The sequence below is a fragment of the Magnolia sinica genome, chromosome 4, assembly GCF_029962835.1.
Source record: "Magnolia sinica isolate HGM2019 chromosome 4, MsV1, whole genome shotgun sequence".
Lineage (NCBI taxonomy): Eukaryota > Viridiplantae > Streptophyta > Magnoliopsida > Magnoliales > Magnoliaceae > Magnolia > Magnolia sinica.
This window is the reverse complement of record NC_080576.1, coordinates 104,296,966-104,441,144: the sequence shown is the minus strand read 5'-3', so window position 1 is coordinate 104,441,144 and position 144,179 is coordinate 104,296,966. Positions and strand designations below refer to the sequence as shown.

The 144,179-nt window shown below is 39.4% G+C and overlaps 4 protein-coding genes and 1 long non-coding RNA gene across 6 annotated transcripts in view; all 5 read right to left on the bottom strand.

Moving 5' to 3' along the window:
- The window catches only part of LOC131243603 (ABC transporter B family member 20-like), a 36,808-nt gene extending 12,661 nt beyond the window's left edge, over nt 1-24,147 (bottom strand). The window contains exons 1-8 of one of the 2 annotated variants that reach the window (XM_058243081.1): nt 23,479-24,147; nt 10,403-10,457; nt 10,121-10,296; nt 9,792-9,992; nt 954-1,213; nt 557-867; nt 204-427; nt 1-99 (exon numbers count right to left, since the gene is read on the bottom strand). The exon at nt 1-99 is cut by the window's left edge and continues 242 nt beyond it. In XM_058243081.1, coding sequence (XP_058099064.1) covers nt 1-99; nt 204-427; nt 557-867; nt 954-1,213; nt 9,792-9,992; nt 10,121-10,296; nt 10,403-10,457; nt 23,479-23,859 — 1,707 coding nt within the window. In that variant the 5' untranslated portion in view covers nt 23,860-24,147. Of the gene's footprint in view, nt 100-203; nt 428-556; nt 868-953; nt 1,214-9,791; nt 9,993-10,120; nt 10,297-10,402; nt 10,458-23,478 lie in introns of those variants that run through there. The other variant, XM_058243082.1, reaches the window with a different exon arrangement.
- Nucleotides 24,148-34,201: 10,054 nt separating this feature from the next.
- On the bottom strand, nt 34,202-50,254 carry LOC131243601 (large ribosomal subunit protein uL23-like). Its single transcript, XM_058243080.1, has 4 exons — nt 50,143-50,254; nt 45,523-45,570; nt 36,874-37,240; nt 34,202-34,550 (listed from the first exon to the last, which is right to left on the bottom strand). Exons 2-4 carry the CDS (start codon nt 45,539-45,541, stop codon nt 34,466-34,468), a joined length of 471 nt encoding a protein of 156 aa, XP_058099063.1. The 5' UTR covers nt 45,542-45,570; nt 50,143-50,254; the 3' UTR covers nt 34,202-34,465.
- Nucleotides 34,557-35,903, bottom strand: LOC131243602 (uncharacterized). Its single transcript, XR_009170143.1, has 3 exons — nt 35,516-35,903; nt 35,434-35,476; nt 34,557-35,291 (listed from the first exon to the last, which is right to left on the bottom strand). It is a non-coding gene; the product is annotated as an uncharacterized LOC131243602 (long non-coding RNA).
- A 10,994-nt stretch (nt 50,255-61,248) lies between the features above and the next one.
- Nucleotides 61,249-129,879, bottom strand: LOC131243599 (uncharacterized). The gene is made up of 6 exons (XM_058243077.1): nt 129,796-129,879; nt 75,659-76,032; nt 65,453-65,634; nt 64,980-65,060; nt 63,521-63,619; nt 61,249-61,294 (listed from the first exon to the last, which is right to left on the bottom strand). The coding sequence occupies exons 2-5, from the start codon at nt 76,017-76,019 to the stop codon at nt 63,533-63,535; spliced, it is 711 nt and encodes a 236-aa protein (XP_058099060.1). The 5' UTR covers nt 76,020-76,032; nt 129,796-129,879; the 3' UTR covers nt 61,249-61,294; nt 63,521-63,532.
- On the bottom strand, nt 96,585-98,806 carry LOC131244252 (uncharacterized). Its single transcript, XM_058243887.1, has 2 exons — nt 98,165-98,806; nt 96,585-96,665 (listed from the first exon to the last, which is right to left on the bottom strand). The coding sequence occupies exons 1-2, from the start codon at nt 98,804-98,806 to the stop codon at nt 96,585-96,587; spliced, it is 723 nt and encodes a 240-aa protein (XP_058099870.1).
- Nucleotides 129,880-144,179: the final 14,300 nt, after the last annotated feature.

Here is a 144,179-nt window from a genome sequence, read left to right as displayed (position 1 = left end):
CTCGTCAAGCAGAAGAATGGATGGATCTGAAAGCACTGCCCTGGCAACAGAAAGTTTTATCTTTTGCTCTTCAGTTAGTGCCAAACCAGCCCTGCCCACCTGAAATTTACAAGATCGAATAACTAACAGAAAAGGAACTAGGGATGGGGAAAAAATCAACACTCCATTCATCAATTACTTCAAGCACAAGATCATAATTGGACCTGTGTCTCATATCCTTTATCAAGTGAGCTGATAAATGCATGTGCATGTGCTTTCTTTGCTGCTTCTTCTATCTGATCCAAAGTAGCAGTTGGCCGTCCATAAGCAACGTTATCCCTGATGCTCAAACTAAGCAGGGCAGGTTCCTGGGTGACCAGTCCTATTTGGCTTCTCAACCATTCTAGTTTCAAGTTCTTAATGTTCTCCCCATCCAAAAGAACTTCTCCTGCACGACAAGTAGAAACCATATTTGACTCCGGAAACAAATAGTATCTCTCCAAACAAATGACATGCTGAAGAAAGGCAAAAGACAAGGGATCTCCCCAGACTGGAGGAAATAATGTAGTCATAATACCTAATGTAGGATCATAGAAACGCTCCATGAGAGGGATTATACTGCTTTTTCCTGAACCATTCCTGCCAACAAGTGCTACAGTCTTTCTTGCAGGTACAGTGAGATAAAACCCACTTAAGATAGGGATTTCAGGACGAGATAGGTAGCTGAAATATACATTCCGAAACTCGATGTTTCCTTGCACTAAGGATAGAGTATTCCCATCTTGATTAATGGTAGAGGTTGAACGGCTTATCATTTCAAATAGTCTATAAGCAGCAATCCTCCCTTGCTCAAATGAATAGAAGTTTGTCGCTGCTTGATTAAGCCCACTACAGAAGATAACAGAGTGCGATCAAGAAAAACGGTAGAAATACAAGAGAATATAAAAGATAAAGAGTAAAAAGAGAGTACTCACAGGCCACTCAGAATAACAGCAAAGAGAGCTGTTATAATTTCACCACCATTGGCTTTTTCACGAGTAACCAGGAACCTTCCAACCCAAAGTTGCAAAGCACATGAACAGATAGCAAGTCCATATGTAAACCCAAGCCCAAGTCCTTGCACAAGACTTATCAATATACCATATCTCAGTGTTGCTTGAAGCGAAGTAGCATAAGAATATTTCGCCAATGTCTCATTCGTGAATGCATATAATGTCCTGATGTAAGAGATTGCCTATATCAGCAAAACATAAATAAATGTTCAGTTCCAAGCAACGGATATGGCTCGATTTACCAGAATCAAAATGCAGCCAATTTATGGACTTGGTTAGCCTAACAGTTTCCAGTCAAAATATGTTACCATCATTCACGTCATAAAATATTCTCCATATTGTCAGCAACAAGTATTTAAAGCGCATCTAAGTAGGATGACCAGATTGTCAACAGTGCAAGTTGGCACCATTGGGATTCCAAATCATTTCAATGTATCCCTGAAGGAAATGACTAAAGACAGTATCTATCAACCTAAGTGGGCCCAAGTAAAAGTTCAGTAGAATAATAATTGGAAAACTGCATAAGCAAGTGCTCAAGAAGAAAACAGCTCAGAAGAAAACAAGGGTAACTAGATAAGTTATGTTGTGTCCTCTTTCATCTTTGTGATCAAGCAATATGACTTTACAACAAATATTTAAAGCCACTTTGAAAACAAGTATCTTAGTAGGCCCAAGTAAAAGATCAGTAGCATATTAGTAAGTCCAGTTTGAAAAGCTATGAAATAGTCCAGGTCTCTTAAGCAAGGCAGACAACTGAAACCAAAATTTAAAATGACTTCAACAGGTTTATATAGGTCTAAGCTGGTACTATAATGAGATAAATCCCCTCAGCTAATCATAGCACAACTCTTGGGACAAAGACTGTGTAAAAGGAAAAAGAAAAATCAACTTCACAGTAATCTAGGTCCTATTTGGATTGCGAATTACATCAGTAATGTATTGTAAAAGCGCCATCATTACGATTTTACAACATTTGATTAATCTTGTAATTCGGCGGTCAATTGCAGATGTAACAGGACACGGGTAAAGGAATTTGTAATGACTACAAATTTACATTGTATTGCAGTGAAAATCTCCTATCCAAACACCCACATCAGTGTTTTCTCTATGACTTGACATCGAAGTAATGTAAAAGTATCATCATGATTTTACCATGCCTATCCAAACATGGGAATTGTCAGTCCAATTATCTATTTTCAGGGGACAGGTACTGTAATTGTATCATTACACTTTTGCATCAAATTACTGATGTAATTAGCAATCCAAACAGGGCCTTAGTTGAACCACCTACTTTTTGACAAGGTTAGGAAAAACGAAAATATCAGGAAAAAAATACAGAATCCCCGAGACACTTAAAAGAAATCCAGACATATGAGCATGTGTGCATGCAGGATTCATGTGCAGTGAACAGGTTTCAGTACCACCAGTACATGTGCATTCAGCATTAAGCACTGGTTCCCAGTGATCTTTTATTGGTTCATTTGTTCCCAATGATGCCTGGCCCCAATGAATTTTAGTAACATACATTTTATGGTCCCAATCAATGCATTTGTGTACTGAAATGGAGAACTGAGCCTAATCTTATGGCCATATCTCTTTAGTTAACTTACTGAAAACCATAGAACATCATACGGTGGATAAGGATTCAGGAAACAGCCAAGCATTTGCAACTGTAGATGATCATTTTAAAAAAAAGTTATGGTAGATAATCATTTCTCAAAAGAAAATCTAATAGATAATTGCTCTAACGGTAAGGGTACAGTGATAAACATCCTTGATGTTTTCTTTCAATTTAACGCAGTCACTTAAATGCAAGCATGTTAGTTGGGATAAGGCTTAGATGATGATGATTGATGATGATGATGATATGTCATTTTAATGCAAGCATGTTTCGTAAAATTCGGTTGATTGATCAACATGTTCTTATAAGGAATCAGATGGCAACCTGACGCAGGACAGCCCTAATTATGATGCATGCTCATGGACATAATTAAACAGCGGAAATAAAAGGAATAAATGATCTAAAATTCTAACAGTAATCATCATAACTGAGAAAATTATAAAGGAAACATGCAATGTAGCGGGCCATCACTACAACCATGTATTATGGAATTCAATTACTACTTAGGTTGGATCCGGCGAGGGATGAAACCTCCCGATCTTGCATGGTCACACCCAATCGATCAATGAAGATCACTAGTTCGAAGAACCAAGAAGTTTCTCAGATTAGGGATTTGAGAATTTGGGGGTTTAAGGTTTAGATCGGTTCTCAAGATTTTGATCGAAGAAGGATTAGCCAAAACTGAAAAATAGAAGGAAGAAAATTATTACCTTGAAGAAGTTGGAGGGGCACAAGAAGAAATTAGAAGAAGAAGATCGAGGGAAGAGAAGAAGCACCATTAGAGAGAAGAGAGGAAGGAGGCAACCAAAGGGTTTGCTTTTCATTAATCAATAGTTGAAATTCGAGTTTAGGGCTTTAGCCTACTTAAATAAGCAAATAAAGACATAAAATTACTAAAATACCCCTAAAATAAGCAAATAAAGACATAAAATTACTAAAAGACCCCTAACTAAGTCAAAAACGCGCAAATAACATAAGTACGGGAAAGTTTGGGCGCTCTGTCTTCTTTCTCCAATCTTCCTTCACATGTGTCTTCCCTGAGTGGGGTCTTCTATATGTTCAATCACATGTGAAAGATCTTTAGCTCCTCAATAGTCGCCTATCCATAAGGACGGCACTTGTGGTTGGCGCTTTCTTCGTTGGTACACCTTGAATGCGCTTGTGTCCGCATCAATTCCCCTCGGGTGAGAAAAACTCGACTCAGACGAGTTGAAACTTTTGTAGCGCTCGAGTAGATCTGGATCAATACCCTGCAATGCGTCGCCCGATAGCCACGTAGATTCAGACGATGGTTTGTTCTTCCACTTGACAAGATACCTTTGGAAACCCCCATCTCTCGTGGATACTATCTCGTCATCCAAGATTTCCTCAATTGCTTCTTTATGGGTAATAGGTGGAGGAGGGGGTAGAAGGGGTTGGGTAGCAAACTCAGACAAAGGCCATGAAAGGGAAAATGTATCAACAATGGGAGTATGGGCACGGACTAGATCTTCCACATTAAAAGTTGGATTAATGCTCATTTCAGGTGGAAGGTCAACCCGATATGCGTTGGACCCAACCTTTTGTAATATCTTGAATGGTCCAGCACTACGCGCTTGTAATTTCTTTGCAGATCCTTGAGAGAATCACTCTGGCCTTATTCGCACCATTACATAGTCTCCTTCTTGAAATTCTTGCATTCTACGATGAGAATCAGCTGAAACTTTATAATCATCATTGCTTTTATTTAACCGCTGTCTAATATGTGTATGCAAATCATGAATATAGCGTGCGAATGCATCGGCTGACTCAGAAGACCTTTGGGTAACAGACATAGGTAAGACATCTATGGGCATTCTAGGTTTATAACCACTTACAATTTCAAAAGGACTCAACCATGTAGATCTATTAACTGACCCATTATAAGCAAGTTCAGCAGTTGGTAAAATTAAGTCCCAAGTCTTAACATGTACACCCACTAGACAACGTAGAAGATTTCCAAGGCTACGGTTTACCACTTCAGTTTGACCATCTGTTTGTGGGTGGTAAGCAGTAGAAAATTGCAAACGAGTTCCCATAATGTGCCACAGTGTCTTCCAAAAATAGCTAGTAAATCGAACATCACGATCAGACACTATGGTTTTAGGTAACCCATGGAGATGCACCACACCATCAAAAAAGAGACGAGCAACATGAGACGCATCTGACGTCTTCGAACATGCGAGGAAATGCGCCATTTTAGAAAAACGGTCCACAACGACAAAAACGGAATCGTGCTTTTTTATAGTCTTGGGAAGCCCGAGCACGAAGTCCATACTAATGTCCTGCCACGGAGCATGTGGCACTGGCAATGGCGTGTACAGCCCGGTATTTTGCTTTCTTTGCTTTGCCAGCTGACATGTTCGACATTGCCCTAAAACTTTGGCTACGTCTCGCTTGATGCTTGGCCGATAGAAACGATCTTCCACGAGGGCAATGGTCTTATCACGACCAAAATGGCCAGTTATCCCTCCTGAATGAAGCTCCCAGATGAGGAATTCACGAAGGGACATACGGGGAATACAAAGTCTCTCCCTTAAAAAGAAAGCCATCTTTAAGAACATATTCACCCATAATATGCTGGTCATTAGAGAGCGACGCGTAAGTACCCCCAAAATCAGGACATATGGGGTATTCATATTTCAGTTGCTCAAATCCGACTACCTCTACACTCAAGGAGTTGAGCAACGCCACTCTCCTACTAAGGGCATCCGCTGGTTTGTTTTCAACCTCGGCCTTGTGTTTCAAAACAAACGAATATTCCTGAAGAAACGCTACCCACTTGGCATGCCTTGGGTTGAGTTTCTTCTGAGAATGCAAATATCTCAAAGCCTCATGGTCAGAAAACAAAACGAATTCTTACGGTAGGAGGTAGTGTCGTCAATGTCTCAGGGTTTGGACTACCGCATAAAATTCTTTGTCGTAAGTGGAGTATTTTTGTTTTGCCTCATTCAATTTCTCACTGAAATAGGCCACTGGGTGTCCTTCCTGACTCAACACTCCACCTATACCGACACCAGACGCATCGCACGCTACTACAAAAACTTCAGAAAAGTCAGGTAGACGCATGACAAGAGCTTCCACCATCTTGCCCTTAATTTCTTTAAAAGCCTTGACGGCGGCTTTAGACCACACGAACTCTCCCTTTTTCATGCACTCAGTAATGGGAGCCATGATCGTGCTAAAACCCCTAATGAACCAACGATAAAAAGTTGCTAGGCCGTGAAAACTTCGCACCTCATGAATGTTCCTTGGTTCTGGCCACTCAACTATAGCCCTGACTTTTTCAGGGTCTGCGCGCATCCCTTCAGATGACACTATAAATCCTAAGAACACAACTTGGCTAGACATGAATACACATTTCTTAAGATTAACGTACAACTTTTCCTTCATAAGGACACTATAGACCTTCTTTAAATGTTCAAGGTGTGATTCCTTAGTGGTACTATAAATAAGAATATCGTCAAAGTACACCACTAGGAATTTTTCCATGAACGACCTCAAAGCTTGTGTCATCACCCGCATGAAAGTACTGGGTGCGTTAGTCAAGCCGAAGGGCATGACCAACCACTCATACAACTCATCTTTCGTCTTAAACGCCGTCTTCCACTCATCTCCTGGACGTATACGGATTTGGTGATATCCACTCTTGAGGTCTATCTTAGAGAATATAGTAGACCTGGCCAACATGTCAAGCATATCATCAAGTCTAGGTATAGGGAACATATACTTGACAGTAATTTTGTTTATGGCACGGCTGTCCATACACATGCGCCACGTGCCGTCTCTCTTTGGCGTCAACAATGCAGGCACGGCACACGGGCTCATACTCTCTTAAATGAAACCCTTTTGCAGAAGCTCATCAACTTGCTTCTTCAACTCTGCATGCGCTGCAGGGTTCATCCTGTAGTGAGGAAGGTTAGGTAGAGTAGACCCTGGGACAAGATCAATGGCATGCTGTATGTCTCTCATAGGTGGCAACTCATTCGGTAAGTCTTCAGGAAATACATCACTGTATTCCTTCAGGACTGAGGTCACCTCACGGGGCAACTCTGATGGAACCTCAGGTGTAATTTCTCTAGCCACAAGGGCATACACCATAGAATCCTCCTTAGCCTCTTTTTCAAACTCTCTTGCACTGATTATATGTAAAGACTTAGGTTTGGATTTCTCCATTTCTCTAGGCTCACTTGCCTTCTCATCCTTCTTATTCCCTAGTGTATTCTCAGGTGGCAAGGGATTAAGTTTGATCTTTTTACCATTATACATAAAAGTACACGCATTCGAACGGCCAAAAATCGTGACATCATTATCGAATAGCCATGGTCTACCTAGGATAACATGTCCTACATCCATAGGTAAAACATCACACCACAGGGACTCTTTGTATGACCCAAACTCGATGGGGACTAGACATTGCTGGGTGACAGGTAGGGATGTCTTGTCAACCCAAGAAACTTTATACGGGTCTGGATGAGGTGTGGATTTCAGTTTTAAGCGATCTAAGGTGCTAGTGGAAATCACATTCTAACAACTTCCACTGTCCACTATCACCTTACAATTCTTTTCACCACACTTGGCAATAGTGTAGAAGATAGTGCTTCGACGCCAGTCAGCACTACTTTTAGACTGAGCTAACACACGCCTGACTACTGCAAGCGTTGCTTCTCCATCCACTTCTTTTTCATCAGTAAGTCCTCCTTGAGGGTGATACTCTTCAACTTCATAATCACCCTGGTCATCTCCACCCTCGTGGGACTCGCCTATAACTAAGGCTCTCCCACGGCTCTTCGTAGGACACTGATTAAACATGTGGCCAAGGTTGCCACACTCATAGCACCTCACTTGGCTCATGTTACTAGGACCGGCACCAAGAACCCCTTTGCCCTTTGTCCTCCCTAGGCCTAGGCGGAATGGTTGCCTGTGCCCTAGGTTGATTACCAATATTAGGTCTAGTTCCTTGGGAACTAAATCTAGCACTGGAGTCTCGGAACTCAAAACGACAAACGACAGGAGCCTTCAGATATTGCTCTAACTCCTGCACGACTTGATATGCTTCATCTAAGTTCGTTAAGGGCTGAGTAATAAGCTCGCGCTGAAGATCCGCACAAAGGCCCGTCTTAAAAAGCGAGAGCGTTACTAGAGGGTCTTCTCGGATATCACATCGCATCACATACTCTTCAAATTTAGCGATGTAGTCAGCGGCAGACATTGACCCTTGGCGTAAGGATTGCCACTGGTCAAGGAGCTTCTGCCAGTATGAGAGAGGAAGGTACTTCTCCTTCAACTTCTCTTTCATCTCATACCAATGTGTGATAGAGGCTCTACCAACTCTCTCTATCCTACGCTCGGTGTTGGTCCAGAAGAGCTTGGCTTGATCCACAAGCTTCATCTTAGCAAACCGCATTTGACGATTTTCTGACATGCCATACCACTCAAAGTAGTGGTCCATGTCAGCAACCCAGTTAAGGAATGCCTTGGGATCCAAGCGCCCATCAAAACTCGGGGCCTCAACTCTCACACTCTTCATCGCACGCTCATCTGGATCATAGCGGTCTTGATGACCACATGTGGCTCATGCCTCTCGCACCACACCACGACCGTTACCACGATCTCTATCCTCACTACCACCACGTGTGGCAGTGCGTTCTTCAATGATTCCTTCCACTTGGGAGTGCGCATCTTCCCCTACAGTGGGGTTTTCCTTTTGGGACGCCTCTAGTTACTCCACCTTAGTCATGGTAGTGGTAATTTGGTTCTCAAGGCGGGCAAACTCACGCCTTTGACCCGCTTCTAGGGCGGTTATCTTTTGTATCAATTGAGCAAGTTGCTCAGATAACTGCTCGTTATTCATGGTAGGTTGAAGTCCGAAACCTCTACCTCTTCTCGTGGGCATACAATGAAGACTTGAACCAAACTCTACCTAACTAGACTACTAGGTGTTATGACTTTCAAGATGAATGCGATGAATGCAAAACTACTATGAACTGACACTTAAGTTGAAACAGGAAACAACTCAAATCTGAAAATTTTCCAGATTAGGAACTTTCTAAAATTGAAAACTTTCTAAAGTTGGAACTTTCCTAAGTTACACTTAAAAATCAAAACCCTAATTTGATAACTCGATCTAAACAAAAACCATGCAAACCCAGGCTTTGATACCAAATTTGACGCAGGACAGCCCTAATTATGATGCATGCTCATGGACATAATTAAACAGCGGAAATAAAAGGAATAAATGATCTAAAATTCTAACAGTAATCATCATAACTGAGAAAATCATAAAGGAAACATGCAATGGAGCGGGCCATCACTACAACCATGTATTATGGAATTCAATTACTACTTAGGTTGGATCCGGGAAGGGATGAAATCTCCCGATCTTGCATGGTCACACCCAATCGATCAATGAAGATCACTAGTCCGAAGAACCAAGAAGTTTCTCGGATTAAGGATTTGAGAATTTTGGGGTTTAGGGTTTATATCGGTTCTCAAGATTTTGATCGAAGAAGGATTAGCCAAAACTGAAAAATAGAAGGAAGAAAATTATTACCTTGAAGAAGTTGGAGGGGCACAAGAAGAAATTAGAAGAAGAATATCGAGGGAAGAGAAGAAGCACCATTAGAGAGAAGAGAGGAAGGAGGCAACCAAAGGGTTTGTTTTTCATTAATCAATAGTTGAAATTCGAGTTTAGGGCTTTAGCCCACTTAAATAAGCAAATAAAGACATAAAATTACTAAAATACCCCTAGAATAAGCAAATAAAGACATAAAATTACTAAAAGACCCTTAACTAAGTCAAAAACGCGCAAATAACACAAGTACGGGAAAGTTTGGGCGCTCGGTCTTCTTTCTCGAATCTTCCTTCACATGTGTCTTCCCTGAGTGGGGTCTTCTATATGTCCAATCACATGTGAAAGGTCTTCAGCTCCTCAATAGTCGCCTATCCATAAGGACGACACTTGTGGTTGGTGCTTTCTTCGTTGGTATACCTTGAATGCGCTTGTGTCCGCATCACAACCACCATCTTACTATTGTTGAATGGAATATTGACAAGAGAGACATTTTTTGTCTACTCAAAAATTACAATGATGATCAGTTAAATAAGTGAAGATGAGTGACCTGCTCAGCAATGCTTGCTGCCTCAGCATATGCATCTTGAATATTTTCAGCAAGCCTGTGCAGAAATATGTTTGATATTCCTCCCGCAGCAACAATGAATGGCCCAGTGGCTAAGGTTAGGAGAGCAATCTGCCAGCAGTTGATCAGCCCAATGACAAGACCACCAAAAAATGTTGCCATGTTATGAATATAGTTACCAACCTGTTACATAGAGAACCCATTATCAGAGGTACCATTGATGCATCTTCATGAAGTGAATTGACAGGAACCAACAAATGAAACAAAAGGTTCTTAGGTTGCACGAAGCAACATTTAAGTCTGAAACGTACTTTCTCACTGAGAGCAGATTGAATGAGAAGCACATCACTCAATACTTGACTCACGATGTCCCCGTTGTTCCCATATGTGTCAAAAAAACTCATGTCCTGATTTAGCAATACTTGGACATACTTCGATCTGATGACTGCAGTCTGCCTCTCTCCAGTAAGAATCCAGCATGAAACCTCTATTAGAGGGACTAAGTCAGAACCCAAAGTTGAAATTGCACATCAACTGTGACATAAACAATGTTACAATGAATTAAGAACTATGATTGCATGAGTTGATCTTACCTATCCATCCAGCAGCAAAAACGCCTGAGGCTATGTAAACAATGTACAAAGCATGCTGCAGAATAAACAATATATTAGAATCAGAATGTACTGCAGTTCTGTGGACTCTTACAGAAAGGTGACTGCAAAAAACAAGAATTCTAAGACCATCACAAAAGAACCTTGAGTTGTGTATAATTATCAGAAAAGGACAAAACCCTGTTAGCTTTATGTTTGATACAATCACATTATCAAATGTTTTATGATTTAATCAAGAGAAGTACTACTGTGAATAGGACTTTATAGAGTTCCATGAAGTTCCTATCCGGTACACCTGGCAAACATGTATGCTGATTAGGACTGTTGGTCTGGAGGACCAACACTGGATGAGCTTTAGACCCAATTGTTGTGGGTTCTGCTCATAGAGCGTGGGTCATTTTTTATTTTTTTATTTTCTTTTTTGATTTAACCATTCATATTGTAAGGTAACTGACCAGATGACTGCCATAGTCTAATTTGCTTTGAATTTTGGGACATGGACCCCCATAAAATCAAGGCTCATGAAACCCGTATGCAACTTCCATGTGCATGATAGAGATGTTTTGGAATGCTCCATAAGTGTGACTCACAATAGCATTCTCTTTCATGAATATACCATTGAAAGATGAAGGTTCACAACAAAATGAATATAAAGCTAAGAGGACAATTTTCAAAGCTACACTAACATGACATTGTGACTTTATAAAATATATACTTAAATGTATCAGATATTATCGAATCCACCATTTCTATTTTCCTTCAGTGATGGATGGCTATGAAAATGAGATCAATAGTTGAAAGAGACTCATCATCTGAAATGTGACTTTTGAAATCTCCAGTTCATGACTGAAAGAAAATGAAATAGAAGCTCAAAAAGCAAACTCAAAGATGAAAGAAGGCTTGGAATGATCTCATTAAGGAAGCCAAAAGTAAAGAAGTCACCCACTCCTTAAAAGTTAGGGGACTAAAAATAACCAACACCAAGCTCTCTATAATAACTGTATTCCAATGGGCTATTTACATGCATGGAGTTATCAGTGAGCCTGCCCTTAGTGCCCCACACCCTGTATTAGCTCTATGGCTAGGGGGAGAAAGAGCTGAAGGACCTAGTTACAATTTTATTTTATTTTATATATATATATATATATGGATAATGAATTTTATTGAAACGAGAAAAAGGAAACAATATAACAAAGGGCAGAGAGGCCAAACACATGGCAGATAACTATACAATAGCAAACTCAAGCCCTTAGATCATAAGATAGAAACCCATCTCCTATCCCTTGTGGATGATACTGATGGAATCCCTGGTAGCTCCTTTCACAAGTGTTATCTGCTTCTGAGTTCATTTCATGATGGACATGGGAGAAAGAAACATTGATGGAGGTACATAAACCAATAACCTCCTCAATGAGATCTGACATCCTTCCCTGGCACCAACCAACCAATTGGACCCACTTAATACCATTGCTAGAGCCGCCTTCAATAATGACTGGGCTGAGATTTTGGTTAACATTACCATGAGAGAGAGAGAGAGAGAGAGAGAGAGAGAGAGAGAGAGAGAAATTTTGGTATTAACCGATACAGCGCCTCGGTGATAAGATGATAAGAACACAGTTATCTTTCATCAAAATGGTGAATGCTGGAAGAAGATCGAATGAAATTTCCAAGCTCATGTTGGAAGGTGAATTGCTAGAAGAAACAACAGAGATCAAGCAAGTTGTGGTGGATTTCTATCAGAAGCTAATACAAAAATGTAGTCCTACGTGGAGCGAAGTTGGTATCTCTTTGTGCAATCAGTGCACACAGTGTGGAATGGCTTGAGAGAGAGAGAGAGAGAGAGAGAGAGAGAGAGAGTTCAATGGCCAGGTGGGATCGGTTGTTTTTATTTGGGAAGAGATAAGGCTCGGGGACTGGATGGACTCTCTTTTGCATTTTGTTAGGAATTTTGGGACATAATTAAGGTTGATCTCATGGAAGCAATGAGGGAGTTTCATGCGTGTGCTAGGCTATGTAAAGGTGTGAACACGAAATGATACCTAAGAGTTGTAAGTTATAAACCAGTATAATTGATCAGAAACTCTTCAAAAATAAAATAATAAAACAGTTTCACAAGTAGTTTGTATAAAGATTAGAGTGAAATCTTTAGTCAATAGGCTCCAAAGTTGTTTACATGAGTCACCAAAGTTGTTTACATGAGTCATTTTGCCATTCCTAGGAGTACAAAGAAGTGGAATTTTATTTATTTATTATTATTTTTTTTTTTGGGGGGGTTCTCATTGCAAATGAGTTTTTGCATTCTATGGATTTAATGAAGGAGTGGGAATTATGTGTAAGATCGACATGGAGAAAGTATATGACTCTGGGATTTTGGTGGATTACATGTGTTCATGTTTGGGCTTTAAAGAGGGGTGGATTGTCGTTCAACTAGGCCTAGCAACAGGGGTCGTGGGGCTGCTTCAGGCCCAGATTTTGAATAGGTCGAGCCAGACCTAATCAAAATATTGATTTTGTGACGCAGGACAGCCCTAATTATGATGCATGCTCATGGAGATAATTAAACAGCGGAAATAAAAGGAATAAATGATCTAAAATTCTAACAATAATCATCATAACTGAGAAAATCATAAAGGAAACATGCAATGGAGCGGGCCATCACTACAACCATGGAGTATGGAATTCAATTACTACTTAGGTTGGATCCGGCGAGGGATGAGACCTCCCGATCTTGCATGGTCACACCCAATCGATCAACGAAGATCACTAGTCCGAAGAACCAAGAAGTTTCTCGGATTAGGGATTTGAGAATTTGGGGATTTAGGGTTTAGATCGGTTCTCAAGATTTTGATCGAAGAAGAATTAGCCAAAACTGAAAAATAGAAGGAAGAAAGTTATTACCTTGAGGAAGTTAGAGGGGCACAAGAAGAAATTAGAAGAAGAAGATCAAGGGGAGAGAAGAAGCACCATTAGAGAGAAGAGAGGAAGGAGGCAACCAAAGGGTTTGCTTTTCATTAATCAATAGTTGAAATTCGTGTTTAGGGCTTTACCCCACTTAAATAAGCAAATAAAGACATAAAATTACTAAAATACCCCTAGGATAAGCAAATAAAGATATAAGATTACTAAAAGACCCCTAACTAAGTCAAAAAACGTGCAAATAACATAAGTATGGGAAAGTTTGGGCGCTCGGTCTTCTTTCTCCAATCTTCCTTCACATGTGTCTTCCCTAAGTGGGGTCTTCTATACGTCCAATCACATGTGAAAGGTCTTCAGCTCCTCGATATTCGCCTATCCACAAGGACGGCACTTGTAGTTGGCGCTTTCTTCGTTAGTACACCTTGAATGCACCTGTGTCCGCATCAATTCCCCTCGGGTGAGAAAAACTCGACCCCGACGAGTTGAAACTTTTGTAGCGCTCAAGTAGATCTGGATCAATACCCTGCAATGCGTCGCCCGACAGCCACGTAGATTCAAACGATGGTTTGCTTTTCCACCTGACAAGATACCTTTGGAAACCCCCGTCTCTCGTGGATACTATCTCGTCATCCAAGATTTCCTCAATTGCTTCTTTATGGGTAATGGGTAGAGGAGGGGGTGGAAGGGGTTGGGTAGCAAACTCAGAAAAAGGCCATGAAAGGGACGATGTATCAACAATGGGAGTATGGGCACGGACTAGATCTTCCACATTAAAAGTTGGATTAATGCTCATTTCAGATGGAAGGTTAACCCGATACGCGTTGGACCCAACCTTTTGTAATATCTTGAATGGTCCAGCACTACGCGCTTGTAATTTCTTTGCTGATCCTTGAGAGAATCGCTCTGACCTTATTCGCACCATTACATAGTCTCTTTCTTGAAATTCTTGCACTCTACGATGAGAATCAGCTGAAACTTTATAATCATCATTGCTCTTATTTAACCGCTGTCTAATACGTGTATGCAAATCATGAATATGGCGTGCGAATGCATCGGTTGACTCAGAAGACCTTTGGGTAACAGACATAGGTAAGAGATCTATGGGCATTCTAGGTTTATAACCACTTACAATTTCAAAAGGACTCAACCCTGTAGATCTATTAACTGACCCATTATAAGCAAGTTCAGCAGTTGGTAAAATTAGGTCCCAAGTCTTAACATGTTCACCCACTAGACAACGTAGAAGATTTCCAAGGCTATGGTTTACCACTTCAGTTTGACCATCTGTTTGTGGGTAGTAAGCAGTAGAAAATTGCAAACGAGTTCCCATAATGTGCCACAGTGTCTTCCAAAAATAGCTAGTAAATCGAACATCACAATCAGACACTATGATTTTAGGTAACCCATGGAGACGCACCACACCATCAAAAAAGATACGAGCAACATGAGACGCATCTGACGTCTTCGAACATGGGAGGAAATGCGACATTTTAGAAAAACGGTCCACAACGACAAAAACGGAATCGTGCTTTTTTATAGTCTTGGGAAGCCCGAGCACGAAGTCCATACTAATGTCCTGCCACGGAGCATGTGGCACTGGCAATGGCGTGTACAGCCCGGTATTTTGCTTTCTTTGCATTGCCAGCTGACATTTTCGACACTGCCCTAAAACTTTGGCTACTTCTCGCTTGAGGCTTGGCCAATAGAAATGATCTTCCACGAGGGCAATGGTCTTATCACAACCAAAATGGCCAGCTATCCCTCCTGAATGAAGCTCTCAGATGAGGAATTCACGAAGGGACATACGGGGAATACAAAGTCTGTCTCCCTTAAAAAGAAAGCCATCTTTAAGAACATATTCACCCATAATATGCTGGTCACTAGAGAGCGACGCGTAAGTACCCCCAAAATCAGGACATATGGGGTATTCATCTTTCAGTTGCTCAAATCTGACTACCTCTACACTCAAGGAGTTGAGCAACGCCACTCTCCTACTAAGGGCATCCGCTGGTTTGTTTTCAACCCCGGCCTTGTGTTTCAAAACAAACGAATATTCCTGAAGAAACGCTACCCACTTGGCATGCCTTGGGTTGAGTTTCTTCTGAGAATGCAAATATCTCAAAGCCTCATGGTCAGAAAACAAAACGAATTCTTGTGGTAGGAGGTAGTGTCGCCAATGTCTCAGGGATTGCACTACCGCATAAAATTCTTTGTCGTAAGTGGAGTATTTTTGTTTTGCCTCATTCAGTTTTTCACTGAAATAGGCCACTGGGTGTCCTTCTTGACTCAACACTCCACCTATACCGACACCAGACGCATCGCACGCTACTACAAAGACTTTAGAAAAGTCAGGTAGACGCATGACAGGAGCTTCCACCATCTTGCCCTTAATTTCTTTAAAAGCCTTGACGGCGGCTTTAAACCACACGAACTCTCCCTTTTTCATGCACTCGGTAATGGGAGCCATGATCGTGTTAAAACCCCTAATGAACCGACGATAAAAAGTTGCTAGGCCGTAAAAACTTCGCACCTCATGAATGTTCCTTGGTTCTAGCCACTCAACTATGGCCCTGACTTTTTCAGGGTCTGCCCGCATCCCTTCAGATGACACTATAAATCCTAAGAACACAACTTGGTTAGACATGAATGCACATTTCTTAAGATTAGCGTACAACTTTTCCTTCCTAAGGACACTATAGACCTTCTTTAAATGTTCAAGGTGTGATTCCTTAGTGGTACTATAAATAAGAATATCGTCAAAGTACACCACTAGGAATTTTTCCATGAACGGCCTCAAAGTTTGTGTCATCACCCGCATGAAAGTACTGGGTGCGTTAGTCAAGCCGAATGGCATGACCAACCACTCATATAGCCCATCTTTCGTCTTAAACGCCGTCTTCCACTCATCTCCTGGGCGTATACGAATTTGGTGATATCCACTCTTGAGGTCTATCTTAGAGAATATAGTAGACCTGACCATCATGTCAAGCATATCATCAAGTCTAGGTATAGGGAACCTATACTTGACAGTAATTTTGTTTATGGCACGGCTGTCCACACACATGCACCACGTGCCGTCTTTCTTTGGCGTCAACAATGCAGGCACGGCACACGGGCTCATACTCTCTTGGATGAAACCCTTTTGCAGAAGCTCATCAATTTGCTTCTTCAACTCTGCATGCGCTGCAGGGTTCATCCTGTAGTGAGGAAGGTTCGGTAAAGTAGACCCTGGGACAAGATCAATGGCATGTTGTATGTCCCTCATAAGTGGCAACTCATTCGGTAAGTCTTCAGGAAATACATCACTGTATTCCTTCAGGACCGAGGTCACCTCACAGGGCAACTCTGATGGAACCTCAGGTGTAATTTCTCTAGCCACAAGGGCATACACCATAGAATCCTCCTTAGCCTCTTTTTCAAACTCTCTTGCGCTGATTATATGTAAAGACTTAGGTTTGGATTTCCCCATTTCTCTAGGCTCACTTGCCTTCTCATCCTTCTTCTTCCCTAGTGTATTCTCAGGTGGCATGGGATTAAGTTTGATCTTTTTACCATTATACATAAAAGTACACGCATTCGAACGGCCAAAGATCGTGACATCATTATCGAATAGCCACGGTCTACCTAGGATAACATGTCCCACATCCATAGGTAAAACATCACACCACAAGGACTCTTTGTATGACCCAAACTCGATGGGGACTAGACATTGCTGGGTGACAGGTAGGAATGTCTTGTCAACCCAAGAAACTTTATACGGGTCTGGATGAGGTGTGGATTTCAGTTTTAAGCGATCTAAGGTGCTAGTGGAAATCACATTCTGACAACTTCCACTGTCCACTATCACCTTACAATTCTTTTCACCACACTTGGTAATAGTGTAGAAGATATTGCTTCGACGCCAGTCAGCACTAGTTCTAGACTAAGCTAACACACGCCTGACTACTGCAAGCGTTGCTTCTCCATCCACTTCTTCATCAGTAAGTCCTCCTTGAGGGTGATACTCTTCAACTTCATAATCACCCTGGTCATCTCCACCCTCGTGGGACTCGCCTATAACTAAGGCTCTCCCACGGCTCTTCGTAGGACACTGATTAGACATGTGGCCAAGGTTGCCACACTCATAGCACCTCACTTGGCTCATGTTACTAGGACCGGCACCAAGAACCCCTTTGCCCTTGTCCTCCCTAGGCCTAGGCGGAATGGTCGCCTGTGCCCTAGGTTGATTACCAATATTAGGTCTAGTTCCTTGGGAACTAGATCTAGCATTGGAGTCTCGGGACTCAAAACGACGAAAGACAGAAGCCTTCAGATACTGCTCTAACTCCTGCACGACTTGATATGCTTCATCTAAGTCCGTTAAGGGCCGAGTAATAAGCTCGCGCTGAAGATCCGCACAAAGGCCCGTCTTAAAACGCGAGAGCGTTACTAGAGGGTCTTCTCGGATATCACATCGCATCACATACTCTTCAAATTTAGCGATGTAGTTAGCGGCAGGCATTGACCCTTGGCGTAAGGATTGCCATTGGTCAAGGAGCTTCTGACGGTATGAGAGAGGAAGGTACTTCTCCTTCAACTTCTCTTTCATCTCATACCAATGTGTGATAGAGGCTCTACCAACTCTCTCTATCCTACGCTCGGTGTTGGTCCAGAAGAGCTTGGCTTGACCCACAAGCTTCATCTTAGCAAACCGCATTTGACGGTTTTCTGACATGCCATACCACTCGAAGTAGTGGTCCATGTTAGCAACCCAGTCAAGGAATGCCTTGGGATCCAAGCGTCCATCAAAACTCGGGGCCTCAACTCTCACACTCTTCATCGCACGCTCATCTGGATCATAACGGTCTTGATGACCACATGTGGCTCGTGCCTCTCGCACCACACCACGACCGTTACCACGATCTCTATCCTCACTACCACCACGTGTGGCAGCACGTTCTTCAATGATTCCTTCCACTTGGGAGTACGCATCTTCCCCTACAACAGGATTTTCCTTTTGGGATGCCTCTAGTTGCTTCACCTTAGTCAAGGTAGTGGTAATTTGGTTCTCAAGGCGGGCAAACTCACGCCTTTGACCCGCTTCTAGGGCGGTTATCTTTTGTATCAATTGAGCAAGCTGCTCAGATAACTGCTCGTTGTTCATGGTAGGTTGAAGTCCGAAACCTCTACCTCTTCTCGTGGGCATACGACGAAGACTTGAACCAAACTCTACCTAACTAGACTACTAAGAGTTATGACTTTCAAGATGAATGCGATGAATGCAAAACTACTATGAACTGACACAATTAAGTTGACACAGGAAACAACTCAAATATGAAAATTTTCCAGATTAGGAACTTTCTAAAATTGGAAAGTTTCTAAAATTGAAAACTTTCTAAACCTGGAACTTTCCTAAGTTAAACCTAAAAATCAAAACCCTAATTTGATAACTCGATCTAGACAAAAACCATGCAAGCCTAGGCTTTGATACCAAATTTGACGCAGGACAGCCCTAATTATGATGCATGCTCATGGAGATAATTAAACAGCGGAAATAAAAGGAATAAATGATCTAAAATTCTAACAATAATCATCATAACTGAGAAAATCATAAAGGAAACATGCAATGGAGCGGGCCATCACTACAACCATGGAGTATGGAATTTAATTACTACTTAGGTTGGATCTGGCGAGGGATGAGACCTCCCGATCTTGCATGGTCACACCCAATCGATCAACGAAGATCACTAGTCCGAAGAACCAAGAAGTTTCTCGGATTAGGGATTTGAGAATTTGGGGATTTAGGGTTTAGATCGGTTCTCAAGATTTTGATCGAAGAAGAATTAGCCAAAACTGAAAAATAGAAGGAAGAAAGTTATTACCTTGAGGAAGTTAGAGGGGCACAAGAAGAAATTAGAAGAAGAAGATCAAGGGGAGAGAAGAAGCACCATTAGAGAGGAGAGGAAGGAGGCAACCAAAGGGTTTGCTTTTCATTAATCAATAGTTGAAATTCGTGTTTAGGGCTTTACCCCACTTAAATAAGCAAATAAAGACATAAAATTACTAAAATACCCTTAGGATAAGCAAATAAAGATATAAGATTACTAAAAGACCCCTAACTAAGTCAAAAAACGTGCAAATAACATTAGTATGGGAAAGTTTGGGCGCTCGGTCTTCTTTCTCCAATCTTCCTTCACATGTGTCTTCCCTAAGTGGGGTCTTCTATACGTCCAATCACATGTGAAAGGTCTTCAGCTCCTCAATATTCGCCTATCCACAAGGACGGCACTTGTGGTTGGCGCTTTCTTCGTTAGTACACCTTGAATGCACCTGTGTCCGCATCATTTTGCCTAGACCGGGCCCTGCCCATTGCCAACCCTACTATAACCTCTTTCCTTATTATTCTCATTGAAGTCCTTCCAGCTATTTTAAGAGCCCCAAAGGGTTGCATCAAGGTGATCTGCTGATCATGATGTGGTAGAAGGTCATGTAGAATGTCCTCAAGGAGGAAGGTGGTCTATAGACTAGCTTTAAGATTGGTATTCTTGCCATCCATATTTCATGCTTACAATTTGCAGACAAAGTTCGATGGTTGAGGTGGGCATCAACTCCGGTCTTGAAGCACACCTTGCAGCCATTTTGGGTGTAAAAGATCCAAATGGCCTATTATGTATATGGGACTCCCACTTGGAGATAATCTTGCCTTCTCTTTGGTACCATATTGTGATAAGGATTGAAAAGATATTAGCAGCTCGACAGTGCAGCTTCCTGTCTTTTGGGGGGCGTATCATGTTGATCAAGTTTACGCTAGCTAACCTGCTGGTCTACCTCTCATCTCTCCTCAAAATCCCTAATTTGGTTGCCAAAAAATTGGAAAAGATCCAACAGAATTTTCTTTGCCAAGGAAATAGGCACCAGTTTCATTTGGTTAAATGGACAAATGTCCAAAAATTGAAAAAATAAGAGAGAGAGAGAGAGAGAGAGAGAGGGGATTTGGAATTAACAGAAGCAAGAGGAAATGCACCCCTTCTTTCGAAGAAATTATGGCAATTCGATGAAGAAGGCGAGGCACTTTGGAGGGAAATTATTGGAATAAATATAGTGTGCAAGCATGTTTTTGAATATCGGTATCGAGTGGCGTATCGGCCCAACCAAAAAATGATATGATATGGGCGCCACATGTTGGTATCGGCTTGTCTCGGATTGTATCAGCCACTATCGGTCAAACGTTTTCTTTTTAAGCCAAAGAATTAAGGAAACATTATTAGAAGAAGAAAAAAAAAGTAAATGAATGAGATATTCAAGAATCTTTTTTTTTTCTTTTTTTTCTTTTTTTTTGAATTTTGGACATTTATACAATGGTGCACCCAACCTTTCTTTTATAAGAATGTTGTTCGTCAGCTCAACTTGTTGAAAGTCTACCAAATGGACCATAATGAACACAAATCAAACTTGATTTGGTGAATTAGGGCCTATTATATTAAAATACAACAAAAAGAATATCAGAACACAAAAGTAATGATGGTTTACCCTTTTAAAATTTTTTCCCATAATGGTCCATACTGCTTCAATTCGTCGAATATCAATTGAAGCTCTTGTTATGACATCCAAGATAGGTCTAAAATGAGTTTCTAAGCTTCCTCCATGGTTTGAATGAAACAAGAAGAGAAATTTTGAAGGGCATAAATAAATAAAATTGGGCTTTTATGGCCATATCAATGCCAACACACCCCACATCAGCCTATATGATACAAGCCAATACAGCCCATTTTTAAGTGGGGCCACACAGCCATATATACCCCAAGAACTACCAACCAAAATCAATCTTTACCAACCCTTGGGTGGAGTATGCCATCTTTCTTCTTCTTCCTTTTTATTATTATTATTTTTTTTAATAAAGCCAAGGATGTCATTTTTCTTCAACCTTTAACATCTCTATATCACATTTGATCTCCTCCAACCATGGTAAGTCAAAACGGTTATGTAATGGCCATTACAGAAAAAATGCCCTTAACGTCCACAATGGCCCCAAAATAGTTTTTAAAAAATAAAAATAAAAATAAAAATTTAAAGGACGTAATGGTTGTTACAGCCTGTATTGTAATAGTGCCATTACCATTACCATTATGAAACCAATTTGATTCGCTTGGGTACTCCTTTCATCTTTTTGTCAGAATGCACAAGCTTTCTCTATGATGGAACCTAGGCTATAAGATTGTTCCTCCCTACGTAGCCTCAATTGAGCCAAGAGTATGTAAAAAATCTAATGCATATAACCTACCCCTTCCCCATGTAAAATATGTCTAAAACACCAACCAAAAATATCCAAAAGTACAACACAAGGAACTCAAGTGTAGGTAAATAATGGTATGGGACGTATGGCCATGTAACGGCCAATTTTTTTTTGGGCGGGAAAAAAATCTAAAAAATTATTGGTGATTTTTTAAAGTGAGGATCTCAAATATATATTATTTTTTTTGGCCATGTAAATGTGTAGTTGATAGTATAATGGGCCATTCCTTGGTAAGAATGTTGTCTATTTGTGGAGTAGTGTCAACTTGACCTACTAAAAGTCCACCAAATGGGCCCTACTCAAACACAAATCGACCATTACATATAAATACAACAAAAAAGATAGAAAATTGGAAAAAAAAAAGAAGAAGAAGTGATGGTCAGCTCCCTCTTCCAATATTTCCCAAAATGGTTCACTTTGCTTCGGTTCATTAATCTTACTCAAATTTTGTATCTTGATCTTAAAAATTTATAGGCCTAGATCTAGTTTAAAATTAGTTTATAAGCTTCCTTCATGGCTAAATGAAGAAAGAAGTGGAAAACGATAGAAATTGAAAATAAAAAATTTCAAAATGGATCCTTTTTTGGTGCATCGGCCTACAAAAGGTTTTATCCATCCTGTAATGGTGCAAATACAGGGTGTATTGGCCCGTATCAGCTGATATGGCCCATTTTTTCCATAACGGAGTGATTCACCCTTGTATCGTGTAATGGGGGTGATCATTTCCTTGGCGTATCCGCCGAAACGGTCAATATGTAACCGTTTTTAAATACAAAAAATTAAAAAAAAAATGCTATAAACACATTAACTACATCAATATTGCACCTAAACCAGCACTATCAATGGTCATTTCCACTAGGTTAATGAGGAATAGATAAGCCACCGAATGGGTCGTCAAAGTAGGAAACCACTTGGAAACCCCATGTCATTCATATAGCTTTTATAGACAACACTCATTAATAGAGTACGAGAACCAGGCATGACACCCACATGGCAATCCTTTTGAAGCAACCACATGACAACTCCAGCAAAATCTAGAACCATGCTGTAACGCTGCCAAGAATCTTAAAAGAAAAGCTTGCCACTTCTACAACAATTTCCGACTTCTTTTTTCTTTTGAAGGTAACAAAAAGCATGCCACTTCTTTTTCTATCGATGCAGGAGAGAATTTTTTAACTGCTCTACTCCAATTCTTCAAAAACTAAACATATTTTTCCACACACACACATGTAGAGAGAGAGAGAGGGAGGGAGAGTTTACTATCCTGATTCTAACCAAACTAGGAAACTACCAACAATAAGGATTTCAAGGCATCTCTACTAGGATTCAAGCTAAAGGGTAGGTTAATAGTCCTAAGTTAGCTCCAAACCCTCCAAGATGGGCTGTCTACCTTGGGTCAAGTCCAGTAATTCCTCATCTTTGAAATCCATTCTTCTCCAATCCTACTCAACTTCTACTCCAAATAAAACCCTAAAAATTCATGAAAAATATCATCCGTAATTCTTATATTCGCAAAAAGATAACATCAACATCTTGACAACTTCAGTTAAATCTTTATAAGTTTTCAATCAAATACTAGTAAAGAAATTTGGAGATAGAGAGATCATTGACCGACTGAACTGTAATCCAATCAAACAAAATTCTCAATCCAAATCAACAGAATACATTCCAACACAAGTACACAGACTAAAAGGCACTTCAAAAACAATAAAACACAAATGAGAGTTCGATTCCCCTCTCCGTGCTTTACTCGATGCACGTAGTTTGCCCATGATTGCGTACATCCGCAGCTATTAGTCTCACCTTAAAAAGTGATGGGGACACCCTGTCGTCATTAAAAAAAAAAAAAACCAGAGTTTCAGCGACATACCTTCGTGAACTCATCAAACAGCTCCTCTCTCGTCAACTCCGGTTCCACAGTTCTCAGCAGCTGCAAAACCTTCCCGAAGAAATGCAAGTACACGACCAGCGCCATCCCGTGGGCCGCGGCCGCCACTGATCCGACGGCCATCAGAACCCAATCGAGCCGGTCAGCGCAGGCGAACAACTGCGAGAACGGTACGGCAGCCGGCGGCGGCTCGTTCTCCTCCATGTCCTCGATCCCGCCACTGTCGTCCTCAATCGGCACACCCTCCACGTTCGTGTCCATGTACGGCGACGGAGACTCCGGCGGCTCTGAGACCTCCGAGACCGGAGTCAACGGCTGGATGTGGGGTGGGGACCACCCGAAGAGGCCTCGAGAGATCATCATCGTTGATATGAGCTCAAATCCAAAACCCTAATTCATGCAACCCTAGATTTTCAAGAAGAAAATCGCAGAGAGGATTTTGTTTTCTATACGGGGGAAATGAAACAGGACTGAGTTGAATCGGGGAAAGGGATCGAACGAGTTAAAGACTCAGTCAAAGAAGGAGAGCTTCTGAGACACGGCGGCAGCGTTTTCTCGCCAACTTCGTCTGCTCTTTTTTACCTTTTCTCTATTTTCTGTCTTTCTCAGCTGCAGGAAGCTCTCCGCCACTGGCCACTGCCATTCTAGAGCTCTTTTTTGCTTTTTTCTTTTTCTTTTTTATTTGATACTCCGGCAGAGTTTGATGGTTGATAAACAGGACTCAGAGAGCTCTGATCATGGAATTAGTTACTCGTATCGAACTGCCCAAATTGTGGGTCTCAACTTAGATGGTTTTTAGTGGGCCGAAATTCACAGTCATGTGATATTCCATCTAGCCAATTCGTGGACATTTAATGAGCGGTTGAAATGAAATAAGGAAGCAGTTTTTTCACTAATCAGAGATTAGATTTGTTTAAACAATCTAATTTTCTGTTTAAGATCTATTTATAATGGATGACGCAATCTGTACGGTTTAATTCGATTTATTGTCTGCCACGTGTATAATTTATGAGTGGCGTATCAATCATCACACCCTGCCAGAGTATCAAATAATTCCCTGAGTGGGGTCAGTTTGTACAAGTGGACCCGTGGTACGGGTGCATACCGTTGATCTGTGGAAACCTATTTTGAATGCGCTGTCTTGAAACCGCGATGCTATCTACTAAAGGAGTTTCATGCTGATTTGGTCTGTTCGTTTTGTTTTTCTGACCATATATTTGAAGGCCACAGATTGAATGGTTGGGATTTTCATATTAAGGAAATTTTTTGGACGTGGTCCATCCACGGTAGGATCCAACAGATGAGTGGACTGGATCAATAAATTATAGTTCCCATTTTTCAAACTGAAAATCGGAGCATAATATACCCATCCTCGAGTTGAGGATCGTACGACGAGAGCCGTTGATTCTCGAGATTATCGACTAGCCCCAGACATCATTGCGTTCCGCCTTTTTAGCTGCAGTCCTGTTTCTTTCTCTATGGAAGTCCGCCGGACTACTAAAATATAGATCGCTGATCTGTACCGTACATGCAGGTGCGCTGTTGGCCATCTAGAGATTGTTGGACATGGCCCGTGGGACCCACTTGTTGCCAATCACTAATGTTTGGGCCCACAAGATTCCTCTCATCAGTTGCACATCCTGAACTTCAATTGATCCCATCTTGTAATTGGAAACGTTCATTTGGTGGGCCCACCAAGATAGATGGCTGGTGTCAAAAATTTCACCAATTGGGCAATCTTATCCAATTATCAAACGTACTTTTCTTGTTGAATGATGGCCCAGCAGATCTCAAAACGAGCGGGACCCATGATGGCCATCCATCTTTCCCGTGATATAGACGACCGGATCTTGGTAACATGCATGTGGCTCCACTCATTCTCTTAGCAGGACTCACCTATGTATGTTGAATGTATTCCTTTTGCAGGAAGGTATTAAAAACAAAGATACCTAACTGCCATTACAGAAGGATAATAGCACGTAGCCACATGTTAGAGGGTTGAAATGCTACCGGCCGGCTGTAATTACTGTTCCAATTTGTATCCTGACAGTGACAGGATAGGCATTACAGCACTATTACCGTCATGAAAGGGGCGTTTGGATCTTAAGTTACTTAAAATAAGCTACCTAGGCCCTAAATAGATTGTCTTAATTTTTATTTATTAAACTAATGTGATTAAATAAATTTAAATAAAAAACATTTTATAATTGATCATAAACCAAACCTATTAATATTATAAGAAACCTTTTAGAGTATGGGATTAGGTGACATGGAATTGTATTGATCTAAAATAAATTCCGTCTTTCATCGAGAAACAATGAAAAGATTTGGATTAATCTTTATATTATATCATTCAAAATAATTAGAGATTTGGCAAGACTTCTAATAAATTTACAAGTTCGCTGCATATATAAATCATTCGGTGATGCATGTAATTTAGCTATACTGTTCATCGTATGTATCATTTACACGTAACAATCGAGTTATAAGAGCATATGCACATGACATTTGAGTTGCAAATGCATAAAAACTTAGTCTATTGATTATAATTTTATAATCCACTTAATTTGTTGATTATGATTTTATAGTTCACTAAACACAAGTTTCATTTAATACAGTATATTTTTTTACATGAGGATTTAGATCCAAACATCAAATTAGATGATTAAAATATCATGATATTTTCATACATATACTCACTATACAATAATGGTGTTAATTACACCTAACGAGTTCCATACCATTAAATCCCTGGTTCCAAACAAGCCTTAAATCTTACAAATCCAACTTGTCAGGATAAATGGACCGGTATGAACTTACAATAGGCAGAAGTGGGCCGAGCAGGTACTGCGGACTACGATTTTGGAAGTCCTGCAGGCTAACTGCTTCTTTTTTTTCCCCGATTGACAGTGGAAGAATCCTGCCTTTGACTGATAAATAGCGCGTGTTATTCATAAGCTGATAATTACGTTTTGTTGACTATAAACAGGAGAAATGCCAACGGTTGAAAAAGGATAGTTTTGTAAATAAAGGATTGCTGCCTCCTTCACATCAGGAGAGTTTAAACTTCTGAAATGGCCTACCTTTTAGAGATCAGAACCATGTACAAGTTGAGGTTTCATGTTAAGTTCTCATCTTCAAAGTCATGGCTGGCCCACTCATCAGGTAGCCTGTAATCAAAAGTTGAATAATGGCAGTTGATCTTCTTTCCAACCGTCAATTTTCCTCATACCATTGTAGGCCACATGAGTGGACTAGATTGTTTTAATTTATAGGAAGGTAATTTTTCTGTCTACCCCAACTAATTACTGGATGCGATCTTATACATCTGTGCAATGTTGGCACACGTGCCGCAATTTACATTTTCAATCTCTCCTTGCGCGAATACCATTAGCTGCTTTCCATTAAATAAATGGAAGTTATTTGATACTCTGGAAGAGTAACATAATTCATACCCAGCACTAAGAAATTTTCCACGTGGCATCCAGGAAATTAAATTAAATCGCGGAAATTATCTAAAAGGCTGTAAATAAGTCGCGTTTCTAAAATAGCATTGATTGATTAATCCTAATCCCTGATTCGGGGACACTTGTTTGCTGAAACAGTAGCCTTAGACACTTTTCATTTCAACCGTCCAATAAATGTCCACCAATCCATAATCATTTTTGGTTAATAATAAATCTAAACCGGGACCCATGATTTAGACAGTTGGATTCGAGTTACTTATATTCCATTTACATGATTTGTCGGTGCCTGTGTATCACCCATCACACTCTGCCAGAGTATCATTGTTTTTCTCTAATTAACTCGGCTCAGACCGCGGTTTGCAGACAGCATATTTCAGTCAACGAACGTAGAATTCCAAGGACAGGTGGGCAAGAAAATGGATCTTCTTGCAGGTTTCAACCTCAAAAACTACACGCGCTAAATACAAGCGCCCGGCACGTGCTAAAGTGCAACAACTGTAGAAGATCCTGAACGTTAATCATATGAATGTACAATTTTTGCATGCAAAACGTATCTTCACCGCTCAATAGATAGGCCATACAAGCATAATGAATATCAACCATCCATTTCCTTTATTCTTCTAATCGCCATACGTTTTTGTACACATGTTGCTACCTGACATGTGTATTGGCCATGGAACGTCCATCATGGGTCCTGGTGAGCGTGTGTGATCTGATTTTCCACGTCAACAAGGTCAGCTCCACAGGTGTTTGGCGTGGACAGATGCGAGGCTGCAAATATCATTACTTGCCGTGGGTAATTTGGGAATAGAAAAGTACAGATGTAGTACGCCGTAATGCTGACGCTTACGTCGCGCAATAAGTTCAATTTACCAATAATGGGAACATAAACAGTCAATAATCTTGACGAGAAACGGTAGCGTACACCGCGGGAGCACAAAATTGAGTTCTCTGAAGGCAGTTGGACCATGTGGATGAGTGATCTGAACCGTTGAAAAGGAAATTCCCACAATCGACTGACCACAGGTAAAATTCCACTCACTATCACATGATCCTGACCATCCAATAAACAAACCTTGATTTGTATGGCTGCCGATTTTATGTCACTAAATGGCCCTTTATTCAATGGTTGGGATGACTTACAGGGTATTTCTCTCCTATATGATAAAAATTGGGCCTGCATGAGTTTCAGAGCCGTAGCGATGCTGATTCAGTTGATCCGTTTCCCTGCCGCTGCTGGATTTGATTGGACCATCTAGATTGGGCTATGAGGAGCCACTATGGTGTTTGAATTTTATCCACACCGTGCATTCATTTTTCCATATCATTTTAGGCCACCATTCCAAAAATGAAGCATATCCACGGCTCAAGTGGACCACACCATAATTAGTGGTGATAATGATACCCACCGTTGAATCCTTCCTAGGGCCCACCGTGATGGTTAATTACGTTCGTAAGGTCACATAGACCTGGATGAAGGGAAAATGCAAATATCAGATTGATCCAAAACTTAAGTGGCCCTAAAAAGTTTTCAACGGTGAGCGCTTAATCTCCATTGCGTGGTCCACTGGAGGTTTCGATTTTCCTCATTTTTGGGCCCGTAACCTCATGGGATATGAAAAAATAGATGGACGGTGTGGATAAAACCAATACTTCACGTGGGCCCCTCACAGCGCCTGTTGGTGGGACCCAATTGGCTGTAAGAGATGCGGCCCATGGAGTACTTACAGGATCTACTGAATCCGCATCCGTCAAGACATCATGATCATTGGATGCCTGAAATATCTAACCAGATCCGATTAGGACTAAATCCAATTATTACATCATGATCATTGGAGGCCCGTTTGATAATAAGGTCAGATTTGGGTCCACATATTCGGGTCTAATTAAAGCAGGTCGGGTACCAAAATCGGGCATCTAAATATACATCATTTCATTTTATATTCCAATTTTCCATATCTAATGGAGCATTGAAAGAGCATAATCCCACCTAATGTTTGCTTATTTAATAACCCGTGTGCGTGGGGCCCACAATGACATTTTTTATGGAATCTAAACCGTTAAGAATAGGCCAACTACCAAGAAATTGGGATGCCTAAAATCAGACCTAAACCATGGCCTACATATGTTGTTTTCTATGCCATTTTGCTTTTATGCCAACTTGCTCATAAGTCAGCCACATTGTCGTAATGGGTTTGAATAAAAAGGCCTATATAACCATCAGGTGGGCCATGCCATAGAAAATAAAGACAAGCACACAAAAATCTATAAATTCGTGTGGAAGACCACATGTCTGGTGGGCCACAACGCCTAAAGTTTTAGGTGGAATTTTTCGTTATTACCATTGGTGTGGCCCAGGATTATATTGGGCCAACCTTATTGCATTTGGTTTTAACATAGAAGGGTTTTTTACACGCGCACACATCCCCACACACTCACGCTGTAGCGGGATTTCACACCTATGAATACTTGAACCTTTGACCAGGTGTTGAAACTCCCAAGAGTCTACCACCGGAGCAAGAGTAAGGGTTACCACCTAATGAAAAGAGTGAATTTTACATATCAGGCTAACCTTATTCTCTAAGTACACATGTGGGGCCCATTGTGGTGTGGGTTGCATCCATCCATATATCGGGGCAGGCTCAACATGAAAGTTCCAAGCCCCGAAAATTAAACCAATCCAACCGTCTAAGCAGTGTATTCATGGGCCAGCATGGTATGACGTGACTCGGCAAACTTGACTCGTTCAGATCCGAATCGAGTTGACATCGCCCAATCTGAACTCAAACTGAGTAGAGTTCGAGTGACCCAGTAACTCGACTCGACTTGACCCGAAATCTAACCTGATACTAACTTGATCCGAAACTTGATTTGTACATATATATATATTTAGAAAAAAAAAAAAAAAAAAACTCAGACACAATGTTTCATATCTGAGATGCCACGTAGCTTATGGAGAGGCTACAATTCTGAAAAGTGAATCGAGGTTTTGAGTTGTGATTTCATCCCATAGAGACATGCAACACCCAATCCCACTCGGTACTTGTGACCGGGTCAGGCTCGGTCCGGATTAGTGTCAGGTATTGAGTCAGGTCAAGTTCGGGTTATGCCTGTTTCAAAACCAGATCGAGTCGGATCAGCCCTAACTCGGTCTGACTTGATTCAATGCCCAGCTCTACCCATGATGATGATAGAATTCCTCAAATATTGGAGCTAACAAGATCATTAGGCGGGTTACAACATTAGAAAACAATGTACAACCATCCAAAAACTTTGAGGGGCCCACCGGAAGGTTGGATCACAACACAAAACAATATACAACCATTCTAAAACTCTAAACTCACAAGTGGTCCACATGAAGGTCGGATTGGCCTGATTTTCATGGTGTCCGTCTTTGATGGACGGGCAACCGTACTGGACAAGTTCAATGCATATGCAAGCCACAGAGGACCCAAGCATAACAATTGTGAATGTGATTGGATGTTGGAAATGCTTGCAACTATCTAAATCCAATGCTCAAATTCAGCCCAATGTTTGACGATCGATATTCCATGCGGTTGCTCTTATGGTCCATAGTATGAATCTGGGATCTTTCAAAATTTTTCTTGGCTAAGAGTTTCTAACATTTTGCATTGGTCCATGAATTTGCTACTTCCTGGGATGAATAGATTGGTCAACGGCTCAAATTCAATAGTTAAAATTAGACAATCGAGATAATTCAATCAATGTTAATTTTGGGCTATGGTCCATCGACAACAGAAATTACAATTTAGATGTTTATTGTGCATCAATCCAATGCACGTAGTGAAAATAGCTGATGATCATCAGATTAGTGTAACTTTTGGGCCACATTCCAATGAAGTCTAAGCCAACTGTTCAAAGTAAATAAGCCCAATACAATTATAAGTTTGAGCTAAGATTGGGACAATTACCTAGTTTAAATAAGACTGAATCAGATTTTAGATATATAAACAGGTTCGGACCAACTATCCCATCTAAATACCGGTCACATCACACATCTTGACAAGGAGAGCAAGAAATGAAGACATTGCTAAGTCCTCGGAAAAGATGGTGGAGAAGAGATGAGCATGTTCTTTCCACTTTTGGTCCAACTGTGTTACATTTGTGCATAGCCATGCCTTGTGAACAGAGTTGGACATCGAGTCAAGTCGGATTGAGTTAGGGTTGACCCGACTCAACCCGGTTTTGAAATAGACCTGACCCAAAGTCGACATGACTCGACACCAAGTCCAGCATGCCTGACCTGATCCAATCTGAGTCTAACTCGGACTAACCGGGACTCGGTCCGACCCTGTCACAAGTACCAAGTAGAGTCAGCACCGAGTTGGGTCGGGTGCGGCAGGTATCCATGGGTTGAAATTGGAATTGCAACCTCTCCATCAGCTACACAGCATCTCATATCTGAAACATCAAATTTGGATTTTTTTTAAAAAATAATAATTAAATGTATGAGTTATGTTACAGATTGAGTCTAAGTCAATACTGAGTTACTTTTCGGGTCAAGTTGAGTCGAATTACAGGTGACCTGAACTGGACTCAAATTGAGTTTGCATTTGCATGGGACGAAGTCTACTGGGTTCGGATCAACTCACCCTCACAGTTCGAGTTCAGTCGGGTCTAAACAAGTCATACGAGACGATTCGAGTCGTCCGTGCCCAACTGTACTTGTAAACTTTTCTGGCACCATATGCTCTAGGCATTAACCATTTGCAAATCCCCTTTTGACTTTTGGTCCAATGGCGGTGCATTTTTGTGTTTCGTGCTCTTCTGGCTTATTAGGCACTGTCGCACATGCTGTAATGTCAACCATTAACAAAACCCCTTTCCACATTTGCTCCAATGGTGGTGTGTATGTGCCATTCATGCTTAGCTGGCTTGTTTGGTATTCGATGCTCAAGTCATCACCATTTAGAAAAATCCCTATTTCCCGGTTACCACACAATAGTTGTTCTAAGGTACAATGTGGGACCAGATTATGAATTATGATTCTCTCAGGAGCCTTTTGGATGCACGCTCAAGAGGGGTGTTTGACTCCAAAATGTTTGTAGGCCAAATTCCAATTTATGTGTTTGGATGATGCACTTCTCAATCCGTCTGATTCCCCCACTCCTTAAAGAGCCAACCCACTGAAAACCAATCAAATTTGTTTCGTGGGTCAACCAACAAAACTCTGGTAAACCTCTTTTATCGGAGTTGCATCCAAATGCCCTTGGTATACGAGTCTAGCAAAAGGGATTTCCTCACAAAAGCAAAAGCATATCGACTTTGTCAGTGTAGGCCATGAAAGGCCTACTTCTACGGTTGCCTTAGCAACTTCAATCAATGAGCCATGTGTCTAGTTTTAAGAGAACTAACCTTCACACCATACCTAAAAGAGATATAAGGAGAATAAGAATAAAATACGAAATACTTCATTGCTTTCTTAAGACTATTTTCCTCTCTCTCTCTCTCTCTCTCTCTCTCTCTCTCTACCCTCTTTATATTTATAATTTATGTAAAGTAACACCACTCACACTTCAAAACTGAAGGCTAACTTGAACTTAAAACTAAAAATATTAACTCAAAAACTGACAATAGAAACTTACTAAAAAGCGTGCACGCACACACAAAAATCCTTATTGTATTAAGATTTAGGGCTTGTTTTATTTTCCTAATTATGCAATAAATGGTTGCAAATGGGTTGTCATTATTTCTAACTATTGTTTGGTTGATTGAGAAATTGATGCCTTAAAACCTTGTGAATCCCATGTGTTTTGTGCATTGAAAAACTTCAGGACCTACCATGATGAATATGTCATGTCCATGCCAGCCATCTGTTCCACAAGCTCATTTCAAGGCAAGAGTCCAAAAATGAGGCAAATCCAAAGACAAAGAGGACCACACCACAGGAAACAGCGATCCTAACTGATCTCAAGTTTTCAGCACTTAAATTAATTTTCAGACTTTATTTTTCAGTCTACCAAATGTCACTTTGGTTGGACTATAAGACTTCAAAATTAAGTTTATTTGACTTCTATAGTTAGTCTAAATTTCAAAACCAGATAAGATTAGTTTTCAGTGAGTAGACTTTTTAGAAGTTATTTCAACGAGTGGGGGAAGTGCACCCAAACACACAACACAAAAAATGATTTATATAAGGCAGCATTTAGGCAGCAAATGCTTCTTTTGTGGGTGCGTCCAATGGGCTGTTATGGCCCATTTGGATATATAGCTGAACAGTTCCCTTTCCTCAAAAACCACTCGGATTGACTTTTGGGGTCTTGTCCAGTTGTCGACTAAATCATCAGGTGAGTCCCAAACAGAAAATTGCAGGTGGTATCCAAACAAGCCTCAAATCCCTCGTTTTGGATCCAAAAGAGGATTTTGTGTGCAAACCGTAGTTTTGGTATTCCATCCAAACGGGCCCCTCAGTCTGATTCCCACCCGTTGACAACCCAGCTAAACCTTTGAAATATTCTCATCACCGTGCAAGTCCACAAAGGGCAAGAATATGAATCTAACAGAGCATACTCCAATAGATCTTAAATCAACACCGGAAATCATGAGGCTCACTTTAGATGCTTGTAAACTTGAAAATTGTATGAAATTCGCATCACCACGAGTTGATCTGTGAACAAATATTGGACGGTCTAAATAAAAAATTGGAAATTCCTAAGTAAACAGCACCCAAAAATTATCATTCAGGGACAAACGCAGACCATTGAGCAGGTCTACAAGCACACGTTCACTCAGTCGGAGATTAGTATCTCTTCCAGCAGAACTTTGGGCTTTGTAACCATATGTATGGTGTCCATTGCTATCCTATGGTTTAGATTTAAGCATCAATCAAAAAGTGCACATGTATGAACCACTCTCTGGTTCCATGGGCCAGCATATCTACAAATGATAGCCTCAGCCTCTGTGTGATTCCATAGACAGGAGACTATTGAACAGCCAGCTGCTCTTGCATGGGTCCTTCTGGCAGGATACAGTGTCTCTGCTAAACTAACCACGCTTTGAAGGCCAAGTGCAAAAACGGCACATTCAGTATCCTAGGAGGGCCACACCATGTAGATGTGGTGGCAGGTCCGCTTGGTTGTTGGGCCACACAGATGGAGAAGTTGATGGTCAGAAATGGACTAGTGTGTGGCCAACCTGATTGAGCCCGCAAGCCTATTTCTTGGCCAGGTATCCTACAAGCAAGCGCACTACAAACAAGCAGCTTGGATCTGACAGACTTGCATAAGTCCACTTGGGAACATTTTCAGCTCAATAAAAACAATATATTTTGCTCTAGCCAGCATACAAAAAAGGTCCATCCTCCACTGATCTAAACCAATCAAATGATCAAAGGCTTTTTAAAAACAAGTGTTGTTTCTCTAAAACAAAATCTAGTGCAAGAAATCATAATCCTATCCGTCTACACAAGACAAAATGGCATTCTTTAAGGCAAGAAATTACCAGAGATTTATGTAGAGGGAATCAAGGGTCCCAGTTCTGACTTAGATTATGCCGATCTTGTTCGCCACATCCAAAGCATCGTAGTCTGGAGTCAGCCTCACGTACGCCTTTTTGGTCCCATCGGGCCTGAAAATTCATACAAATCCAGCCAAATGAATGTCAATCAGAAAGAGATTTCATCTTCAGGAAGTCTTTGATGCTCTGGAAGACTGATGGATGCTACACAGCCACTTAGGGTCTGTTTGGATACCAAGTTACTTTTTCTACTTACAGCAGTAGACAAGTGACTTATTTCAGATGAGTAAGTTTGTTTTATGATCAGTTACAAGTAACTTTTTTACTTAAAAGTACATAATCCCTTCAGTTAATTTTTTTAGCTCTTCTACTTTTCATAAGTTGCTGAAGAGAGGCATCAGGAGAGAGAGGAGAAGCTGATAAGTATGTATGTTGTTTCCCAAATATATTCATCTTCTTATTAAGTAGAAACTAAGATAAGCTACTTGTGGAATAATTTGTTTATCTTAAGCAACTTACGATCCAAACGCCCCCTTAGAAATTGCATCAAATTGCAGACAATTCAAATTAAACTGTCCCAGTAATGGGTAACAGATTAAGGATATATCATGAGTAAAAAATTCTGGTTATTTGATGATCACACAATTATTGGATGTTTAAACTACACGTGGCCACGAATCAGAGGTTAGATTATTCAACCAACCTGAATTTGGGACTGACTACGGGACAGTGGGTTCGATAATTTAGTTGGTTTAATTTGAGTTATGTATGTCACATGTACAATTTGAGCATCTGCATATCAACTGTCATATTCTGCAAGAGGATCAAATGACTCCACTACCTTCTCTCTCTCTCTCTCTCTCTCTCTCTCTCTCTCTCTCTCTCTCTCTTTCTGTTTTTTTTTTATGGTTGATGCTTGATCTACGAATGAGAGGCATGTGGAATCTATTTGGGTGACCACAGTTCCTGAGGGTGATGAGATGTGCTACAAAACAGTTCTCATATTCTGCAAGAGGATCAAATGACTCCACTACCTTCTCTCTCTGTTTTTTTTTTTTGGTTGATGCTTGATCTACGAATGAGAGGCATGTGGAATCTATTTGGGTGACCACAGTTCCCGAGGGTGATGAGATGTGCTACAAAACAGTTCTCATCTGACTTGTGCTTCTGGGTGGAAGAATTGAAAAAATGAAAAAAAGAAAGAAAAAAGAAGAAGAGCAAATGGCCATTTAATGCAGGTTCTGTTTTCCATGCTGCCCAAACACCAGGTGTATTATGCTCCCAATGACAATTTGGCTCATACAGCCAAATTGTTAAGATAGAGGTTTGCTAGCCCCACATGTGGCAACCTGGCATTTGGGTTGGCTGCTTGAGGTATGAATGAAGTTTAGCCCTACATGTGACAACCTAGCATTTGGGTTGGCCGCTTGAGCTTTTTTTTTTTTGAAAGATCACGAGAATTGTATTAAAACCAAAAAAGGAAAAAACAGGGAAGAGGATAGAAAGTCTGCTGAGAAAGCAAACGATACTAAACTCCAAGAAAAAGAAGGTCATGACCCTTCAGAAAATCTACATGAACAGGCCACTCTAAATTTAGACACTTAGCCTTAGAGGCAACAGCGTGAACAGAATTTGAAGTATCCCTGAAGCATCTCCCATTTCTTTCTTCCCAAACTGACCACCAAACTGCAAGGATTGCCATTCTCAACAACCGAGACCTTTGCTAGCACTACATTTGGGTTGGCCGCTTGAGCTATATGAAGTCAGGCTCACCACATGGATGGTCTGACCAAAAATTAGACCTGTCAACTATCAGGAAACCACACATGTAGGAAAACAATGTACGTCCAGAAAAACTTGCAGGTTTTTTTAGAGCATTTGTTGTTTTCATATAAAACCGGCCTACTTACAGTTGACAGGGCTTATCTTTTGGCCAGATCTACATTGTGGGACCCACCTCACATGCTACTTGGATATACATGCCTGCCAGGTTGGCATGTGTGGCTGTTTGTAGAGGTGCGTTTAGAGGGTGGTATGTGGGTCGGCTAGCAAACCAATTAAAACATATCAAAATAAGAAAACTATAGAATAATGCTCAACTAAACTAAGCAGAATCTTTTGCTTGGACAGGTACCATACACACAAGCCCACAGATGATCTCCCCATCAGAAAATCTTACTATTATGAATGGTGGAATTTCTCTGTCAATGTGATGGACCATTAGCCATACTGTTAATCCAGAGGATGCCAACCGATCAGGGTTGAGATCATGCAACAGAAAGGATTTGGGGGCATGGCACATGCATAACAGTTCTGATCGCCGAAAGGCGGCATACCGTAGTGACTGAGCCAAGACAAAGTTGTCAAAACTACAACCCTAAAACCAAGACATCAAAACAGCTGACTGCCTTAGATGAAAGGTGCAGATTCTCACCTGATCAAGGTGTTCACTTTCTTGGTTTGGATGTCGTACATCTTCTTGACTGCAGCCTTGATTTTCTTCTTGTCCGCACGGAGGTCGACGATGAACACCAGTGTGTTGTTGTCTTCAATCTTCTTCATCACAGACTCAGTCGTGAGTGGATATTTGAGTATCTGATAGTGATCGAGCTTGTTCCTCGGGGGCGCACTAATGCGAGGGTACTTGGGGTTGCGTTCTTTCTTCAATGTCTTCGGCCGATGAAATGTGACCGATGTCCGGATCTTCTTGGCCTTCTTTTTTAAGGTAGATGCACCTGACTTCACTGCCTTGGCAGCCTTCAAGGCCTGTCCCTTTGGGTCAGTCTTCTTTGTAGCCGCAGCTGCAGACAAATGCATAACAATTTCACTCTTAAGATGAGTACAAGCAAGCATGGAGGTGGCCGGTTCCTATACAAGTTCTTGTAGAATAAGCTTATTCAACAATTGCTTCACCTCCGTGAGAAAAGTCATTCACATGCGTGTAAAAGTTATTCACCCGCATCCCTATGGGTCTCGGTGTTGTGTGTATACCACCCAACCCATGCATTATGTCAGCCCCACCATGAGACGGGATGCCTAAAAATTCAGGCCTATCCAAGCTTTAGGCTGGCCATGCCATAGAAAACAATTGACAACCACCAAAAAACTTCCAAATTCATGTGGTGGCACACATGATGGTTGGATCAGCCCAACTTCTGGGCCATCCAACTTTGACCGTGGAACGACCCTTCTGTACAGATTGCATGCCACATGCACATCGCAGTGGGAACACACACAAACCTCGTATAATAAGCTTACCCTCCGAGGACTAGTAGAGGAACTGGCCTCAGCATGGAATACCATTTATAAATATGTTTATAATTTTATTTTTTTTCGAAGAAGAAGGTATATCATGAGTATTTAGAGTTAGAAATCCACAAGGCCTTGTGGGTATGGCCCCGAATTTCGTAACCCAAGTTTAGTACTCGTTTTACGAAATCCCGAGTGTTAACCTTTAAAGATAGCTCACATTTCACTTCTTTTTTTCTTTTTCTTTTTTATGTATTTAAGAGTGAGCATCGTCACAACGTGAGGAAAACAAACCGCAAATAGAGGAAATGTTTGAATATAAATCCCAAATGTACAAGTGGTTGCCCATAAGGCTTATAGAAACCAATGACTGACAAACAAATTCAAAAGAATATACAATAGCAAATATAATAGACAACTAAAATAATAATAAATTTAAATTTCAAAATCAGACTACTCGTGCCCCACGTGAGCACCAACTTGCACCAACTGAATATGGTTAGTGTCAATGGCTATCCCCGGTGAGGTATACCCCTCAAGATTACCAATGCATCACAATAGTTAAGAGAAATATTTAAATAAACTCAAAAAAATACAATATTCAATCTACACTTCACACGTAGAATACAAGAATGTACAATTTATACTTCATAAGTATGATATAAAAGGATATCACCTGTAAATAAGAAGAATAGACAATCCACATTTTTCAAGTACAATTCAGGAAACAATAATATCTAAATTAAAATTCACAACTCACAAGTACAACACCAATTGCACATCCAACTACAAATTCAAAGTATTACATAAGGAATTACAATCCACACCTTACAAATATAATACAAATAACTATAACTTTCAAACTGCAAATCAAGGTATCACACAAGGAGATACAATCCATTTGTCACCGATTTAATACAAGCAACCACAATATCCAATCACCAATTTAATCTTGATTAATGCATGAATGTATGAATGCAATCAGCCTGGGGATGCACATCCAGCTGAACAAATGAATGAACCTTTCAGACAGTTGGCCTATTCATACAAGAGAATAGGTCTTTCAGACAATTGACCCATTCAAAATGCAAAAAAGGTGGTTCGAACAATACAATGGTCTTTCAAACAGCCAACCGGACACTCGATAACGCCCGTGTGCCATGTATGCATGATTAACCCAACCGTTATTAGTCCAATTTACAAACATCACATTAGAAAAGCTCAAAGGTCACTATGAGAAATCCTCACCCAGCATAGGCTGACAACTCAGGCATAGTGTCTCATACCACCATCCCCGGATCATGAGACTAACAAAGAAAAATTACCTACAATCGAAAGGTTACAAGTAGTGATTGTAATACAATAGATTCATGATATTTCATTTTTAGAAACATCTAAAACTAATGGTCACACATGATTTCACACGTAGACTTTATCATAACAAGTCTAGATATATTTCCAACAAAAAAGAATCCTCCCAACAAGTCACATTAGCACCAAGTCCTTCAAGGACACAACAAAAGAATACTATCCATAAGCCACCTTGGCACAAATAATCCACGAGATGGTAAGTCTACAACCAAATGACATTTAATACATTCACAACCGACCACTAGTTCGAGGAACTTCTAATGTACATATCCATCAACGTATAACATTGGATTCCAAATACAACTCCTTAACACAACCAAGTGTCAACCAAGCCATGATCAATTCAACCCTCCAAATACAAAAAACATTACTTCCATTAACTTACAAGCATCAACAATATGCAAATAACATTGTCTACTTAATTAGATTAGAGAGACAAGTCTATAATATAAAGCATATCAATTATATAATGTACATAATGATTCTAGTCACATCTTAAATATATATAGAGTTAAACACAAGTAGATCTTTCATGTAAACTAAACATGAGTAATACGTTAAGAATAAATGACAAATGAAAGTATGCTAATCTAACTATTATAATGAAGGAAAGCTTGAAGGGTGAATCCTCTCCTCTTGATTTGGATCGTGTTCTAGTGTCAATAGGACAAATCCAATTGCCTTAAGATAGAGTCTTAACCTAATTTACCAAAAATTGCATTATTAGGATCAACATTATGATTTGATTACGAAACCAAAGTACATTGGCTTTCCCAACTAAATTAGGGTTAGGTTTTAGGGAATTGTTAATTCTTAAATAAAAAACATGTTAAACAAAGATAAATAAACCCTAATTAGCATTTAGATTTAGAAAAAAAATGATCACAACTCATGTATCAATATCGAACCTGAGCTCGAACGAAATCAACTCAATTGACCCGATGGTGCTCAAACCTGACTCAGTTGAACTTTAAACGCACCAACAACTCTCGTTGCACGATCAATCCACACCAAGGGTTTTCCGACCCAAGCCTGACATCCACAGACTCAAACTCGACCCCAACTGACCGATTCAACAAGTTGATTTGGCTGAGTCAACACGCCTTGATTTCCTTTCTTCTCTCCTTTTCCTTTTCCTTTCCCTTCTCTCTTTTCTTCCTTTTATTTTCTATAATTTTTCTCCCAAAGTTACGTCCAACAGAGAGTTAAACTCGACCAGACTCAGACTTGATTCCTCTTCAACTCGACTCACAAATCCTCTCCTCTCATTCTTCTTTTTTTGCTTTCTTTCTCCTTTCTTTCCCCATTCTTCCTTCTCTCTAATTCTTTTTTCTTACTGCAATGCACAACAACAGAACTCTTGGACACGATCAGCGTTTGGACTGAACCTGACTGAGTTCACATGAGTCAGTGACTCAGCTCGAGTCGACGAGATCCGATCCAATCTATTTCCCTCTATTTCTCTCTCTCATTCTCCTATATTCTCTCCTTCTCTACTGCTACCTTTCTAAACATCCCAACAAGCTTCTGGACACTTGGTTAGTTATTGAATTGTATTTGAAATATAATGCTATATGTTGCTAGATATGTACATTAGAGGTTCCTCAAACTAATAACCAGCTGTGAATAAATTAAATGTTATGTGGTCGCAGACTTACCATCTCGTGGATTATTTGTGCCCCTTGACTCGTGGATTGTATTATTTTGTTGTTCTTGAAGGACTTGGTGCTAATGTGGCTTGTTGGGAGGATTCTTTTTGTTGGAAATATATCTGGACTTGTGATAGCAATGTCTACGTGTTGAATCATGAATGGCTACTAGTTGTAGATGTTTATAAAAATGAAATATCATAATCTATTGTATGATGATCACTACTTATAATCTTTCGAGTATAGGTTAATTCCATTTGGTAAAGTCTTATGAGGCGGGGATAGTGGTATGAGACACTATGCCCGAGCTGTCGGCTTATGCTGGGAGACGACCTTCATAGCGACCTTTGAACTTTTATGATGTGATGTTTGTAAATTAGACTAATAACGGTTTAGTTAATCATGACACGTGGGTATTATTGAGGGGCTGGTTGACTGTTTGAAAGACTAGTGTACTGTTCGAACGACCATTTTTGCATTTTTAATGGGTCGACTATCTGAAAGACTCATTCTCTTGCATGAATGTGTCAACTGTCCAGAAGGTCCATTCATTTGTTCAGCTGGTTGTGCACCCCCATGCTGATTGCATTCATACATTCATGCATTAATCAAGATTAAATTGGTGATCGCATATTGTGGTGATGTGGGTTATGTTGGGAAAGAGTGAATTGTATCTCCTTAAGTTATATCTTGAATTGTGGTTTGGATGTGTATTCGGTGTTTTACTTGTGAGTTGTGAATTGTAATTTAGATATTATGACTTCTTAAATTGTTACTTGAAAATATAAGTTGTGCATTCTTTTGATTTGCAAGTGGTATTCTCTTATATTCTACTTATGAAGTGTAAATTGTACATTCATGTATTTATACTTGTGAAGTATAGATTGAATATTATACTTTCCTTAATTTTATTTGAATATTGCTCTTAACTATTGTGATGCCTCGGTAATCTTGGGGGGTATACCTCATTGGGATAGCCATTGGCGCTATTAAAACATATTCAGTTGGTGCATGATACATTGTGGATGTACAGGTTAGAGCTCACATGGAACATGGGGAGTTGGTTGATCTTACGACTTAGATTATTAATTTTTTAAGTTCTATCATATTTGCTTTTGTATACTCCTTTGAATTTGTGTATTTAAGTCATCGGTTTGTGTAAGCCCTATGGGCAACCATCTGTACATTTGGGATTTATATTCAAATATTTCCTCTATGTTTGACTTGTTTTTCTTCAGTTGAGATCCTCATTCCTAAATAATAATAATAATAATAATAATAATACAGTGAAATATGGGCTATCTTTAGAGGTTAACACTCAGGATTTCGGCAAACGAGTATTAAACTCGGGTTATGAAATTTGGGGTGTTACAAAATGACTCATTGCAAGATCAAATATGGAGTGCTACATCGTGACCCTGTGGCCTTGCGCAGTTCAAGATCAATCAAGGGCAGAATGGGCTATTTTCTGTTAGAATATATCGTTTGCTTTCGGGATAATGATGCAACAACTGATAATGTAATGAACTGAGCAAATATAAGTACAACGAAGACAGCTACAGCATAAGAAGCAAGATTTCATTGGCAAAGGCACCGTTTCAGCAAGGGTTAAAAATGCAAATACAGTAACATCCTAACACATGCTAAAGTCATAAAACGCGCAGAATAATTACTACCCATACCCCCACAGCAATGCCTGCTAAAGAGCTTGGGATGTTGTTGATCTCTTTAATCTTTATGTATATATCAAAAGGAAACAACAAATTACAAGGACAGAAGAAGATTACATAAAAGAGTGACATAGTTCACAATATAGGAGAAAAGCAAACTCTCGACTCAATGGAAAATGGTAGAATGCACAAAAAGCATCAGCTGAACCCAAGCATTCAAATCGTTCTCCCTATTTATTGCTGCAAATCAAAATTCAACATGAAGATGTTTGTATCCCTTGGGAGTTTTTTTAAAAAAAAAAAACACTATGATGCTGTAATACTTTTTTGTGAAGGTGAAAGTATACTTCGGAACTAAACAATACAACAATTAGCATCCCTGAAAGAGACAACAACAGCGGATATCATTGAAAAATAAAGAACAACTACTGGAGGTTTAGGGCCCATTTGGATACCACCAAATAAGTTACTTTTTCTACTTACAGCAGTAGATAAGTAACTTATTTGAGAAAAGTTTGGTTTAAGATCAATTATGTAACTTTTGCACTTAAAAGTTACTTAATCCCTTCAGCTTAATAAGTAGAAACCAAGATGAGCTACTTGAGGCATGAGTAGCTTATCTTAACTTATGAGACAAACGCCCCCTTGGGAATCTGAGAGATGCACCAGTGAAGTATTACAAATCTGGATTTTGTGAAACAGACCTCTGTAACAAGGCCCAGATAAAGTGGCAAATAACAAGAAGTGGGTAACTGGCCCTTCATTCATTATTATAGAGGATTTCCCACATCGCCTGACCATGCTAAACGCACTTGTCATATGCTCGTTGAAAACGCAGTCCGAAAAGCAATGACACAACAAGTCCCGGGCCACAGGCAAAGCTGCAGAAATTTTCTAATTGTACTGTATGGAATGCAAACTAGTTTTACCAAATAGCTCAGCCTCGTTCCTTTTCATTCCTATCGAGTAATGATATGACAACCATAAGAGGTAAAGACCAAAAAGAGTAGCATGGGACTCATGAGACATTGTTGTCATTCTCACATGTTCAAAAACTGGACCACTCATCAGGTGGGAACCCTATTGAAAATGACCTGGCCAAAAGTCACGCTAGCAACTCATTAGGTGAGCCTCATGCACAGTATATGGTTAGTCAGGTTTATCCAGCCATGCTTGTGCACCACTTAGCAGATTAGCCTGACCTTTGGGCAGGCAAGGGGATCAAGCAATGGATGCACCTTGTCACACAGTTGGTGACAATGTTGTCAAATCGCATATGCCATTGTATGCGATCAGCATATGCTGTTCGCATATGTGATCGCACAATTGCATATGCCATGGCATATTGTTTATAAAATAATAAAAAATTAAAAAATGAAAAAAAAAAATTAAAAAATGAAAAAATCTTAAAAAATAGGAAAAACTTGCCTAATTAGTACACATGATTGGATTGAGTTATTTTACTTATTTCATTATAGTTTGAGTGTTTCATTAAGTTATATATTTAATTACTTATATTATATTATATAAATTTTAACAAAACAATCAAGCTACATTAAAAGAGAACTAATTATTACAAACTTCGAGCAAAGAAATTTTACTGATAAATGGATAACTTGAAACAACTTACAAGTTATAACTTACAGCTTAATTTACAAAAAGTAAGCACAACTTATAAAATACAAAAAATAAACATACTTGAAGTAATTGTAGAGAGATTAGAGTAAGAGAGAGAGTAATAGATTTAGAGCTTTGGAGTAGAGAATAGTGAAAATGGAGGGGATATGAGTGTCTATTTATAGGCAAAAGTTCTCCAAATTGAAAAAATAAAAAATAAAAAAATTGCTTCCCCTCTGATTATTAGGAAATATGCGATCGCATACTCGCATATGGGATCGCATATAAAAGTATGCCATGGCATACTTGCCAGGATCACATATGCGATTCGATCCATAGTATGCGCATATGCGATCGCATTTGACAACAATGGTTGGTGAAATGCTTTTCTGAGTAGAAAAGAAAGCTTAACTGATGGCTGAGAGTGAAGCAGACTAGCCTGACCTTTGGACCAAGAGGCACTCACAGTGGGGTCACACCTGATGAATGGCCTGGATATCACACACGTACCAAGTTGGCACATGAGGGTGAAGAAAACCCTCAACCAATATGGAAGCAATTTTAGCACAATTCCACCAGAATATATGATAAAGAATGAGCCCTTTCCGGCATTGGAGTCTCCCATGTAAAAAAAAAAAAAAGGAAGTGAAAACGACTCACAATGTCATCGTCATCATAGCCTGTGCAGCTGGAAGTGCCAGCTGAATCTGGGCTGTGTGATTATTGCAAATCTAGATTTTTTTTAAAAAAAATCCCGAGGAATGATCACCGGAGAAAAGAGAAGAATAGATAAAGACCGTTGGATTGATCCCAACAGGTTTATTAGCCATAGCCAAATGCATGCACCCCCTTCCATGAACCAAGAAGATAACTTTAAATCTGATTTTTATTCAAGAATATCGTAACAATGACGAGTCACATGTAGACCCTTTACAAAGAGAGCACTTGAAGAAAATTCTCGATAACAACTGAAAATTCCCAAACTAGCCTTGCGTGTGGCTGAATGACAATCAGACCATAAAAGAGGACATTTTGGCAAATTCTTTATTTAAAAAGAGATGAAATTTGTAAATAACTAACAGCTGGTTATTGTTCACATTAGTCTCCCAAATGTTTGGTCATGCATGGCCCACTGTTTAACTTCTATGATGCACATGTGCAGACGGACAATTAATTGCATCACCTTGTCCAAGCTATTATGGAAATCCTTAGCGCAATGTACAGGATTTTTTTTTGAATGGTGAATACACTCTCAAACCTACACACACACACCACGAACCTATGACCTCAGAGTTGAAACACAGTATCTACCACTGAGCCATGAGTAGAGACCCTAGCACAACACACGGATATGATATGCTGTAACTTACAAAAATACAACATCAGTCTGAGTCAGGTAGTAATTATAGAAAATGCAGAACAAATATTGCAGCATAAGTTGATGCACCTGGAATTTAAATGGTTTTCCTCTTAAAGCCCAACCACATGGGAGGACTGAGACCATACAATGGTGGACAAAAGCAATACCTTTAGTAGGGGGAGCCATTGGTTGTTAAAGAAGCTCTATCCCCTTTCCTGCAGAAACACAGATGAAATATAATCACTAATTCAAGAAAATTGGAGCTATCTGCAGAAACTATATTACTGTTCCTACAGAAGGCTCCGTTTGGTTGCACCAAATGTAATGACATTTCATGATTAGTCAGTCTAATTTGGTGCAAATATCAAGAAATTTCATGATATTTGGTGCAACCAAATGCAGCCAAAACAAGGGTGAAATACAATCATTAATCCAAGAAAGATAGAGCTACTGAGGGAAAAGAAGCATACATGCCATAGGGAAATATTAGATATTGGTGGCCATCTCATCTCAAGTCGATATATGTTCAATATTAAAAGCTAAATGCTTGTGTAACTAGGACAAAATGTTTTAAAAATTTTCCGTGTTGACATGTGTCCAACATGGATGGACAGGTCTAAAGCAACAGAAAATTAAAAAAAAAAAACTGTTATTATTATCTATTCTTTGTGTAATTTATTACAATCTTTTCATTTTGGAGGTACTTTTCACACAAAATAATAAACGTTGTTATTATCTATTTTATGGTGGAGAAAAGCTTCTTAAGAGTAGTGATCGAAGGGGATTCTTCAAATGCTGATACGTGGGTTTCATCAGAAAGAATCCCTTGGAGGCTGGTCCATTTAATAGAGAAAGCTCAAGATCTTTAATGCCGGACAATTAACCACTTGCTCTAAAAGCTCAAACTGATAGAAGATGGCGAATTAATCCCCTTATCTCATAGCCCAAGCCCCAAATCCATGGGTGAGGTCCTCGGCCAAACCCTCCTCGTGGGCCCCAAATCCATGGGTTCCGCCTCATACGGGCCCCAAGAGAACAAAAGGAGAAAATGGGGTTTTACACTTACAAACGGCCAAGGTAAAGCACCAGCTTCATATGGATACAAAAACAGCCCATTACCCCAAGTCCCCAAATACAATTGAATCCCAATACCTATGTCACACCTCCATTGATAGCCCCCTGAATTTAGGGTTGTGAGGAGCCCACCTAAAGATCCAATCAAACTGAGGCTACCTAGATTCACAGGTCGTTCTGGTATGAGAACAGGTATATGGTATGGTACATCCTCCAATATGTGATACAATAAGGCCAGAAGGGGGAATCCGTGTTCGCTTTGCAGCAGCTGCACTGCCACCATGATGGCCAGCGGTTATTGGGACTGTTGTCGCTGCTGCTGCTGCAATGGCCAGCCAATATTTTTAAAATTTTCTGTTGCATATTATTTGCCTTCCTCCCATTCCTTTTCTTTTCCTTTTTTAATTATCATGGCTACAATTGCCACATTCACTTTTGGAACCAATGGTCTCGCCTCCTAATTTCTTTATCTTTTAGGTGACAGTCATTGCCACTGCCGCCTAATTCAACAAGATGAGAAGAGAATGGGTTTTGGATTGTAGAATCTTAGGGGGACAATCTTTAATAATAATGATCAGCGTAATAATTAAAAGTAGAAGGCATTAAATAAAATTTTCGACTAAATATGAGGGCACTTACCTCGATGCAATTGTTGATGTTGATCCTAGTAAATCAAAGATTCATCAAAGTCACTCTAATACCACTTTAAAAAGCCTGGATGTGTGGGTGGACCCATAGGATACAACATTGTTATCAAATGTGATCGCATATGCGCATATGCGATCGCATATGCGCATACTGTTGATCAAATCGCATATGCCATGATGGCATATGCGATCCTGGCAAGTATGCCATGGCATACTTTTATATGCGAGTATGCGATCGCATACTGCATATGCGATCGCATATTTCCCAATAGCCAAGAGCAGAAGATTTATATTTATATGCTTTATTTTTTCAAATTGGAGAACTTTTGCCTATAATTAGGCACTCATATCCCCTCCATTTTCACTATTCTTTACTCCATAGCTCTAAATCTCTTACTCTTTCTCTCTAACACCTCTTTCTTTCTTACTCTAATCTCTCTACGATTATTTCAATTATGTTTATTTTTTGTATTTTATAAATAGTGCTTACCTTTTGTAAATTAAGTTGTAAGTTATAACTTGTAAGTTGTTTCAAGTTATCCATTTATCATTAAAATTTCTTTGTTCGAAGTTTATAATAATTAGTTATCATTTAATGTAGCTTGTTGATTGTTTTGCTAAAATTTATATAATATAATATAAGTAATTAAATATATCACTTAATGAAACACTCAAACTATAATGAAATAAGTAAAATAACCCAATCCAATCATGTGTACTAATTAGAGGAGTTTTTCCCTCTCTTTTTTTCTTCTTTTTTTTTCTTTTTTCTTTTTGAAAAAAAAATATATGCCATGGCATATGCGATTGTGCGATCGCATATGCTGATCGCATGCAATCGCATATGCGATTTGACAACATTGGGATACAATGACATCTACACAAATTTTCAGACCTTTGCAAAGCTAAAGATAGACATCTCTCATCTACGATTAGCCTAACTACTCTGGAAGGTGGAAAGAAGTTAATCACCCCTCTGATTCACGATTAGGATGGCCATTGAATACGATCAAGGGTTTAGATCATATATAGGGAGCCTAATGGATAATCGGGTATTCTCTAATTATTTGTCTCAATTTTTTCTCCCAAGTGTGTTCAAGGAGGCTTTTGAACTGAGAGAGTGCTCTAAAGAGAGGAATCAAAAAGGACGAGGAGTTGGTTATAATGGGGATAAGGTCTTACCCCTATCGCATCCAACCACTCACCAATGATTGCTCATATGTGGGGCCCAAAGGCCCATATCCAACATTTTATGCATAGATGGGCAATTTCCTTTTTCTATAGGAATTATTTTTGGATTGTTAAGGAATACTCATCTGGATGTATTTGGATGGTTGAGGAATACCCATCTGCAATTCAACACAGGCACCCTACAAATGCCAAAGTATTCACAAGCATGGTTCATTCCCTTCATCAAATGGGCACCCGAATGCATGTGTTCCGCTCCAAACATTGCCCCATCAATATCTCAGGTGAGCAACACATGTATGAAGATCAGTGTTTAACGAACGTGCCAAACCAATGATCCATAGTCAAGGTACATATGTGGCCCAAGCGGTGACCAAACTATTTGATTTAGGTCCAGGGTACATTCACGATGGGGCCCATCGTGTGAACAGCCTAGTTCACACCCACTTATGCTGCTTTGCCAAATGTGTTGTGATTGCAAACACAACATTCTATGCACAGATGGAGATGGGATATTTCCATTTGTATGCAATCTATTATATCATCTCGTAGTTTTGGGCTCTTTCATTAATTGCCATTTATTTTCTTATAATTCCATGTTCTGTTAATGAATTTAGGACATATTGTAACTAGGTTCTCTGTAAAAATGGCTTTTGGCCACATGCATGGCCTTTGATGATAAGTTTGAATTAAATTATCCTGAGAAGGTCTCTTTACAGTGGCTAATTTGAAGGGGGGATAACCATCATGCAGTGGCAATCCAGGATGTCAGGGAGATTACTCGCCGTCAAAGTATAACCATGAAGGAAGAGAGACTGGGAGAGAGAAAGTAACGGCTAGAGAATCATGAAGAGAGAAAGCAGGCGCTGGGCTGAAATGACAAAAATAGCCTTGGTTCAATGACTCACATTTTTAATCCAAATACCACCTATATTGGAATTCCCTTGTACGCCCATTCAAATCTTTAATTTGAGGACTCTCCTAAAAACCAATTGCAGAGGCAAAATCATCCAAAACTGCTAACATTATATATAGAGATTTCTGCACTAACATTTTCTTATTTTTTTCTGATATTTTGAAGCTCTAAATCTGGTATGTATTATTCAATTTTCTGCAACTACTTTCATCAGACCCTAGCTGCATTAAAACTAAAACGATTTTTTAGCCGTCCATTTGTTTCGTATGATATGGCCCCCCTCATGTTTGAAATGGCCTGATTTTTAGAGCATAAGATCTAAACAACACACCCCACTTGCTGGAGAGAGATGATCAAGCACTAGTGGCATGGCCAACACATACGTGGGCTACGCAAACCTTGCATGTGTGTATACATCCATCTTATCAACCAAACATCCATTTTCTCTACCATCACAATGCTAGTAAGAGAATGAGTTTCCTGTTTGTTACTGACAGGGAACTTACCTGTTGTGCACCGAGTTTGCACGTGCGGGACCCATGTGTGGTTTATCCAAGCCATTAATTTGATGGGGGCCATCATTGATGGACCGTGCAGAGAAAATATCTCAAACAGGTAGATCCTAAACATCGAATCATTTGTGTTATCTACATTGAATGTGGACTGTTGGTGCATTTCTTCTTAATCATGTGCTTACATGCCAACAATGGAAAGGATATAGTTGATCAAATGGAGAGATTTTTGCGAATGGTTAATCCAAGATGGGGACATCAGATCAATGGCTTGGATAAACCCACCCATGGGCCCCACATTTACAGATCGGTGCGAACAAGAAACTTCCCTGTTCAGCAAAAACAGGGAACCCGGCTTCTAACAAGAAGAAGAAGAAGAAGAATAAGAGAGGGAGAGAGAGAGAGCACGTGAGAATCACGTGAGAATCACGTGATAGGGAGGGAGAATACCTGGAAGACGCGGAGCGAGCGGCGTAGGGTCTGCTGCGGCCGTTCTAGGGTTCTAGAGACGAACGGAGAGAGGAGAAACCGGCTATATATATTTACTTGTTAAAATTACCAAAATGTCCTTAATCTTGCAACCGGGAAAGATTTTTTTTTTTTTTCCTCTCATTCATTAGAGACTCGCCCCTTCTGCCCAACCATATGATGATCCAGACCGTTCATCTAAATTTCCCGCCCTAGATTGCCCCATTTATTAAAAACTCTCCTCCAAGAGAGATCTCATCATCCATTTTCCCAATATTGGAGTTTTTAGCTCACCTTCTTATCAAGAGCAATGATTCCCTATCTATTAGGTTCTATCCATCTAGATGAATGGTCCAGATCATCACCCGGTGGAGGAGTCTAGGGATGTCAAAGAGCTGGGGCGGCCCGTCAGGCTCCCCTATTTGGCCCGCTTTGGTATTGGACTTAGCCTGCAATACCAAAGAATGCTCATTTATTAACTGGGCTGCATTGGGTGGTATATAAAGACCCGTCAATCCAGCCCAAGTCCATCCCAACTAGTCCCATTCATGGGTTTAATAGTACCATTTAAAAGGTTCACCTTTATTTTTCTTGTTTTTAAATATATTTTTCAAATATTTAATGACTAACATATATTAGTTGATTTACTAATAATAATTAATATTTTCATAGATGATTATTTTAATTTCAATTCCAATAACATTATCTTATATAATTGTTTTCTTATATAACTATTTCAATACCAAATGTAGTAGTAAGTTAGGGCTACTCTCAGGCCTGTCCATTTTAGCCCATTACAAGTCCAAGGCAAACTTAGGTTGAAGTCCTACTATGCAGGCTAGGCTAGGTTGACTAGACCCATTCCCAGCTAGCCAATTAACAGCAATTCAGACCACTTACCATTTTACTAATTCCATCCATTTGATAGTTATTGATTAATGGTAAAACAACTTTATTTTTTTTAATATTATTATTTTAATGATATAAGGTATTCTTGCTCCATTTTAAAATAAGACTATTTCTTGTGGATGAATGTAATTACTGACTACTTGCCGTTCTCCCAAATCCCATGTAATGTTAGGACAGCTTCACCAAAGTGGATTTTTAGATATATGCTCAGTCCACAATGAGACCCATAATTTAGTTGGTCCGGATCTCTCCGTGCCCGGGTTCACAGTTGTAACTCGAACAGGATATGTAAATCAAAGAAGTCTAAAGGACCAAATGGGCAAACCTAATTAATTAGTGGAAATTTTCTTTTTCTCTTTCTTTAAAACTCATTCTTCCATTCTCTAATTACTTAATTAAACTTTTCATAGATATAAAATGGGATTTGGCAACTGTGGAGAAAATCATCCGTTTCAGGCCAATGGGTCATCTTCCTCAAGAGAATGGGTGAGATCCAATCCCAGGTTGCCACTTGGCCATGATGGATCTCCACCAATCCATTTCAAAACCTCATATTCAAGGGATAAGCACGCGACTAGATCACAGGGACTCTTGGTTTGGGTTCTAGAAGTTATTACCTGGTTCAGAAAATTAAAATTAAGGTGACTAAATCGTCAAGAATACATGTGTAGCCTGTTTGGAAGTGATCATTTTCTCTCACCCCTGCTTGGAACATTTCTCAACTAATCGCTTGAGATATGCATCCTTCATAATAAGGCCGGTCCACTCATTAGGTGAGCCACAAGTGTATGAGAAAAGTGTATGATTATAAACTAATGGTGAATGATCTAGTTTCAACATACATGAGACGATCACTTTGTTGAGTGGAGTGGCCTGATTTTCTAGGAGGTGGATTCAGTCATGCTGTGACCATGGGGCCCACCTTGATGTATGTGTTGCATATTGGATGAGTAAACAAATGAAGCAATTCAAATCTCAGGTGAACCACACAACAAGAAACAATGGTGATTTACTATTAAAAATTTCTTGTGAGCCACAGTAGTTTTGGATCAAGCTTATACGTGTTTTCCCTTTCACCCAAATCTGTGTTGGATGGCAAATAAACATTATGGTAGGCCTAGGAAGTTTTTAATGATGGGCGATTAATTACCACTATTTCATGTGGTGTGGTTCACTTAAGATTTGGATTTGCTTCATTTTTTTGTCTATACCCAAAAATAAGCTGGCAAAATGGATGGACGGTGCAGATACATAACACATACATAAATGTGGCCTCATGTCATGGCCTAACCAAACTTGGTGTTACCCAGGCCAAATCGGCTCCCGTTTTGTGTAGGCATGGGACCTGCAAAAATTGTCATTGACTTAAATCCCATGACCATTCACACTTTTTATTGGATAACAGCCTACAATCTGGTTACAGGAAAATATACCCATCCAAACAGCCTCTGTAATTTGAATACCTATAAACATATTCCTTCCTACTTAAGCTCCTCATAGGCATCCAAACAAACCCTAAAGTATCCTGATTGGAGTTGAATTTGAAGTTGACCTTAATTCACACGTGACAGCAAGCATCGATCTACTTATCAGGAAGGTCCAACCGTGCAGGTGCCAGCGGGGCATGTATTAGGTGAGTCCAGAGTAAGAGCTTAGTGGGTGAGTCACTTATTGTGGGCCCATGATAGATGTATGTGTTGTATATTCACGCCATTCATGGACCCACAACTGAAGCATATCCAAATCTTAGGAGGACCACACCACAAGAAAAGAAAAGATGGTCATTGACCATTAAATTTTTTTTTATGGGCCACAAAAGTTTCAAATAGAGTTGATATTTAGGGAAATGGGATTGCGCACTGAGGTACTCAGTACGCTTGTACTGAGTGAACTCAGTTAGGCCTACTACGAATGTATGTGGGTTATCTACATTGTCCATCCATTATTAAAGATCATTTTAGTGGTTGAGTCTAAAATATAAATATGCCCAAAGCTCAAGTGGACTACACCAAAGGAAACATTGGGAATAATGACGTCCACTGTTGAAACCTTGCTAGGGCCCAAAGTGATGTTTATTTGTCATCCAACATGTTCATAAGGTCACAAAGACATGGATGAAGGGAAAACACAAATATCAGCTTGATCCAAAACTTCTGTGGGCCCCAATAAATTTTTGAAGGTAGAAATTTCAATTCACACTATTTCTCATGGTGAGGTCCAGTTGAGATTTGGATATATTTCATTTTTGGGCTCCAGCCATCAAATTATCTATTAAAATAGATGGACGGAGTAGATGAAATATGTCAATCACGGTGGACCCTACAGAGTTTACTTAGTACACTTAGCGTACTGAGTAACTCAGTACGCAATCCGCTTCCATATTTGGGTTTTCCTTTCATCTAGATACGTGTGATCTTATCAACAGGTTAGATGGCAAATAAACATTACGGTGGACCTTAGGAAGTTTTTAATGGTGGGCGTTCAATGACCACTGCAATTTGTAGTCATGTGGTCCGCCTAAGATTTGTATATGCATCGATTTTGTGCCCATGCCTAAAACGAGCTACAGAACAAATGGATAGTGTGGATATACAACATGATATGAATGAAGGTGGGCCCGTGGTCAGGGACTCACCCATTAAGATGTTACCCCAGCGGATTGCCTATTGCAAAAATCAGTTCTATGCATTCATCAATTACTATATATTATCCATACGGTGTCTCATTTGATGAGTAGATATACGACCTATTTAGATTATAAGTCATTTTGCTTAAGCCACTTATGCATCAAGTAACTTATTTTGATTTCTACTTATCCAACAAATAAACATGCTTATATATATATATATATATATATATATATATATATATATATATATATATATATATATATATATATATAAAGTTTGTTTGGCTTCCAACATTATATACATAATTTTTGAATTTCTTTCATTAATTTCTCTCTCCTTAAAGATATTTAATTTTTTCTTATACATGTATACATGTGGGCCAGCCTTTTATATCCACCTTGCATCATGTGGAGCCAACCTTTGATGTTGATGGTTTATTATGCCAAGTAGCTTGGTGTAAGTCTTGCAAGAATTTTGAATTGTCATGCGGTGCTAGTATTCACTCCTGCAGAAGGCCATTTGTGCCAATTATCTAGTAAGAAAAATTTGCAGCTCCATTAGCCAACGTGTGTTTGCTTAGTTTTCGAGAATGAGTGATGAGATTCATCCAATCGCGAGGGTTATGAATGAGGAGACCTTTGTGGGGCCTTCCGTGATGTCTATATCAAATCCATTTTGTCTTGAGTTGCCCTAGTTCATTTTAAGTTTTGAGAGAAAACAGGACCAATTGCATGTGACCCCAATTCCAATAGTCGAAAGCAAGGTGGGGCCTACCATGATGTTTTTGAGAAATCCACACTGTCCATTTGTTTTTCCAGCTCATGTTAGATCATAAACCCAAAATTGAGGCAAAGCCAAAACTCAAGTGGGCCACACGATAGGAAATAGTGGGGATTGAACGCCCACTGTTGAAACATCTAAAACTCAGATCCACCATTTGAATGACAGTTTACCATCCACCCACTGGATACCTTCCAACCTTTTAAGGATTGTGACATCTAATCCTCCTAATAGGAGGACCTTACCATGTGGATTACCTATTGCAAAAATCAATCATATCCACTCATCAAGTGGGCTACATTTTTATTTTGCTATTTATCACTTGTTATATATTATTTCTACCGCATGTCTCATTTTCATTTTTCTTAAGCCACTTATGCATCAAGTAACTTATCTTGGTTTTTACATATCCATGTAAGCATGTCTATCAACAAAAGGGTGGAAAGGTTTGTTTGATTTGCAACATCACATAAATAATTATTGAATTTGTTCAATTAATTTCTCTCCATATAAATAAAGATCTTTCATTAAAATCTCATCCAATTTTTTACTTATTCATGTAAGGTCCACATTTTGATGTCCACTGTGCATCATGTGCGGCCAACCTTTGATGTTGACCATTTATTATGTTGGGTAACTTGCTTTGAGTGCTGTGCATATTTTGGATTGCCATGCAATGCACCTGTTCACTTCTACAAAAGGCTATTTTGTGCTAATTGTCTATTAAGGGCAATTTGTAGTTACATTAGCCCATGTGTGTTTGCTCAGGTTTTGAAATAAGTGATGGGATTCATCCAGCAAAAGAGGGCTACGAAACAAAGAGCTTTGCAGGCCTATCATGATGTCTATATCAAATCCGTTTTGTCCTTTTGCTGCCCATCTCATTTTAGGTTGTGAGAGAAAATTGGATATGATCCGGATTGCTGCAGTCGGAAGTTAGGTACAGCCTATGATGTAGAGCGGGTTGCGGACAATTACATGGCCAAGATGGATCAGAAAAGGCCCGGTCGACGACAGAAGTGATCCAGACCATCGAACCTTAAATCGAGCGTATCTTGCAATCCGGAATGAGTTATCTGATTTTGGAGTAGAACGAGCTACTTTAGCTAACCAACCCCGCTACGCAGGGTTACGCAGCCCGGAATTGCGAAAAACCCCTGGATTGACGGTCGTTTCCCTATTTTAATTTCGTTTTACTATAAATAGTAAGTTTTAGTTTGATTATAACTCTTCATCCGTCGGGCTTTAGGAGTTGCCCAACGTGAAAAGAACTTAGAATAATTAGGAGAACGGTTTGGTGAAGCCAAATAGGACACTTAGACCGTCTATAAATAGTAAGTTTACTATTTATAGTAAGTCGCGGATTCTAAGAGTTTGAGTTGTAGTTTGATTCTAATTTCTTTCCCATTGCTTGGTAGCCCTATTTAAAGGGTTGTAAACTCATTTTTAATAATCAATTAATCAATTTCGAATTTATTAGAATTTATTTCTATTTTCTGCTTTCTTTCTTCGTGGATTCGAGAAGTCTCTGTGAGGAGTCCAGAGAAGCTCCGTGGATTCGGAGTAGTTATCTTCATCACGTTCATCCCTGCGTCAGCCTACCATGATGTTTGTGAGAAATCCACACTTTCCATCTATTTCTCCAACTCATGTTAGATCATGAGCCCCAAAACAAGGCAAATCTAAAACTCAAGTGGGCCACACAACAAGCAACAATGGGGAATGAAATCAATCCTATTTGATCGAGTGGACTACGCTTTTATTTTGCTATTTGTCAATAGCTATATATTGTTTACACGGTGTTCTCATTTGATGAGTGGATATAGGATCCATCCGGATTACAAGTCAATTTGGTTTAGCCACTTATACGTCAAATAACTTATCTTCATTTCTACTTATGCACCGAGTAAGTATGTTTACCAGCAAAAAAGTAGAAAAGTTTGTTTGGTTCCAACATAACATAAATAAATTTTAAATTCTTCCATTCATTTCTCTCTGCTCTCTCTCTATTTTCCTTCTTCTTCTTTTCTTCAAAAGTATTTCATTAAAATCTCTTTCAATTTTTATTTATTCGCGTGGGGGTTCACCTTTAATATCCACCTTACATCATGTAGGGTCAACCTTTGATGTGAACCATTTATTATGTTAGGCAGCTTTCCCCGAGTCTTGCTCCTATTTTGGATTTCGATGCAATGTTTGTGCTCAATTCTACAAAAGGTTATTTGCGCCAATTGTCCATTTAGGGCAATTTGCAGCTCCATCATCCCACATGTGTTTGCTCAGCTTTCGAGAACAAGTGATGAGATATATTCATCCAACGGAGAGTGCTAGGTAACAAAGAGCTTTGTGGGGCCTATTGTGATGTTTATATCAAATCCATTTTGTTCATCAGTGGCCCCAACTCATTTTAGGTTACGAGAGAAGATAGAATACCAATTGCCATTGACATTGATTTGTGTGGTCGGAAGCTAGGTGGGGCCAACGGTGATGTTTGTGAGAAATCCACATCATCCATTTGCTTTTTCAGCTAGTGTTAATTAATGATCTCATAAACGAAGCAAATCCAAAATGCTGCATATGTTTTTTATCGTGCCAAAGCTTGTGTTTTCAATTCATCCTAGTAGGAATGAACTTGTGAGCAGTTTGAATGCATATAGACATTACAATAGACCTCGAAAAGGTTTCCACAGTAAGCATTTCCCTCCTACTTTTTCCCATCGTGTGGTCTACTTGGGATTTGTATCTACCACAGTTTTGGGCTCATTTACGAGGAATTAGATATGTGGCACCACATGTCTGAACGTGTTTCAGTTTTGAAAATGGAAGCTGATGTTTCAATAATCCAGACCGTTCATGTCCATTTCCTCCATGGTTAAAAGACTAATCAACAACTCCCATCAACTCATCCCACTCGCCCCAGTCATGACTTCTTCTTCTTCTTCTTCTTTTTTTTTTTTTTAATTAAGGAAACTGAGATTGTATTGATTGGAATGGGGCGAAATTACAGCCTAGAAACTTCGGGCGGGAAACAAAGAAAAAGGATCTGCCCAGCCTATCATTTGCTATATAAAAAACCCAATGACCCAGTTGAACAAGAAAACAGAAAACAAAAACCAAAAAACCAACAGGGACTCGAAATCAGAAGGGAAGGAGAGACTAGTGCTAAGGCCTAGGAGCTTGTTCTCTGATGGAGCCAAGGCCCGCCTTGTCAAGAAGAGATAATCCTCTAGTGATACGGGGCAAGGAGGAAATGGTAGCAAAGTCATTATTGGTCTGCGTCTTGCTGCCAAGCTTCGCCAAACTATCAGCAGGGCCATTAGCTTCCCGGAGAACATGCGCTAGACGAAAAGAACCTCTACCTAAGAGGGAAGAAATTCTGGAAAGCCAATATGCCCACTTCTAGGAGGGGGTGCAGTTCATTTGGAGACAACGCACTATCCCCTGTTCAAGCAAAGAAGAATGCCATCGCAGATAGCTCTCATTTCAGCCAAATTGTTTGAGGCGTTGCCGTACTAGTTAGCGAACGCGAGAAGCACATTACCGAGGTGGTCTCGAACAATACCACCACCACCTGCAGGTCCGGGATTGGACAAGGTCGATCCATCGACGTTTAACTTAAGAAAATCCTCTGTCGGTCTCATCCATTTAACAACCGAAACAATACGAGCAGTTCCGGGGGAACGGGGAGGATTGGCTACCGCAGCCCTGGGCTGAGAAGGAGAAGACATAGCAGAAGATGAGGTCGGGAAGAGAGTGGAAAGCCACCATTTCACTCTTGAGAGCAGCACAGACGCAGTAATCCATTTATTGTTGAATCTCGCCTCATTTCTCGCTTTCCAAATTTCCCATAAGATGAAAACCGGGGCTAGCCGAAAACAATTGCGGTTGATGAAATGAGGTAGGGGCCTAATCTACCAACAATGAAGGCGATCCTAGATGGAGGATTGACTGAAAACTTACAACCTGAATATAGCTGCAACTTAGCGCCAAATGCACGAGGCGAGTGCACCTTCCAGGAAGAGTTGGTATGGAGATTCTGCACGAGGACCAAAGGTGTGCTCTTCAAGACAACAGGAATATTTGGAAGCCATGTGAACCCCCTTCTGCTGGATGAGAACATTAATGGGTAGGGACTGGTATAGAATTTTTCACATTAGGAGGGAAATCTTTGGGGGAATCACCAAGTTCCAGACAAAATTCGGCCAAGGGAGTACAGGTCCCCGCTCACAGATGAGGTTCCAAGTGGAAGAAACAGAAAACTTCCCCGCCGGGTTAGGAGGCCAAACAAGTTTATCATCGCCGTCAAAAGTACAAAATCCTCCTTGGACAATAATCTCACGCAGCTAGTCAGGGAGAGGGACAGGGATGATATGTTTCAGCCCATTAGAGTCAAAAAAATCTACAATACATCTGTCAGCCAATGTCACAGGAATGTCTAAGGACTGAGACAACGTCAACGGGCCTAACCCAGACCAGTTGTTGTGCCAAATACTGCTGGAACCACTACCAATGAGCAGTTGCATATGCTCATCTAAAATAGGGAACAGGCGAAGTAGAGCCTTCCAAAAGGGGGAGGACTGACCTGTCCCGCTAGGAGAGAGAACTGTTGGAGTGCCCTACTAGTACTTTGAATGCATGGAACAATCCCATAAGCTCCCTTGCCAGTCGGTTTTAATGCCCCAGGCCAGCTTCATATGGAGACAGCGCATGACCCCTTTTAGTCTTTTGATGCTGAGACCACCCTCCGACTTCAGCCTGGCAAGAAAGGCCCACTTCTTCCAATGAAGCATGCGTTTTCCATCTTTACAATCCCAGAAGAAATTAGCAAACATCATCTCAATATCATTCAAGACTTTCTTTGGGACCGGCGTAACAACTAGATTGTGGATAGGAATCCCACTTAGCACATAAGAAATCAATGCTAGTCGACCTGCTTGAGAAAGGATTCGGGCTTTCCAACCATCGATTCTCACGGCCAGCTTCTCGACGAGTGGGGAGAAAGCGTTGTATCTAATCCTGCCCTTGAGCATCGGGACACCCAGGTAGGAGAGGTTGCCAGACGATCTCCCAATCCTCAGGATTTGAGCGATATTTTTGATTCTGGAAGGCGCAAGTTTAGCCGAATAGAAGAAGGCACTCTTGCTAAGGTTGATCTTTTGGCCAGAGATGGACTGGTAGAGCGAGAAGAATGCCTTGATCTAGAGAAGCAAATTTTTAGTCCCATTGAGAAAAAGAATCGTGTAATCTGCATAGAGCAGATGAGTCATCTGCTTACAACCTCTTTTAACTTTGAACGGGGTAAAAAGACCACTGACAGAGAAATAGGAGAGACCCCTATTGAGGACTTCTGCTAAAATGATGAAAAGATTGGGGGAGAGGGGATCTCCTTGGCAAAGACCGCGGGAAGATTTGAAGAAGCCCTAACCGGTCCCATTTACTATAACCGAGAACTAATTGTTGCACCAGCAGGCCTCAATAAGCTGGACCCAATTTGAGGCAAAATCGAACCTGAGGAGCACCTGCTTCAAAAAATTCTAATCCACTCGGTCGTAGGCTTTTTCCATGTTGAGCTTCACAACAATATTGCCCCCACGAACTCTTCTGTCAATGTCCCGAAACACTTCTTGGCAGAGGGCAATGTTCTCGGCAATAAAGCGACCTCTGACAAAGGCCCCTTGCTCCAAGGAAATCATCTTAGGAAGGAGGAACGCCAATCTACCAGCTATTATATTCGTAAAGATTTTATAAACGACGTTACACAATTTGATTGGTCTATAGTTAGAGAAGGATTTGGCCCCCATTTTTTTTGGAACTAAACAGACCTAGGTAGCAGTGAACCCTCACTAAAAAATTCAGCAGCTGCCGCATGAACATCTCCCCCCAATGATGGACCAACACCCAACAAAGAAGGTTGCAGACAGACCATCTAGGTCAGGAGCCCCATCTTTGGGCATCTTAAGGACTGCGTCTCTGACCTCTTCAAAGGAGGGGCTGCGAAGAAGCATTTCATTGTCGTTTACAGAGATCAGGGACGGGATGTAGGAGAACAAATCGTCAGTCGAGGGAGATTGAATTAGTGCAACTTGCTTTAATAGAGGGTTACTCGGAGGTGACTTGTGGTGTCAAAACGGCCTGGGTCCAACTGAGTTGGAGTTGACTTATCCAAGTTGCACTCCACATGGACGATTCCTAAAACCATGATTCCCATGGTTCATGAACCATGCACCAAACATCTCCCAAATTTGAGTATCCCAAAATTTTCCCATCTAGAGATTTATTACACACCAACTGTCATGCTCTAAAAATTTGACAGCAAAGTGTGCACCCTCAGACCCGAGTTTTAGTTTGTAACTTGTACACAGTGTACTAATTTCATATGTTGATTGGTTTAATCAGATGTGAGAATTACATTCATTCTAAGTTTCACCTAAGTCTATCGATTTCCAATCACGCATACATAACACTTAGTACTAATCAACCAGCCATATATAAATTTTCTTGACCATTCAAATAACACAAATCTCAAACATCATTTATTTATTATATAATCTTAATATAAATATGTTTATTCCAAACTCACAATGTCTCAATCAAATAAATCTAATCAATTGCTTAAAATCTCATAATCAATGCTAATATTTTATTATATATCAACCAAACTATCCTAACAAATAAATTAGATATTCAGGAATGATCTAATGTTGCCGATTCATCTTCAGACAAGTATGACCACGTTTCATGTGGGTCGTGTTCAAGTTCAACTTCTGGTTGCTGACAACTCATCTGTATGGTTTTTCCATGAATAAAAAGGTAAGCTAGACAGGTTTAGAAAAATAATCAATCATGTTCTATAAACATATCAATTAAAATGGAATAAAGTGTCAATTACAAAAATGTATGCATATGATGTATGAATGCGCCAAATGGGGTGATCGTCCATTTACTTAGGTTAAAAATCGTCAACTCACATCCACCCGCTGGGTAGGCTTTTACCTTTCGGTAGCATGGGCATGACCCACATCTGGTAATGCTCTATCAGAATCAACATTTTTTTCAAAGAGAGCCCTAAGATCGACCATGCGATATGTGGATGCAATGGATGATGTGTGATGTCATCATTTCACAAATACTTGTATTAATTAGGAATGTAAGCATATGATTCCATCATTTTTTTCAAAAATTAAATGTGAAAACATAAATTAAAATGTGAGACAATTTCATAAATTGATATCAGTTAGATCAAAACATTAATCAACAAACAATTTCATTTTAATTTCCATGAACATAAGACATGTCGGGTTACTCACCTAAGTCTAGTAGTGAAGAATTCACAGGATAATCTATCTGATTTGAATTTGAAAATCCTAATAATCATACAACCATATTACTGTTTGATCCAATTACATCACGTAGTGATCCCACCTTTGACTTAATGCCCCAAGTGGTCAACCATTATGCATCAATTGTCAACGATCACTTAATTGAAGTTTACATGCATGATAAATTCATTTGATTCAATCATCAAAGCTCAAATTATATCTAAACACCTCTCAATTGATACGGTCGGTCGATCAACATTGATCGAGGATGCGTCTATCTATTGAACTTCGAATTGACAAAATTTTGTTTAATGCAGATATCTCATTGGACAAAATTCGGCACCTTCAATCGACAGATCAATGACATGCAGGTAAGCCCGAAAATTTAGGGATTTACTTTAATTAAGGGTCTATAATCCATTTAACAACAATGGACAAATCAACACTCATTATTGATCCCTCCTTCATTAATAATTAGAGAGACCCATAAATTATTAATTTGAATAATTCATATGCTTATTTACATCTACATCCCAAAACCGAATGGCAAATGATTGATCAAATTAGTTTGGTCCATCAATTTTGATTAATTAGATTAGATAATTGAGAATCTTTATATATTTTGATCCAACCAATTTTACAAATTTAAGAATTTCAACATGATTCAAAATTAGTATTAGAACTATCAAACTATGATTAGGGTGACCCACTAGATGATTTAATCATCCAGATTTTTAGAGGTTTTGGCATATTTTGCCTCTACACATTGGATAAATGGTGTGAATCTAATCACTTATACACCGATGACTCATCTCAACCTTTTACGGCAAGTGATACCAACACCTATGCAAAAAATCTTAACTTTCCTTATTAAACACTTTTAGATCTGATAACACAATAATCATATAGCTGATTTGACCCATTCATTATATTTATCCAAATAATTAAATCTCAAATTTTCTAAAATTGATAATAACTAATCTATCTTAAAAATATAAATCTATCATTATTCGTAGAGAGCAATTCCTTGTGCTGAAACTAGACTATTTGCCTAGAGAATTGATCATCTCCATTCAAGCACGTATGATGGCCGGATGACTAATCCAAATTGTTTATTGCACCTATTTGGCCATATATTACATTAAAATTATAAAGGCACAAACCTGAAATTGCTTTCCCACAAACATTCTGTCACTCTTTCTCTCTCACTTTCGTAGTTATATGTAAGGTGTCTTTTGTTTAATATTTGAGTTGAAGTAGAACTCATCTTATGACACATTCCTTAAAAGGCAATGCTCATTGGGAGGTTGAGAGATTCGATGAGAGAGTTAGAAAGATAAAATCAAAATGGATTAGGGATAGAAATAAGATAGAATATTAAGATTATGTTTGGACAAGACAGAGAGAGATGAGATACAAAATCTCCCTCTCAAATTCAATATTTTTTTTCATGTGCGTTACAACAACCGACCATTATGATCATCGTTTAAGTGTGGTTTTAGGATTATGATCAATCTAAAACATGCTCATGCACGGTTGAGATTTGAACTAGATATATGCAACATTTATAGACATTATGTCTATAGAGTTCTTTTGAAGAGCTCTATGACAGATCAACCACCATAAACATTTCCAGCCAGAACGTTTCAAATAAAAATATATATAAAAAAAAAGAGGGAGAGAGAAGAAAAGAAAAGAAAAAAGAAAAGAAAGGAGCAGTACCCAAAATTCTAGCTAGACCATGGGTTCGAACTTTACTTGGAAGCCACCAACGAATGTTGTCTTCGACGACACTGGGGATGATTTGATTGGGGTCAAACCCTAGAAAACCAATTTACAAATACAACAAATATCAACATAATAGAAAATTGCAAATGAAGAAGATTTAGGTGATCCACACTAAGGATATGATTAGTACCCCAAGGGCATCAATTAGTGCAAGTGGGATCCTGTTAGACTTTTAAAGATTTTTCAAAATAAAATAGTTGCCAAAATATTATTTATATTTAAAATTTAAAATATCATTAAATTTTTTTATATAAAAATTTATTTAATTTTTTTTTTCACAAATGGATCAATGATTCAACTGCCATATGTTTAAGTGACTTGGCAAAAGAGCCACAATCTGCCTAGGGTCTACTAAATTTGGACCACTTGGAGTTATGATTTTATTTTTTGGTTTTCTCTAAGGTCACTGGAACAGAATTACATGCTCCTCCATGCTTGAGAGGTAATAGAAGGATTTTCAATCCACAAATGGGCGCATTTGGTAAATAGACTAGAATATTAATTCGTTGAATCCCATCATCATCATATATATATATATATATATATATATGTGTGTGTGTGTGTGTGCACGCGCGCGCTTACATGCGTAACTTCACACATGTCATGGGCACAAAATTCAAATGGTCCACATGATGCGGTACACGTAGAAACCCCACAGGCCCAACTTATACTCTGGCCTTTTATGCATTAGCTGCAAATAGATAGTAGAAAACAGAAAATGCTACATAACTCACATTCAATGAATAAGAGTCCCAAGAGTGGTGGCTAGTGTTTTCCAGTATCAGAGAATTTTGGTGCATGGTGCCTATCAATGGTCAGGCACAACGTACAAGATGGTCTGGATCACTACACAGTGGCCTCATTCATTGGATTTGGATTAACAATCCTAGTACTTTATCAAGTGGCTCAATAGTTAGGGGTGGTAATGGGCCTGGCTATGGCATGGGTAGAATTGCCCCTGCCCCAGCCCTAGCCCTGATCAGGCTAAAAAGGTTGGCCCTGGCACAGGATTGGGCCAAGTTGGGGCTGGGTCAATTTAGGTTAGAGCAGATATATGAGAAGAGTGAATGGACATGGATTTAAAATAGTCCAATCTAAGAATTTTATAGGAATATCACATCTATCAATGTTAGTCTCATGATTTTGATCATTGAAGCACAACGGCAGATTTAATCTGCAGTACTTCTTTAAACACCATAAACATTTTCAATCAAATGTTCTTAAAAACATATAAAAAAGAAAAGTATATACATTATATTTTCTAACTAACATCTCCCAACATCAGTTAATGTTGTTGGGAAATTCCAAGGCATAAAATGCACATAAAATTACCACACAACACCAATTTACCATAGGAGATACTTGGTGCATAGAGACTTTTTTTCTACATTACTGGCTCTTTCTCTGACTTTTCTCCAAAGACGTCAGTCAGCACTGTCTTTGACTCCAAAGAAGCCTTTAAAAGCGCCAAACCCTAACAAATGGATTTATAAATAAATCATTCAATCAAATATAATAAGATAAAATTAAATAAATATTGAATACCACATGATATTAGTGATCCAACTTTTTTTAAAAATCATTATCAATATGGACCATTCATTTTTTCAAGCCACAAATAGCAAGATTGATGAATATAGCAGAGAATTAATGGTGAGGACCACATGGGAGGGTGGTCTATACCTACTCAATGTGCATCTTTCATGTGTGGCCCACCATGTTTACTTTGAGCAAGTATTTGACACTTTTAGTATGTCCAACACCATCCAATTTACGGATTTCGGTTCATGAGGCTAGAATCAACGGTTAGGATTACTGATGGATGGATGCCCTTGAACAAACCTGTAAGTAAGAGAGATGGTGTACCTCATCTATGCCCACTTCCACAACCTTCTCCTTGAGTACACTCACGTCCCTGACTTGGTACTTGTTTAGTAGAGAAATGCTTGATACGGAAGCCATGGGCGCCACCACCAAATCATCCATCACCATGTAAGTCACTACACCCTTAACGCAACCTCCTCCACCGTCCGATCCCGACGCTACGCCTCTAGGACTAACATAGACACACTCCTGGTATATAGAACTATTGCAAGATGGACACACTGTACCCTTAACATCTGTGATCCAGGAGTGCTGGCTGTGGCAGTACCTGCATGAGTAGTACTTTGGTGTGGTGGAAGCAGCATCTTGCAACAGAAGGGGAGGATTCTGACCGCTCATCGGAATAGACATCTTGGGATTGAGGAGGGTATTTTTATCAAAGTTGGGTTGCATGTAATCAAAGGAGAGATTTTGAAGGCTGCTGTAGAGACTTCCAGTGCATCCCGCCATGTGTTGTTTTGTGAGGAGCTTTGCAACGTACCCCATTGGCAATGCTAGGAGGGTGAAGAGAAAATCTATGAAATCTTTTCCAGCTTCTCCGAATAAAACCTCTCCTGTGTTCTTGTTTAGGACAAGCTTTAAGCTTAGCTTGGATGCCATGGTTTGGGTGTGGGCGACTTTGGGCTGTCGGTCTTGTGGTAGTGTTGATCTATAGGGCTGTGTTTGCCACTGCTCATTAGTGGGTAAAAACTCGAAATGGGGCCCACAGATATCGACCTCATGGAATCTCCTATGTATATGATCAGGTGACCTTACGGGAACTACCCACAAGTTCGAGATCTGTGGGCCGCACCTCATGTGTGTTGGACATGCACACCGTGCATTTTGTTTGTCTCCTTTTAGGTTATAAGATGTCCCAAAATCAACCGTATGTGAAACTCAGGTGGTCCATACAAACTGAAACTATGAAAAATCATGCCTAAAACATCTAAATCACTTAGTAGGGTTTACCTGATTTTTGGAATGGCCTGAAATTTAGTGTGAACCCTCATCTAGCTAAGTGGGACACACACAATGGATGAATTAGATGTCTGAGCCACATCTCCATGGGCCCCATAAACAATCATGAATGTTTCAGTGGGGGTGCATCTACTTTCAATTGGTGTATATGGTGTGGCCCACCTACGTCACAGATTGGTCTGATTTTCTAAGCTCATGGCCACCATAGAAAGGTGCATCTAATTGATGATGTAGATCTCCGGCACACATTACAGCATAGTTCAAAACTAACCATGTGAACCTTATCAATAGGTGTCAAATAAACAATTCCCAAGCATTACAGTGGCCCCTAGTAAGGTTTCACCAGTACGGCGTTCAATCACATATTTCCTATAGTATGGGCCACTTGAGATTTGGATCTTCTTCATTTTTTGGCTCATCTCCTGAGATCGATGATCAGGCAAAGCAGATGAGTGAACAGTGCATATTTAAAATACATATATCAATGTGGGCCCCACAGTAAGGGCCGCACCTATTCTGCTCGCTACATGCAGGAAACGGATTCGCTACTCCCCCTGCCAGCAGCCTGGTCGCTGGTTGTCGGTGCTCTGTGGGCCCCACCATGATGTATGTGTTTCATCCATTCCGTTCATCCATTTTTGCAGATCATTTTAGGCCTAAAATGAGAGGGATATAAATCTCAGGTGGACCACACCACAGGAAAACAATAGTGATTGGAGATCCACCATGAAAATCCTCCTGAGGCCCACCGGACTATTTATTTGACATCCACTCTGTTGATTAGGTCATACAGACCCAGATGAAGGGAAAAAACAAAGATCAGCTTGATTCCAAAACTTTTATAGCCCCCGAAAAGCTTTTAATGGTCGACAATTATTCAACACTGTTTCCTGTAACGTGGTCCACTTGAGATTTTTATATAACTAATTTTTGGAGTCATTTCATAAAATGATCTAAAAAAATAGATAGACGGCATGGATGAAACACATACATCATGGTGGGCCCACAGAGCACCGACCACCAGCCATTAGCCAATCCGTTTCCCTACATGCATGATGCAACGGTAACTTTGTTTGCTTGCATCCCAAGTCTCCTCAACAGGAGAGTCTTGCTTTTAAGTAATGGCCAGCAAATAAAAGCACTCCTTGAAGAAAAGTTTGGAAAGTAGCCTATGAAAGCACTCAAAAGAAACGTTCGAAAAGTAGCAAATTTTCCTGTTAAAAAGAATGGACGGCACGATCCGTACATGGGTTGTATGTATGTGGGGACAGATCACTGAGATGCAACACCACCACAGCTTGTGGCATCAATCCATATTCCCCACAGGGATGCCATATATTCAAGAAACAACCGAGCCATGAAAATCGTGGGCCCAGATGAAGATCATACCATGTAGGTCCGCTCATCAGATCAAGCCACAGCGTCAGAGAGAACGGACCCTGATGGCTGATGCCCATTGCTGGTATAGCCTACCTACAGAGTGGATCAACCTGATGTTTGAAAAGGGTGATCTTCATAGTGGGGCTACCGTAATATTGGCACATATATACTACAAGTTGCGGTGGGTTGCTTGTACGTGATCTGTTTCTGGGTTCATGGATGGCCAAACTTCTAACATTTGTGCTCCTGTTAATGTATTAAATTTGTTTAAAACAGGGTTTGTGTATACCATGGAAGTAGCATCAAAGAGTGTCGATGCCTTTGAAGTCCCATCGAAAAAATTCATGTTGATTGTTGAAACTTTTTAGTGTTACTACAAAGGCCTTTTGAAGATGTGTGCAAAATTGCATTAGTGTGGGATTTGTTTCCTATTTGGGTTATATATATCTATATATATATATATATATATATATATATATATATATATATATATATATATATATATCGGATGTAATTAATTGGGATTAAGGCTGGGGAGAGGTGTTCTAGAGCTTTTTAATTTATTCATAAGGGTTTCAAGTGCATAGCTAGGGCTTATGAAGTGGATTTGGGGCTTGTTCAAATCGGTAATACTCTATCTCTTGTAATGTATGCTTTCATTGTGCATACTTGTCACTTTGTGCCGTGGGCTCTTTACTAGGATGGTTGGTGAGGTTTGCCAGATGGACCTCGTCAGTAAGCTTTGCATTTCGAGCATGAGCTCGACGTGCTCGATTTGAATCTCCTTCACTGACTAGTCCATCGAAAATGGTACAGATTCCCCACATTGGCATGTTGTCATTGTATTCCTCTCACTGTTCTTGTTGAGGAGTTGGTCGGTCTTCCCTGCGCCTGGCGATGAACTCACGCAGGTAGCCCCTCTGAATGAGAGACTCGATCTCCTCCTTGAGGTCGAAGCAATCGGTCGTGATATTGATGAAAGTGGTAATATTTGGTCCTGTCTCTTTTCTCTTGAGTGACCCTTATCTTGTTCGGCCACTTTAGAATTCTCTTATCTCTGACTTCCATGCGCACATGTTTGGGCATGGTGTTTAGTAGAGTATACTAGTGAAATTGACTTTCTAGAACTCGGAGAGCCCGGGGGGCACCACCTTGGTCGTCATCTCTCTTTCTCTTAGGGCTGGAGTTGGGTCCCTCCTTGGGCTCCTTTTTCACTTTATCTTTTGTCGAGTTGCTCTTGCTCTTGATGGCTTTGCGGCGCCGAACAGTTCCTCGGCTTTCGTGTACTTCTGAGCTCGGTTCAAGAGGCCAACCAGGGTGTTTGGGGGGTTCTTACTAAGTGAGAATAGGAACCTCCCTTACTTGAGTCCAACCATCATGGCCATGAGGGCTACCTCGTTGGAGTAGTTTTCAACCTAGACGACCTCGGCGTTGAATCGGATGATATAATTCTTTTGCGACTCGTCGTCCTTTTGAGTCACTGTAAGAAGGTGAATCGCTGACTTGCGAATGTCTTTACCTCCAATAAACTGTGGCAAAGGCTCTACTGAGCTAAACAAAAGAGTTGATGGACTTCGGTTTCGGGTTCTTGTGCCACTTCCACGCTGCCCCGGTGAGTGTTAGGGAGAATGCCCTACACATTACGAGTCTGATAGTTCCATGAGGCTCCATCCATGCTCGGTAAGGTCGCACGAACTTGAATATGGTTGTATCTAGGGCATTCTGAATATGTGCAATAGCTGAGATCTCATGATGTCATCAGTGAATGACAGCTCAGTTTGCTCACGGAAGGCGTCAACGGATATCAGGGCCTTTGCTCGGTACGCTTGTTGGATATTACCGAGCTTGTTCCGGTTGTCTCCGATGTTCGTCCCCTAGGGGACATCACTTTCTTCCATGGCTTTTGGGGCTCTCTTTCTCCCCAAGCCTGTTACTTCTCGTCGAGGGTATGACACAAGTTGGATTCAGCGAGCTCTGTAGTCTCCCACATCTGGGCTGGGGCGATAAGGCTTTCTCTATCTTGTACTTGCCACTGATGCTGCTCAGGTCACAATTGTTCAGGGTGGGACTGCTCAGTTGTCGCCTCCACTATTTCCCACGGGTTAGCTGGGGATGCTTGTTGCCTTTCCAACAACGTCATGATACGATCTATATTGTCAGTTAAGGTTCTGACCTTGTTCTCAAGGGAACTAAGTCGACCTCCTCGATTTTGTGATTTGTGAACCACAACCTACGAGGGCTGCTAGGACTGGGGAGGTGACAATGAAGCCTACTCCTCTCCAGATTGGGAGGACCAGACTACAGTTGAGACCTTCCCTTTTCTCTTTGCCATCGGAGGGAGGGCTAGGAATGGTTGTAGCTACTCAAGATAGTGAGAACATGACTCCTCATTCCCACTGACAGCACCAATCATGGTTGGGGCCTTCCCTTTTCTCTTTGGCATCAGAGGAATGACTGAAAATGGTTGTAGCTACTCAAGATGGTGAGAATATGACTCGTTGTTCCCACATATGACACCAATCTGTTGTTGTCGGAATCCGGTCAATAGATGAGGTTGATGTAGAATTGGGACGGCTTTGGTCTTATTATCGCCCTCTGATATATTTGCAAAAACTAGAGAAACTATGAGCAGTAGGGGTGCCGGTAGCCGATTGTGGACCCTCCGATGCCTAAGTCAGGCTTGTAGAAGATGATTGCAAGGAGCTAGATTAGGGCTTAGATGCATTACCTTTTTTCCTCCTTTGGTTTAGAGTCTGTGATCATATATATAGGGCATGGGAGAAGGTTCTGAACCTCCGTATCCCAATGTGCTATGCTAGTGAGTCCCCGATCTGGCGAGGATTCTTATCTCGGATATGTCGGACTGATATTTGGCCGAGCCTGAATATGTTGGAGTGATGTTCGACTGAGATCAGAATGGATCCATATCTCTTCTGGATTCGGGGTGAAATTCGCTCCGGATTTATTCTACCACCTCTCTTGCAGTGGTTAACTTGGTTAGCCCGAGATATTGGGGGAGCTCGGAGCCCGAGCTCGTTTCCCACGGGTTCCTTACTTGCGTTGTGGACATTCCTAACGGGGCGGGTCTTCTCTTACCAAACTCCGTCATCTGACGGCTCAGCTCAGCAGCTCATCTCTGAGTTATAGGAGCTCCTCTTCCCATGTCGATTGTCCTTCTGTTTGGACCTCAGTCACCCCAGCTTAGAGGAATAACACTTGTAGATAATTGTCACTCTTCTCGTGCGATGGACCATTTTGATTTTCACCACAACAGGCCTCACACTCATGTTTGGTGTACATCCACATAATATATTTTGTGGGTCTCCTCTAGGTCATTGTATGTCCCAAAAATCAGCCATATTTGAAACTTGAATGGCCCATACAATCTGAAACTACTTAAAACTATGCCCAAAATATTTAAAACCATTGGTGGGGCTTACTAGAGTTTTGAAATTGCCTGAAATTTGGAGTGACCCCACATCCAAGTGGGACGCAGTAGGTGGGTTACATGTCTGAACCACATCTCCATGGGCCCATACACAATCATGAGTATTTCAGTGAGTGTGCATCCACTCTTAATTGTTGTCTATGGTGTGGCCCTCCTACGTTAAGGATTGGCCTGATTTTTAAGCCCATGGCCACCATGGAAAGGTGCATCTAATTGATGTTGTAGATCTCCGGTTTATATTATGTGTCCGGTGCATTTGCATCATAGTTCAAAACTTCCTTGAGTCGTTGTTGAGTGTGCCCAACCCCATCCAAGATAGTGTTGCCCTTTCAACGGGGCTGACCTTGATGTATGTATTGTCGTCCATCTATTTTGTAGGTCATTTGAAGGCATGAGCTCAAAACCGAATCATATCCCATTCTCAAGTGGGTCGTACCATAGGAAACATCGGTGATTTGCCATTAATGAGCCACAAAAGTTTTGGATCAAGAGTTGACATTTATTTTTTATTTTCATATGACCTTATCAATAGTTTGGATAGCTAATAAACATTACTGAAATATTATGGTGAACCCTTGAAAATTTTCACGGAAGGCCATTCAATATCCACTATTTCCTACGGTATGGTCCACCTAAGGTTTGGATCTTCTTTATTTTTTGAGCTCATGTCCCTACATGATCTCGAGATTAATCAAGGCCGACCTATGGTCAGCACTGTCTTGGTTGTGGCCGGGGAAGCGGATTGCATATTAATTAACTCAGTACGTTGAGAGTACGGAGTAAACTATGGGGTCCACTTTGATATATGTATTTTATCCGCTCCGTCCATCAATTTTACCAGATCGTTTTAGTGCTTGAGTTAAAAAAAATTAGCATATCCAAAACTAAAGTGAACCACATCAAAAGAAACAATGTTAATTGAACGTCTACCGTTGAAAAATTCATGAGGGCTATAGAAGTTTTGAATCAAGCTGATATTTGTGTTTTCCCTTCATACATGTTTATGTGATCTTATAAACAGGTTGGATGATAAATAAACATCACTGTGGGCCGTACAAAGCTTTCAATAGTGGAAATCATTATTCTAATAGTTTCCTGTGGTGTGGTTCACTTGAGCTTTGGATATGCTTCGATTTTGATATCAACCCCTAACATGAGATGTAAAAATAGATGAGAGGCGTGGATAAATCAAATAAATTCACATTGGGGATAATATGGTTTACTTGGTACTTATAGATACCCCACCCAGGCTAACATCTTGAAAAGGCAAGGACAATCCGGACCATGATCAATAATCCAACCCCAAAACCTAAACCAAACCTCAAACCCTGATCCAAACCCTAACCCGAACCCAAAACCCATAATTTGAACCCTTAGGACCTCATAACCCAACTCGAAATTCCAAACCTAAAGCCTACCATAACCAGGTCAACATAGGAATGCGCCTATTTGAGCTTAAAACGTGAAAAAAGAACCATCGGACGAACTAGTGCACCACACGAGGCCCACACGCTCGGGCCCGGCCCGGGCAGTAGTTTGACTACCGCTGGCTGTACTTCAGATACCGCCGCTCGTGAGGCACGTGTGTCCTCCGAGCAACAACTGTCCCAACGTCTGAAAATCAGCTTTAACCCCCTATCCAACCTTATTTACTGTTTTACCATCCTCAAGAGCCAATAAGAGTGTGCCATGTGGCATTCCTCTCCCCTCAACCACTCACAATTTGCTACATCAGCTTTTACCCCTCCTAAGCCTCACATTTACCATAAGAACATTGGAGAAGGCTATAAATAGCCCTCTCCTCTTCACATTTTCACAACAACACATCCACATCCAAGAGGGAGGGAGGGAGAGAGAGAGAGAGAGAGAGAGAGAGAGAGAGAGAGAGAGAGAGAGAGAGAGAGAGAAGGAAAGGGAAGGAGCTCCCAAACCTCCAAGTTCTGATATTTTAGCCACCCCCTAGCCCTACCTCAAGCCAAAGATCAAATCATCTCATACAAGCATCCACCATCATGACATCTATTCCCTTCTCAACCCCCCTGCTTCTCTAAATCTCTAATGAACGTTTACGCTGTGACTTGCCATGCTACAGATCCCGTCACATTAGAAATTTCTAGTGACCTAGTCTCATTTTCTTTACCTTTTTGCATAAGCATCATTTCATCCACTTTCTAGACACGCCGTTAGATGTATGCTTTGTAGCTTGCCGAAACCTCAGATCTTGCCACATCAGAAATCTGCATGTGTCTAGTCCTATCTCGTCTCCTAGCATCTATCATCCCTTGAGATTGTTTTACCACACTTAGTAGAGACCGTACATTTGTACGAGTAGAGAGGGTGCCTAATACCTTCCCTCTTTGTAAATGAGGTCCCTTACCCGGAATCCCGGATCGCTGATCAGGAGTCAATCTAAGGTAGGAGAGTTTTCGAATTTCTCCAACCTTATATATTTCGCGGGTTCTAACCGACTGCGGGATTTTGAGATTTATTGGCTAGTGGCGACTCCAACATCCACGAATCACCCTAATCATCCCCTACAAAATCAAAACGCCAAAACACGCCAATTACTGTGGCGCTGATTTCCAGCGTTCACAGAATGACAACTCCACTGGGGAGTTTTGCTAGTTCCTACTAGTCGAGACCCAATTCAAAAGTGTGTGGTACTTCAATCTCAAGGGACACCATCACTGCATTCATTAAAAAAATTAGTCTTTGGCTTACACTTGTTTAAGCGTTAATCCGAGCTATGACTACTCGATCCCGAGCTGGTTACCCATGAAGAAGAGTCGGTAGCTCCACCAGCTCCCAAAGCGTCAGCATCAGAACCAACACTTGTACCAGCACCGACACTGGCACTAACAGCTCCAACAGATGTGCTAGTCGCAATAACCTTGAATGAGATGTCTCAGAACATCAAGCCATTACAGGAGTAGCTACTTCGCTTGGTACCGAGAGTCATATCAAATACATAGGCAACACAGCATAGTGTCCAGAATAGCTCAATCCCACAAACTCTTTTCGCTTTCTCTCTCGTTCCTCCGATTAACCCTATTCTCCCCCTCCCAGAGGAGTTAGCATAGCCACAACAGCAACCAGCAAACGGGAGGAATCCTCCCACACATCATTACTCAACACATCACAACAATCAGGTTACACCACAGGTTCCCCCTAACGGGAATCATGGACAAGAACTAGCGAATGCCTATGAAGGGGATCAGTTTCGCGTCTAACATACTCCCCCTAACGGGAGTAACATTCCGGAATTGGCAGATACCCCGAGCGGGAGCCATTTTTGTACATCACACCCTCCCCTGAAAGGGAGTGGAGTTCAATTTCAACTACCTCCCGCCATCGGGAGTCCATCTTCTTGCCAACAACCCCCCATTCTTAGAAATCAAAGGGTTGAAGAACTTAACCCTTATGCGGAGGAAGCAGCACAAGCCCTACAACAAGGGGTAAGATATCCGCAACCCCATAAATCTGAAATGGATGAAATGAGGGAACAACTGCAAATGGTACAAAATCAGCTGTAGAAGCAGCAAGGAGTGGATATCCCATCCACCAAGTTCAGAGATTTGTGTCATTTTTCGGATGCTCGGGTGCCTCCAAACTTCAAGGTACCAAAATTTAAAAGATACGACAGTAGCGGATGCCTCACAGCACATCTAAAAGCCTTTTGTGGGGAACTCAACGCAATAACAGGGAATGATGGAGCCTTGATATGCCTTTTCCAGAAATCCCTCAAGGGCGATGCCTTGGACTGGTATACCTCATTAGAAAGTCATCAAATTAGGACTTGGGAAAGACTCTCTCAAGCATTTATTGATAGATTTTCCTATAATCTGAATAAGGCTCCGAGAAGAGCCGATTTGGCTGCCTTAAGACAAAAACGATGAATCATTATCAGCAGGCAACCCGAATGAGAAGCCCCATCGATGATGAGAAACAGATATCCATGATTGTCCACTCGGCAAATCCAAACATCTCAGAATACCTGATCTCATACCCATATATAAACTTCTCCTAGCTCATCCGAACGAGAGAACAGGTAGAGGCCAGGATAAGAGCTGGAACCATTTCATCATGGCCACATTAGGCCTCCTCAATCAAAAGAAACAAAGTCGAGGGGAAACCTATTGGATATGTGAATGGAAACGGTGCTGCTCCTGTGCAACGTACCACTAAAGTCAACAATATCGTCGCTAACACTTAAGGCAACCAGTACGCTCCACAACCGGAACCATAATCACACAGACAATACCAACCAGAGCAAACCCAACAGGGATATCAGGCACAACTGCCTCAACAGCAACTACAAAAGCCGTAGGTGTGGGAGTAGCATGAGTAGTACTTTGGAGCGGTGGAAGCACCATCTTGTAACAGAAGGGGAGGATTCTGACCGCTCATCGGAATAGACATCTTGGGGTTGAGGAGGGTATTTTTATCAAAGTTGAGTTGCATGTAATCAAAGGAGAGATTTTCAAGGCTATTGTAGAGATTACCAGTGCATCCCACCATGTGTTGCTTTGTGAGGACCTTTGAAACGTACCCCATTGGCAATGCTAGGAGGGTGAAGAGAAAATCTATGAAATCTTTTCCAGCTTCTCCAAATAAAACCTCGCATGTGTTCTTGTTTAGGACAAGCTTTAAGCTTAGATTGGATGCCATGGTTTGGGTGGGTGAGTTGGGCTGTGGTCTTATGTTAGTGTTGATGCAAATTCTCGATCGTTCGAAATGGTGCAGATGGGCAGTCGATTGCATCACCTTGTCCAACCTATTATGGAAATCCTTAGCACATGCAACATATGAATATCGATAAGCCATAACTTAACAATAATACAGCAATCAGAACAAAATGAGAAAATGGGGTTGCACTTACAACCTACAAAAGTAAAGCATCGACTGCATAGGGATACAAAAACAGCTCATTACCCCATGTCCCCAAATACAACTGAATTACAATACCTATGTCACACATCCATGGATAGCCATGATTGCTAGCAGCTGCAATGGCCTATCAATATTTTTAAAATTTTATGTTGTGTATTATTTGCCTTCGTCCCATTCATTTTCATTTTCATTTTCTTTTTTCTTAAAAAATAAATAAATTTATGGCTACAATTGTAACATCCACTTTTGATACCAACAACCTTTGTCATTGTCTCATTTTTTTATATTTCCGGTGACGGTCATGTCAAATTACACATTTACAAATTTATGCAAAATAATAAAAAAGCCAGAAAAATAAGGACAGGTTGAAGCACATGTGATCACGTTGTCCTTTAAGCGTTATTCGCCTATTCTCAAAGTGATTGAGAATGCTGAGGAGTTGCGGGTAAATAGCTCGTAGGATACGATGAGCTTGTATGTGGTTCTATGTTTAGTAAACACAAAGAATCACGGATAGAATTATGTGTACACAAATTTCTTTTTGACAGATAAATGAAATAAAATCCCATATCAGAAAAAAAATTAGAAAATTTGTTGCTTGTTTAGATTATTGCTTTGGTTTATTTCTTAAGGACTATTATCGAAGGTTCGTATTGAACCTGACTGGCTTGATCTTCCTCTTCTTGTTGGGTCATATGTGAGAGTGGTTTGTGTTGTTAGTGATGGTCCAATGAACCACCCAGGCACTGTTTCTATAGGATAGGGTTGCTGACCGTTTTTGTCCAGGGTTGTAAATCAATATGACCATTTTATGGCAGTTGGTGAGAAACTAGTCGTTATTGGTTGTTTCTGACTATTATGCATGTGGGACAACCGAATGTTGCATGCTAGTCATTTGGACTAATTGACTAGCCATTTAATGATCATTGGGCTAGCCACATGCAACAGTTTATACATGGTTTGGTTTAATGTTGAATGTGCAGTTAAATATCTCTAAAATGACTATTTTCAGCCTCTATAAAAGACACATTGGTCTCATTTAGACCACTCGCCCACTCTCTGCACCTAACCCATATTCTTTGTCGCGCCGCGACTAGCAATCCTCTCGCATCGTTACACGTAATGTCGCAAGGGAGCGACCTATCTATGACACAATGTGCACGTGCGAAGTGCGCTACTACAACCACACTGCCTCACGTGCTCACTCCCTCGCACTGAGCCTGAGATCATGACCGGGATTGTGTGTGTGTGCAGGTGTTCCACTAGAACACGAAAGTCCCGATACTCCACGATTCAACCAAGCAAATAATAAAGTACTCCATGCTTCATATATAAACATAATATTTTCTTCTCTCCTTTTAACCATTCCCAAAACACCAAAAAATTGAAGTTTTTCAAACAAAATTATTTTAATGTACATATATATTTTTATTTTAAAAATAATTTTCACACAGGTCATTGCCATTGCCATGTAATTCACCGTGATGAGAAGAGTTTTGGGTTTTAGAAACTTGGGTAGGGGGGAGGGGTGTGCAGTCTCTGATAATAACAATTAACGTAATGATTAAAAATTAAAAGAACATTAAATAAAAGATTTAACTAAGTAAGTCGGTAGTTACTTCTATCCAACGTTCAATGTTGATCCTCATAAATCCGAGATCAGCTGAAGTCACTTTGATACCACTTTAAAAGGTCCGAATAGGTGGGCTAATAGAATCAAACGACATCTACATAATTTTTGGGACATTTGCAAAGCCAAAGATATGGACAGCTACCATCCTACTATTCGCATAAATACTATAAAAGCGAAAAGGAAATAATCACTCTAATTTTATATATAGGGATCCCAATGGATAATCAGATATCCCCTCATTATTTGTCTTGATTATTTCTCCCAGGTGTTTTCAGTGACACTTTTGAACTGATAGATTTCTTCTAAAGAGAGCAATTGAAGAGGGCCATGAGTTGGTTATAATAGGGATAAGTTCTTAATTCTAGCACATTCAACCTCATCTCTATCTACTCTCAATTATTTGAATTTGAGAGTTTACATACGCGAAGAGAAGGGATATCAACACAGAGGTTATCTCCTCATTGATTTGAATTTGAGAGGATAATAACACGGAGAAAAGTGTCATCCACACCAAGGTTATCTCCTCATTGATTTGAACTGCTATTGCTTACAAGTGGCCCCCACAGGCCCATATCCAACATTTTCTGCTTACAGAGGTAATTTTCTTTTTTACGAGCGTGATTAATATCTCATGTGAGCGCACGTGTTCTGCACTAAATATTTTCTTGGTTTTTCTGATATTTTAAAGCTCTAAATCTGGCATGCATGTGTTATTCTATCTTCTACTACTAGTTTCATCAGACCTTAGCTTGCACTAAAATTAAAACAATATTTTTGGCCGTCCATTTGTTTCACATGATGTGACCCACCTGATGCATAAAATGACCTGATTTTTGGACCATAAGATGAAAAAAGTGCACCCCAACCTGCTGGAAAGATATGATCAAGCACTACTGTTATATATTCACGTGGGCAGGCAGGGCTACATCAGATCAATGGCTTGGATAAACCAACCATGGCCCCACATGTACGGGTGGGTACGAACAAGAAACTTCCCTGTTCAGCACAAACAGGGAACTTGGGCTTCTAACAACAATAACAACAACGAGCGAGAGAGAGAGAGAGAGAGAGAGAGAGAGAGAGAGAGAGAGAGAGAGCACGTGAGAATAACGTGAGAAGCACGTGATAGGAAGGGAGAATAGCAGGTGATAGGAAGGGAGAATAGCTGGAAGAGGCGGAGCTAGCGGCGTAGAGCCTGCTGCGGGCGTTCTAGGGTTTAGAGGAGGATGGAGAAGGGAGAAACCGTCTAATATTTATTTACAACTTGTTAAAATTACGAAAACAAGGATGTGTTTGTTAAGAGGATGACCACTTCTGCCAACCATATGATGATCCAGACCGTTCATTTAAAATTTCGATTTGTAGATTGCCCTAGTTATTAAAAAATTTCATTCAGCAGAGATCTAATCATCAATTGGAGTTTCTAGCACACCTTCGCATCAAAACCGTCTTGATCATACGCTGGATGAGCGTCTAGATGAACGGTCAATATCATCAGTCGGTGCAACAAGAGACGGGTTTGTTCGATTTTCCAAATAACCGGCAAATAGCTCCTAAATGGATAATGATCACAATCCACAGCCCTTTGATTTCATCCATTTTTCAGCTGTTTATTTCGCATCGTTTGGAAACACCAGGAAATGAGTAAGCACCCGGGAAATAGGGAGAGAGGTCGGTGCTATGTGGGCCCCACCATGATGTATCTGTTTCATCCATTCCTTCCATATATTTTTTCAGATCATTTTATTTTATGAGACAAAAATTTAGACATATCCCAATCTCAAGTGGACCACATTACAGGAAACAGTGTTGAATGAGCGTCGACCATTAAAAAAAATTTGGTGGACATAAAAGTTTTGGATCAAGATGATATTTGTTTTTCCCCTTCATCTAGGCCTATATAACCTAATCAACAGATTGGATGTCAAATAAACAGTAAACTGGGCCTTAGGAGGATTTTAATGGTGGATATCCAATCACTATTGTTTTCCTGTGGTGTGGTCCACCTGAGATTTATATCCCTCTCATTTTTTAGTTTCAAGCCTAAAATTATCTTAAAAAATGGAGGAACAGCATGGATGAAACACATACATCATGATGCGTCCCACAGAGCACCGACCACCAGCCCGGCAGGGGGAGTTGCCAATCCGTTTCCGAAGGAATGCAGTTTTGAAAGGAGAAATTTACGACTGTGGACCCCACCTTTTATCCCTTGGATATTCTTGAAACAATACAAACTTAGAATACGCAGTTGGACCTCCTCGTACGGACAACAAATTTCAGGACGAAAATACCCCTCCTTTTCACGGAAACCTCCTTTTCACGGAAACGGATTGGGTACGCCTCCTGCCACCCGCCCAAGACGGCCACCCGCCCGAGACGGATAGCCAGTGGTACGTGGGCCTCACCATGATGTTTGCTTTTCATCCATGCCGTCCATATATTTTTTGAGATCATTTTATGGTATGAGACCAAAAATGAGGTATATCCAAGTCTCAAGTGTACCACATTACAGGAAACAGTGTTGAATGAGCGTCAACCATTGGAAACTCAGGTGGAGCCCACTGTGATGTTTGCGAGAAATCCTCCCCATCTAAGTTCATTCATAGGATCACAAAGACCTGGAAAGAGGGAAAACAAATTTCAGAATGATCAAAAACTTTTGTAACCCCTGAAAGGGTTTCAATGGTAGACGTTCAATTCCCCACTGCCTTTTACAGTGTGGTCCAAGTGATAGCTAGATCTATTTTATTTTTCGTCTCAAGCCTTAATATGAGCTCGCCAAATAGATGAACGGTTTGGATATAACACAAACCTAATGATTGGACCCACACATGCAACACAGTAAAAAAAAAAAAAAAAAAAAAAAAAAACCACTGACAGTTTATTTTATTTATTTATTTTTTTTACTTTGAGAACTTTTTCTCCCTTACATTTTTCTCTAATACATAATTATATAAATATGTATATATAAGTAAATAAAAATATTTTTTTATCTTTTAATTCATTTCTTTATCCATGTATTCAACAAGCATATCTCCTAAATTAAAATGATTTGTTTTTTTTTTTTTACACACCCCCACACACTCACACTAGTGGAATTTTACCACCTATGGATACTCAAACGCTTGACCGGGTGTTGAAACTCCTAAGGGCCCGTTTGGCCGGGTGGATTGGGAGGGATTGAATGGTATTAGGGTGGATGGCATGGATTTCTAGGTAATAATGGTGTTGTCAGTGGATTGTCTGGAGATCCATGGGATTGCTATATCCCTGGATTGCTATTTCCAATCTGTTTGGTGCGCCCGGCCAATCCTGGGATTAAACCTTCTCATCCCTTCCAATCCCTCAAACCAAACACGTCCCATGCAATTTTGAAAGGATTAGGTTGGATTGGATGGGATTTAGAGGTAATGATGGTGTTGTCAGTGGATTGTCTTAAGATCCATGGGATTGGGATCAGATCACTGACTCTGTTTGGCACGCCAGGCCAATCCCGGGATTTGACTTTCAATCCCTTCCAATGCCATCCAAGCCCTTCCAATCCGACCGGCCAAACGGGCCCTAAGAGTCTACCACCCGAGGGATAGTAAGGATCCAAACTAGAATGATATACTTAACGTACTATATATGATTTTGGGGTAGGAGAAGTTAATTAGCGGGGCAAGCATGAAATTCAGTAGGGCAAACATGAAATTCAACGGGGCAAACATGAAAATGAGAGGGCAAGCATGAAAATTAGCGAGGCAAACATGAAAATGAGAGGGCCAAACATGAAAATGAGCAAGGCAAGCATGAAAAAGAGCATGGCAAACATGAAAATGAGCGGGGTAAACTAGAAAATCAGCAGGGGAAATATGAAAAGCAGCGGGGCAAACTAGAAAAACAGCAGGGCAAACTAAAAAATGAGTGGGGCAAACTAAAAAATCAGCGGGGAAAACATAAAAATCAGCGAAAAGAAATTGAGTGGGCAAACATGAAATGCAATGGGCAAATTAGAAAATCAATGGGGAAAGATGAAAAGAAGGGGGCAAACTAGAAAATCGTGGAAACATGAAAAGCAATGAGGCAAATCAAACATGAGCGGGCAAACTAGAAAAAAGATGGCAAACTAGAAAATCAACGGAAAAATAAAAAGTAGCGGGCAAACTAGAAAATCAGAGGGGGAAACATGAAAAGCTGGGGCAAACTAGAAAATCGGGAAACATGAAATGCAATGGCAAATCGAAATATGAGCGGGCAAACTAGAAAATCAATGGAGGAAACATGAAAAGCAATGGGCAAATAGATTGAGTGTGGATTGTTTGTGTAGAACGGACACTAGTGACGTTGGGTCTCATTTGTCCATGTCATTGTCAAGGGCTCGAGCTAACCAGATATGTCGGATTTCTCTCTCCCAAATAGATTACGTTCTATGCTACATGACTTTTTAAAGGGGTAGTCCTATATTTTAGCTTGGTTTTTTAAAGAAAAAAAATGAAGTTCTTTATGATGAATAATCACGTATATAATTAATAAAATCATAGATACAAAAAATAAATCCTATATTGAAATATAATAAACTAATATAATAATAAAAATATTATCATGCATACACCCGACCAACCCAATCAACCCATCGAGCCCTCTTGTGTTGGGCTTGGGTTGAGAATTCCCAACCCAAGATTGGGTTGGGTTAGGTCAAGGTTTAGGTATAGGAACCTTGGGTTGGGTTAGGGTTGAGCACCAACCCGAACCAACCGGCCCGACTTTTAGCCCTAATTTCATGTTTGCCTTACTCAATTTCATGTTTTACCCACTAAATTTCTAGTTTTCCCCACTCAATTTCATGTTTGCCTCACTTAATTTCATGTTTGCCCCGTTGAATTTTCAGTTTGACCACGAAGTGATTGAAATTGACCACAAACTGAATGAAATGGATTTTTGACCATCGACCCGATGGAATCTTGGAAAATAACTAGGTTGGTTGGCTAAATTAGCTTCTCCTACTCCAAAATCATATGTGGTATGTTAAGTAAATCATTCTAGTTTAGGAGATATGCTTGTTAAATAAATAGACAAAGAAATGAATTGAAAGATAGAAAAATATTTTTATATACTTATATATACATATTTACTTAATTATATAGCCCACTATGCAGTATGTGTGAAACCACCTCCATCTATTAGGTCAAAACACTTACTTTCACCATTAGCTATAGGGTCCCACTGACCCTAATTCACTAGCTTCTTTTTCTTTTTCTTTTTTCGTTATAATTCCTACGGCATTTTGTGGGTTCCATTATAAGGTACGTGTTATATCCAAACCGTCCATCTATTTGACGAGCTCGTATTAAGGCTTGAGACGAAAAATAAGACAGATCTAGCTATCACCTAGATCCATAGCTCAACTGGCAGACTGAGTGAAAATACCTCGTTTCAACACTTGAGGTCTTGGTATCGATCCTAAGAGTGGGGCAAGCATGAAAAAGAGTGGGGCAAACATAAAAATGAGCAAGGTAAGCATGAAATATGAGCGGGGCAAACTAGAAAAACAGCGGAGAATTATGAGCGGGCAAACTAAAAAAAATAAGGCAAACTAGAAAAAAAGCAGGAAAACATGAAAAATAATGGGAAAAACTAGAAAAATAGCGGGATAGCAAAATAATCCTAAACTAGAAAAGCATGGGAAAAGCTAATAACGAGGGAAACATGAAAAACAATAGGGAAACATGAAAAGCAGTGAGGCAAACTAGAAAATAAACTAGGAAATCAGCATGGAAAACATGAAAAGCAATGGGCATGTTTTTCATGTTTTCCCTGCTTTTCTAGTTTAGGTGATTTTTATGTTTCCCCTGCTTTTTTTTCTCCACTGCTTTTCATGTTTCTCCCACTATTTTCATGTTTCCCATGCTTTCTAGTTTGTCCGTTTTTCATGTTTCCATTGTTTTCTAGTTTGCCCATTGCTTTTTTAGTTTGCCCCGCTGTTTTTCATGTTTCCCCTGCTGTTTTTCTAGTTTGTCCCGATGTTTTTCTAGTTTCCCCCGCTATTTTTCATGTTTCCTCCGCTACTTTTCTAGTTTGCCCCACTGTTTTTCTAGTTTACCCCGCTCATACTTCAGTTTGCCCTGCTGTTTTTCTATCTTGCCCCACTCATATTTCAGTTTGCCTCGCCATTTTTCTAGTTTGCTCCGCTATTTTTCACGGAAATACCCCTCCTTTTCACAGAAACGGATTGGGTACTCCTCCTGCCACCCGCCAATGGCGGATCGTCGCTGGTCTGTGGGCCCCATCATGATGTATGATTTTCATCCATGTCGTCCATATATTTTTCCAAATTATTTTATGGTATGATACCAAAAATGAGGTATATCCAAATCTCAACTATACCACATTACAGGAAACAGTGTTGAATGAGCGTCAACCATTAGAAACTCAGGTGGGGCCAACTGTGATGTTTGTGAAAAACCCGATAAAACTTAGGTTGGGCTTGGGTTGAGGTCTCAGGTTATCCGACCTAACCCGAACTCGATCAATATATTAGTTACTTATAAATTATAATTGAGTGTGGATTGTTTGTGTAGAAGGTACGCTAGTGATGTCGGGTCTCATTTGTCCAAGTCATTTCCAAGGACTCACACTAACAATATATGCCAGATTTCTCTCTCCCAAATAGATTGCGTGCTATGCTACATGACTTTTTAAAGGAGTAGTCCTATATTTTAGCTTGGTTTTTAAAAGAAAAAAATGAAGTTCTTTATGATGAATAATTACGTATATAATTAATAAAATCATAGATACAAAAAATAAGTCCTATATTGAAATATAATAAACTAATATAATAACAAAAATATTAGCACATATACACCCGACCAACCCAATCAACTTGTCGAGCCCTCTTGGGTTGGGCTTGGGTTGAGAATTTCCAACCCAAGATTGGGTTGGGTTGGGTTAGGGTTGAGCACTAACCCGAACCAACCCACTCGACTTTCAACTCGATCCAACCCGACCGCGAAGTGATTAAAATTGACCCCGAAATGAATGAAATAGATTTTCAACCATCGACCCAATGGAATCTTAGAAAATAACTAGGTTGGTTGGCTAAATTAGCTTCTCCTACCCCAAAATCATATGCGGTAAGTTAAGTAAATCACTCTAGTTTAGGAGATATGCTTGTTAAATAAATAGACAAAGAAATGAATTAAAAGATAGAAAAATATTTTTATGTACTTATATATACATATTTACATAATCATGTATTATAGAAAAATGTAAGGGGGAAAATGTTCTCCATGTAAAAAATAAAAAAATAAAAATAAAAAGAGAAAATAGAAAAAAAGTGCATAGCATTATAGTTATGGCTACGGTTATAATCCGTAGCGATAGGCCAAGCTCTGACCCGGGTCAGGTCAAAACAGTGAGTTGGGGTCGACCGGGTCAAGTCACAATAGTGAGTTTATAATGTGTTTTTAGTTTTTTTCCTTCACAATAATCCTGATGGCATTTTTCTTTTTTGTCAACCTCACTTAGCAAAACCAAGTTTGAACTCATTTTGTCAACCATACTTAGCAAGTAATGTTATTATCAGGCCCACACAGGCATTTCGTCGAACACAATACACATCAGTGGGTTTGCATATTTATATAATCCTCAAATATAACATATGTATAACATTTTTACGGATATTTGGAAAGAGAAAACCCGATTAAATGCTTCAACCTAGGGTTTGGGTCAAGGGTCGTCAGAACCTATCCAACACATGAAGTTTATAAGGATAGTTGGAAAAAGAAAATCCAAACATGAAATTGAGCAGGGCAAGCATGAAATTCAATGGGGCAAACTAGACAATCAGCATGGCGAACTTAACAGATTTTTTCATTGCTTAAGCCGATAAATCTAAACTTATTCAATGTTCAAATGGACCACACGAAATGAAATTTTTAATTGAACTTCTATTGTTGATCATTTCTTGGGGGCTATAGAAGTTTTTGGATCAAGCTTATAATTGTTTTTTCTATTAATCCATGTCTATATGATCTTATGAATATGTTTGATAACAAACAAACATCACTATTGGGCCCATTATGGTTTCAACGGTGGAAATCATTATGCCCATTGTTTCCCGTGGTGTGATCCCTTGGAAATGACGTGGACAAATGAGACCCGACATCACTAGCGTACCTTCTACACAAACAATCCACACTCAATTATAATTTATAAGTAACTAATATATTGATCGAGTTTGGGTTAGGTCGGATAACCTGAGACCTCAACCCAAGCCCAACCTAAGTTTTATCGGGTTTCTCACAAACATCACAGTTGGCCCCACCTGAGTTTCTAATGGTTGACGCTCATTCAACACTGTTTCCTGTAATGTGGTATAGTTGAGATTTGGATATACCTCATTTTTGGTATCATACCATAAAATGATTTGGAAAAATATATGGACGGCATGGATGAAAATCATACATCAAGATGGGGCCCACAGACCAGCGACGATCCGCCATTGGCGGGTGGCAGGAGGAGTACCCAATCCGTTTCTGTGAAAAGGAGGGGTATTTCCGTGAAAAATAGCGGAGCAAACTAGAAAAATGGCGAGGCAAACTGAAATATGAGTGGGGCAAGATAGAAAAACAGCAGGGCAAACTGAAGTATGAGCGGGGTAAACTAGAAAAACAGTGAGGCAAACTAGAAAAGTAGTGGAGGAAACATGAAAAATAGCGGGGGAAACTAGAAAAACAGCGGGGCAAACTAGAAAAACAGCGGGGAAAACATGAAAAACAGCGGGGCAAATTACATTATGAGCGGGGCAAACTGAATTATGAGCGGGGTAAACTATATTATGAGCGGGGCAAACTACTGGACCCTGTCATTAAAGGATTCTGGTTAAAAAAATAACATAGTTTTTATGAGACATCTATTTAGTGGGCTCTAGATAGACGGTTATAAACAAAGACTGTGTAGACATTTATCAGTAAGAAGGGAAAGTGATGGCTAGGATTTTCGGATCCTCGTGATTTTTGAACCATGGACCATCCATGGAAGAGAGAGTGGACAGTCTTAATCCACTGTCTTCCCTCCCACGTGTACGGTGGAGTGTACTGTATTGTACTATGATAGAGCCGACTCTACCGGCAACTGAAAAAAGAAATGCTTGTGGCGATTCACGAGATGAGAGAGAAGATATCAACGTCAGCACGCTTGGCGGCGTGGCACACGTGTGAGAGATCTGTTCCAACCGTCCATTTTCATCGTACATGCGTGGCCCACTTAATAGACTGGGCCTAAGTAATGAGTCCAAAATTTTATAGGTTTACCCATCTATTTATGGACGCCTATATCCTACACAAGAGTCGAGTTTCACGTGTGCTGTGATTCACGTTTTAAATCTTTTCACGCCTATATCCAACCCCCTCGCTACCTTGATGCATGTGTTGTATATTCACGCCATTTGTTTAAGGGCTGTTTAGATTTATGTATGAGATTGTTTTACATTGGCTTTTTATTAGGACAAGGTATTCATAAATACAGTTTTATACTATCTAGGCTGTAAATCTATATAGGTCCTTAACTTGCTGACTCATTTTAGCTCAAGAACTTAAAAATTAAAAACATCCAAACTCATTAAAAACTTTCAAAGGCTCACTATGTTATATATTTTATATCTAAATATGTATATATAAGTATATAAAAATATTTTTCTATCTTTTAATTCATTTCTTTATCTATTTATTTAACAAGCATATCTCCTAAATTAGAATGATTTACTTAAGTTACCATATATAATTTTGGGTAGGAGATGCTAATTTAGCCAACCAACCTAGTTATTTTCCAAGATTCCATCGGGTCGATGGTCGAAAATCCATTTCATTTAGTTTGTGGTCAATTTCAATCACTTCGCCGTTAAACTGGAAATTTGACGGGGCAAACATGAACTTGAGTGAGGTAAACATGAAATTGAGCGGGGCAAACTAGACATTCGACGGGACAAACATGAAATTGAGCAAGGCAAACATGAAATTAGGGCTGAAAGTCGGGCGAGTTAGTTCGCGTTGGTGCTCAACCTTAACCCAACCCAAGGTTCCTATACCTAAACCTTGACCCAACCCAACCCAAGGTTCCCATACCTAAATCAGCGGGGCAAATTAGAATATTAGCGGGGAGTACTAGAAAATCAGCGGGGCAAACTAGAATATCAGCGGGGAATACTAGAAAATCAGCGAGGCAAACTAGAAAATCACCGGGGCAAACTAGAAAATCAGCGGGGGAAACATGAAAATCAGCGAGAGAAACTGGAAAATCAGCGGGGTAAACTAGAAAATCAGCGGGGCAAACTACAAAATCAGCAGGGGAAACTGAAAAATCATTAGGGGAAACTAGAAAATCAGCGGGGCAAACTAGAAAATCAGCAAAGAGGGATTTTATGTTGAGAAGGTGAAAGAAACAATAGAAATGGTGACAGATGACTATGTGAAATTAGTAGTAGATTGGTTAGAGGTTTATAGAGGGGTCCCTTCCATTTTAGATGAGAATTTTTATGTGTCAGCTTGGTGGAAGCTGCCCTTCCATGAGTTGGATTTTAGGTATAGGAGGCCGACCTATGGTGGCCCAGTTGTGAGTGAAATGGATGAGTTTGTGCTGTTGCTCTCTGATGGTATTGGGGTGAGGAGAGGTGGAGGTGACAATGTATAGATGGCCTTAGAATAAGAGAAGATGGAGAAATTCATGATGCATGTGTTCGAGATGTAGTCCTTTCCTTATGTATTAAATATTGGTATACACGTGAAATAGGTAGTGTCCTTATCATGTGTATGAGTTGTACTGTAGTGAAAAGAATACAAACCATAGTGTTTGACTATCCACTTTGTTGGTGTCCTTGTACAATGGTTTGATTACAGTGGTCCACATCTTTGTACAGAATGCATAGTTTTTAATTTTCGCAAGTGGGAGACATTTTTGGGTGATGCAGAACAATTCATTGGTTAGTTGACTTCCACTGAGGATGTATCAAGGCACAAAGCGACATATATTCACTATAAAAGAATAAAATTATAGGAGATAGAGATTACCCAATTCGAACAAGTTTTGAATCACCTAAGCTATAAGCTTGAAACCCTACGAACGAATTAGAAAGCTCTTGATACCCCATATTCATGATCACACCCATATATATATATACATATATATACATATACATATATATATATATATATATATACATATATACATATATATATATACACACACACATACATACATATACATGGCATCTAGGTGAATCACAATCGAAATAGGAAATAAATCCCGCACGATCGTTCGATGAAACATTCGATGATACTTCGATGGCATCGAACATCTTCGATGTTATCAAACTAACCAAAATGATCTAGCGACTAAACATGTATTTTTCAAATTTTCTCGATGGGACTTTGATGTCATTGACGGTTTGTCGATGGCATTGAACCTTTTTTAATAGCTTTGAGTAGGACACCAAAAGTGTCCAGTAACAAATCGTGAGATTTTCGTATTTTAGTTAGTATTGCACTAAAAAAGAAGAGAAAATGGGCTTTATTGTTATACACTGTCAGCATGGCGATTCATATGTAGGTGTAATAATTATATATGACACAGGCAAATAGCAAAATTGTGTTTGCAAAAATGACGATTCATACGCTTGACCCGCTCATTTTCATGCTTGACCCACTCATTTTCATGCTTGCCCCGCTGATTTTCATGTTTGCCGCGCTGATTTTCTAGTTTGTCCCGCTCATATTTCAGTTTGCCCCGCTGATTTTCTAGTTTGCCCCGCTCATTTTCTTGCTTGCCCCACTCATTTTCATGTTTTCTCCACTAATATTCTAGTTTTTCCCTCTCATTTTCATGTTTCCCCCGCTCATTTTCTTGTTTCCCCCGCTCATTTTCATTTTTCACTGCTAATTTTCTAGTTTGCCCTGCTCATATTTCAGTTTGCCCCGCTGTTTTTCTAGTTTGTCCCGCTCATATTTCAGTTTGCCCTGCTGTTTTTTTAGTTTGCCCCACTCATACTTCAGTTTGCCCTGTTGTTTTTCTAGTTTGTCCCGCTGTTTTTCTAGTTTGCCCCGCTTATATTTCAGTTTACCCCACTCATTTTCATGCTTGCCTCGTTAATTTTCATGGGTAATTTCGTCATGTATAAACCATATAGTTTCCTTGTTTGGATGAAACTTTTGTTTTGGAGTTTTTGGGGTCTGAACCTTTCTTTCTGCTCCCAATTGAAATAGGGTTTGAGAACACAAAAAATGACGCGTTCACAGCTTTTACTCGTAATCTTTATATGGTTAACTCTACGTGATAATCTCATAATCACTTTCATGACAAACTACATAAATAATTGTGTTCTTTAATTTTCTTCATTGCTTTCACATTTTTAATTAACCGTATGATTGTGAGTTCATAATGGTTTCCTACCTATTCAAATAAACATGAAAATCAAAGTCAACAGTAAAACTTGGAGAGGAATGATATGATCGTTGACAAGATAATATGAATAGTACTCTTGGGTCTTGAGTTTATTCAACTGTGACGCATGGTTTGGTGATCCAGGCCAGTCGTCTAAAGGGTCGCACCATGAATTAAATTTTTTCCAAAATTTTCCCTGTAAGTAAATCATTCTAGTTTAGGATTCTTACTCTTGCTCGGGTGGTAGACTCTTATGAGTTTCAACACCCAGTCAAGCATTTGAGTATCCATACGTGGTGAAATTCCTCAAGTGTGAGTGCATGTGTAAAAAAAAAAAGAAAAAAAAAAATTCTAGTTTAGGAAATATGCTTGTTAAATAAATAGACAAAGAAATGAATTAAAAGATAGAAAAATATTTTTATATACTTATATATACATATTTACATAATTATGTATTAGAGAAAAATGTAAGGGAGAAAAAGTTCTTCATGTAAAAAATAAAAAAAATAAAAATAAAATAAAAAAGAGAAAAAGGTGCATAGCATTACAGTTATGGCTACGGTTATAATCCGTAGCCATAGCCCAGCTCTGACCCGGTCGACCCCAACTCAGTGGCTCCTTTTTTTCTTTCTTTCTTCCCCATTTTAATCCCCACCGATTTTTGTGGGTCCCAATATGAGGTATGTGTTATATCAAAACCGTCCATCTATTTGGAGAACTCGTATTAATGCTTGAGATGAAAAATAAGACAAATCTAGCTGTCAAGTGGACCACACTGTAAATGGCAGTGGGTAATTGAACGTCTACCATTGAAACCCATTTAGGGGTTACGAAAGTTTTGGATCATTATGAAATTTGTTTTCCCAGTTCATCCAGGTCTTTGTGACCCTATGAATGAACTTAGATGGGGAGGATTTCTCACAAACATCACAGTGGGCCCCACCTGAGTTCCCATCGCCCGGACTGTCGTCAGCGCTCGTCTCTGCACGCCAGCCAGGGGAAGCGCTCGTCTCTGCACGCCAGCCAGAGGAAGACGGGTATTTTCGTCCTCAAAGTTGGTGGCCGTACGAGGAGGTCCAAGTGCGTATTCAAAGTTTGTATTGCTTCAAAAAAACCACTGGATAAAAGGTGGGTCCACAGTCGTAAATTTCTCTTTTGAAAGACATTTGAAAAGTACACAGTAGTCCCAAGGACCACCTTTTCAAATGCACACCTTCATTCGTGCAGTGGGACCCACCTTGATGTCTATACCAGATCCGTTCACACAGATGTGAATCTTGGGAAAACATGAATACCAGCACCATTTGAAAGGGTTGTTAGCCCCCAGTAAGTATTTTATGGTAGGCTTATAATACCCACTACTTTTTATTTATTTATTGAGTTGCTTGCGATTTAGATATGGCTCAAATTGGACCAATTATGTAAAACAGTCTTGAAACATAGATGGACGGTGTGGATTAGACACGCACATCACCGTCTATCCCCACCAGCGTCCGTTAGCAAGGTCTCTCATGGACGGAGTCAGTTGACATGCTTGGGCCTTAGTTGGATATGCTGAATCACGGAAACGGATCGGCTGCTCACTCTGCCACCAGCCAATGGCTAGTGGTCGGTGCTCTGTGGGACCCATCATGGTGTTTTTGTTTCATCCATTCTTTCATATCATTTTATGGTATCAGCCGAAAAATTAGGTTGATACAAATCTCAAGTGGACCGCAAATTGTCGATTGAACTCCAAGCATTAAAAACTTATCAGAGCCCATTGAAGTTTTGGATCAAGCTGATATATATATATATATATACTGTTCATCTGTGTGTGTATGACCTAATCGATTGGTTAGATGTCAAACAACCATTACAGTGGGCCCTGGGAGGTTTTTAATGGTGGACATTCAATCACAAATGTTTTCCCATGGTGTAGTCCACATATGATTTACATCTTACTCATTTTTTGTATAAAGCCCTAAAATTATATTTCAAAATGAATGGACAGCATGGATAAAATACATAGATCATGGTGGGGTCCACATAACAGCAACCACTGGCCACCTACCTGGGGGCAACGTCACTAGCCAAACCGCTTCCATGAATAACCGAACGAGTACATATTATATTCAGTGGAAACATTAAAAAAAAAAAAATAACCGCCAGAATATATCATTATTTTGCATATTTTCTCAATTTTAAAAAAATTTCAAACAGTGTTAAGTAAAAATAATGAAAACTAAAATTAAACAATATTTACCTAATATAAATAATGTATACTATGTACTTTGCATTTATATTGGAAATCAAAAATAAAAAGGGACCATACTAAATTGTGCTGGACTTCGGTGTCTATAAAGGCTCATCAACTTGCCTATATATCCAGCCTAGCTTGGCACATTTCAAGGGTATTAGTTAAAACTTCAAACCTTTTTTTCAATGTACATTTTAAATACTTAATGATTGAAGAAAATTAAATATCTCATTCATGGTAATTAATATTTTCTTAGAATCTAATTTTATTTTAAATAGCAAATAATATTTTATTATTAGGCTTTAAATAACAATTTTAAATGTTGATGCAGATTTCTAATCGTCCTAAATAGGCCTTCGATTCCTTGCACAAGTAAAGGGGACCCTCCAATGCCAAAGTTAAACAGGGAATCTGGGTTTATTTACGTTAGGATTTTAGTGTATACCTTTCTTTGTATATTGAGCCTCTATTTATAGCCTTGAGGTGAGTTTCATAGACGGAGAATTTCCTCATTTGGTAGGTGTGTAACACAATTGTCTTCCGAGATCTTCGGCAGAGATCCCGCAACGATTCCTATGATAAAGACATATGGTCGGACCTTAAAAAAACGGTACTAGATAGTCGAGCCCAACCAGCTAAGGTCAAGCTGTGGGTCTAAGGTTTGATGTCATCCTGATGTTTGCTTTTAAGAGTTAAATGTTCGGCTGGAACCAAATTAACCCGTATAGTAACTCGCTGATCATAGCAACGAGAACTCAGTAGCAGCGGGACTCTCCGCTTGTGGTCAGGTCGTCGAGTTGTTCGTGGAGGTCATGCTCAATCATGTGACCCGGGTTACCTTAATAGGGTCGATATTCTCTTATATTGGTTGCCTTAGGTCAATCCATTTTTACCCATAGCATTATATAAAGTAATAAGTTAAGTGGGTGTTTAGTGCAAGGACTTGAGTGAGATTAGGATGGATTATAGTTACAATCCAGCATTGGGAACCAAAATGAGCGTTTACACATCATGTTCCTTAATTGACGAATTCAAACATTGGAAACCATGCAAGCGTTGTGCTGGCTGGAGTTGGGATACAGTGTATTCCTCTTGGATTTGGGATGCAGGTTCGCGTGAAAACCTTTAAGCATGATATTCCTACAAAGGGATGCTAGGTGGGCCCCATTGTGATGTTTGTGAGGAATCGACTCCATCAATCCATTTTGCAAGATCATTTTAAGACATGTAACAAAAAATGAGGGGGATCCAAAACTTGAGTGTGCCGCATGAGAGGAAACCGTGGGAATTCAGTGACCACCGTTGAAACATTAATATGGCCACAAAAGTTTCATATCGGGCTTGGTTTCGATGGCATATAAATGGTTTGGTTGGCATGCATATAAACATCAAGGTGGAGTCCAGGAAGGTTTCAATGGTGGGAAACTCTTCCAATATTCCCTCTCGCATGACTCACTTGAGTTTTAGATCCACCACAATTTTTTGTTACATCTCCTAAAATGATATAATAAATCGGATGAATGGGGTGTATTATTCTCTAACATCAGTATGGGCCACACCTAGCAATCCACATAGGAACTTGCAAATGGTTGCACTATGCTGCTGAGCATGTCCCAAGCACACGTATGAAGTTGTCCCATACCACTGTCAAGAAAATTTACATCCCAAACAAGAAAGGTTTGCTGTGTACATCTAAGTCCAACTATAATCCCTAATGTTCCATGATTATTATCTTCGTTGCAATTCCATCCCACTTAATCTCACTTAAGTACACGCACCAATTAACACCTCCTAAGGATATGGCTAGCACCCAACTCAAGATGGGTGAATAATTAACTTACAAAGCTGGTCTCAGGTTGGTCCATTTTGGACTATCACAAGTCCGACCTGATTTGTGCTAATTAAGATACTACCATGCTGGCTAGGCTAGGATTGAGGATTGACTAGGGTCCAATCAAAGCCCGCCCATTAACAACCCTACTTGGGGGTTAGGTGCTTGACTGACCATTTACAAAATGTCAACAAGTCTTTAAACATACACATATTATAGTTTGTACAGCAATCTACATTGTCCAAATCTATCTGAAATTTTAGAAATTAATATTAGCTACACCAATTTTCCTTCAAATTTGGATCACTTACTATTTTACCTTTTCCATCCATTTGATAGTCATTGATTAAATTTATAGGATTCTTTGATCAATATGATTTTAGATATATGCACGGTCCACGAAGAAACCTGTTGTATATTTGGTTGTACGTGAGCATTGCATATAAGGAAAATAGTTGAGGCTGCATTTTAAAATTGAAAATTGTCAATAAAGAACAAATTAAATTCATACGTATTGATGTGTAGGAGCCGTCACCCATTGTTTTTGGAGGATAGTGTGGATCTAATAACTACATCATCATGGGGCTCACATAAATTTTAGGCCTCATAAATTAAGTTGCTTGATGTTTTGTGCAAGAGAACTTCCATGGCCCATAATGACATATGTATTAGATCTACACCATCCATCAATTCTCCGTACCATTGTATGGAATGAGGCAAAAAAACAAGGCAAATATATAGAAGGCTCTTGGATCAATAGAAGGGTCTAATCAAGTTGATATTTGTGCTTTCCCTTCATTCATGTATGTGTGGCGTTATGAACGGGTTAGATGGCAAATAATCTTCACAGTGGATCTAAGAAGGTTTCATCTGTAGTGATTCAATCCAGACTACTTTTTGTTGCGAATTACACTTGAGGTTTGAATATGCCTCATTTTAGCTTCATGCTCTATAATTATCAGTAAATTTTGATGGAAAGTGTGGATCTAAAACATAAATCATTGTGGGGCAAAGAAGTTCCAAACGTTAAAAAGTCTTGCTTTGTTGTAAGTAATCTATTTGAAAGAGAAATCCGTTCTATATTTTACTAGTAGAGTAATTGAAGATGATGTGTACAGAGAGTAACAGATGACACTGAATTTTCCTGTGCATTCAACACAGACAATCCACACTCGTGCTCCGGAGTTATATGCAGTTCACAATTACGCTTGATACGTGATTACTTAGAACCTATTCGCGTGGCATACAATACCTCAAATAAAGCAACAGGAATCCTAGTGTGGTAGATTCACAATACAATGATTAGATTAGATTGGTTGAGACTCATTTGAAGAAATTCGAATGTTGTAGTTTTAAATCCAATGGATGGAGAGCAACCCAAATTCTTACCATATGTACAATTAATAAGTGCCTGCGTATTATCCATCTTCCGCCAGAGTATCATAGAAAATCCAATACATTCAAAAGGGAGGAAACAACATGCACGTGATATTTACTCACAATTAGAACGATCACACAAATAGACTAATAGATTGAGGGCATCTTGAAACCGCCGAGTCAGCTAGGCCAATAGAGCATATGCAGGTCATGAACTATTTTATCTGATAGAGGTCATCGGTTCATGTGGCGACTATGGTGTTGGTATGGATGTGTGTAAAAAAACTAAGAGGATTTCACGTATGCATCATGATGTGACCCCTAATGTGGTCATTGATAAGGAAGTAGTACTGTAATATCATTTGAAAACTATAAATTCTTGTGGCAGGAGGCACTGTTAAGAGATCCAAAACATCAAAGTAATGGGTAATGCTTGATATAGTCCACAGCTAAAATCACATAGATAGAAAAATCATTATTTAAACATGGATCAAACCCGAAGGAATAATACCTTAGCAGCAATAGCTTGATGGACGTAATTTTCAACCATGGCCAATTCACAGATAGAAACCAAAGATGGAAGGTCTGGAAGCAACAAGGCATTTGAAACGCAGCCATTGCACTCATCCTCATTCGCAGCAAGGGCATGTGCACTCGTGTGTGATTGTGAGGGAGATGTATCATTCGTCGACACAAAAAAAATTCCATAAATGCTATCAACTATATTTTAGATATTAAGACATTAGATATAACAACAATATTATCAAAATAAATATATGAAAGCATTGAAAGTTCACCAAGAGATCGATCAAAATACCAATTGTAATAGAAATGTAAAAAAGGAGTAAGAAGTGTTTTAGTTTGTCATGACTAAAGTCCAAGTCATGAATAGATAAAGTGTGCGCAGACACACAGATAAGAAATATAGACTCTAGACGACTAAACTACACCAGCTTTTCCAAGGAATACATCCGTGAGCACAGTCTTCGACTTCAAGGAAGCCTTAAGTAATGCCAAACCCTAGCAAAATCAACGAAACAAACTAGTATAAGGAAATGAAAAGAGTATTGAAAATTTGAAATTACATCCTTCTCTCTAAGGGAAATCAGGTTCACTGTTCACTCATCCTTGAATTGTGATCTAGGATATTGCAATATTTGTAGGTTTTTGACAACCAATGGCAACCCAATTTTTGAGGATGATTGCACAAGTGTCATGGGTGTCTGATCCGAAAGGTTCATGTGATGTGGCATCCCATGAAACCCCAAGGGATCAATATTCACCCTGATCTAAGACTCTGGTAGGCTATAGAAAAGAGAGATGCAAATCAAGGGAGGAAACTGTTTTCTTTCTCCATAGCCCACCAAAGTTTTAGATCATAGTAAAAGTTGGGCACTGGGGGTTTCATGTGGTGATGCATCATGTGGACCGTTCAGATTTTGGACTCACATCAGGTATGATGAGTTCTCAAAAAGTTTGCACAAGTTCCGTCCAAACTGGGCGTTAGTTGAGCATATATGCACAAAGGGATCGGACATCAACAGTGCACCCATTAGACAATTGAGAAGGGTTAACAACCCATTAAAACATTTATGATTGTTTATTTGGGCCACCAATATGTGGCTTACAAATCTAGCATATCTATTGTGTGCCTTACATGGATGAGCGGTCAGGCCAAGCTTCAACTGTATCCAAAAGATTTTTAGATATTTTAAGCATCTCTTCATATGATTTTAAATGGCACGGCCAATATAAGTTCTATATACAGTTAATTTTCGAGATATCCCATAACCCAATGGGAACCCATCAAATGCACAGTGTTGATGTCTGATCTACATCAAGGATATCTCATAACTTACAGGGGACCTATCAAATGCACAATGTTGATGCCTGCTCCACATCACGGTAAGGCCCACACATAGGAAATATATATGGGAAATAGTACACTGAGGTCGACCTCATGGGAACTTCCAATGAGGTCGAGCTGTGTGGGACCCACTGTGATGTGTCAAACATCTAACACATCAGTTGGATGCATCATTCCATGGTGGGCCACGGGCTTAAAAATCAAGTTAATCCATGACTTGGGTGGGCCACACCACATTCAATAGTTGAGAGGAGTAACCCTTCCAATAAAATATTCATAATTATTTATTGGGCCCACCTAGATGTCGTTCACAAATTTATATCATCCATTGTATGTGGTTCACAAATACATATCAATCATTGTGTGTCCCACTTGGATGAGGGGTCAAACAAAGTTTCAGACTCATCCAAAACTCAGGTGGACCCCACCAAGTGTTATATATATATATATATATATATATATATATATATATATATATATATATATATATATATATATATCAGGCATGTCTTCACATGGTTTTAGATACTATGGCCCACCCTAACAACAATTCCGTGATTCCAAACAAGTTAAAATTTCATACATATATTCTAAACGTAAGAAACATGCATAAGGGTACTAAAAAAAGGAAGTGGACAGTTAATACACATACCTCATCCATGCCCACTTTCACCACCTTCTCACCCACTTCCTTATTTTTGAAATTGTTGAGTAGAGTAATTGAAGAAATGGTGGACATGGGCGTCACCACCAAATCATCCATCACCATATAAATCACCCCAGCTTTCACATATCCACCTTCATCACCATCCGATCCAACTGCTACATTTACAGAACCAACATAGGTTATCTCAGTAGACATCCTATGCTTGCAGTTGCGGCACAGCGTGCCATTAACATCCGTATAATACCGTTTTTGGTGGCTGCAACTGGTGCACACGTAGAGCTTCTTTCTTGCTGTTGAAGTGACATTTTGTAAGAAAAGAGGAGGATTTTTGCCTTTTTGGGGTGATGAGGTCTTAGGATTGAGAAGGTCTTTTTTGTTTTGGTTGGGTTGTATGTAAGCGCCACTTAGATTTTCTACACTTCCATACAGTCTTCCTATGCATCCAACCATGCGTCCTCTTGTCAGCAGCTTTGTTACAGAGCCGAGGGGTAATGTAAGGAGATTGAAGAGAAAATCAATGAATTCTTTTCCTGCTTCCGCGAACAGGACTTTGTTGGATTTCTTGTCCACCAGAAGCTTCAAGCTCAGCTTCGTTGCCATGGTCTGAGGTTGTTGTTTTACAGGCATTTACAGTCAGGGTTTTGGCACTATTTATAATTATAGACGTTTACTAATGCCAGAGGAGGATTTGAAAGGATTGACTGGACTCTTATGCTAGTTTATCACAATTTTAAAAACGGTGGAAAATCATTATTAAAATTGATTCTTGTGGTGTGGTCCACTTCAGCTTTGGATATGATTTAGTTTTGGGCTCAACCCCTAAAATGATCTGGAAAAACGGATGGACCGCATGGATATACTAATACATTTACAATGGGCTCAGCAGAGTTTACTAGGTACGATGAAAGCCTACTAATTAGTGACTCAGCAATCCGATTACTGGAATTCTAACAGGACGTGAACGGACGCTGATTTCCTTCGCAAGCCTTTCGCATAAATTTCCTGTGTTGGAAACTTAGGTGGTCCTACCGTGATGTTTTTAAGGAATTCATCCTGTTCATCCGTTTTGTGAGCTCATTTCATGCAAAGAGATCCAGGACTAAACTTTTGAACAACGTCTAAAAATTTGATCAGTCCCATATTTATATAAATACGGGTCATCCCAGAAGAAGTTCCTAACCTCGGTTTCAAAACGCTTCCTATCTTGTAACTTTCAATGATATGGCATTTTTCCCGTTACAAGATAGTTCACTATATCCGCATACCAAGGTAATTTAGAGATCGCAAATAATTGTTCATCAGGAAAAGTGTCCTGGATATGTATCTCCTTAGTGGAATCATCTAACATCAATCTAGAAAGGTGATCGGCCACTACGTTTTCTACTCCTTTCTTATCTTTTATCTCTAAGTCAAATTCTTAGAGTAGGAGGATCCATCTCAAAAGTCTCGGCTTTGCATCCTTCTTAGATAACAAATATTTCAAAGCCGAGTGATTCGTAAAAATGACCACTTTGGATACCAGCAAGTAGGACCTAAACTTTTCCAAAGCAAAAACTACTACAAGTAACTCTTTTTCAGTTGTTGAGTAGTTCACTTGGGCCGAGTTTAGAGTTCTACTCGCATAGTGAATAACGTAGGGCCGTTTATCTTTCCTTTGGCCCAAAACAGCCCCTATGGCATAATCACTTGCATCGCACATTAGTTCAAAAGGAAGTGTCCAATCTGGTGGACGCATGATAGGTGCAGTGGTAAGGGATGATTTAATTTTATTAAAGGCACTTGCACACTCATCTGTCCACTTAAATGGAACATCCTTTTAAAGAAGATTAGTCAAGGGTATAATAATGACACTAAAGTCCTTGATGAATCTTCTATAAAAACCAGCATGCCCTATAAGTGATCTAATATCTCTAACAGTTCGGGGGACAGGTAGATTAGCTATAATGTCGAGTTTTGAGCGATCTACCTCGATTCCATTTTTGGAGATAACATGGCCCAAAACAATTCCCTTTTGAACCATGAAATGACATTTCTCTCAATTTAAGACAAGGTGTTTGTCTTCACACCTAGACAAGACAAGAGATAAATTGTTGAGGCATTCCTCAAAACTACTCCCAAATACAGAGAAGTCGTCCATGAAAACCTCAAGAAACTTCCCAACCATATTTGAAAAAATACTTAACATACACCGTTGGAAAGTTGCTGAGGCGTTACACAATCCAAATGGCATCCGTTTGAAAGCAAACGTGCCAAATGGACAAGTGAACGTGGTTTTCTCCTGGTCTTCAAGGGCTATCTCTATTTTGTTATATCCAGAATATCCATCAAGAAAACTATAAAAGGAGTGACCTGCTACCCTCTCTAAAACTTGATCAATGAATGGTAGAGGGAAATGGTCATTCTTTGTGACTTGGTTCAATTTTCTATAGTCAATGCAAACACGCCAACCAGTGGTGACACGTGTTAGTATGAGTTAATTATTAGAATTCTGCACAATAGTTATTCCAGATTTCTTTGGGACTACTTGAGTTGGACTCACCCAAACACTATCGGATATTGGGTAGATGATTCCCACATCCAATAATTTGATCACCTCATTTTTTACAACTTCCATCATGTTTGGATTGAGACGCCTTTGAGGTTGTCTAATTGGTTTGGCGTCATCATCGAGATGGATCCGATGGGTGCAAATCGAAGGGCTTATACCCTTGATGTCAGAAATGGTCCAGCCCAAGGTTCCTTTGTGGTCCCTTAGAACTTTCAATAATTTAATCTCTTGATCCTTCTCTAAAATGGAAGAGATCACCACAGGATAAGTTTTATTTTCACCTAAGTATACATACTTAAGCTCATTTGGCAGTAGTTTTAAATCAAGCTTTGGAACATTGGTTGGTGATGGTAGAGGTCGCAAGTCCTCGATAGATAGGATTTGAGTGCGCGGTCTCCATTGGCACATACCAATGTCCTGGGTGGTAGTGCTCTCATTATCATCAGAAATTTCAGCAAGCACTTTTTCTAAATCAAAATTTTTCAAGTCTCCAATGACTTGAATCAATTCATCAGTCAGACTAGGTTCTAATTCCTCTTCTTCTATCAAGCAGTCCATGAAATTCAACTCATGGATCTCATTATTATCAATGGGCTGCTTACATAGATTGAAAATATTTAGCTCTAGAGTCATGTTACCAAAAGACAAGTTCATCATTCCATTCCTGCAATTTATGATTGCATTTGAAGTTGCTAGGAATGGGCGGCCTAAAATGATGGGAACTTGAGCGCTAGCATTTACACATGGTTCAGTGTCTAGTACAATAAAATCTACGGGGAAGTAGAATTTCTCCACTTGGACTAGCACGTCCTCTAAAATTCCCCTTGGTACCTTAATAGAGCGGTCAGCGAGTTGGAGTGTAATTGTAGTTGGTTTAAGCTCGTCTAACCCCATTTGTTTGTAAACTGAATAAGGTACTAAGTTGACACTTGCAACCAAATCTAACAAAGCATGTTTAATTTGAAAATTCCCAATAATACAAGGAATAGTGGGACTTCCCGGGTCTTTGTATTTGGGTACAACCCTTTGTTGAATGATATCGCTCACTTTCTCAGTAAGGAAGGCCTTTTTGTGCACATTTAATTTCTTTTTTACAGTGCACAAGTTCTTGAGATATTTAGCATATGATGAAATTTGTCTAATGGCATCAAGTAGAGGAATATTGACAGTAACCTTTTGGAGCACATCCAACACCTCTTGATATTTCATGGGGACAGTTGGATTTCGAAGTCTAGATGGGAACGGAACTGGAGGCTCATATGACTTAGTCTCTTTATCCTTTTGTTGTTGCGGCTCTTGAACCACAGCCGGTTCATCATTTTCTTAAGACAGTGGCTCATCCTCCGGTATTTCTACCGGTTGCATTATCTTGTTATCGACCTCTTTTCCACTTCTCAAGGTAATGATGGCCTTAGCTTGTTCATGATGTAGCTCACTTGGATTTGAGTCTCCAATGAAATGTATGTTTCGAGGGTTTGACACAGGTTGAGAAGGAAGGGTGCCTTTTTCCCTAGCATTTAGTTGAGTCTCAATCCTAGCCACAGCTATCTTTAATTCCTGATTTGATTGGATTAGAGACTGATTCATTTGAGCTTGAGAGTTCATGAATGTGGTCAATGCATCCACCACAGATGATCGCTTTGGCGGGGGCACATATGATGTATTGTTAGGTGCCCTAAAGAAGTTATTTTGTGGAGGCATTTGAGGTGCATTGGGCACATTAATTTGTGGTCCATTCCTCCAACTAAGATTAGGATGGTTACGCCAATTTGGATTGTACGTGTTTCCCAATGGTTGCATAACTGACCTTTGATAATTATTTATAGCATTTGCTTGATCATGCTCATGCGTGATATTTTGTACAACTGAAATTATTGGACAATCCTTTGTGTCATGGTCTGTACCACCATAAATGCTACAAAAATTACCTAAGGAAGTGTTTGCTTTAACTATATCAACCTTCCTAATTTCCAAGGCTTCGACCTTTCTAGCCAACGCACCGAATTTTGCATTAAGGTCGTCTTCCTCTCTTAGGACATACATTCCCGCTTTCTCTCTAGAAATGGGTCTAGTTTGATCTGATTTAGCAGAGACATCCCATGTCTGAGTATTCTCTGCTAACATATCTAGAAAATCCCAAGCCTCATTATGATCTTTGTCAAGAAAGGTTCCACCACACATCATCTCTATGAACTGACGGGTATCCATGGTGAGCCCCTTTCGGAAAGCATCAATCACGTGCCATGATTCATAACCATGATATGGACAAGTAATTAGAATGTCTTTGAAGCACTCCCAAGCTTGAAAAAATAGTTCATTCCCCTTTTGGGAGAATGACATGATTTCTTGTTTTAGTGCATTTATTTTGTGCTCGGGAAAGAATTTTTTCAAAACCTCTCTACTTAAGGCTTGCCATGAAGTGATGGTATTAGGTCTTAGAGAGTTAAGCCATGCTTTGGCCCGATCCTTTAGAGAAAATGAGAATAACCTAAGCTTAAGTACATCTCTATTGTCATTGTTTACTTGTAACGTTGCAATTACTTCCTCAAAGTCCTTGAAGTGCAAGTAGGGGCTTTCAGAATCTAAGCCATGAAATTTAGGAATTAATTGAATCACACCTGGTTTAAAATTAATATTCCCTGTGTGAGCAGGGAACACTATACAAGATGGTAAAGTTGATCTCTCAGGGTGTAAATGTTCACGTAAAGTTCGTGGTTGATTTAACACATTCCTATGAACTTCATTTTCATCCTCAAGAGGAGGATTATTTTGATTTATAGTTGGATCTGGCAGATTTGGATTTGGATTATCAACTGGGTCTGCCATGGAATCCAAGTGATGTTGAGTGCCTCTTTTAAGTGAATGATCAAGGCCTGGAACTAGTCCCCCTTCAGAGGAGAGTCGATTGTTTTGATCCCTACTCCAACGGGACATAAACCATCTACACCATACAACAAATATCACTAATTCAAATCGCAAGTATGATACTTAAAATAAAAATAAAAACTTAAATCAACAACCCAGGTGGCAGGGCCAACCATGAGGGTTCAATCCACAAAGCAAAATAAATCAACAACCCAGGTGGCAGAGCCGACCATGAGGGTTCAGTCCACAAAGCAAAATAAATCAACAACCCAGGTGGCAGAGCCGACCATGAGGGTTCAGTCCACAAAGCAAAATAAATCAACAACCCAGGTGGCAGAGCCGACCATGAGGGTTCAATCCACAAAGCAAAATAAATCAACAACCCAGGTGGCAGAGCCGACCATGAGGGTTCAGTCCACAAAAAAAAATTAAAAAATAAATAAATAAAAGTAAAACTAATGCAGAAATTAAACTATGCTAATATGGAAAATAGATTCAGCGGATGATCTTTGTGATCAAACAGCAACTATAGGACAACCATAGCACTTGGGTGATAAAATCCCAAGCAGGGCAACCTTATGTCATAGTTAGTGCTTGAAAGACTCAACTGAATTTATTTTCAAAGAAAAAAGAAAATAAGAAAAAAAATAAAAAATAAAAAATAAAAAATAAATCTATAGAAAATCTGGAGAGTTTAGAAGAAAACTTACCTTAGCTATCTTGCACAGATCTGATCTATCTCAGTCTCTCCCCGGCAACGACGCCAAAAACTTGATTGCTTGCCTCCAAGTGCAGAGGTTCATAAGTAATATCCTGTGAATACAGGGTCGATCCCACAGGGAGATGAATTGCGAGAAGGAAAAAAATCAAATGCAAAACAAACTAAGTAATAAAAACTAAACTAATGATTTGATTTTTAGATTTTTGAATGGATGTAATTCAATTGAATAAAAAACACCCAAGCTTCAAAGTTCCACACATAGGTTAATGTTCCAAAATCATGATGACTTGGATAACACAACTAGGATCTGAGCACTATGGTCAGCCTAATCGGAAAATAAAACACTTTAAATATTTTAATAAATGATATAAAAGATTAGAAAATAATGGATTTGCACCATTGACATATATTCTCAAGCGCCAGTGATTTTAAGTATTCAATATCTATAGGATAATGAATATCAAAGAAATATAACAGGTTGAGAACATCTCCTATCTAGGAAATCTGATTAATTTAGGTTACGCCTATCCATCAATATGGATCTCATATGATGGAAACATATGGATCTTACAAAAGGATAAAAAAAACCAAACCTAAATAACATATAACATGCATACACCATTCTTCTCATCATTAAAATAATTAATTATCATAACTTAAAGAAATATTAAACCCATGTGCTTCCCTTCTAGCTTGGGCTAGAGGGAACTTAGAAAAACATAATTAAATTGTAGAAATAAAAAGCAACAAGAAAGAAAGAAGAAAAATTGCAAATAGAAAAGATCTAAAAGGAAAGAAACGACTTATAAAGCTTTAATAAAACTAAAAACTCTTTAAAAAAACCCTAAATATTGCTCTTGAATGCTTCTAATGATGCTTTAGAATGCCCTAGGAAGCCTTGTTTATAAGTAGGAACTCCAATTTTCGTACAAAGTTGAAAACCCTAAAAAACGCCTCAAATATACGTATTTTTCCAAAATAGACTTCTCGCTGCATAGTTCGTTTAAAACAGACTTCCTGCTGCACAGTTTTCCAAAATAAACTTCACAGCTTCAGAATACACTTTTTTAAGGTGATTTCAGGATTCTTCACTTCAAATCTTCGATTCTCTTCATTCCTCGCTTGGTTTTCTTGGATCTTTGGCATGTGAATTCTTCAATCTTAATCTCCTAAGATCCATCTCATGCCTTGGTGAATTTGAGCATCAAATTCTTACTTTTTAACACCTTTTTCAATTTAAGCTCTTAAATTCAACTTGCAACACATACATGAGTAAAATAGAATATTAAGATGATTTATGTTCATAAAACCAAGATATAAATGGAGAAAATTATGCAATATTTGAGTCTCAACAACCGTCCACATAGTTATATCGATGGTATGAATCCTCCACCTAAAATAAGATTGATTATACCATCCAGACCTACGACTACGGGCATTTATATATTGAATTGTGATGATTGGTGATGCTTCATTCTAACCGTCCAATTGAAGTCCAAAAATATCCAATATGCATGGATTATAGATTCAGTCTAGTTTTCGAGTTATGAAACAGATTTACTGGGGCCCACGATTTGGACGGTTTAATTTGGAGTGCAAGCGGGTCAGGTATGCAATAGATGTGTGCATGCGTATACTCAATCCTACTTTCGCTGGAAATCCTTATTTTTCTCTACAACGGTTGGCCTTCCGAGGATTGGGTGACGTTCGCATGGCCATGCTACGTGATATAAGTGCGCATTTACTAGGTGCATGCGTGGGAAAACGATGAACGTTCTTTATTAAGTTCCCTCCATTGGAGAGCGTGTAAGAGATCCAAGCGGCCGTTCAAGTGGGTCCCACGGTAGACGCCTCTTCTATCGTCAAAATGTAGGCCCGAGTCAACTCGATTTGGTGGGATTTCGTGTCCAACCAGAGTTACTCGCCTTGTCAGAGCTCTTTTAAATAAAAAATAATTAATTAATACATGGAATGGATTTAGTTTGTTAGAGCCCTTTTTAAATAAAAAATAATTAATTAATACATGCACTACAAGAAAAATAGACTTTACCGGCGATCAAAACCGCCTGATCGCCGGTAAATACTTTGCCCGCGATCACCTAACGGCCGGTAAAGCCTCAGTCGGTAAAGGCTTTACCGGTAGTCAGGACCTTTGCTGACAGTTGTGTTGGCCGCCGCTACATACTCAGAAGCTACGGTTAAAATCCGTAGAATACAGCGACCGTAGCCATTGGCACCTAGATCTTGAAAATTTTACTATGGTTTAAATCCGTAGCCACAGTGAAATTCTTTCTCATCGAAAAGTTTTTTAAAAAAAAGAAAAGAAAAGGTGACATACCCTGGTTAATGTCAATGATCTCCTTGTTGCCAATGATTGCCATTGTTTCCAAGGGATTGGTTTCTTATGTCGATCTTTGGTGAGCTGTGTAGTAGTAAAAGGCATCAGCACCAGTTAGCAGTTAAAATTAGCTCACACTCTAAATCACCATTCATTGTGTTCTAAGTGGCTGTGACATGTAAAACAACCAAAACAATCGTTTCAAACCTGTATGCTGATACAAACCAAAACCTGAAATGAGCATCCAAATAATGATTTAACATCCAAACCTGTATGCTCGCAAGGCTTTTGTACTCCATCTGTACAGTGTGTCATTTCGCTACAATGGACCACACTTCAAAAACACACAAATCAAATATTCTAATCATCCAACAAATAGCCTATAAAATGGGATGGTTAGGTACTATTTAAGTCATAGCTGCACAAACAAAGGAAACCTGTCAAACAAATGAACGACCATCTCGTTAATACCATCCAATAATGGAAATTATACATCACTAATGCACCATATGTTCATAACAAAGCGGAAAATCTTATATCCCAAATTGTTTAGGCTTTGAATCGGAAGACTTCTTCAGTAATACGACCACATGCAATCCAGATTTTTGTCATAACTGGCAGGTGCAAGAACACTATGGCAGATAATTCGAAATGATAGTAGAAAATTATAAGCTACACAGCACCACCGGAAACCCAACTAATTGAAGACAGACATGCAGTAAAAGTCTGAAGGCTGAAAAGACAAACATATGAGGTTGTTCCCTACGACAGCAATTGCCATAATTTCAAATGCTTGAATCCTGAAACACAGCCACCAACAAAACAAGAAAAGAAAAATGAGTTAAAAATGAAAGCGCTTTCCAAAAGAAAATCTACTAAGATCATCAATGAAATGTATCTAATAGGGAATGAGAGCTTGTCACTAGATATAGAAAGTACAAATTCCAGAGGTTTGATTTATTGGCTACACTAGAGTTCACATATTTAAAGGAGAAAGGAAGCTAAAAGTGAGAAAGCACGTGATGAACCGTACATATTGTTGGATGACAAGACTTAGATGATAAGTGAAAGGACTTTGGAGTTCCCATTAGATGATAGAAATCGCCTTTCTTCAAGATCCCCTAACAAGATGAACATAAAGCTATCCAATTAAAATCCACACTTTGGTGCTAAAAGAATTCCCCGAAGCATGCTTTTTTACACTTTCTCCATTCATATTTTCTCAAACTCTGATAGCAATTGGTTCATTACTCTAATTAGCGATCCAGCATGGCACACTCCTCACTCGTGGCATGTTTTTAAGATCTGCATCATTCGTCTTGTCAGCACCTGTTGGCAGGCCTGATTTCCAGGCCATGGTGCATACATTAGGACTCAACTGATTAACGTCATGGATCAAGCACATGACACCATGAAACACATGGGGAGAATAACCGTAGATCGCTCTGAATACAATACCGTTCGGTGTAAAACACTACGAATATTGCAGACTTGGAATTGCTATTTGACAGATCATCAGAAACGGCGGAGATCCTTTGGTGGGTTGAAGTTGAGAGGATGGGTTTCCGGAGTGGCCATTTCATCTTGTTTCCACATCTTGATTGTCTTGTCAGCCTCACATGTCACCAGCCTTGAACCTGTAACATCATACGATAGAGCATAGATTCCAGCTTCGCTGTCCAAAGACCCAAAACCACATGCTCCCATTGTCACCTTCGAAAAAGCAACTTCATTAATCATAGCAAAAAAGTTATCTGCTTGCGAATAAGAAACATCAGTGGGCTTCGACTCTTGGGCACACATGCCAGTGGAACACGTGCAAGAGATCTGGGTCATTTATCAGGCATTCTCCCTTTGGCGGAGAAAATCAAGCCAGTCCATTTAACAGGTGGGTTGCATGTCCACAAAGAAAATGGACAGTGTGGCTCACCTGATGAGCAGAGTGACCTGATTTTTAGGCCATGGGACCATCTGATGAATGGCCCAATTCTCGTGTATTGCATTTCTCAACATACAATGACAAGGTTTAGTGTCAATAGACAGTTCTGCAGTGTCAGACAGGGACCCTGGAAGAATCAGTGTTTGAAATATCATTGTGCACCATATACTCCTTGGGCAACACTAAGACTTGGACTACCATCTTTATAACCACTACTTGCTTCATTTATATAGGCTTTTTGTTTGAATTTTTTTTTTTTTTTAAATCATAACATCTCAAAAAAAAAAAAAAAAAAAAGTGCACATGATAGGTTTCCTTTGTATAGGGTCCTAAGCTGTGCGTTGTCTGACTAAACTAAATGCAATTATATTCAAATTGAATGCATAACATTTAGAGTTTATGTCATTATCATTTCATCGAACACTCCTAAATACTTTGAAATTAGTCTCAATTGACAACTAGTTGAAGGGAAATTTCGAAGAAAGAAACCTAATATTTTACAAGTTTTTATTAATTTTTAATTAAAAAATGATTTTTATTTTTTGAAAATTGACAATGACTTGACAAATCAGTAGATTGGCCCTCATACGTGCTTGATTTCATGTTTGGAGTGCAACATCACAAGTAATTTCGGAGAAATTGGGAAATATTCGAATTTTTCCCAATTTTCTCCAAATCGGACCACCTACACCCAAAATTTGAAATTTGAGTGTATGTGATAATCATTTCATCAAATACTCCTAAATACTTCAAAATTAGTCTCAATTGACAGTTGGTTGAAGGAAAATTTTGAAAAACACATGGAGAACATGAAAAACCTTTTGATATCGAAATCAAAGCTCCAACTCCATGATTTTTCATTTGAAACATGAAGAAGTAATGGATTTGTAATTATTTGACAGTGATTTAACATAATTTCAACCAAAAAAAAAAAAGAGGGGAAAATGAAAATGTTCATCGGATCAAACATGTGGGATGCATTGATACACATTCAACTCATCCCACATGCCCCGCAGGACAGAATAATACTCTCCCACACCATCTCCCTGGTGAAATGAAAATATATTCTATAGAAGCTCGTATATACGACTTAGGTTCTTCACACCTGAATAAATCACCTTCAAGTTATCTCAGACTCCTTTGGCAGTCTTGAAAAAGATAACATTCTCACTAATATGTGGCTCCATCATAGATTAGAATATCAATATCGTATTGACCATTATGATCGTATCATATCCGTATCGGTCGATTACAATACACAATACAGGTCCGTATCATTTATTTCTCTTTCAATCTTTTCATGGTAAGGTAGGTAATTTTTTCCTCCCTAATCACTGTTGTGTTTTTATCAAAATTAGAATTAGAAAACTTATGAAAAGGGCATGCATAACACTCATTGCATGTAAATTTCATACAGTGCTGGGCACTGAACGTGCCACTTACCAGTCTTGAATAAATGCTTGGAAAAGTTACACTAAAGAACAATGATTAGCAGCCACACTCACAAGTTTGAGAGATCCATAGCATTCAATCAATGATCACATCAAGTTGCACAAACGTCATGTTACACATCTGATTACTAGCCTATAGATATCAATCCAAGGAAAAATAAAAAACTACTATCGTACAGCCTAGGAAAAATTAGGGCAAAATAAAATTCCATTGACTGCAGGAATTAAGAATCATCTGATTGGTGCAATATTCTGGCCAGGCCCTTCAATAAGATGATCCATTGATTGGATTGTCTGCATTTAATTCAATGGATATTGAGTACCAATAGCAACCAGATCTAGAAAACATAGTTCTGTTAAAAAAAAAAAAAAAAGCACAGAGGTTTTTAAGCACATCAGAGAAAAAACGAAAGAAAGAAAGAAAATACATAAAAGACAATGCCTTTTCTATTATTTTTGAAACAGCAACCACACATAAAGCTCTCCCAATTCAAGGCTGGCTTCAATCAGTTTCAACTGCTGAAGTAGCTGCTGAACAGAAATAGATCTGATTGATGAAACCAAGCAGCTATATGATGGCTCCATAGGGCAAAAAGGCCATTTGAAACCTTTTTGTTGTCTGTCAATCTAATTGGCCCACCATCAAGTGTCTCTGCTACAGAATCCCACTTAGGACAGATACATTATGAAGCCAATGAGATGATCAATCCACACAAGTAAAAGCTGAATCCCGCCTTTACTGTTGGTTGACCAGAAAGAATGCAGTTTGGTCCCCAATCTAATTCAAATAAGCACAGTTGGTTGATCAGAAAAAACGCAGTTTGGTCCTCAATCTAATTCAAAAAAAAGGCACTGATCCATCCAAAAAGGGGAAGGAGAAATCAAGAAACCTGACGTAAGTGAAAAAAATATTACATAGTAAATGCATCGAACAACCAAATCACAAGGGGAAAAACACACAATAGGCATCAGTCACATGCAGTGATGAAAAAACCAAAAAGAAGGGAAAAACATTCAAGAAAAAATTTATTAGCTTAGACCACTACATGACTCCCTTCTTTTTTCAATTTCTCTGTTTTTCCTCCCAATCAAAGAACTACACCAAAAAACGATCTCCTCCCCAGAAATTTCAAATCCCTCAATTAAAAGAAAATTTTAAAAAATAAATTAATTAATATTCAAAAGATCTACATCATCAAAGCACAAATGAAAAACATCAGACAAAATTTTTAAAAAATAAAAATAAAAATCCTATGAAACGATCTCAACATCAAAATGCAGCACCAGAAACACCCAAAAATCATTGCAGAACACAAATGTGACTCAAAAAGCCCTAGAAAACATAATGCAGGTCGATGAAACCCTAACCTTACAATGCGGGAAGACGAGATCGAAAAGATTGCGTTTGCTCTTACCTTAAATCGATAAAACAGGAAGCGAGAAAGTAAAACAAACCCTAGATCCGATGCGAACGCGATAACTAAACGGGTCCGCCTTTGAAAACGTGAGCTCGTTGAGATCTGCAAATCCAAACGAGAGCTCTCTCCTCCAGCATTTAAAGTGAGAGAGATAGATAGAGATGGAAAATCGGTAGCAGGGTTTTTTGAGAGAATCGAGGGAGCGGGTCGGAGAAAAATTCCAGAGCTTTTACCCTTATCGCTGCTGCGGGGTGCTGCAAGAAAGAAAAAACGGAAAGAAGATAAACACGAGGGAGATAGGTAGATACTGCGCAAATGGATAGGCATTTAGGTTTTTTTTTTCGTTTAATAGAAAAGGACCCTTTGCCCGCAGCCGTTAAAACGGGCTGCGGGCAAAGGGTAAGCCCATCAGTCGGTTAAACCCGAATTTGTTGTAGTGATGGAGTGGATTTGGTCTCGCGGCGCCTTTCGGGGAAAGAAGAGCACTTACCAACTAGTTATACATTATACAGTACGAGTATACGTGGCAAAATGTGTGGGTCCCACCATGATGTATCTATTTTATCCACACCGTCCATTCATTTTTAGATATTTTTAGATCATGATACCAAAAATAAGGCAGATCAAAATCTCTAGTGAACCACACCACAGGAAACAGTGGGAGATATGGCGTCCGCTGCAGTTGAAACCTCCGTAGGGCCATCGTCATGTTTATTTGCCATCCAACCTGTTGATAAGGTCACATATATATGGACGAAGGAAGGAAAAACACATAATCATATTTATTTACCATCCAACTTGTACGTAAGGTCACATAGACATTAGTGGGCACATACAAGTGTGACCTATGTTAGTTTGATGACACTAACGGTTCTTTTGATAGCTCCTGAGAATGGATAGTTGTAACAAAATAGCCTAGGTCAAAACGATTAGGGCATCCAATTGCATGAATTTTTCAGTTTCGTGATGTCTAGATTGGGGGTGACATGCCATATGTAGCTTAAAATATACATACGGGGCTGTTGTTGGGACGTTAGCTTTTCCCAATATCCTAAATTTTTTAAGAGAAACACGACACGTACAAACTCGAATTTGGACCATCCAGTCTCTCGTATTGTTGGTTCATATCAATGATCGAATTTTTTGTAGAATGATCAGTATGGACCATTCATTTTTCAAGCTATAAATGGAAAGGTTAAGATTATTTAAAGAAAATGACAGAAAATTAGTGGTAGGAACCACATGTTGGATGGTTTATATCAATTTCAATACTCATCTTACGTGTGTGGCCTACATATAAGTCCATTTCAGTCCGGCCACCATGTTTATGTTGCAATTGCAAGCATATGACACTTTTATCATGTGTAATTCGTCAACTGTTTTGTAGCATGTAAGAAGACTTCCACAATTTTGTCATCCAAACACAAAATCTTGAGATCCACTAACTCTAGAATTTTCGTCCAAACAACGTTAACCCAGCTTCTCAGAAAATCTTCTTCCAATAACCTGACATTTGAGAATTCCAATGTTTTCCTTGACCTGATTTTCCAAGCATCCAAACAACATCTACCCAGCTTTTTGTGTCAGGTGCCTTCCATGTTAGAGCCAACCATTTTGATGGCTTGAAATTAGGGCTGTTCACGAGTCGAGCTAGCTCGAATAACTTGCTCGACTTAGCTTGAGTTAGCTCAGATTGACTTGGCTTGAATGGCCGACTCGGGCCGAGTCAAGCTAATTTTTTATAGCTCGAGTTGAGTTCAAGCCGAGTTCGACGATAGGGCATTTCAACTCGACTCGACTCGACTCGAACTTGACTCGGCTCGATTAATAAGTTTATTATTTTCAAGAGAGAGAGTCTCTACCTTACTTTTCTTATAACCCATCAGGTGGAATTTTTTTATTTCTTCTTTTCATTTCAGTTCCACAATAGTATGATTTTAATATCTTGAGATATACTTCATAGGCGAGAAACCCAAGAAATCCGAGATGGGTTCTTCTCAGATTTGTTAGAGCTTCAAGGAAATCCAATGATCTGATCGGCTAGAGCTCTTTATTTGGATTTCTGATATGTGTTCTCTCTGTTTCTTTTTTACTACTTGGCTTCTGCTGGTAGAAGAAGATCAAGAATAGATCGGTTCTTATAGGTTTTCTTATCCGATTCGAAGCTTTGGTTTTTTCATCGGGTTTTGCTTTGATTCTCCTAAGATTTTAAAATTTTTCATCAATGGAGGATCAAGAACAGAATCCATTACTCTCTCATCGAACAAGCTCAAGCTAGACTCGAGGTAAACTCAACTCGACTCGAACCACTAGCTCGACTCGAACTCGACTCGACAGCTTTGGCAAACAAGCCAAGCTTCAATGTTGAGCTCGAAGCCGAGCTCGAGCTCGAATACAGCATGGACAAGCCGAGCCGAGCTTGGCCCACCTCGACTTTTCTGATGTGGAATTTGTAAATCAGACTGATAACGGTTTGCTTAATCATGGCACGTGGGCATTATCGAGGGGCTGGTTGACTGTTTGAAATACTAGTGTACTGTTCGAATGACCATTTTTGCATTTTTAATAGGTCGACTATTTGAAAGACTCATTCTCTTGCATGAATGTGCCAACTGTCTAGAAGGTCCATTCATTTGTTCAGCTGGATGTGCACCCCCATACTGATTGCATTCATACATTCATGCATTAATCAAGATTAAATTGGTGATCGCATACTGTGGTGATGCGGGTTATGTTGGGAAAGAGTGAATTGTATCTCCTCAAGTTATACCTTGAATTGTGGTTTGGATGTGTATTCGGTCTTTTACTTGTGAGTTGTGAATTGTAATTTAGATATTATGGCTTCTTAAATTGTTACTTGAAAATATAAGTTGTGTATTTTTTTGATTTGCAGGCGGTATTCTCTTATATTCTACTTATGAAGTGTAAATTGTACATTCATGTATTTATACTTGTGAAGTATAGATTGAATATTATATTTTCCTTAATTTTATTTGAATATTGCTCTTAACTATTGTGATGCCTCGGTAATGTTAGGGGGTATACCTCATTGGGATAGCCATTGGCGCTATTAAAACATATTCAGTTGGTGCATGATACATTGTGGATGTACAAGTTAGAACTCACATGGAACACGAGGAGTTGGTTGATCTTACGACTTAGATTATTACTTTTTTAAGTTCTATCATATTTGCTTTTGAATACTCCTTTGAATTTGTGTATTTAAGTCATCGGTTTGTGTAAGCCCTATGGGCAACCATCTGTACATTTGGGATTTATATTCAAATATTTCCTCTATGTTTGACTTGTTTTTCTTTAGTTGAGATCCTCATTCCTAAATAATAATAATAATAATCATAATAATAATAATACAGTGAAATATGGGCTATCTTTAGAGGTTAACACTCAGGATTTTGGCAAACGAGTATTAAACTCGGGTTACGAAATTCGGGGCGTTACAAAATGACTCATTGCAAGATCAAATATGGAGTGTTACATTGTGACCCTGTGGCCTTACGTAGTTCAAGATCGATCAAGGGCAGAATGGGCTATTTTCTGTTAGAATATATCGTTTGCTTTCGGGATAATGATGCAACAACTGATAATGTAATGAACTGAGCAAATATAAGTACAACGAAGACAGCTACAGCATAAGAAGCAAGATTTCATTGGCAAAGGCACCGTTTCAGCAAGGGTTAAAAATGCAAATACAGTAACATCCTAACACATGCTAAAGTCATAAAACGTGCAGAATAATTACTACCCATACCCCCACAGCAATGCCTGCTAAAGAGCTTGGGACGTTGTTGATCTCTTTAATCTTTATGTATATATCAAAAGGAAACAACAAATTACAAGGACAGAAGAAGATTACATAAAAGAGTGACATAGTTCACAATATAGGAGAAAAGCAAACTCTCGACTCAATGGAAAATGGTAGAATGCACAAAAAGCATCAGCTGAACCCAAGCATTCAAATCGTTCTCCCTATTTATTGCTGCAAATCAAAATTCAACATGAAGATGTTTGTACCCCTCGGGTGTTTTAAAAAAAAAACAAAAAACAAAAAACACTATGATGCTGTAATACTTTTTTGTGAACGTGAAAGTATACTTCGGAACTAAACAATACAACAATTAGCATCCCTGAAAGAGACAACAACAGCAGATGTCATTGAAAAATAAAGAACAACTACTGGAGGTTTAGGGCCCATTTGGATACCACCAAATAAGTTACTTTTTCTACTTACAGCAGTAGATAAGTAACTTATTTGAGAAAAGTTTGGTTTAAGATCAATTATGTAACTTTTTCACTTAAAAGTTACTTAATCCCTTCAGTTTAATAAGTAGAAACCAGGATAAGCTACTTGAGGCATGAGTAGCTTATCTTAACTTATGAAACAAACGCCTCCTTGGGAATCTGAGAGATGCACCAGTGAAGTATTACAAACCTGGATTTTCTGAAACAGACCTCTGAAACAAGGCCCAGGCAAGAGGCAAATAACAAGAAGTGGTAACTGGCCCTTCATTCATTATTATAGAGGATTTCCCACATCGCCTGACCATGCTAAACACACTTGTCATATGCTCGTTGAAAACGCAGTCCGAAAAGCAATGACACAACAAGTCCCGGGCCACAGGCAAAGCTGCAGAAATTTTCTAATTGTACTGTAGGGAATGCAAACTAGTTTTACCAAATAGCTCAGCAACAATAGCAACGAGTACTTGTTCCTTTTCATTCCTATCGAGTAATGATATGACAACCATAAGAGGTAAAGACCAAAAAGAGTAGCGTGGGACTCATGAGACATTGTTGTCATTCTCACATGTTCAAAAACTGGACCACTCATCAGGTGGGAACCCTATTGAAAATGACCTGGCCAAAAGTCACGCTAGCAACTCATTAGGTGAGCCTCACGCACGGTATATGGTTAGTCAGGTTTATCCAGCCATGCATGTGCACCACTTAGCAGATTAGCCTGACCTTTGGGCAGGCAAGGGGATCAAGCAATGGATGCACCTTGTCACACAGTTGGTGAAATGCTTTTCTGAGTAGAAAAGAAAGCTCAACTGATGGCTGAGAGTGAAGCAGACTAGCCTGACCTTTGGGCCAAAAGGCACTCACAGTGGGGTCACACCTGATGAATGGCCTTGATATCATACACGTACCAAGTTGGTACATGAGGGTGAAGAAAACCCTCAATCAATATGGAAGCAATTTTAGCACAATTCCACCAAAATATATGATAAAAATGAGCCCTTTCCGGCATTGGAGTCTCCCATGTAAAAAAAAAAGAAGAAGAAATGAAAACGACTCACAATGTCATCGTCATCATAGCCTGTGCAGCTGGAAGTGCCAGCTGAATCTGGGCTGTGTGATTATTGCAAATCTAGATTTTTTTAAAAAAATGCCGAGGAATGATCACCGGAGAAAAGAGAAGAATAGATAAAGACCGTTGGATTGATCCCGACAGGTTTATTAGCCATAGCCAAATGCATGCACCCCCTTCCATGAACCAAGAAGATAACTTTAAATCTGATTTTTATTCAAGAATATCGTAACAATGACGAGTCGCATATAGACCCTTTACAAAGAGAGCACTTGAAGAAAATTCTCGATAACATCTGAAAATTCCCAAACTAGCCTTGCGTGAGGCTGAATGACAATCAGACCATAAAAGAGGACATTTTGGAAAATTCTTTATTTAAAAAGAGATGAAATTTGTAAATAACTAACAACTGATTATTGTTCACATTAGTCTCCCAAATGTGTGGTCATGCATGGCCCACTGTTTAACTTCTATGATGCACATGTGCAGACGGACAATTAATTGCATCACCTTGTCCAAGCTATTATGGAAATCCTTAGCGCAATGTACGGATTTTTTTTTGAATGGTCAATACACTCTCAAACCTACACACACACACCACGAACCTATGACCTCAGAGTTGAAACACAGTATCTACAACTGAGCCATGAGTGGAGACCCTAGCACAATGCACGGATATTGATATGCTATAACTTACAAAAATACAACATCAGTCTGAGTCAGGTAGTAATTATAGAAAATGCAGAACAAATATTGCAGCATAAGTTGATGCACTCGGAATTTAAATGGTTTTCCTCTTAAAGCCCAACCACATGGGAGGACTGAGACCATACAATGGTGGAGCAAAGCAATACCTTTAGTAGGGGGAGCCATTGGTTGTTAAAGAAGCTCTATCCCCTTTCCTGCAGAAACACAGATGAAATATAATCACTAATTCAAGAAAATTGGAGCTATCTGCAGAAACTATATTACTGTTCCTACAGAAGGCTCCGTTTGGTTGCACCAAATGTAATGACATTTCATGATTAGTCAGTCTAATTTGGTGCAAATATCAAGAAATTTCATGATATTTGGTGCAACCAAATGCATCCAAAACAAGGGTGAAATACAATCATTAATCCAAGAAAGATAGAGCTACTGAGGGAAAAGAAGCGTACATGCCATAGGAAAATATTAGATATTGGTGGGCATCTCATCTCAAGTCGATATATGTTCAATATTAAAAGCTAAATGCTTGTGTAACTAGGACAAAATGTTTTAAAAATTTTCCGTGTTGACATGCGTCCAACATGGATGGACAGGGCTAAAGCAAAAAAAAAAAACTGTTATTATTATCTATTCTATGTGTAATTTATTACAATCTTTTCATTTTGGAGGTACTTTTCACACAAAATAATAAACGTTATTATTATCTATTTTATGGTGGAGAAAAGCTTCTTAAGAGTAGTGATCGAAGGGGATTCTTCAAATGCTGATACGTGGGTTTCATCAGAAAGAATCCCTTGGAGGTTGGTCCATTTAATAGAGAAAGCTCAAGATCTTTAATGCCGGACAATTAACCACTTGCTCTAAAAGCTCAAACTGATAGAAGATGGCAAATTAATCCCCTTATCTCATAGCCCAGGTCCCAAATCCATGGGTGAGGTCCTGAGCCAAACCCTCCTCGTGGGCCCCAAATCCATGGGTGAGGTCCTGGGCCAAACCCTCCTCGTGGGCTCCAAATCCATGGGTTCCGCCTCACATGGGCACCAAGAGAACAAAAGGAGAAAATAGGGTTTTACACTTACAAACGGCCAAGGTAAAGCACCAGCTTCATATGTATACAAAAACAGCCCATTGCCCCAAGTCCCCAAATACAATTGAATCCCAATACCTATGTCACACCTCCATGGATAGCCCCCTGAATTTAGGGTTGTGAGGAGCCCACCTAAAGATCCAATCAAACTGAGGCTACCTAGATTCACAGGTCATTCTGGAATGAGAACAGGTATACGGTATGGTACATCCTCCAATATGTGATACAATAAGGGCAGAAGGGGGAATCTGTGTTCGCTTTGCAGCAGCTGCACTGCCACCATGATGGCCAGCGGTTATTGGGACTGTTGCTGCTGCTGCTGCTGCAGCAATGGCCAGCCAATATTTTTTAAATTTTATGTTGCATATTATTTGGCTTCCTCCCATTCCTTTTCTTTTCCTTTTTTAATTATCATGGCTACAATTGCCACATTCACTTTTGGTACCAATGGACTTGCCTCCTAATTTCTTTATCTTTTAGGTGACAGTCATTGCCACCGCCACCTAATTCAACAAGATGAGAAGAGAATGGGTTTTGGATTATAGAAACTTAGGGGGACAATCTTTAATAATAATGATCAACGTAATAATTAAAAGTAGAAGGCATTAAATAAAATTTTCGACTAAATATGAGGGCACTTACCTCGATGCAATTGTTGATGTTGATCCTAATAAATCAAAGATTCATCAAAGTCACTCTAATACCACTTTAAAAAGCCTGGATGTGTGGGTGGACCCCTAGGATACAATGACATCTGCACAAATTTTCAGACCTTTGCAAAGCTAAAGATAGACATCTCTCATCTACGATTAGCCTAACTACTCTGGAAGGCGGAAAGAAGTTAATCACCCCTCTGATTCACGATTAGGATGGCCACTGAATACGGTCAAGGGTTTAGATCATATATAGGGAGCCTAATGGATAATCGGGTATTCTCTAATTATTTGTCTCAATTTTTTCTCCCAAGTGTGTTCAAGGAGGCTTTTGAACTGAGAGAGTGCTCTAAAGAGAGGAATCAAAAAGGACAAGGAGTTGGTTATAATGGGGATAAGGTCTTACCCCTATTGCATCCAACCACTCACCAATGATTGCTCATATGTGGGCCCCAAAGGCCCATATCCAACATTTTATGCATAGACGGGCAATTTCCTTTTTCTATAGGAATTATTTTTGGATTGTTAAGGAATGCTCATCTGGATGTATTTGGATGGTTGAGGAATACCCATCTGCAATTCAACACAGGCACCCTACAAATGCCAAAGTATTCACAAGCATGGTTCATTCCCTTCATCAATTGGGCACCCGAATGCATGTGTTCTGCTCCAAACATTGTCCCATCAATATCTCAGGTGAGCAACACATGTATGAAGATCGGTGTTTAACGAACATGCCAAACCAATGATCCATAGTCAAGGTACATATGTGCCCCAAGCGGTGACCAAACTGTTTGATTTAGGTCCAGGGTACATTCACGATGGGGCCCATCATGTGAACAGCCTAGTTCACACCCACTCATGCTGCTTTGCCAAATGTGTTGTGATTGCAAACACAACATTCTATGCACAGATGGAGATGGGATATTTCCATTTGTATGCAATCTATTATATCATCTCGTAGTTTTGGGCTCTTTCATTAATTGCCATTTATTTTCTTATAATTCCACGTTCTGTTAATGAATTTAGGACATATTGTGACTAGGTTCTCTGTAAAAATGGCTTTTTGGCCACATGCATGGCCTTTTGATGATAAGTTTGAATTAAATTATCCTGAGAAGGTCTCTTTACAGTGGCTAATTTGAAGGGGGGATAACCATCATGCAGTGGCAATCCAGGATGTCAGGGAGATTACTCGCCGTCAAAGTATAACCATGAAGGAAGAGAGACTGGGAGAGAGAAAGTAATGGCTAGAGAACCATGGAGAGAGAAAGCAGGTGCTGGGCTGAAATGACAAAAATAGCCTTGGTTCAATGACTCACATTTTTAATCCAAATACCACCTATATTGGAATTCCCTTGTACGCCCATTCAAATCTTTAATTTGAGGACTCTCCTAAAAACCAATTGCAGAGGCAAAATCATCCAAAACTGCTAACATTATATATAGAGATTTCTGCACTAACATTTTCTTATTTTTTTCTGATATTTTGAAGCTCTAAATCTGGTATGTATTATTCAATTTTCTGCAACTACTTTCATCAGACCCTAGCTGCATTAAAACTAAAACGATTTTTTAGCCGTCCATTTGTTTCGTATGATATGGCCCCCCTCATGTTTGAAATGGCCTGATTTTTAGAGCATAAGATCTAAACAACACACCCCACTTGCTGGAGAGAGATGATCAAGCACTAGTGGCATGGCCAACACATACGTGGGCTACGCAAACCTTGCATGTGTGTATACATCCATCTTATCAACCAAACATCCATTTTCTCTACCATCACAATGCTAGTAAGAGAATGAGTTTCCTGTTTGTTACTGACAGGGAACTTACCTGTTGTGCACCGAGTTTGCACGTGCGGGACCCATGTGTGGTTTATCCAAGCCATTAATTTGATGGGGGCCATCATTGATGGACCGTGCAGAGAAAATATCTCAAACAGGTAGATCCTAAACATCGAATCATTTGTGTTATCTACATTGAATGTGGACTGTTGGTGCATTTCTTCTTAATCATGTGCTTACATGCCAACAATGGAAAGGATATAGTTGATCAAATGGAGAGATTTTTGCGAATGGTTAATCCAAGATGGGGACATCAGATCAATGGCTTGGATAAACCCACCCATGGGCCCCACATTTACAGATCGGTACGAACAAGAAACTTCCCTGTTCAGCAAAAACAGGGAACCCGGCTTCTAACAAGAAGAAGAAGAAGAAGAATAAGAGAGGGAGAGAGAGAGCACGTGAGAATCACGTGATAGGGAGGGAGAATACCTGGAAGACGCGGAGCGAGCGGCGTAAGGTCTGCTGCGGCCGTTCTAGGGTTCTAGAGACGAACGAAGAGAGGAGAAACCGGCTATATATATTTACTTGTTAAAATTACCAAAATGTCCTTAATCTTGCAACCGGGAAAGATTTTTTTATTTTTATTTTTTCCTCTCGTTCATTAGAGACTCGCCCCTTCTGCCCAACCATATGATGATCCAGACCGTTCATCTAAATTTCCCGCCCTAGATTGCCCCATTTATTAAAAACTCTCCTCCATGAGAGATCTCATCATCCATTTTCCCAATATTGGAGTTTTTAGCTCACCTTCTCATCAAGAGCGATGATTCCCTACCTATTAGGTTCTATCCATCTAGATGAGCGGTCCAGATCATTACCCGGTAGAGGAGTCTAGGGATGTCAATGAGCTGGGGTGGGCCGTCAGGCTCCCCTGTTTGACCCGCTTTGGTCTTGGACTTAGCCTGCCATACGAAGGAAAGCTCATTTATTAACTGGGCAGGATTGGGTGGTATATAACGACCCGGGAATCCAGCCCAAGTCCATCCCAACCAGTCCCATTCATGGGTTTGATGGTACTATTTAAAAGGTTCACGTTTATTTTTCTTGTTTTTAAATATATTTTTCAAATATTTAATGACTAACATATATTAGTTAATTTACTAATAATAATTAATATTTTCATTGATAATTATTTTAATTTCAATTCTAACAACATTATCTTATATGATTATTTTTTTATATAACTATTTCAATACCAAATGTAGTAATAAGTCTAGGTAGGGGTAGAGGTGACCTTAGGGCTAGTCTCAGGCCTCTCCATTTTAGGGAAGTGGATCATGTAGTGAGTTACTCACTATGCTTAGCGTATGAGTAAACTCTATGAGGTCCACCATGATTTATGTATTTTATTGGCTCTTTTCATCCATGTATGATCTTATAAACAAGTTGGATGACAAATAACATAATTATAGAGCCTAGCAAGGTTTCAACGGTGGAAATTATCATTCCCACGGTATGATCCACTTGATCTTTGGACATGCTTCAATTTTTGGCTTAAACCCTTAAATTAGATGGAAAAATGGATGGACGACATGGATAGACCACGTACATTTAACGTGGGCTTAACTGATAGTCTACTTAATACCATAAGGGCATATTGAGTAACTCAATAGGCAATCCGAATTCCCATCTTAGCTCATTGCAAGTCCAAGGTAAGCTTAGGCTAAAGTCATACCATGCGGGCTAGGCTAGATTGACTAGGTCCATCCCCCAGCTAGCCAATTAACAGCAATTCAGGCCACTCACCATTTTACTTTTTCCATCCATTTAATAATGATTGATTAATGGTAAAACAATTCCATTTATTATTATTATTATTATTTTAATGGTGCAAGGTATTCTCGCTCCATTTTAAAATAAGACTATTCCTTGCTGGTGCATATAATTACTGGCTATACTTGCCGTTCTCCCAAATCCCATGTAGTGTTAGGACAGCTTCATCAAAGTGGATGTTAGCCATAATCTAGTTGGTCTGGATCTCTCCATGCCCGGAATCACAGTTGTAACTCGAACAGGACATGTAAATCAAGAAGTCTAAAAGACCAAATGGGCAAACCTAATTAATTAGTGGAAATTTTCTTTTTCTCAACTCATTCTTCCATTCTTTAATTGCTTAATTAAACTTTCTTATGAATAGATATAAAATGGGATTTGGCAACTGTGGAGAAAATCATCCGTTTCAGGCCAATGGATCATATTCCTCAGGAGAATGGGTGAGATCCAATCCCAGGTTGCCACTTGGCCATGATGGGTCTCCACCAATCCATTTCAAAACCTGATATTCAAGGGATAAGCACGCGACTAGATCACAGGGACTCTTGGTTTGGGTTATAGAAGTTATTACCTGGTTCAGAAAATTAAAATTAAGGCGACTAAATTGTCAAGAATACAAGTGTAGCCTGTTTGGAAGTGTTCATTTTCTCTCACCCCTGCTTGGAACATTTCTCAACTAATCGCTTGAGATATGCATCGTTCATAATAAGGCCGGTCCACTCATTAGGTGAGCCACAAGTGTATGATTATAAACTAATAGTGAATGATCTAGTTTCAACAATCATGAGACGATCACTTTGTTGAGTGGAGTGGCCTGATTTTCTAGGAGGTGGATTCAGTCATGCAGTGACCATGGGGCCCACCTTGATGTATGTGTTGCATATTGGATGAGTAAAAAATGAAGCAATTCAAATCTCAGGTGAACCACATAACAAGAAACAGTGGTGATTTATTATTAAAAATTTCTTGAGAAACACAGTAGTTTTGGATCAAGCTGATATTTGTGTTTTCCCTTTCATCCGAGTCTGTGTTGGATGGCAAATAAACATTATGGTAGGCCCTAGGAAGTTTTTAATGATGGACGATTAATCACCACTCTTTCATGTGGTGTGGTTCACTTGAGATTTGGATTTGCTTCATTTTTTTGTCCATACCCAAAAATAAGCTGGCAAAATGGATGGACGGTGCGGATACATAACACATACATCAAAGTGGCCTCATGTCATGGCCTAACCAAACTTGGTTTTACCCAGGCCAAACCAGCTCCCGTTTTGTGTAGGCATGGGCCCTGTAAAAATTGTCATTAGACTTAAATCCCATGACCATTCACACTTTTTATTGGATAACAGCCTAAGATCTGATCATGGGAAAATATACCCATCCAAACAGCCCCTATAATTTGATTACCTATAAACATATTCCTACTTAAGCACTTTACAGGCATCCAAACGACCCCTAAAGTATCCTGATTGGAGTTGAATTTGAAGGTGACCTTAATTTACATGTGACAGCAAGCATCGATCTACTTATCAGGAAGGTCCAACCATGCAGGTGCCGGCCGGGCATGTATTAGGTGAGTCCAGAGTAAGAGCTTAGTGGGTGAGTCACTTATTGTGGGGCCCACGTCGATGTATGTATTGTATATCCACGCCATTCATGGGCCCACAACTGAAGCATATCCAAATCTCAGGAGGACCACACCACAAGAAAAGAAACGATGGTCATGAATGACCTTTAAAATTTTTTGTGAGCCACAAAAGTTTTGGATAGAGTTGATATTTGGGTTTTCTTTTCATCTAGATTTGTGTGATCTTATCAACTAGTTATATGGTAAATAAACATTACAGAGGACCTTTGGAAGTTTTTAATGGTAGGCGTTTAATGACCACTGCAATTTGTGGTCATGTGGTCCACCTAAGATTTGTAAATGCATCAATTTTGTGCCAATGCCTAAAACGAGCTACAGAACAAATGGATAGCATGGATATACAATATGATATGAATGAAGGTGGGCTTGTGGTCAGGGACTCACCCATTAAGATGTTACCCGAGCGGATTGCCTGTTGCAAACATCAGTTCTATTCATTCATCAATTACTATATATTATTCCTATGGTGTCTCATTTGATGAGTAGATATACGACCTGTTTGGATTATAACTCATTTAGCTTAAGCCACGTATGCCTCAAGTAACTTATCTTGATTTCTACTTATCTAACAAATAAACACGTTTATCATATATATATATATATATATATATATATTAAAGTTTGTTTGGCTTCCAACATTATATACATAATTTTTGAATTTCTTTCATTAATTTCTCTCTCCTTAAAGATATTTCATTAAAATCTCTTTTAATTTTTTTCTTATACACATGTGAGCCAGCCTTTAATATCCACCTTGCATCATGTGGATACAACCTTTGATGTTGATTGTTTATTATGCTAGGCAGCTAGGTGTAAGTCTTGCAAGAATTTTGAATTGTCATGCAATGATAGTATTCACTCCTGCATAAGGCCATTTGTGCCAATTGTCTAGTAAGAAAAATTTGCAGCTCCATTGGCCAACATGTGTTTGCTTGGTTTTCGAGAATGAGTGATGAGATTCATCCGATCGAGAGGGTTATGAAACGAAGACATTTGTGGGGCCTTTCGTGATGTCTATATCAAATCCATTTTGTCCGTGAGTTGCCCTAGTTCATTTTAAGTTTTGAGAGAAAATAGGACTGATTGCATGTGACCCCAATTCCAGTAGTGGAAAGCTATGTGGGGCCTATCATGATGTTTTTGAGAAATCCACACTGTCCATTTGTTTTTCCAGCTCATGTTAGATCATAAACCCAAAATTGAGGCAAAGCCAAAACTCAAGTGGGCCACACGATAGGAAATAGTGGGGATTGAACGCCCACAGTTGAAACATCTAAAACTCAGGTCCACCATTTGAACGACAGTTTACCATCCACCCACTGGATAACTTCCAACCTTTAAGGATTGTGACATCTAATCCTCCTAATAGGAGGACCTTACCATGTGGATTACCTATTGCAAAAATCAATCATATCCACTCATCAAGTAGGCTGCACTTTTATTTTGCTATTTATCACTTGTATATTATTTCTACTGCATGTCTCATTTGATAAGTGAATATGGGACTTGTCTAGATCATAAGTCATTTTTCTTAAGCCACTTATGCCTCAAGTAACTTATCTTGGTTTTTCCTTATCCAACATATGAGCATGTCTATCAACAAAAGGGTAGAAAAGTTTGTTTGATTTCCAACATCACATAAATAATTATTGAATTTGTTCAATTAATTTCTCTCCATATAAATAAAGATCTTTCATTAAAATCTCATCCAATTTTTTACTTATTCATGTGAGGTCGACATATTGATATTCACTGTGCATCATGTGGGGCCAAGCTTTAATGTTGACCATTTATTATGTTGGGTAACTTGCTTTAAGTGCTGTGCATATTCTGGATTGCCATGCAATGCACCTGTTCACTTCTACAAAAGGCCATTTTGTGCTAATTGTCTATTAAGGGCAATTTGCAGTTCCATTAGCCCATGTGTGTTTGCTCGGGTTTTGAAAATAAGTGATGGGATTCATCCAGCAAAAGAGGGCTACGAAACAAAGAGCTTCGTAAGCCTATCATGATGTCTATATCAAATCCATTTTGTCCTTTAGCTGCCCATCTCATTTTAGGTTGTGAGAGAAGATTGGATATGATCCCGATTGCTGCAGTTGGAAGTTAGGTACAGCCTACCATGATGTTTGTGAGAAATCCACACTTTCCATCTATTTCTCCAACTCATGTTAGATCATGAGCCCAAAAACAAGGCAAATACAAAACTCAAGCGGGCCACACAACAAGAAACAATGGGGAATGAAATCAATCCTATTTGATTGAGTGGACTACCCTTTTATTTTGCTATTTGTCAATTGCTATATATTGTTTCTATGGTGTTCTCATTTGTTGAGTGGATATAGGATCCATTTGGATTATAAGTCAATTTGCTTTAGCCACTTATATGTCAAATAACTTTTCTTGGTTTCTACTTATGCATCAAGTAAGTATGTTTACCAACAAAAAAAGTAGAAAAGTTTGTTTGGTTCCAACATTACATAAATAAATTTTAAAATCTTCCATTAATTTCTCTCTGCTCTCTCTCTCTATTTTCCTTCTTCTTCTTTTCTTCAAAAGATATTTCATTAAAATCTCTTTCAATTTTTATTTATTCACGTGGGGGTTCACCTTTCATATCCACCTTACATCATGTAGGGTCAACCTTTGATGTCAACCATTTATTATGTAAGGCAGCTTTCCTTGAGTCTTGCTCCTATTTTGGATTTCTATGCAATGTTTGTGCTCAATTCTACAAAAGGTCATTTGTGCCAATTGTCCATTTAGGGCAATTTACAGCTCCATCATCCCACATGTGTTTGCTCAGCTTTCGAGAACAAGTGATGAGATATATTCATCCAACTGAGAGTGTACATAAATTTCTTTCTGATAGATAAATGAAATAAAATTCCATATCAGAGAAAAAATTAGAAAATTTATTGCTTGTTTAGATTATTACTTTGGTTTATTTCTTGAGGACTATTGGCTAAGGTTCGTATTGAACCTGACTGGCTTGATCTTCCTCTTCTTGTTGGGTCGTATGTGAGAGTGGTTTGTGTTGTTAGTGATGGTCCAATGACCCACGCAGCCACTATTTCTATAGGACAAGGTTGTTGACCGTTTTTGTCCAGGGTTATAAATCAATATGACCGTTTTATGACAGTTGGTGAGAAAGTAGTTGTTATTGGTTGTTTCTGACTGTTATGCATGTGGGACAACCGGCTACTGCATATTAGCTATTTAGACTAATTGACTAGCCGTTTAATGATCATTGGGCTAGTCACATGTAACAGTTTCTATATGGTTTGGTTTAATGTTGGTGAGAAACTAGTTGCTATTGGTTGTTTCTGACTGTTATGCATGTGGGACAACCGGCTACTACATATTAGCCATTTAGACTAATTGACTAGCCGTTTAATAATCATTGGGCTAATCACATATAACAGTTTCTACATGGTTTGGTTTAATATTGAATGTGCAGTTAAATATCTCTAAAACAGCTATTTTCAGCCTTTATAAAAAACACACTGGTCTCATTTAGACCACTCACCCACTCCAGGTACCTGACCCATATTCTCTATCGCACCGCGACTAGCAATCCTCTCGCATTGTTACACATAATGTCGCAAGGGAGCGACTTATCTACGACACAATGTGCACGTGCGAAGTGCGCCACTACAACCACATTGTCTCACGTGCTCACTCCCTCGCACTGAGCCCAAGATCATGACCGAGACTCTGTGTGTGCGCGGGTGTTCCACTGGAACACAAAAGTCCCGATACTCCATGATTCAACCAAACAAATAATAAAGTACTCCATACTTAATATATAAACACAATATTTCTCTCCTTTTAACCATTCCCAAAACACCAAAAAATTGAAGTTTTTCAAATAAAATTATTTTAATATACATATATATTTTTATTTTAAAAATATTTTTCACATAGGTCATTGCCATTGCCATGTAATTCACCATGATGAGAAGAGTTTTGGGTTTTAGAAACTTGGGTAGGGGAGAGGGGTGTGCAGTCTCTGATAATAACAATTAACGTAATGAATAAAAGTTAAAAGACATTAAATAAAAGATTTAACTAAGTAAGAGGGTAGTTACTTATATCCAACGTTCAATGTTGATCCTCATAAATCTGAGATCAGTTGAAGTCACTTTGATACCACTTTAAAAGGTCCGAATAGGTGGGCTAATAGAATCAAACGACATCTACATAATTTTTGAGACATTTGCAAAGCCAAAGATATGGACAGCTACCATCCTACTATTCGCATAAATACTATAAAAGCGAAAAGGAAATAATCACTCTAATTTTATATATAGGGATCCCAATGGATAATCAGATATTCCCTCATTATTTATCTTGATTATTTCTCACAGGTGCGTTTTCAGGGACACTTTTGAACTGATAGACTTCTTCTAAAGAGGGCAATTGAAGAGGGCCATGAGTTGGTTATAATAGGGATAAGTTCTTAATTCTAGCACATTCAACCTCATCTCTATCTACTCTCAATTATTTGAATTTGAGAGTTTACATACGCGAAGAGAAGGGATATCAACACAGAGGTTATCTCCTCATTGATTTGAATTTGAGAGGATAATAACAGGGAGAAAAGTGTCATCCAAACCAAGGTTATCTCCTCATTGATTTGAACTGATATTGCTTACAAGTGGGCCCCACAGGCCCATATCCAACATTTTCTGCTTACAGAGGTAATTTTCTTTTTTACGAGCGTGAATATTAATATCTCATGTGAGCGCACGTGTTCTGCACTAAATATTTTCTTGGTTTTTCTGATATTTTAAAGCTCTAAATCTGGCATGCATGTGTTATTCTATCTTCTACTACTAGTTTCATCAGACCCTAGCTTGCACTAAAATTAAAACAATATTTTTAGCCGTCCATTTGTTTCACATGATGTGACCCACCTGATGCGTAAAATGACCTGATTTTTGGACCATAAGATGAAAAAAGTGCACCCCAACCTGCAGGAAAGATATGATCAAGCACTACTGTTATATATTCACGTGGGCTGGCAGGGCTACATCAGATCAATGGCTTGGATAAACCAACGATGGCCACACATGTACGGGTGGGTACGAACAAGAAACTTCCCTGTTCAGCACAAACAGGGAACTTGGGCTTCTAACAACAATAACAACAACGAGCGAGAGAGAGAGAGAGAGAGAGAGAGAGAGAGAGAGAGAGAGAGAGAGAGCACGTGAGAATAACGTGAGAATAACGTGAGAAGCACGTGATAGGAAGGGAGAATAGCAAGTGATAGGAAGGGAGAATACCTGGAAGACGCGGAGCGAGCGGCGTAGAGTCTGCTGCGGGCGTTCTAGGGTTTAGAGGAGGATGGAGAAGGGAGAAACCGTCTAATATTTATTTACAACTTGTTAAAATTACGAAAACAAGGATGTGTTTGTTAAGAGGATGACCACTTCTGCCAACCATATGATGATCCAGACCGTTCATTTAAAATTTCGATTTGTAGATTGCCCTAGTTATTAAAAAATCTCATTCAGCAGAGATCTAATCATCAATTGGAGTTTCTAGCTCACCTTCGCATCAAAACCGTCTTGATCATACGCTGGATGAGCGTCTAGATGAACGGTCAATATCATCAGTCGGTGCAACAAGAGGCGGGTTTGTTTGATTTTCCAAATAACCGGCAAATAGCTCCTAAATGGATAATGATCACAATCCACATCCCTTTGATTTCATCCATTTTTCAGCTGTTTATTTCGCATCGTTTGGAAACACCAGGAAATGAGTAAGCACCCGGGAAATAGGGAGAGAGGTCGGTGCTATGTGGGCCCCACCATGATGTATGTGTTTCATCCATGCCTTCCATATATTTTTTCAGATCATTTTATTTTATGAGAAAAAAATTTAGACATATCCCAATCTCAAGTGGACCACATTACAGGAAACAGTGTTGAATGAGCGTCGACCATTAAAAATTTTTTGGTGGACATAAAAGTTTTGGATCAAGATGATATTTGTTTTTCCCCTTCATCTAGGCCTATATAACCTAATCAAAATATTGGATGTCAAATAAACAGTAAAGTGGGCCTTAGGAGGATTTTAATGGTGGATATCCAATCACTATTGTTTTCCTGTGGTGTGGTCCACCTGAGATTCGTATCCCTCTAATTTTTTAGTTTCAAGCCTAAAATTATCTTAAAAAATGGAGGAACGGCATGGATGAAACACATACATCATGATGCGTCCCACAGAGCACCGACCACCAGCCCGGCAGGGGGAGTTGCCAATCCGTTTCCTAAGGACTGCAGTTTTGAAAGACATTTGAAAAGTACACAGTGGTCCCAAGGACCACCATTTCAAATGCACACCTCCATTCGTGCAGTGGGACCCACCTTGATGTCTATACCAGATCCGTTCCCACAGATGTGAATCTTGGGAAAACATGAATACCAGCACCATTTGAAAGGGTTGTTGGCACCCAGTAAGTATTTTATGGTAGGCTTATAATACCCACTACTTTTTATTTATTTATTGAGTTGCCACTTGGGATTTAGATATGGGCCATATGGCTCAAATTGGGCCCATTTCGTAAAACAGTCTTGAAACATAGATGGACGGTGTGGATTAGACACGCACATCACCGTCTATCCCCACCAGCGTCCGTTAGCAAGGTCTCTCATGGACGGAGTCAGCTGACATGCTTGGGCCTTAGTTGGCTATGCTGAATCACGGAAACGGATCGGCTGCTCAATCTGCCACCAGCCAATGGCTAGTGGTCGGTGCTCTGTGGGACCCATCATGGTGTTTTTGTTTCATCCATTCTTTCATATCATTTTATGGTATCAGCCGAAAAATTAGGTTGATACAAATCTCAAGTGGACCGCAAATTGTTGATTGAACTCCAACCATTAAAAACTTATCGGGGCCCATTGAAGTTTTGGATCAAGCTGATATATATATTTTCCGTTCATCTGAGTGTGTATGACATAATCAATTGGTTAGATGTCAAATAACCATTACAGTGGGCCCTGGGAGGTTTTTAATGGTGGACATTCAATCACAAATGTTTTCCCATGGTGTGGTCCACATATGATTTACATCTAACTCATTTTTTGTATAAAGCACTAAAATTATATTTCAAAATGAATGGACAGCATGGATAAAATACATATATCATGGTGGGGTCCACATAACAGCAACCACTAGCCACCTAGCTGGGGGCAACGTCACTAGCCAAACCGCTTCCATGAATAACCGAACGAGTACATACTATATTCAGTGGAAATATTAAAAAAAAAAACCCGGAGAATATATCATTATTTTGCATATTTTCTCAATTTTAAAAAAATTTCAAACAGTATTAAGTAAAAATAATGAAAACTAAAATTAAACAATATTTACCTAATATAAATAATGTATACTATGTACTTTGCATTTATATTGGAAATCAAAAATAAAAAAAGGACCATACTAAATTGTGCTGGACTTCGGTGTCTATGAAGGCTCATCAACTTGCCTATATATCCAGCCTAGCTTGGCACATTTCAAGGGTATTAGTTAAAACTTCAAACCTTTTTTTCAATGTACATTTTAAATACTTAATGATTCAAGAAAATTAAATATCTCATTCATGGTAATTAATATTTTCTTAGAATCTAATTTTATTTTAAATAGCAAATAATATTTTATTATTATGCTTTAAATAACAATTTTAAATGTTGATGCAGATTTCTAATCATCCTAATTAGACCTTCGATTCCTTGCACAAGTAAAGGGGATCCTCCAATGCCAAAGTTAAACAGGGAATCTGGGTTTATTTACGTTAGGATTTTAGTGTATACCTTTCTTTGTATATTGAGCCTCTATTTATAGCCTTGAGGTAAGTTCCATAGGCGGAGAATTTCCTCATTTGGTAGGTGTGTAACACAATTGTCTTCTGAGATTTTCTGTAGAGATTCCGAAATGATTACTATTATAAAGACATATGGTCGGACCTTAAGAAAACTGTACTAAATAGTCGAGCCCAACGAGATAAGGTCAAGCTGTGGGTCTAAGGTTTGATGTTATCCTGATGTTTGCTTTTAAGAGTTAAATGTTCGGCTAGAACCGAATTAACCCGTATAGTAACTCGCTGATCATAGCAACGAGAACTCAGTAGCAGCGGGACTCTCCGCTTGTGGTCAGGTCGTCGAGTTGTTCATGGAGGTCATGTTCAATCATGCGACCCGGGTTACCTTAATAGGGTCGATATTCTCTTATATTGGTTACCTTAGGTCAATCCATTTTTACCCATAGCATTATATATAGTAATAAGTTAAGTGGGTGTTTAGTGCAAGGACTTGATTGAGATTAGGATGGATTATAGTTACAATCCAGCATTGGGAACCAAAATGAGCGTTTACACATCATGTTCCTTAATTGACGAATTCAAACATTGGAAACCATGCAAGCGTTGTGCTGGCTGGAGTTGGGATACAGTGTATTCCTCTTGGATTTGGGATGCAGGTTCGCGCGAAAACCTTTAAGCATGATTTTCCTACAAAGGGATGCTAGGTGGGCCCCATTGTGATGTTTGTGAGGAATCGACCCCATCAATCCATATTGCAAGATCATTTTAAGACATGTAACAAAAAATGAGGGGGATCCAAAACTTGAGTGTGCCACATGAGAGGAAACAGTGCGAATTCAGTGACCACCGTTGAAACATTAATATGGCCACAGAAGTTTCATATCGGGCTTGGTTTCGATGGCATATAAACGGTTTGGTTGGCATGCATATAAACATCAAGGTGGAGTCCAGGAAGGTTTCAATGGTGGGAAACTCTTTCCAGTTCTCCCTCTCATATGACTCACTTGAGTTTTAGATCCACCACAATTTTTTGTTACATCTCCTAAAATGAGATAGTAAATCGGATGAATGGGGTGGATTATTCTCTAACATCACTATGGGCCACGCCTAGCAACCCACATAGGAACTTGCAAATGATTGCACTATGCTGCTGAGCATGTCCCAAGCACACGTATGAAGTTGTCCCATACCACTGTCAAGAAAATTTACATCCCAAACAAGAAAGGTTTGTTTTGTACATCTAAATCCTACTATAATCCCTAATGTTCCATGATTATTATCTTCGTTGCAATTCCATCCCACTTAATCTCACTTAAGTACACGCACCAATTAACACCTCCTAAGGATATGGCTAGCACCCAACTCAAGATGGGTGAATAACTAACTTACAAAGCTGGTCTCAGGTTGGTCCATTTTGGACTATCACAAGTCCGACCTGATTTGTGCTAATTAAGATACTACCATGCTGGCTAGGATTGAGAATTGACTAGGGTCCAATCAAAGCCCGCCCATTAACAACCCTACTTGGGGGTTAGGTGCTTGACTGACCATTTACAAAATGTCGACAAGTCTTTAGACATATACATATTATAGTTTGTACAGCAATCTACATTGTCCAAATCTATCTGAAATTTTAGAAATTAATATTAGCTACACCAATTTTCCTTCAAATTTGGATCACTTACTATTTTACCTTTTCCATCCATTTGATAGTCATTGATTAAATTTATAGGATTCTTTGATCAATATGATTTTAGATAAATGCACGGTCCACGAAGAAACCCATTGTATATTTGGTTGTACGTGAGCATTGTATATACGGAAAATAATTGAGACTGCATTTTAAAATTGAAAATTTTGTCAATAAAGAACAAATTAAATACATACGTATTGATGTGTAGGAGCCGTCACCCATTGATTTTGGAGGATGGTGTAGATCTAATAACTACATCATCATGGGGCTTACATAAATTTTAGGCCTCGATAAATTAAGTTGCTTGATGTTTTGTGCAAGAGAACTTCCATGGGCCCATAATGACATATGTATTAGATCTACACCATCCATCAATTCTCCATACCATTGTATGGAATGAGGCAAAAAAACAAGGCAAATATATAGAAGGCTCTTGGATCGATAGAAGGGTCTAATCAAGTTGATATTTATGCTTTCCCTTCATTCATGTATGTGTGGCATTATAAACGGGTTAGATGGCAAATAATCTTCAGTGGATCTAAGAAGGTTTCATCTGTAGTGATTCAATCCAGACTGCTTTTTGTTGCGAATTACACTTGAGGTTTGAATATGCCTCATTTTAGCTTCATGCTCTATAATTATCAGTAAATTTTGATGGGAAGTGTGGATCTAAAACATAAATCATTGTGGGGCAAAGAAGTTCCAAACATTAAAAGTCATGCTTTGTTGTAAGTAATCCATTTGAAAGAGAAATCCGTTCTATATTTTACTAGGTAGAGTAATTGAAGATGACGTGTACAAAGAGTAACGGATGACACTGAATTTTCCAGTGCATTCAACACAGACAATCTACAGTACTCGTACTAAGGAGTTATATGCAGTTCACAATTACGCTTGATACGTGATTACTTAGAACCTATTCGCGTGGCATACTATACCTCAAATAAAGCAACAGGAATCCTAGTGTGGTATATTCACAATACAATGATTAGATTAGATTAGTTGAGACTCATTTGAAGAAATTCGAATGTTGTAGTTTTAAATCCAATGGATGGAGAGCAACCCAACATTCTTACCATATGTACAATTAATAAGTGCCTGCGTATTATCCATCTTCCGCCAGAAAATCCAATACATACAAAAGGGATTAAACAACATATATGCACGTGATATTTACTCACAATTAGAACGATCACACAAATAGACTAATAGATTAAGGGCATCTTGAAACCGCCGAGTCAGCTAGGCCAATAGAGCATATGCAGGTCATGAACTATTTTATCTGATAGAGGTCATCGGTTCATGTGGCCACTATGGTGTTGGTATGGATGTGTGTAAAAAAAAACTAAGAGGATTTCACGTATGCATCATGATGTGACCACTAATGTGGTCATTGATAAGGAAGCAGTGTAATATCATTTGAAAACTATAAATTCTCGTGGCAGGAGGCACTGTTAAGAGATCCAAAACATCAAAGTAATGGGTAATGCTAGATATAGTCCACAGCTAGAATCACATAGATAGAAAAATCATTATTTAAACATGCATCAAACCCGAAGGAATAATACCTTAGCAACAATAGCTTGATGGACGTAATTTTCAACCATGGCCAATTCACAGATAGAAACCAAAGATGGAAGGTCTGGAAGCAACAACAAGGCATTTGAAACGCAGCCATTGCACTCATCCTCATTCGCAGCAAGGGCATGTGCATTCGTGTGTGATTGTGAGGGAGATGTATCATTCGTCGACACAAAAAAAAATTCCATAAATGCTATCAACTATATTTTAGATATTAAGACATTAGATATAACAACGATATTATCAAAATAAATATATGAAAGCATTGGAAGTTCACCAAGAGATCGATCAAAATACCAAGTAATAGAAATGTAAAAAAGAAGTAAGAAGTGTTTTAGTTTGTCATGACTAAAGTCCAAGTCATGAATAGAAAAAGTGTACGCAGACACACAGATAAGAAATATAGACTCTAGACGACTAAACTACACCAGCTTTTCCAAGGAATACATCCGTGAGCACAGTCTTCGACTTCAAGGAAGCCTTAAGTAATGCCAAACCCTAGCAAAATCAACGAAACAAACTAGTATAAGGAAATGAAAAGAGTATTGAAAATTTGAAATTACATCCTTCTCTCTAAGGGAAATCAGGTTCACTGTTCACTCATCATTGAATTGTGATCTAGGATATTGCAATATTTGTAGGTTTTTGACAACCATGGTAACCCAATTTTTGAGGATGATTGCACAAGTGTCATGGGTGTCTGAACCAAAAGGTCCATGTGATGTGGCATCCCATGAAACCCCAAGGGATCAATATTCACCCTGATCTAAGACTCTGGTAGGCTATAGAAAAGAGAGATGTAAATCAAGGGAGGAAACTGTCTTTCTCAATAGCCCACCAAAGTTTTAGATCATAGTAAAAGTTGGGCACTGGGGGTTTCATGTGGTGATGCATCATGTGGATCGTTCAGATTTTGGACTCACATCAGGTATGATGAGTTCTTAAAAAGTATGCACAAGTTCCGTCCCAACTGGGTGTTAATTGAGAATATATGCACAAAGGGATCGGACATCAACAGTGCACCCATTAGTCAATTGAGAAGGGTTAACAACTCATTAAAACATCGATGATTGTTTATTTGGGCCACCAATATGTGGCTTACAAATCTAGCATCTCTATTGTGTGCCTTACATGGATGAGCGGTCATCCCAAGCTTCAACTGTATCCAAAAGATTTTTAGATGTTTTAAGCATGTCTTCATATGATTTTAAATGGCATGGCCAATATACGTTCTATATACAATTAATTTTCGAGATATCCCAGAACCCAACGGAACCCATCAAATGCACAGTGTTGATGTCTGATCTACATCAAGGATATCCCATAACTTACAGGGGACCTATCAAATGCACAATGTTGATGCCTGCTCCACATCACGGTAAGGCCCACACATAGGAAATATATATGGGAAATAGTACACTGAGGTCGACCTCATGGGAACTTCCAATGAAGTCGAGCTGTGTGGGACCCACTGTGATGTGTCAAACATCTAACACATCAGTTGGATGCATCATTCCATGGTGGGCCACGGCCTTAAAAATCAAGTTAATCCATGACTTGGGTGCGCCACACCACATTCAATAGTTGAGAGGAGTAACACTTCCATTAAAATATTCATAATTATTTATTGGGCCCACCTAGATGTCGTTCACAAATTTATATCATCCATTGTATGTGGTTCCCAGATACATATCAATCATTGTGTGTCCCACTTGGATGAGGGGTCAGACAAAGTTTCAGACTCATCCAAAAGACATTCACCAAAAGTGTGTGTTATATATATATATATATATATATATATATATATATATATATATATATATATATATATATATATATATATATATATATATATCAGGCATGTCTTCACATGGTTTTAGATACTATGGCCCACCCTAACAACAATTCCGTGATTCCAAACAAGTTAAAATTTCATACATATATTCTAAACGTAAGAAACATGCATAAGGGTACTAAAACAAGGAAGTGGATAGTTAATACACATACCTCATCCATGCCCACTTCCACCACCTTCTCTTGAAGTGCACCCACTTCCTTAATTTTGAAATTGTTGAGTAGAGTAATTGAAGAAATGGTGGACATGGGCGTCACCACCAAATCATCCATCACCATATAAGTCACCACAGCTTTCACATATCCACCTTCATCACCATCCGATCCAACTGCTACATTTACAGAACCAACATAGGTTATCTCAGTAGACATCCTATGATCGCAGTTGCGGCACAGCGTGCCATTAACATCCGTATAATACCGTTTTTGGTAGCTGCAACTGGTGCACACGTAGAGCTTCTTTGTTGCTGTTGAAGTGACATTTTGTAAGAAAAGAGGAGGATTTTTGCCTTTTTGGGGTGATGAGGTCTTCGGATTGAGAAGGTCTTTTTTGTTTTGGTTGGGTTGTATGTAAGCGCCACTTAGATTTTCTACACTTTCATACAGTCTTCCTATGCTTCCAACCACGCCTCCTCTTGTCAGCAGCTTTGTTACAGAGCCGAGGGGTAATGTAAGGAGATTGAAGAGAAAATCAATGAATTCTTGTCCTGCTTCTGCGAACAGGACTTTGTTGGATTTCTTGTCCACCAGAAGCTTCAAGCTCAGCTTCGTTGCCATGGTCTGAGGTTGTCGTGTTTACAGGCATTTACAGTCAGGGTTTTGGCACTATTTATAATTATAGATGTTTACTAATGCCAGAGGAGGATTTGAAAGGATTGACTGGACTCTTATGCTTGTTCATCACAATTTTAAGAACGGTGGAAAATCATTATTAAAATTGATTCTTGTGGTGTGGTCCACTTCAGCTTTGGATATGATTTAGTTTTGGGCTCAACCCCTAAAATGATCTGGAAAAACGGATGGACCGCATGGATATACTAATACATTTACAATGGGCTCAGCAGAGTTTACTAGGTACGATGAAAGCCTACTAATTAGTGACTCAGCAATCCGATTACTGGAATTCTAACAGGACGTGAACGGACGCGGATTTCCTTCGCAAGCCTTTCGCATAAATTTCCTGTGTTGGAAACTTTGGTGGTCCCACCGTGATGTTTTTAAGGAATTCATCCTGTTCATCCGTTTTGTGAGCTCATTTCAGGCAAAGAGACCAAAATTGAGAAGAGACCAAAATTGAGGAGGATCTAGGACTAAACTAGGCCGTACTAAAGGTAAAGGTGGTTACGAATGAAACTGAAAACACATATATTAGCATGATTCAATACTTCTGTACCCCACGGATATTTTAACCATGGAAGTTCAATTCTCACGATTTTGGTCCACTTGAGCATTAGATATTATATATTTTACACCTCTTGTACTAAAGTGAAGTCACATAACGGATGGAAGGAAAGATTTCTCACAAACATGGCAGCGGGCGCCACCTTGGTCCCAGCGCACTGGAAGTTCCTGCCAAAGGCTTTTGCAGGAAATCCGGGTCCACGAGAAGTAACCCTGCCACTAGCCAATGGCTAGTGGTCGATGCTATATGGGCCCCACTATGACGTATGTGTTTCATCCATGCTGTCCATCCATTTTTGCAAATCATTTTAATAAATGAGACCAAAAATAAAGTAGATCCAAATCTAAATTGGACCACACAATAGGAAACTATGTTGTTTTATTTATTTATTTATTTTAAAGGAAACTATGTTGAAAGAACAGCCACTATTAAGAACTTCTCGTGGGCACAAAAGTTTGGGATCAAGCTTATATTTATTTATTTTCCTTCATCCAGGTCTGTATGACCTAATCAACAGGTTGGATGTCAAATAAACATTATTGGGCTAGGACGTTTTTAATGGTGGAAATTCAATCACCACTGTTTTCGTGTGGTGGTCCACCTAAAATTTAGATCTGACTCTTTCTGGATTCAAGCCTTAAAATGATCTGAAAAAATGGACGGTGTGGATAAAACAAATACATCATGGTGGGGCCCAAAGATCACCCACCAATAGCCACTAGCCCGGGCCACTAGCCAGTGGCTGAGTCACTAGCCAAACCGCGTACATTCCATGATGCTAGCACGAGTCCGGATCCTCTGTTTGCAAAAACCACGACTTTCTTGCTTTTTTTTACTCCTTTGCGGTATAGCCATTGGTCCGTCTCAGTCAGCGATGCAAAATCAATGCCTTCTAGCAATGCGTGATGCTCTCTATATTCAGGCCCACACAAAACTGTGCACGTGTTATACATGTACCTAACATCAAACCGTCCACATAGTTGTATCGATGGTATGAATCCTCCACCTAAAATAAGATTGACTATACCATCCAGACCTACGACTACGGGCATTTATATATTGAATTGTGATGATTGGTGATACTCCATTCTAACCGTCCAATTGAAGTCCAAAAATATCCAATACGCATGGATTATAGATTCAGTCTAGTTTTTGAGTTATGAAACAGATTTACTGGGCCCCACGATTTGGACGGTTTAATTTGGAGTGCAAGCGGGTTAGGTATACAATAGATGTGTGCATGCGTATACTCAATCCTACTTTCGCTGGAAATCCTTATTTTTCTCTACAACGGTTGGCCTTCCGAGGATTGGGTGACGTTCGCATGGCCATGCAACGTGATCTTAGTGCGCATTTACTGGGTGCATGCATGGGAAAACGATGAACGTTCTTTATTAAGTTCCCTCCCTTGGAGAGCGTGTAAGAGATCCAAGCGGCCGTTCAGGTGGGTCCCACGGTAGACGGCTCTTCTATCGTCAAAATGTAGGCCCGAGTCAACTCGATTCGGTGGGATTTCGTGTCAAGCCCGAGTTACTCGCCTTGTCAGAGCTCTTTTTAAATAAAAAATAATTAATTATTACAGGGAATGGATTTGGTCTCGCGGCGCCTTTCGGGGAAAGAAGAGCACTTACCAACTGGTTCATTTTCGAATCAATGGACATTATACATTACAGAGATGTATCTATTTTATCCACACCGTCCATTCATTTTTAGATATTTTTAGATCATGATACCAAAAATAAGACAGATCAAAATCTCTAGTGAACCACACCACAGGAAACAGTGGGAGCAATGGCGTCCGCTGCAGTTGAAACCTCCGTAGGGCCATCGTCATGTTTATTTGCCATCCAACCTGTTGATAAGGTCACATATATATGGACAAAGGAAAAACACATAATCATATTTATTTACCATCCAACTTGTACGTAAGGTCACATAGACATTAGTGGGCACATACAAGTGTGACCTATGTTAGTTTGATGACAGTAACGGGTCTTTTGATAGCTCCTGAGAATGGATAGTTGTAACAAAATAGCCTAGGTCAAAACGATTAGGGCCATCCAATTGCATGAATTTTTCAGTTTCGTGATGTCTAGATTGGGGGTGACATGCCATATGTAGCTTAAAATATACATACGGGGCTGTTGTTGGGACGTTAGCTTTTCCCAATATCCTAAATTTTTTAAGAGAAACACGACACGTACAAACTCGAATTTGGACCATCCAGTCTCTCGTGTTGTTGGTTCATATCAATGATCGATTTTTTTGTAGAATGATCAGTATGGACCATTCATTTTTCAAGCTATAAATGGAAAGGTTAAGATTATTTAAAGAAAATGACAGAAAATTAGTGGTGGGAACCACATGTTGGATGGTTTATATCAATTTCAATACTCATCTTACATGTGTGGCCTACATATGAGTCCATTTCAGTCCGGCCACCATGTTTATGTTGCAATTGCAAGCATATGACACTTTTATCATGTGTAATCCGTCAACTGTTTTGTAGCATGTAAGAAGACTTCCACAATTTTGTCATCCAAACACAAAATCTTGAGATCCATTAACTCTAGAATTTTCGTCCAAACAACGTTAACCCAGCTTCTCAGAAAATCTTCTTCCAATAACCTGACATTTGAGAATTCCAATGTTTTCCTTGACCTGATTTTCCAAGCATCCAAACAACATCTACCCAGCTTTTTGTGTCAGGTGCCTTCCATGTTAGAGCCAACCATTTTGATGGCTTGAAATTAGGGCTGTTCACGAGTCGAGCTAGCTCGAATAACTCGCTCGACTCAGCTTGAGTTAGCTCAGATTGACTTGGCTTGAATGGCCGACTCGGGCCGAGCCAAGCTAATTTTTTATAGCTCGAGTTGAGTTCAAGCCGAGTTCGACGATAGGGCATTTCAACTTGACTCGACTCGACTCGAACTTGACTCGACTCGAGATTGACTTGGCTCGATTAATAAGTTTATTATTTTCAAGAGAGAGAGTCTCTACCTTACTTTTCTTATAACCCATCAGGTAGAATTTTTTTATTTCTTCTTTTCATTTCAGTTCCACAATAGTATGATTTTAATATCTTGAGATATACTTCATAGGCGAGAAACCCAAGAAATCCGAGATGGGTTCTTCTCAGATTTGTTAGAGCTTCAAGGAAATCCAATGATCTGATTGGCTAGAGCTCTTTATTTGGATTTCTGATATGTGTTCTGCTCTGTTTCTTTTTTACTACTTGAATTCTGCTGGTAGAAGAAGATCAAGAATAGATCGGTTCTTATAGGTTTTCTTATCCGATTCGAAGCTTTGGTTTTTTCATCGGGTTTTGCTTTGATTCTCCTAAGATTTTTAAATTTTTCATCAATGGAGGATCAAGAACAAAATCCATTACTCTCTCATCGAACAAGCTCAAGCTAGACTCGAGGTAAACTCAACTCGACTCGAACCACTAGCTCGACTCGAACTCGACTCGACAGCTTTGGCAAACAAGCCAAGTTTCAATGTTGAGCTCGAAGCCGAGCTCGAGCTCGAATACAGCATGGACAAGCCGAGCCGAGCTTGGCCCACCTCGACTTGACTCGGCTCGATGCCCAACTCTACTTGAAATTTAGGTGATATACATTCGTGCTAGTTTAAGGATAACCTTATTGTCTAACTAGTTGTGTGTGAGATCTCCATCCCATTAAAGGATAATTTTGGGGCTTAAAGGTCTGCTCCTCCACAAACTTAGAGAGTAAGAGAGGGATGCCATACCTCATCCATGCCCACTTCCACAACTTTCTCTTAAGTGCACTCATGTCCCGGTCATGGAACTTGTTGAGTGGAGCAATGGTGGATATGGCGGACATGGGCATCACCGCCAAATAATCTATCACTATGTAAGTCACCACACCTGAGGCATGGAGCGTATCTTGACCAATTTGAAGCTTTAAGCTTAGCTTGGGTTTGGGTGGGTTACTTGGCCTGTGGTCTTGTGTTAGTGTTGATTAATAGGATTAATGTCTTTGCCAATGTTTAGTAGTGGGCAAAATCTGAACCATCCAAAATGGTGGGCCCTACTGTGTGATGAAAATAGGCTCCAGAATATATTTATAGGTATCCTCTCATGATTTTAGTTTGTTCAAGTGGGGATGTGCAATCAGTTGGATTCATAGCTTCAAAACCTGAAAACTCGACTTGACTCGTTTGGTCTACTCTAAGACTTGAATGAATCTTGAATTGACTCGACTAGATATTGTAATATATAATTGAAGCAATAAGTGGTCTGAATAAGTAATTGAAATTATTATTAATAAAATTTATTTATATAAAAAATATATATAGTTCTTGCAGTGGAATATTGTTAACAAGTCTATACTTTCAACAGATTATTATGGTTCAACTCTCTTTAGCTGCAATTTCTCTTTAGCTGCAATTTTAATATCATCATAATTAGAAAGTGTCCATCTGGGCTGCTGACTTGGTTTGAGGCACAAAAAGTCGTATCGAGTCGACTGGTCATCAAGCTGACTGATGAATATTGTTGAGTTTAGACTGATGAATATCGTGTGACGTGGAAAGCAAATTGAGCGAATGGACGATTTGGCGGTGATTGTTGGTTCGGACCATGCAACAGGCCGCTACGCTTAGGGAAGCAGAAACATGTCTGCGTCTTCCTCTCGTATTCAGCGAGATTTGAATAACTCTAGACTGAGCAGGACGATGAGACGGATGTACCCATCGATCTTTCCGAGGATCATCTTGGAGATTCGATTGAGAATTATAATTTTTCAAATGATTCTCTTCGGGCAACTGGAAATCGTTCATTCCGCAACACTCCTAACCGAGCGACTGACTCTGAGAGTAGTCGTGGTGGGAGTGTGTCTGCAAAACGGATGCGTGCTGCTCGTCCTTGTGACGTCCTTGGCACTTCCTTTGATGGTGTGGCGAAGGCAATGCGAAACTTTGGACTTGGAAAAGAGATGACCGCACTGGTAAAGTGCTGAATGTCCTCAAGGAGGTTCAGGGACTGACCAACAAAGAGTTTATAGAGGTTGGTCAGATGCTGACTCGGAATAAGCAGCTAGCATCCTTTTTTGTAAGTTTTCGCCCGGAGCGGAGGGTGGAGTGGTTGAAAAAAACCTTGTCTGATATGAATGGAGGGATTGGTGGGGGTTCTTCTTGATGGATTAAAATACTTTTATTACGCATCAAAACATGAATTTCTATTTTGTGGTTTTGTAATAACTATATACTAATTTGTGGGGGAACAATTAGTTTTTTTTCTTCTCTTTTTGTGATGTATGTATATCCGTGTTAAATGTTGGTTGGA

Excerpts from the sequence above, each read along its gene's own strand:
- LOC131243599 (XM_058243077.1), bottom strand. The coding sequence starts at position 76,019 with ATGCAATCGACTGCCCATCTGCACCATTTCGAACGATCGAGAATTTGC. Across the intron at positions 65,635-75,658 it reads GATGTCTATTCCGATGAGCG|GCGTAGCGTCGGGATCGGAC; the intron begins GTCAGAATCCTC and ends TTAGTCCTAGAG. Across the intron at positions 65,061-65,452 it reads TGGAAGTGGGCATAGATGAG|GGTTTGGCGCTTTTAAAGGC; the intron begins GTACACCATCTC and ends TCCATTTGTTAG.
- LOC131244252 (XM_058243887.1), bottom strand. The coding sequence starts at position 98,806 with ATGCCTGTAAAACAACAACCTCAGACCATGGCAACGAAGCTGAGCTTG. Across the intron at positions 96,666-98,164 it reads TGAAAGTGGGCATGGATGAG|GGTTTGGCATTACTTAAGGC; the intron begins GTATGTGTATTA and ends TGATTTTGCTAG.
- LOC131243601 (XM_058243080.1), bottom strand. Across the intron at positions 34,551-36,873 it reads AAAGTGAACACCTTGATCAG|GCCCGATGGGACCAAAAAGG; the intron begins GTGAGAATCTGC and ends ATGAATTTTCAG.